Below are 142,139 nucleotides of genomic sequence, written 5' to 3' on the forward strand. Positions count from 1 at the left end.
CCCGGACCGGTCTGAAGCTGCTGGAGGTTCAGGCGACACTGAGATTCTTTTCAGTTTCTCTACCTCCCTCCAGGATCCCTGACCCATCTGAAGCCTCCTGGTCTGATCCAGCAGAGCAGCGCTGAGCTGTCTCTCGTCCCCTCTTCTCTCTCTCTCCCCTCACCCCAGCAGAACGTCTCCTCTGAGCCTGGTTCTGCTGGTTTCTTCATGTTAAAAGGGAGTTTTTCTTTTCCTCAGTCTCTTATTGCTGCTCATGTGGATCTGTTGGGTCTTCTATGTAAAAACATCTGGAAATGACTGAGATGTATTTGGCGCTGTATAAATAAAGTTCAGTTGAAAAGTCTGTATTAACGGGAAATGATTTGTACTCTTTTGTAGGACTGAACAGCTGGATTTGATTTCTGGTTTTACGTGTTTCATCAAACACTGAACATTTTGGTCATCCTACAGTCACATCTTTTGGAATTGTTGGAGCACATGCTCATCTTTAATCCCAATAAAAGAAACCAAAAGTCAACGAGATCACAGGAGATCCTAACTGAAGGACGGGGCAGCAGGACATAGAAACATTACAGACTCAGACACAAGAGCAGCGAACACTGAAACACAGACTGAACAACCAGAACACACGGAGGAGGCCCAATACATACACACCACAGCCAGCAGGGGAAGACAGAACACACTCACACAGCTGAAACACATCAGGGCAGAAAGCAGCAATCAGACAGGAGGAGACGAACCACAGACAAGGTCCGAGTTCACAAAACAGACACCAAACCGATCATTCGTTTAAGACAAAAACATGTTTAATTTAAACCCGAATAATTTGACCATTTTTTTAATTTATTTTCAGTCAAACTTTATTTTCATCGCTAAAGTTTGTCTTTTTTTTTCTTGTTGTAAACTCAACTTGGTGGCTTTAGATCAGAAACTTAACCTGATCCTTTGAAAAGGTCCTAATGCAAAGACTTATTCTGTCCTTCCGTTTGAGGGGAAAAATGTCTCAATTACATCGTTCTGACAGAAAACATGCGATATAAGTGCTGTTGACACAGTGAGATAGCTTGAAAACAATGTTATTTAAGCCCAAACCTTGAAATTATTTCTTTCATTCAAAACCAAGTGATCTCTATGACTGTATGAGACTGACTGTCTCTCTGAATGAGACAGTCAGTCTCATTCTGACTGTCAGTATATGGTCTACCTTGTTGTATTGTTGGTAGTGAAACCTTTGACCCTTGTTATTTCAGCCTGACCATGGTCTTTCACAAAATACAGGTATGTTGCTTTTTTAAAATTGATTTAATTGTTCTTAAATTATGTAATATTAATGCAGTCCTTCTGATTCTCACGGTGCTTCCATGCTTTGTCTGTCTCAAACGGTTCTCTCTTCAGATGCATTTGTTTGAGGAGAGTGCAGAATTTTCTCCCATCCGCTCCGATGCATTTTGGAGAGAGATTTTCTCACTGAAATCCAAAAGTTCACACATTTTTACAAACTGGCTGTGGCTGTATGGATGGTCCTACAGACATGAACATTTCAGGATAAATCCATGAAAGGCTCACAGTAAAAAAAAAAAAAAAAATCAATTTCACCTCTCAGTTCTCGAGAAAAGACATTTCTTCAACCATACAAACTGGATGAAAAACTGCTGATTCACTGTCATGGCTGCTGAGTGCAGCTGGTCTCCATGGCAACAGACACACCTGCTGAGTGCAGCTGGTCTCCATGGCAACAGCGCAGCTGCAGACCCTGTCATGGCTGATCTCAGCTCAGAGCTCATAGTGAATATGGAGGGGTTATACAAACACACACACACACACACACACACACACGTGCACACAAAATGTATTGTAATTTTAATGTAACTTCCTGGTTTGTCCTGGTGGTCTGTTCTAACCCAGCCGGTGCTGTGGCTGACCGGTGGGAACGTGTTGACATTTGACCACCAGAATCGGGCTGTTTTTATTCTGATCGTGTTACTGGAGTCAAAGCAGCGCTGAACTGAAACCATCTCCCCGTGTTGCTGATGTGTTTACGATTGTCGCCATGATGATGAAGGCTTGCTGGACAAACAGCGGGCAGCGACGTGGAAATGAAGTGAATTCAAAGTTCCAGAGCTTTCATATCAGGGAGGTCCAACATGGATTGCTCACATTTTTTCCCGGGAACAGGCTTGAGCCACGACACGCCTCCTCAGGATTCCTCGTGCACGAACGAGAAAGTCGCCCAACACGAATCTTCCACTGTTTATTATTGGTCCCATTTATTTGATTGGGAAACGATTTGAGAGACTCCCAACATGAAGGGCAGAGAATCGTCCTTTTCCCTCTCACGCCCACATTCTCTGTGGTGAGAGGGTCACTCCGAGTCCACGTCCCCACACACACACACACACACACACACACACACACACACAGATTAGGTATGGCTATTCTTGTGGGGACTTTCCATTGATTCCCATTCATATCTAACCCCTAACCCTAACCCTAACCCTGACTTAAACAAAGCGTAACCCTAAAGAAATGTTTTGCACTTTTAGTTTTTTTCAATAAGAACAACATGGTCAAGAAAACACTGTTTCCCCTCATGAGGACCCAAAAAATGTCCCCACGAATGACATTGTGCCGGGTTTTCCTATGGTTGTGGGGACAAAATGTCCTCACAGCCATAGGAAAACCAGGACCACACACACACACACACACACACACACACAAAATCCTGCACGACTTTCAGACGGCTTCACTTCTCAGCCTGCCGCCGCCATAGCAACCCCAATGTTTACACCCCGCCCCCACCGCCGCCCCCACCTCTCCCCGTCACATCACACCGGCCTGCGGTTTTATCAAAACTCAACGTTTGAAAAGAAAATTGGAGCGCTGATCAGCCCAAACGGGGATATTCCAGACCATTAGGCAGATCGGGTTTCGGCTGATGTGTGTGTGTGTGTGTGTGTGTGTGTGTGTGTGTGTGTGTGTGTGTGTGTGTGTGTGTGTGTGTGTGTGTGTGTGTGTGTGTGTGTGGGAGAGAGTCGGGGTGAAGACTGAGCCGCTCCTGGACTGTGTGCTCGGAAATACAGCAAAATGACAAGTGACACCGGCGGGACGGGCGGATCAGGCTCCGGCGTTTCTTCCTGAAGGAAAGAGCTCAGCGCTAATGCATGAGGGGCGTCTGGGACGGGTCACATGACCACATCCACCCCAAACAGGAAGCAGCCGTTTTACGAGCAGCCACATTTCACTTCTGGAGGAACACCAGACTTTGGAGAAGATTCAGTTTCATCAAAATATAGACGAGACGCGCTACTTTTAACAAGTCGCTCTCCAATTTACAACAACAACAACCAGCCGAGCACTGAGTGTGAATTTAAGATAGAAAATCCCTAAAAAGCTGAAGTGACATCCCGCTGCTTTCACAATACGACGTGTCAATAAACTTCTCTGTGTTCGTCTCATTTTATTGTACAAGGTGACAAACTCTCTGAAAATAGTTTTCCAGCTGAACTCTGCACACTCTCTTTCACCGCGCCTGATAAATGCCGAGTGTAAAACGGTGCAGGCTGTGCAGCAAAAAACAACTTTACTCTTTCAGCATGAAACCTGCTGAAAGAGTAAACTTGTTTTTTTGTGTGTGTTATTTTGAGAAACAGGGTGTAAATCCAGATCGTCCAGTGATCGACCAGTTCGGTCAAGTTGGTGATCTTTATCCACATTTCATCCACCAGATTTTAACAAAATAAAGTCCTTCTTTGGTAACTTCTATGTCTGCATGTTCCAGCATAGAAAATACAACTTTATTTATTTTTTCTGTATGTACTCCTTTTCCTTACCGAAAACACAAAATCAGTACGTCCATGAATATACATTATCAGGCTGATCGCTCACTCCGTCATGCTTGGAGCCAGAGAATAAGAAAGAAGACTGATTGACTTGTTGTTCTTTAATAGTTATGATTTAAAAAAAAAAAAAACCCTTTAAGTCGTCTTTCTTACCACATTGTTTTTTATTAATATCAAATTAGAATTGTGTCACAGTTATTATGTGGACGATGTAAAGATGTCGTCCCGGTATCATATCATGTTCTGGGATCGTCACGATGGCAGCACTGTGTTTGATATTCTGCCTCATCAGAATCATGTCATTAACATGCGGACGCCATGTGGTGTTGCAGGTGCGATGAAGACATAATGGGCGACTGAGTCTGTGTTTTCAGAGTGGTTGTCTCGCAATCGGGAGGTTGTTGGTTTGATTCCTCTTCTCTCACTGGTGTGTGAACACTCTGAAAAATGATTCATGGGGTTAGTTAGTTGAGCTTAACATCATGAGCTTTTTCGGCATAAAAGAATAAAGTTGTTTCATGGACTTATTATAACAAGGTGGTCATTTGTTTTAAGAGGTTAGTCCGACTGAAAATATTGGGTTAGCTCGTTGAGCTTAAAATCAAGAGCTTTGTCAACATAACATTCTAAATTGGATACATGGACTTATTATAGCAAGATGGTGACTATTTTAAGAAGTTGGTCCAGCTTGAAATCGGAAGCTGTGTCAACTTAAATATGTATGTATATTTTCAACAAAACCTGTCAAATTCAAACTGAAAAAACTTCATTTGTCCCCAAGGGCAATTCAAAGGCCAGACCTGAAATCAGCCACACCTCATTCATTGTCTGAGCTGAATCAGGGACTGACATTTTGCTGTATATTGAGTTTTCCCATCAGTTTGCCCAAATCTCAGAGAGCAACTGGCAGATGGCAAATAACCGAAAAACATAAATGTAAAAAATAAACTTTAAATAAGTAAGACAAAACAAACAAAAGTGTTCATCAATATTTTAGGGCTGAGTGAAAGTAAGCTGGTCACACGGTGGTGCAGTGGTTAGTATTCACGCTTCACAGCAAGAAGGTCCTGGGTTCAAATACTGGCTAAGGCTCGGGGCCTTTCTGTGTGGAGTTTGCATGTTCTCCCTGTGTGTGTGGGTTCTCTCTGGGTACTCCAGCTTCCTCCCACGGTCCAAAAACATGCATGTCAGGTTAATTGGTCTAAATGGCCCCTGTGTATGAATGGTTGTATGTCTGTGTATGTCAGCCCTGTGGCAGACTGGCGACCTGTCCAGGGTGACCCCGCCTTCGCCCACAGCAGCTGGGATTGGCTCCAGCCACCCGCGACCCCGAAAGGGAGAAGCGGAAGAAAATGATTGAATGAATGAGTTTATGTAAGATTTTCAAACCATGTTTTCAGGTGAGGTAACCTCACCTCTTTCATACGTTGCTTCACCTCAATTTTACATAAACCATTTCACTGAAATTAAGTTGCTTCACCTTAATTTTGACATGGACCAGTTTATTAAAATGATGTTACTTCACCCTAATTAACTGTTTGCAGGTTGAAGTAAATTATGTTGGTTGACCTTAAATAACTGAGTTTCGACCATTGAAAGTCCTGTTGGATTTATTGAAAGGTTTTAGTTAAAAAGGTTGATGCAAATTGTTACCTTAATTGAATTAAGCTGAGCTGTTACTTTATTTCTTAGAGTGAATGTGACTGACGGTGTGAAGCGCTTTGGGCTCTGCTCCAGCAGGGTATATAGCTGGAGTCCATTTACCATACAAGTAGACGAACCTCTCTCTGTCACACACACTTTTTACTGATTTCATCCTTTACAAACCAGAATGTTGTATTTTCTAACTTCTGTGTCTGTTCTTGTGATTCTATTTATGCATTTCTGTTTCTAGCTCTGCGTTTGGTAAACACTGCTCATGCTAATACGGTTTAAAAACTGGTACTGGTTCAGGATGTGGCTTCTTTCTGTCTATGTTGTAACTATAACTGTCCACTGCCCCCCCACCCCACCCCCCCCCACCCCACCTTCCACCCTCCACCCCCACCCAATACCCTCCACCCCCCACCCCGCCCTCCACCCCCAGCCCAAAAAACATCTAACTATTATTATAAATATTTTTTTAAAGAGTTACTCCCGTGTCTGAGCCGTGTTTCAGAATGTCCGGCGCTGCAGTGTTCGCACTGCACTCTCACAGGGAAAGTGGCCCGGGACCGGGTTTGAGTCCAGGTTAATCTGTCCGGTGCTTTAACTGTGTTTGTTTTCCAATAAATGCATTTTATCTGAAATCACAGAACCTGCTGAAGCTTCGCGAAGCGCCCCCCCGTCTTTAGAAGCATCATCAGCCAGACTCCCGCAGACCTGACCTCCACTTCCTCCCTGCGGTCACATCAAACGAGTCAGAGCCGCCGTCACCGGCGGGGTGTGGACGAGGAGGAAGAGCGCTGAGCTCATCCAGAAACAGAAATGATTCGTCAAGCTGTTTCCTCATTCACCAACCCAAACTTACGCAGGCACCTGAGTCAATACAGCGGTGGGTGGAAGCTGCCAAGAGATGAGCGCAGACACAACACGAGGCGAGGCGAGGCGAGGCGAGGCGAGGCGGCGGCGGTGGCGGCGCAGCAGTGAAAGGCTCCCCAGCTGTTCTCGCTTCCTCCTGGGTGGGAACAATGGTGAGCAGTGTGCACCGGCTGAAGGACGTCTGTTGTTTTTGTGAGTCACGGCTCGTGTTTGCAGATAATGCCGAGTGTTATTTACCACGTTTCCACGTCCCACTGCTGTTTTCAATCAGCCCAGAGTCAAAACACAGCGCCGGCTTGGGAAACACCGGCAGCCCCACTTGACTCCCATGTTTCCCCTCCGCCCAAGATCCACTCGATCTGCTCCTTTTCAGATAAACACTCATAATTTCTACATGACTCAGCTGTTCCCCCTGACACCAGCTCTTATCGAGGCAGCTCCCCTGCTCGCTCTCAGCCGGCTCCTTCCCCTTCGCTCCCACGATGATGGATTTCATTGTGCCAGCGTCGGCGCTGCTGGAGTCCAAGTGGCTGAGTTATCCTCCGTCTTTCACACACACACTCACACACACACACACACACAGTTCCAGCATCACTCCTGGAAACAGGCGGACAATAGCAGGGAAAGGTCACGGCTGGAGCTTGGAAGTGGAGTGTTTCCAGCTCGCCCGCCGGAGACTCCGTGGGACGCTTCGTCGGCCGGGCTTCGCTCATGAACTCAGCCGCGACCTCTGTTACCGGGACATCAGCAAAAACACCGCCGGACAAAAGCCACGGGCTTCTGGTTCTTAATAGATTGGCGATTCCCAACAAGGTGTTCTTCTGGAACTGTGTTCACCGCGTGAGAATCTTCCAACGTCCAAACATTTAACAAAAATAACATTCAGTAGCTCAGAAAACCAAACAGTCGGCATGGATGGGAAACAAGTTATTTAAAGCTAATATAATGGCTTGAATACAAAGGACAATTAATAAGTGGATAAACTGTGTTATGGCAATTTTATTTAATAAAGGGCTTCCGCCGGTGAGTTCGTTTTGGTATCTTTTATTATGCTGTACAGCAGGAGAAGTCACGCAGTCAACAGAGTAACAGAGTGAGTTCTGCCCTCGCAGGGGCGTGCAAGCCTCTAATAACTATCTGCTACGTTCACTCCCAGGGGCCTTCAGTGCACCGAGCCATAGGCTGGACACAGGAAGACTCCCACGAGTGCCGCAGCTGCTACGCTAAGATTATCAGGAAAAGTAAATTCTAGACAAAGCATTCGCGGTTCCCCACACATCTGAGTGTGTGAGAGCTACGGGTATTTATAACAAATAAATCTAAGCACTGCAAAACAGTTGAGCATGCACTCAATAGAAATTTCCACCACAACTGTTTTTCAACCGAAGCTAATGGATCATGGCTAAATAGTTCACTTAAAGTAAGAAACTGTAAATAAAAAACGGGAAAAAATATTGGATAAAAACAGCAGATAAATAACTATAAGTATGATCATCTGTCAAAGTCAGTAAATAGCTTAATATGAACAAATGGCCGAAATAAATGACCGTAACTGTTAGCAAACATTTTAAAAAGTGATAGAGCCTGAAATGATTTGGTTTAATACAAACATGAAAGATTCAAATACGAGTGAAAGAAGCAAAAGTGCTTTTAATGCAGATATGTTTGAGGTGGTTTTATTAATGTTTATAATCAATACCCGAGGGGTTAGTTAACGGAACAGTCATGGCATCATCTCAAGCATTTTAATGCAAAGTTCTAAAGGTTTACACCTTGACGCATTTTGCTGAGTATTGAGGAGCAGCTGGAGAAGTCGATGATTCTCTGGACTAAAGTACTAGCTAGTATACCAACAAGCCGCTCTGGAATTCAGGGGAAGGTCTCCACATCGCCCCCCGGAGGTACAACAGAAGCATGACTTTAAACGACGTAATGCAAGATGAGCGAGATGAGCAGCTTTGTGAACGTGATGGGTGGTTTTATCGAACCAGGAGCACTGCAGTGGCTCTGTAGCTGTGCGGCTACTTCAGATGGAAAAGTTTGGCTCTCCTTAACAAGATGAAGCAAGGACCGGCTTACGAAGTGGCCCTCCATAAACAGAACCTTAAACCACCATAAAGCATTTAAACCCCTCGCAATCTGCAGGTGGCGGAGCTGCGTAATCACCGTGACTCAAACGCTCCTTCCCTCCGACATCCAGCGGACGGCATGGAAAAAAACTGCACAAAAAGGTTAAGTTTCCCAATTTGCAAGAGGATTTGAATAATTAGATTTTCCACTCCATAAAGTTTTTCAGTATTACAGTTGGACGGCGAGGGGCTGTGGACCGCAGGGCCGCGGCCCCCGCCTAAAACAATCCATCACTCCATCCTGGAGGAAATTACACTCTGAGTTAGGCTTTTATGTGAGAAGTGCCTCATCGCTCCACGCGCTCCAGTACAGCAGGTCATCCAGCGCGACCCCCGGACCCACCTCGCCCAGTCGGAGCCCCCGGCTCGTCAGCAGCTCGCACCTACCAGCCATGACCAGACAGGAAGAAAAAAAAAAAACACAAAGGAGATGTTCTTCAGGCCGGAGCAAACAAAAGACGAGCAGGGATGATGTAGCCGGTTTTCCCCTTTCCAGCACAAAGCCCAGTACAGTATATCATGGATTCCATGTGCTTGACTCACCCCCCCTCCCCCCCTCCCCCCCCCACGCAGGACTCTCCCAACAACCCGGCCGTTTGTTGCTGTTGGGAGGGAAGTGATGTCAAGTCAGTCAATTACAGGACGACGTGGGGAAGACGAGCGGGTGGGGGCGCTATCTGATGTCACACACGCCGTGTGTGTGTGTGCGTGTGTGTGTGTGTGTGTGGTACAGGCATCAACCCTCCGCAGTGTGCGCAGCAGACCGGGGGTGGTTCAGAACGGGGCCCCTGTCTGTCTCAATACACTGCTGACTGGCCATTATCTGCACAATAATTTGATGACTCTGTGTGTGTGTGTGTGTGTGTGTGTGTGTGTGTGTGTGCGTGAGCGTGCGTGCGTGTGTGTTGGGGAACCTTTTGAAGTGAAAACACAAAACTTTGCTTGTGTTTTGCGGATCTGTTTACGTGACAGTTCAGAGCAACTGAAAATGCAACTTTTTGAAAAACCACTCCCGAAGTGAAACTTTTCGAAAACGCTCCGTCTTTTATTCTGGAGCACTTCTACTGCTCATGCAAATAGGATAAAATAATAATTTACAAATGCGAACACACAGTGCCAGCTAGTGGCATGGCCTGCTAGCCACACTGTGCTCAGTGTTTGGTCCGTTGCCATGGAAACCGAGAGTCGTTTTCAGAATGTTTCCGTGTGAACGCAAAACTTTTCTGGGTCTTGAAGGTAAATCAGTGCATGGCTCTCAAAGCATAAAAAAAACAGCCAATGAACGAGTGTTTCTCTTTTCAACACTGAGAAATTGGAGCCTCATGAAACTAGAGAAGCAGTCACTGACAACGGCGGCAAAGGCTCCGAAGGAGAAGGAATCAGGTTTAATTCATTCAGGACGAAAACAGCTGGAAGAGGAGCGGAAGTTCACTGGCAGTTGAACCAGCAACCCTACTGGACAGGCTCTGCAGGTGTGTGAAGGTGTGTTGCTGCAGGTGTGTGAAGGTGTGTTACTGCAGGTGTGTGAAGGTGTGTTACTGCGGTTGTGTGAGGGTGTGTTGCTGCAGGTGTGTGAAGGTGTGTTGCTGCAGATAACTAACAGTCATGTTGCAGTATTTTAATTTTTACTTTATTTAACCAGGAAGGTCCCATTGAGATTAAGGGCCAATCCCAATTCTACCCCTCACCCCTACCCCTATGATATGCGCGTTCACGAGGCTTAAGGGCTATCCCAATTCTCCTTTTTGAATAGGGGTAGGGGTAAGGGGGAGGGCTATTTCACCCCTTTCAGCGAAGTCTGCATCGATGCTCCCTATTCTCAATAGGGGTAGGCGGAGTTTCACATTGGCCAGAAAAAAAACAACATGGCGCCCACCACGGAGTCACACAAATGTAAGATTGCTTTCTGTATACTATTTAAAAAGCTATAAAAAGTGTATTTGCTTCACTGAAATTTATAGATAAACTAGCGTGACAGTGTCCCCGTCATGGATTAACGTTTAAGCGCTGCGTAGCACCGTTTCCAATCGTAAATTTGTAATTTCTAAAGAGCGCTAATCACTGTATTAACGCCATCTTTTATCATGTTTTTAACGTAATATGTTTGACACAGGGACCCCCGATGAAACCCGACTTCTGATTCAGTTTAGAGGTGAAAATGAAGAAAAGTTTTTGAAATCAAAATACAGCGCCAAAACACAATGGGAGTAAATTATATTATTCGTCTGAGCTCTAATATGTCAGTAATAAAACGTGTTTATATAACCATATATGTATTACTTTAAGAAATTCATAAAAGAAAATGGCTTGGAAGGGGAAGTTACAGCCCAGCAAGCTTCAAAAAAGTGGGAGAACCTCAAAAAGAAATATAAGGTAAATAATTATACCATTATTAAAAAATAAAAGTAATTTGTAATGTAATTTCTATCATTTCTAATATCCATAATTTTTTGTTGTGATAGGAGTGCGGTGGGGCTTAAAGGGCCAAGGGGTATCCCAATTCATAGTGCTGCAAAGAGCCCCAGCCCTCAGCCCTGTTCTAAAAGGGGTAGGAGAGTGATAGGGGTAGGGCTAAGGGCTAAGGGGTAGGGGTAAGGGGTAGAATTGGGATTGGCCCTAAAAACCTCTGGGGTTACACAGTTACATTTCCAAATGCACAGTATTAGAAGTAAAATAATTAATAATTAATTTACAAGTAAAATTAAGAAAAACAGTTGCACATAAAAGATGCTGTCTCAAGTTCTCTCAGCCTTGTTTTAAAACTGTAAAATTCTTGTTTGATTCATGGTCCTTACATTTCTAAATCTGAGTTGGTGGCATCCTTGCGTTCCTCAGTTTTTTAGATCCATATTGTGTATTTCATTTGTTATTGTTTATTGTTCTCTGTTTTCTCCTCAAGCTGTATCTTTCTGCTGTGACGCTGTGAGAAACCGAGTGTTGGACGTCATACGGAGCTGCGTTATCGTCCACACCGTGAGCCTGTTACCATCAGCAGGTCACTTCTTTCTCCTCTCCTTCCAGTGGGGTGTGTGTGTGTGTGTGTGTGTGTGTGTGTGTGTGTGTGTGTGTGTGTGTGTGTGTGTGTGTGTGTGTGGTGGGGGGCAGGTTGTAAATGTCCCCAATGGAGGGGGGTAAGAGGACGTCAGCGCTCAGTGAGTCACCTCAGTGTCTCGGTGTCTGACTGACATTCCTGCGCGGCCGTTAGCGTCTCCCGTTAGCGCTGTGCGGTCGTGTTTCAGTCTGACTGTCACCGGGTTAAGGTTGAAACGCTGACTCACGGGGCTGTGGCCACCTGCAGCATCCACTGACGCACCGTGCCGGAGAGTCACAGTCGGCCAGCCGCCTGACGCTGTCAGATTCCTTCACCATCCCACACTGGCTGACGTTTATCTGGCGCTCCTGGCACGGCGCCGTGTGACCGGGTCAGTCTGGTTTACCAGGGAAAGAGGTGTGAGACCGGAACGGTGAAGATTCATACGACGTCAATACAGTGAAAGAATCATCATCACAAAACGTGTAAGAATTATTTAAACTGAGCATCAGTTGTCAGATAAGCGAGACGTAAGAGGAGGAACACACACTTGTTCTTTGTTCATGCCTCTGGCAAAGATTACTATTCACAAAAAACTTGGGTGAAAAACTTTGCCAGATTCAGTCAAAAGATGCAGAAACTTTGTGAATAATGAGCTGTGAGTTTTCTCGACATTCCGGCAAACGAATTCTGAGAAAATTCCCCAAAACTGGGCTTTTTTTCTCCATGTAAGCGGATGAGGGCCGACTCGCCATACTTTGATATAGAAAGGTTATTAAAATATCGACACATTGGAATTTTTGTGCGCTATCGATGAGAAAACCTTCAACCTTTCAATATCTTCTGCCAAATTAAAATTTTGCCAGGTTACATTTCAGGATAAATCCATGAAAGGTTTCTGACACTCACAGTGGGAAAAAAATATTCAATTTCACTTTAATTCTCGAGGAAGGACATTTCTTCAACCATTCAAACCAAGTGAAAAGCTGCTGATTCAGTCTCAGCTGCTGAGTGAAGCTGGTCTCCATGGCAACAGACACACCTGCTGGGTGCAGCTGGTCTCCATGGCAACAGACACACCTGCTGAGAGGAGCTGTAATAATGTACACTGGCACTTTTGCATCCGTTTTGAATGAATCGACTAAACTTGGCAACTTTCATGTTTCTAAAATGTTCGAGGAATTTGTTACGAGAAGAAAATAGATTAAAATGATCAATGAATTCACTTCGAAAATGCGAAAAGTATTTTTTTTATATGAATAAATGTAGTACATCATATTTCCTTTGGTCATTGGCATCTTTACAGAAACCCATCAATTCCTCTAGATTCAACACTTCTTTAACCAGAAATACCAGAATATATATAATATTTCTACTTTCTTCATCACTTTTAAAAGCTGTTTGATTTTTTTTTCTGCTGAAAAATCAACAATATATGTGTGTGTGTGTGTGTGTGTGTATATATATATACACACACACACACACACACACATATATATATATATATATATATATATATATATATATATATATATATATATATATATATATATATATATATATGTGTATATATATATATATATATCAGGGGCAGTTTGGAAAATACCCAGAATGCAACAGCAACATCAGGAGTTTTCTGAGCATGTCGCTGTATTTCTCCTGTATTGGCTTTATGTGGAGATTATTGTCATTTTGATGGTTTGTTTGTTTTTGTGAAAATGTTTAGATCATGTATACTAAAAACTTCAAACTTTAAATTTAAAGAATTTCTTCCACCGACTTCCCGGCCGGCCCAGCCGGTTCTGCCGAGGTGGTTTCTGTTCCGGAGCGTTCCGAATTCGTTCTTGATTACCTAACAATGAAACTATCTAAATATGTTGGCCTTTTTTTCAAGGTGAGACATTTCCTTCCCCTTGAGGCCCTTCTGACTTTATAAAGGTCCCTATTTGAACCTCATCTAGATTATTGTAGCATCACATGGTGTAACACTTACCCAAGTTACCTCCTAAAATTGCAAGTTCTACAAAAGAAGAGCCATTTCTTGGGCTAAGTATAACTGTCCGTCGGACCTTCTGGTCTATAAACATCAGCTTCTGAAACTCACTGAGCGCAACTTATTTCACAATGTCTGTACCATGTATAATGCAGTGTATAGACTCTGTCAGTTAATTCCTGTTTCTACCCCCTCTCATGATTGCAACACAAGGGGAAAATCACTGTTAAAGGGTAAAAATAGGAAGTTGAAATGCACTAGTTTTAGTGTAACATGTAAGGGTCCACAGATTTGGAATGAGCTAAGCGAAGACCTTAAAATGTCTAGGTCTTTGCCCATTTTCAAAAAGAAACTTAAACTTAATCTCCTTGAAAAATACAATGGAACCCCGACGAGCTGACGGCTTATTTGTGTCCTCTGAAGCCCATGAGTAATCTGTATGCAATAATATGTTGAAGTGTGTTTATCTGGCTGATGATTGAAACAAACATTGTTGCCATGTGCAGGTAGGATTAGTGTAGGGTAGGTAATCGCTTAGGTAACTGTAGGTTGAATGTGATTTTCTGTGTTTAATGTAAAATTCTCTTATCTTAATGCTATAAGAGCCCCGTCAATAAGCACTGGTCTGCTTCCAAAGGTGTCCTTAGTTACAAAATGATTGTTCTCAAATGTACAGTATGTGTCTATGTGACATTTTTGTCATTTTGCAATTTGCAGTTTTGTAATAAACAGATGTAAATTGAACACGGCCGTCTGTCTGGACCCTGATAGTTCGGCGCTCCGTCGCTCCGCCTGTGCAGAGTCGCACTCTTCACTCTGCCTCAGTGTGTTTTCCAGAGAGGCTCGTCAAGAAAACTTTGTCGTCACATAAACAAACATCCGGGGTTCAGCAGAGGAGACGGACCTCCAGGAGGTTTCCTGATGGACTCCACTCCGGTCCTCATGGAGAATCCGTGACTCTGTGCTCGAGGGCTGTGGTCTGTTCAAAGAAACACCCTGATCCTGGATTGGTTTCACTTGCTTGATGAATCCATGAGTTCTCATCCTGGTTTGGTCTTTTGTGTAACTGAGTGAGCCTGAACCCTCTGGTCTGGACTGAAAGAGCCTGATCGGTCCTGATCCTGGATCTCTGAATCCTTCTTTTGTGCAATAAGCTCCAGGAAGTGACCAGAGTCTGCAGCTGCCGTGTAAACAGAGCGAGGACGCGCAGAGATGCTCCCCCTCATGCTGGGGGCCCGATGGCCCACCTTCAGTACCCCTCGGCCCGCCTTCGGCCCGCAGTGTCCTCCTTCAGGCCCCCAGCGCCCTCCTCCGAGCCCCCCAGGCCCACCTCCAGCCCCCAGTGCCCACCTTCGGCCCCCAGCACCCGCCTCCAGCCCCCCCAATGCCTGCCTCCAGCCCCCCCAGGCCCGCCTCTGGCCCCCAGTGCCCGCCTTTGGCCCCCCCAGCGCCCACCTCAGGCCCCCCAGTGCCTGCCTTTGGCCCCCCCAGCGCCCGCCTTTGGCCCCCCAGCGCCCGCCTTTGGCCCCCAGCGCCCGCCTTTGGCCCCCAGCGCCTGCCTTTGGCACCCCAACTCCAGCCTTTGGCCCCCCAGCGCCCACCTCAGGCCCCCAGTGTCCGCCTCCGGTCCCCAACTCCAGCCTTTGGCCCCCCAGTGCCCGCCTCTGGCCCCCAGCGCCCCCCTCCGGCCCCCAGCGCCCGCCTTTGGCCCCCCAGCGCCTGCCTTTGGCCCCCCAGTGCCCGCCTCTGGCCCCCAGCGCCCACCTCCGGCCCCCAGTGCCCGCCTTTGGCCCCCCAGTGCCCGACTTTGGCCCCCCCAGCACCGGCTCTGAGAGCCCCTTGTTGTCTGTGCGTCGGCGGCTTCCCGCCACTCGTCAGATCAAAGGCGCTCGTCAGACACATTCCTGGCCTCCTGTATCACCATCCAGCCTGCAATTAGCTCCTCCTCCTCCTCCTCCTCCTCCTCCTCCTCCTCCTCCTCCATCCAGACAGACTCTCCATTCAGGGCGGCACGCCGGCAGGTGGCGGCCATTGCAGCCAGCTAATTATCCAGGTGCGATCGGATCACACAACAATGGCTGCTTTGTGGTGGCGTGCGAGAACCGGAGCCTTCTACGCAGACCTGATCACCCACAGGCTCCTGCAGCCCAGAAACCCAGTCCGGTCCGGTCCGGTCCGGTCCCGTCCGGTCCGGTCCCGGTCACTACAGTCACCGGATTACGGCGGGTTCACGGGGGTCTGTGGAGAGCATGGCGTTAGAAACGGTCTGAAATGGAAGAGAATGAAAGAATTCCTGCCGGCACTTTGTTGGCGGGACGGCGGGTTTTGATGTGGAGCGAGTTCTGCTGGGAGAACAAGTCAGACGCTAAAGATCTCTGATCCCGCCTGATCTGTCCGGCTTTACTGCAAACCCAGCTGGCGGCGGAACATCAGGTTCTGCTGAGCCAAATCTACAAAACCACGAGGAATTTCTAACTGATTCCTATTTCTTGCGCTGGCGGTCGTGCAGGCGCCTTGATATCTTATATATATATATATATATATATACACACACACACACACACACACACACACACACACACACACACAACCCCCCATCCCACAAAAAACCCCAAACAACAATAGACCCTTCATGTGTTCATAACTGTGATGAAATTGTGAACATGTGCAGATTTTACAAAAATAATTCCTTCAATGACATTCAAAAAAAATTTTAGCTTTTGTTTTATTCAGTATTTTAGAACCAAATCTATGAAATGTTCAACTTTTTAACACAGACGTCACTAAAATCCTTCCTGAAATAAAGAGAGAGAGAGAGGTGAGCACATGAAAAAGCTTTATTGTCACACCAAGCTTTGACAGAAACAAAGTTAGTTTTCCGACTCGGAGCTTCAGTGTAAACTATTCAGCAACACCAAGGAGAACAAGTGGCAGACGCACCGCTGGATAACTTAGATTATAATTTAATAAATATCTTCATTTGGCAGGATTTTACAGGGAAGCGGGAGAAGCGGGAGGAGAGGCGAGGAGCAGCTTCTGCTGCTTCAGTAACACGTTTCCCCTCAGCGGAGGCAGGAAGTAACACTGGGAGCGGCGGAAGTGTTGGCAGGTTCACATTCAGCGTTCACGAGCACGACCACAAAGCGCTACAGCTCACCGGGGGCGGGGCAGTGGGCGGGGCAGTGAGGCAGTGGGCGGGGCAGTGGAGTACAGGGAGGACACACGAGAGGAGAGCATCTCTACGCTCTCAATACATTCCTCTGGTGGAAACAGGACGGCTCGGCACGACACCTCACTCACATTCAGGAGAACCAGACTTCCCATCCCGTTCTAACAGCGAGGATGTCGAGAAAATGATCGAATTTAAAGATTAAACGTCAGGAAGTGAGTCAAAGTCAGTCAGTCAAATGTCTAGAAAGGTTCAAAACAGGAGAGAATGTGAGGAAAACAGGTTTAATACTGCTGAGTGATGGAATACGTCAGAATATGGAAAAAAAAAGAACTAGAATAGAAACGTCAGGAATGAAGTCAAAATAAAGAGTCGGATGGAGAGACAAGTTAATACAAGCTGGAATTTTAGAAACAGTTATAAAATGTCGAAATAAAGTAAAACAGAACTGAAGAGCCCAAATTTGGAAAAAAAGTTTAAATAAAATCAAAATGTAAAGAATAAAGTGCAACAACAAAAAAAAGGCAAAACGCAAATAAATAACATAAAATATTCATACATAGAGAAAAATGTGCAAATATCAAAGACTGAGTAAAGTCAGAAAGTGAAGAGAAATGGAGTGGAAGAGGAATGAAGACGGAATCAAGTCAGGACGTCGAGTCTGAAGGAAGGTCCGTTTTCACACAAGTCAAAGTCAAAAAGTCGACAAAAGAGAGAAAGTTAGGAGACCGAGGTCAAAATCAGGTCACGACGTGTGAAATGGAGAACAAAGAAAGGTCAGTCAGGGTCAACCGAGCTCCAACTGCAGCTCCGTTTACAGCGTTTTCACTTGTTTCCATGGCGACGGAGTCGCAGTGTTTTCACAGTCGCCATGGAAACACGCCTCCAAAATAAAAGCTCTGAAAACGCTGTAGAATCGGAGCCCGAGTGTGAAAAACAAGGATTAGAGGGGTTTTTTTCCTCAACATCTTCACTTTAAAAACCGGAATGTAAAGAAAAGAAAAGCTGGTTTCTCCGTGGCGTCGCCGTGACGACCTGCAGGAAGACTCACTTCCTGTGTGAACACATGGCGGAGGACGACCAGCTGGAGGGACGCGGATCTCAGCCACGCAGGCCAACAACCAGCGACGCCGTCGGGAGGTTTCCATGGCAACGGCGGGATTTCACTCAGAGCCGGGCACAATCACAAAAACCTGCCCCCGACGCGGAAAAGAAAAATGCATGGATCGGTGCGCACGTGTGGCGGGTGAGTAATGGCAGTGAGTGAGTGTGTGAGTGTGTGTGTGTGTGTGTGTGTGTGTGTGTGTGTGTGTGTGTGTGTGTGGTTTCTGGAGGTGTCTTTAATTACTGACGGGTGGGCCGAGCCGAGTGCGTCACTGGATCTTCCCCTGCAGTCCATGTGGGACGTGAACCAGACCGCTCCAGGCCAGAGGGGCTCAAAGTGTGGGGCGGGGGCCCACCGGGGGACGGGGGCCTTTTTCCTGCAGGCCTTCTTCATTCTACTTCACTGACTGAAGACACCGATTCCCGCATTCTGCAGACTAAAAGTCTCCCTTCTGTCCCGTCGTCACACGACTGACAGAGACTGGATCTCTCTGGGACCATCAGCCGTCACCACGGCGACAGAACAAACAAAAAAATGTCAACATTAAAGACGATAAGGAAGAGGAAACAGGGCTCGGCACGGCGACAGCGGACTTCCTGCTGGATGGACACAAATAAATTACTGCTGTTTGTTTTTTAACAACTTACAGTGTGAAAACCTCGGTGACAGTAAAGTTTTCGTGTCTTTAACACTCAGTTTCAGGACCAGGCGGGTAAAACAGAGTCTTCATCTTTACATGGAGTTGAGTCTTCGCTGTAATGCAGGCGCTCAGATGGAAACGTTTATATTTCACAATTAATACGGGAAATGGCCACAATGTCAGCATAAAGCCAGTTTTAATGAAGCCTTGAGGAGGTTTGGGATGGGGGGGACGGGACGGGACGGGACGGGGGGGACGGGGGGGACGGGACGGGACGGGGGGATGGGGACGGGGGGGTTAAGGATCAGTCCGAGTGTTTCCCTGTGGAGCCCGTCCACTACGATCCTGCTCCTTCAAATGAGTCTTAAACTGTCCTCTCTGTCCTCCCAGACCGGCGGCCCCGGGGTCGGGGTCGGGTTCGGGGTCGGGGTCGGGGTCGGGGTCGGGGTTAGACCCTAACCCTTCTGAACAGACGCTGCTTCTCCCAGAACACTTTTAGAGTTTTAACACCACAAATCCTCCACTTGCTCACGTTCAGGGTCCAGAGTTACGGACCTGACAGTGTTTCCCATCCTGTCCTCCTTCAGCGCCACGTTCACCCGGCTCAGGGTCACAGTGGAGGCGTTCACAGCCGTCACACACCGTCACACCCTCACACCGTGACACACTGTCACACACCGTCACACACACTCAGCACAACGTTTCAAGAGAAAACGCTTCGTTCCACAGAACATTTTGAGAATGTCGTCATGGAAACCCGGAGACGTTAAAACACTGGAGCAGAACCAGCAGCAGAAGCTCAGACAGGCCGTTTCCTCGTTTCCATGGAGACGCGTTGTGGTGTGAACAGAGCAAAGCGTCTCCCAGACGGTTCTGCTGCTCGCTCCTGGTTCCAAGCCTTCCGCTGGAGAACCGGATCCGGCAGGAGAAGGTTTCTCCTCATCGCAGCTCAACGCTCTTCATCACAGAGAGACCGTCAAGAACCGCCAGACGCCCCCTGCTGGCGGCCCGCCGTCACGGCGCGTCGCCGCGCAGCTCTGGAACCGTCCTTCAGTCTGGAGGAGCGGCGAAGAGCCGCCGCTGTTTTCAGTCTGAACACTGAGAGGGCCGGTTTGGCAGAGTCCAGGGGCCGAGTGTGTGTGTGTGTGTGTGTGTGTGTGTGTGTGTGTGTGTGTCTGAACAGCTGAGCAGCTCAACAGTTAATACTTGTGGAATACAGAATCATTGGTGATAAGAGAAGGGCGTGCAGTGCGTGTGTGTGTGTGTGTGTGTGTGCGTGTGTGTGTGTGTGTGTGTGTGTGTGTGTGTGTGTGTGTGTGTGTGTGAGCATGTGTGTGTTGGTCTCCAGACATGTGGAAACACGGTGGAGGTGAGCGGAGGGCGGAGGGCGAGCCGACTCCGCCCACCCAGCTGTGGGGATTCCCTGACAGAACATTCACTGCTCCTGTCTGGGCGGGGCGGGGGCGGGGCGGGGCGGGGCGGGGCGGGGCGGGGGTGGGGGGCGGGTTCCCCCCGAAGGTGCAGAGGACGGAGCTCGCCGCCTCCACGCCGCGGCGAGAACTCGGCGGAGGAGGGGATTGTGGGCGACGCTCAGCTGATTGGTGCGATGAGGGAGCAGAGGAGCGTCTGGAACCGAGAAAGGAGAGGACAGAAGGAGGGAGGGAGAGAAAGAGGGGGGGCCCTAAGCATGCTCCAGGAGCCACTGGAAGAGGGGGGGGCGCTGGAGCCCCGGGCCCCCCGGGGCCCCCTGGGAGGGCTCCTCCTCGCAGTAGCGCAGCAGCGTGTGCAGCAGCTCTCCCACCCGCCAGCGCCGCTCCCGTAGCCTCTGGACCACCAGGGGGAGCTGTGGGGGGGGCACAGTAACTGTCAAGATCAGTCCTGAGACAAATGTCTTCATTTTCATACAAGATCATAATTAATAATGAATACACAGAGGTTTGAGGGATCAGCCTGGCGAGGCCCTGATCAGCTGACCGCAGCTTCCTGCCGCCTCGTTCCAGGAAGCTTCATTAACGCTTCTTCTTCTGCAGCTCGACGTTAAAAACCTGCTGGAACCTTTACAGAAACCAAACACCACCCGACTCCGCCGCGCCGGCGGGACTGACCTGCTGCAGCTCTCTGTCGCCGCCCAGCTGCACCTGCGGCACGTCGGCCATGGAGGCCGCCGCCCACTGCAGCATGCTCCGGAGCTGGGGGTCGAGGGTCGCCCGCTCCCTGGCGTCCGAGTTGACCACGAGCAGCGCGGTCCGGGCGGGAGGAGGAGGAGGGGGCGGGGCCGGCGCCGGCGTCCGGTCGCCGCACAGCGTCCCTGCAGCACGGAGACAGACGGTCAGCGCGGGACGACACACACCCGACACACACCCACACCCGACACACACCCGACACACACCCGACACACACCCACACCCGACACACACCCACATCCGACACACACCCGATACACACCCGACACACACCCACATCCGACACACACCCGACACACACCCGACACACACCCACACCCGACACACACCCGACACACACCCACACCCGACACACACCCACATCCGACACACACCCGATACACACCCGACACACACCCGACAGCAGACGCCTGTCTGACCGGACCAAACAGTGATCGGGGGACGATGCTGAAATATATCCTCAACTCATTTTTTTCGGTCAATATTTCAGAAACGGGCGACAGAGAAAGTGAAAATTCAGCCGTCCGTCGATGTTGCACGCTGGTTTGAGTCTGTCCTTAAAGAAAAGACGGTGTGATACCTGCTGTTAAAGAGGTGAGGGCGGAGCCACAGTCAGAAAACACCGCTAACGGTGTGTTCCTGGAGCATTAAGAGTGCGTTCCTTTCATTTCCACCTTTACAGTGCAGATGTCTGTATTTTCACGCCTTGCGTGTGGAGTTAAAGCACGTCTGTCATATTATTAATGGAACTGTGAAATGTGCATTTATACAGTTATATATCATGATCCAAACTGTTAAAATGTTCCAGAAGCTAACAGCGACAGGAGGAGCGCTGCGCTACACCACTGAGGGTTAGAACCGATCTCAGAGAGGAGTCCATCCAGACCCATCCGGAGACTGGAGAACCAGACGGACTCCCTGGATCTGCTGAGAAGTCGTCTTCTCCGTCTCTCTGATGGCTCCTCGATGTAAACAGGAATCTGTTCTGGTTTTTCTGCAGGATTTAACCTCCTCACTCACGTCTCCTCTCTTTATTCTGTGGATGGCAGTCAAGCTGCCTCTGGTTCTGGATGATCCCAGTGTTTCCATAAAACGTCTCCAGTAAATCAAACCGAGACAGAGGTTCTTCAATCGGCCGCCGGTGCGGGGAGAGAGGTCCTTACCGCTGGATTCCTCCTTGGCCTCGGCCTCCTTGTCCTCTGGATTGTCACTGCTGGGTGAGAAATGCGGCACAGGTTAGCGAAAGCAGAGACAAACGGCCGCAGCGCCAGATATAGCAGTGACATTCAGCGTGTTTAAGCTAACGGCCTTTGACATGAGCATGGCGGGACGCCGCGACCACAGCCGTCCTGATCAAAGGACGCCCTGAATGAACAATGCCGCCGCTTCCCGTTAGCCTGTCGTCATGTTCCTGTAATCACGCTCGTCTGCTCTTAAGTCTTTTGTTCGTTAAGGCGCCGTGACGAAGAGCGCGCCTCTGATTGGTGAGAGTCGGTGGTGCCGGTGTTTGCTTTGTGACGTGCCGACGGGTAAACAGTCATTTCTGCGCTCTGTAAGATTGTTAATCGCCGTCTTGTTGACACAGCCCGCGGCGGCAGAGTCGGACTGTCTGCCTGCGAAGGACGGCGTTCTGCTGTCAGCCGGGGAGCGTCTGTCTGGGGGGGCTCGTCCCAGACGTCCCTGCAGCCCCGGCGCAGCCCCGGCTCCACGTCAAGCGCTCTCTGAACCCTTCATGGACGACCGGAGCAAAAGCAGGAAGGCCTTCACTTCAGGATGAAGAGGTTTCAAAATCTCTAACTCCTTTTAATATATCATTAAGAAGTGGATGAACTGTTAACCTCCTCATGTAGCTCGAAGTCAAAAATAAGAAGTTCTGGAAATGATCTTTGTGAACTGTGAGTTCGCAAGAATATCTTGACCTTTCATGTGGACCTGTTGGGTTTTCTCTGTAGAAGAGTCCAGAAGTGACTGCGTTGTGTAAATGAAGCTGAGCTGAACTGAATCTGCCTCTGGTGGCTGGCTGCAGCCTTGGAGACGAGGCTCACGCTGCCGCTACGCCAGGAGCATCCGTCACTCCATCAGGTTTCGCTTCTCCCACAGCGATCCGAGGCTGTGAAAATCTGACCGGAAGCTGAGAATCGAATCAGAAGTGGCAGAAACCACCGAACGGCGAATCACCTCCAAACCGGGTGAACTAGGATAAAAGCTGAGCTTGTAGAAATACTAACGACAATATCTGACCTGCAGGTGCAAGGCTTTAGCTGTTTCTGCTGCTAAAACGTCCTGATTCCTAATAATTTCCCATTTAAGATGTTTTTATGTGAAAACACACCTTTCGTAGCATTCCGAGTGCTTCATTTTTACTTTCTTTAACTTTTTCTTTTGTTTGTTTTGTCTTATAAAGAAGTGACCCTGAGTGGACTGAAGTCAATAACAGAAGGATGTTTTGAAGGAGCCTCGGTGTTCGCAGCGTCCTGTTCAGTGTGTGGACCCAGCTGTTTTATGACATAAAATCCTACATGAAAACGACATTGTTTTCAGCGTTTCTGTGTGTAAATGTGAAACGATGCATTTTGCCTTGAGATGGCCCCAACGACCCCGGGGTCGCCGATGCAGCCGGCGGTCCGTCCACACTGAGACGCTCTAAAACGCGCTCTGGACGTGTCCTCGACTCTTCGGCTGACTTTCCAGGACTGAACCGGGGGACTCGGCTTCGCTCCGAACCGCCTGCTTCCAGTTAGCGAGTGGAGAGTATCGGCTTCGGCAGACATAAACACGCTCGGTACAGTCATTACACCGGCCGTTTTGTCATCTCGCGTTATGCTGCTCTTGCTGTCGGTGCTGCTGCGCGGCGCTGATTGCTCTCAGATGTGTGTGGGAAGCCTCGACATTCGAGAGCTGGTTGTCACCTTCCCATTCGTGAACTGCGCTGATGGAAACTAATCCCCCAGAACCTTAGACGTGGTTCACGAAGGCTAAATGTGGGATATTGCTGACATTTCCTGAAAGACAGGCATTCTGGCTGAAAGCATGGATGTGAGTGAACTCACGTTTAAAGGGTTAAGTTGCTCCAGTGCCAAGAAGTCAAGAGAATGAGCGACCATATAAATAATCCTGTTAAGCGGCCATATTACATGCAAGCAATACGGAAACAGGAACACATCAGCCTGACGTTCGTATCAACAAGCGTATGACGCCCTGTCAGGATTATTTACATGCAGAGCGACGTGCGGTCAGAGAGGGAGCTGCTGCTTCCAGCATGACTCAGAGTATATATGGAAACGCCACTTGGACGGGTCTGGCTCCAGCGTTTCCCACCGGCCTCCTGCTCACGGGCGCTCCGGCAGGACGCTCGGCCGACCCACCGGAGTGCAGAGTCGCCGCCGTTGGTCACCGACCTGTCAGACGGGGAGAAGGACATGCGCTCCTCACACGCCTCGCCCTCCAGGCCCAGGCTGCTCCAGCTGCTGCTGTTCCCGTTGCTGCTGGAGAGAGAAGGACGCCAGTCAACCGCCGGGAGGGCGACCGCGGCAAACACGGCGTCACATCAGAGGTACAGCGGCGTGGATTGCCGTTACGGAGGTCTAAATGCCGCCGGTCATCGCCAGCGGCCATGAATCCACTCACACATGCTGCACTTTGACCAGTTTTCTCAGAATAACCGCACAAGCAGAACGACAAACCTGGAGAGTGGAGGCCTTAAAACACGACCACACGAAACGCGACAACAGACGAGGGTATAATAAGCGGTTTGGTCCAATTCCGCCATAATGAGGACATCTATCATGTTCTTATGATAAACAGCACTCAGCTTGGTTGATGACCATTTCTGGCATTTGGAATAATCCTTTAAGTGTCAGGTGAGGTCTGAAACAGAGGAGGCCCGGCGGAGTGATGCAGACTTTTCCACCGTAGATCCCACTCCGTCATCTTTCATGTTGATCCAAGACAATTTGTTGCTAAAGGCCTGAGACGTGTGATCACCGCATTCTTGTCCTCATTTAATCTTGTTAATCTTGCGGCTTCCACCAGGACAACCAGCTGGCAACCGGCGCACAACAACACACACTCTCACTGTAATTAGCCGATGATTAGCCGGCTGGCTGGGAGCCACACTTTTTGGCGTTGCAACAATCCCTTTGAGTCTGACAGGAGGAAAATTTTGATGGCTAAAAATATCTCCATTGATCTGTGTTACCTCAGCTCCAGCTTTCTCCCGGTGTTTCCACCGGCCGACGCGCCGAGGCCTGCCTCGTCAAGCTCTCAGTCTCAATAAACACCTGAAGATGAGCTCTTCTTTTTAAAGCCTCCATTATTTCATATGCAGAAGCAGCTGCTGCAGGCCTTTTCGAAGGGAGTCTAATGAATTACACATGCTGGACATTGTTCCCACTGAAGAGAGGAAAACACGAACAGACACACCTTTAGAAAATATTATGAAACTTTAACTCGGCCCCGGTGGCCAAAATAACTGGCAGCTGCCACGCTGTGTGTTTTCTGTTTCCTGGGAGAAAAAGAGTCTCTGCAGAGTCTGGGAGGCAGATATATAACAGCTGATAGTATCTATGTTCTGTAATTACATTTTTCCTGAAGATTCTTTAATTTTTCTGATTTGAAAAAGGTGGCCAATAGTGGAGCAAGCAGAACCGGGGCTGGATATGAAGAGGGAGAGAACGTCAAGGAGGCTGAGATAACAGTTAAACTGCGGCGGATTCAGGCCGGCTCGTCACGGACAGGGACACGACCGGACCACGGAAACATTCTGATCTGAACCGCTTCATGGAGAAATCAAACCAGAGTTTACACAAGCAAACCTGATAGATGTGGAAGCAGCCCGGCTGCTCGGCTACTCACTCTCTCCGCTCGAATGTATACACACAGTGTCCATCCAATAAAATACAGCCAATTCTGTGACAAATATTTGGCAGAATGGACGTCAACATTAAATATTTAGAAACCTACTCTTCACGGCTCACATAGAATACAACATTTGCACCGAGTTTCTGCAATCCAGATTGCATTTTGGCAGCAAAGGCGACATCAGGTTTCCAAAACATTCCTGTGTGCACCGTCCTGACCTCTGGCAAGCTCCCGTTTGGATCCAACCACAGGAGACTCACTGTGCACGGCCGGGATGCTCCGAGTCCGAGGAGGTGAGCAGCACAAACCAGTACAGAAGGACCCGACTGATGTCCGGAGTCCGCGGATACACAACGTAATGAATACAGCAGCACAGGCCCAAATATTTAAACTTCTGGCTTTTTAAATTAAACCTAGAAAAACATGACATTCTGTTGGACAGGGCGACCACGTCCCCGCTGAGACAATCACCGCAGCAGGTTGCTGAAGTCAAAAACAGAAAGTTCACTCACAAAATCGTCTCTAAAATATCTGAAAATGTGCTTACTGGTCCTCAGGCATAAGATAAGGTAAAGACAGGTTTAAATCAAGGTTTAAAGTTCGTGGAACTTCCAATAGGCTAGTTTTGGGAGCTGTGTGTGCTGAACGGGTCAGTGGGGGTGTGTGGCGTGTCGGGGGCGGTCGCTGGTCGCGTACCTGTCGCTCAGGTGGAGGAAGCTGCTGTTGTCGTCTGGATGTTCGTCTTCGAAGCTCAGGTTGGACCAGCTGCCCAGACTGTCGTCTCCCACGCTCAGCTGCTGGGACACGGTGGACTCCGTGGTTTCTCGACCCGGAGAACTGAACGCACGAAGACGGGGGACAAGGAAAGAGGATGTGAAACATGGTGCACGTTGAAGCGTCTGTCCAATAGGAAGGCTGGATCCTGCAGCCGGTACCTGACGCTGGCCGCCTGGCAGACGTTGGTCAGGGCCGACGTCATGATCTCGGCCGTGAGACTCTCGGCGTAGCTGGTCCCGTCGTGGCCGATGCCGCTGTCGGCGTTCAGGCTGGTGTTGCTCAGCTCGCGCTTGGCCGTCTCCATCGCCATGGAAACCATCTCTTCGGCAAACGCCGCCCTGTGGTCCAGGTCAATGTGGATCTTGGGAATCTCTAGACCGGAGAGTCGCTCCGCCTTGCCCTCTGACCCCCGTGTCCTCCTCTGCAGCAGGGGCTGGTAGCGGTGCCTGCCGAGACACTCCTGGACCTGGCAGTAGTGGCACATCCTCCCTCCGGACGGCCGGCCCAGCGCCGACCCCTCAGAGAACCTCTGGGCGTGGGGGTGTCTGTCGTGACCCTGGGTCCTCTGGTGCTCTCGGGACGAGTGCCCTAACGAGGCCAGGCTCATCTTCAGAGTGTCTTCCACGATCTTCCTGGCGTAATGGTCGATGACCTGCATCACCCTGCCGCTGTAGCCTCCGTCGCACAGACTCCCGGTGCTGTGGTAATGCCGACCTTTACCCTCTCTGGACATCAGGGGGCAGGAGAAGGAGTTCCTGATGAGATTCTCCGTCATGTCTTCGAGTTTGGATTTCTTATAGAGACAGGAGTCGGTGAGGGACTTGGGCAGTCGGACAGAGGAGACGTGCAGCTTGCGCGTCACGTCGCAGGTGATGTTGTAAGCTAAAGACTCTGCGAAGTTGACCAGATCCATGTACTCCCTGTTACTCTGCTCCTCAGAACTCCTGCAGCTACACCGGCGATCCTCGCCTGAGTTCAACACCAGTGACTCTGCTTTCTCTCTGGGGGACGAGGCCTCACTCCCGGGGGTTCTCCACTCGTCTGGCAGAGATTTTGAGGAGTGAAGACGGGCGCTGGTGGACCTCTGCTTGATTTTACGACTGGCGTGAGCCAAGCCCAGTTTTATTGAGCGATACGCCAGACGGCTCGCATACTGGTCTAAAACCAGCTCCCTGCTGCCTCCCTCCTTTTTCAGCACCCTGATGAGGTAGCCGGCGTACTCGTCCGTGACGCTCTCACAGCTGGGATACTCTGAGGAGAGACCGGAGCTGGAGGAAGACGCTGGAGACCGGGACACAGAGGCGATCAGGTCGTTGGACCACTGCTCGGCCAGCCTTCCGATCTTCACGTCTCGGTTCCGCTCGGCACTGGGCTGGGACAGGTGCCGGTGGTGCAGACTCTCAGAGCTCCTTCTTCTGAGAGCTCTGTGATGGGGACACTGTCCGGAGCTCACCATCCTCTTCACGTCGTCGATGACCTCGCCCGCCACCTCCCCGGCGTACACCCACAGCGTGTTGAGGGTCTGCTCGGAGAACTGAGCCACGCTGTCTCGCCGTCTCTCGCCGCTTCTGCTCGATTCTCCCTCGACCTCTGAAACTCCGAGGGTGTCCATTTCCGTTGCCATGGAGACGATGTGGCACGCCAGTCGCTCGGCATAGTGAAGGGCCTCCTTGTTGGACATCCTGCGGGACGACATCTTGTTAAGTTCTTTCCGGCCGACCTCCGTCTCTGCACACGAGTTGGCGCGGTCAACACGGCTTTCCTCTGCAGGTTCTTCCTCGTCCACATCCTCGTGACCATCTGCTTCCTCGGAGAGAGACCTCATCAGTTTGAGCATGAACTCGGCTTTGTCTGCCTCCGGGATGGAGTCCGTCGGCTCGGGGCCGGGCTCGGGCTGATAGTGAGGGGTCGGAGGAGGCGTCGCGGGGGAAAACTCCTTAGCTAGCTTGCTTTTCAGCTTCTTGGAGAATTGTTTGATTTGTTTTTCTTTGGATACTTCGCTTGGCTGCTGAGGGGTGGAAGGAGGAGTACCGGGAGTCCCCCCAGATTTCTGGCCGGGGCTCGGAGCTGAATCATCCATAAGAGCCGATACCTTTCTCGGTCCGCCCATCTCTGTGCCCGGCACATTGAGAGTATCCATCATCCCAGGATTCGTTTCAGCCACACCTCGTGGCCTGTGATCTATCTCGCACTTGACTTTTCCCTGGCTTGGAGAGCCTGTCTGAAAGGAAACGGGTGGAATGCAGGGGTCAGCTTGCTGCTGAACCGCCTCACTCTGCCTGACACTCCCAGAATCTCTGCAGTCGTATCTGAACGCTCCCTGCTTTGAAGGTGAATCCAAAGTTTCAAAATTAACTGACTCCTGCTTCGAGGAGGAGTCCCTACGGCTTCCAATAGTTTTTGTGAGAAAATCGGCACAGTCCCCAAAGCTCTTCTTCACCTTCGTGGCGGTTATAAGCTCACAAGCTTCGGATACAATCATGTCCACCATGTTTCCAGAGAAGTTTTGAAAGGAAGACTTCCCTTGGGAGGAGTCTCCAGTCGGTGTGGGGGTCTGAGTTCCATGACTGTAAAGATGAGTTTGTGTGGATGAGGTGGCATCAGACGAGGACACCACTACTTTTTTGGGACTGGCCTGCAGGGTCTCTGTCAGGTCAGAGTTTTGCTGAGAGCTCTCCTCAGAGTCCTGGAGGTGAGAGAGGGCCTGGCCTGCTTGGGGTACGGGAATACAGCTGGCCATGCCTGAAACGGTGAACAGGGCTCTCTTCACGGTGCAGGAAGCGTCTTCTCCTGAGGGCCCCGGGGCCGGCGTGGCCGAGCTCGAGCTTAAAACCTGCTGATTCGCAAAGGTACTGCAAGTGTGAGTGCTCGTGTTCTCTGCACTGACGTAACAAACATTGTCCAAAGACACACTGATGGCGGCTTGGCTGGTGAAAGCCACGTCCGCCTGGGAGAGCTCGATGAAGGCCTCCTGTATCACAGACTCCGACAAATCCGAGGCGTACGAGGACACCACCTCTCCCTCTTCTTCTTCCTCTTTATCCTGTCCAAAAGACCAATCGCTGGGAGTGAGAGGAGTCGAAGGGTGTGAGAACTGACACACCTCCATTATGCCTTCAAACACCAACTCTTCAGCCAGATCGGCAGCAAAGCGAGTCACCGTGCTGTGGAAAATCTGCTTCTTCACGGTCAGGAACTCCTTCAGCGCCCCGGACACTGCCTCTCCCACCAGGAAGCCAGCCAGTCCATTGATCGCTCGCTCCTTCAGGACATAGGCGTGTCGCATGCCGATCTCATGGAAGGCCATCTGGAACACCGAGGAGGTCAGTCTGGCAGCCAGGTGGCATAAGGTGGTGGTGCATGTAGACACGCCTTTCTGCAGGTCTCGCAAGGCACTGCCCAAGCTCATCTCCACCAAGTCTGTGGCAAACCGCTGGATGCCGTCTTTGAGAGACTGAGACTTCTTCTGCAGCTTGGCCACGGTCACGGTCTCCTGGATGTCGGAGAGCTTCATCAGGTAGCCCGAGGGGTTGGTAAACTCTTTGTGGCAGACACAGCTGAGGTTCTTGTTGTCGCTGATGTCCACAGCGGACTGGAAGCCGCACACAGACCCCAGGATTTCTTTAGACAGACTGCTGGCAAAATCTGAGTAGGTCTTATAGAGGGAGCAGAGATCCTGAGGTTTACGAAGCTCCGAGCCGTCTTGTTCTTCCTCGTCGGTCTTCCAGAAGTACTCCAGTGGTCCACTAGAGTCCACCAGAGGGCTGAACGCAGAGGAGCTGAGCGGACTGAAAAGCGGCCCGGTGTTCTCTTCTGAGGGCGTCTGCACAGGTCGAGGGGAGTCCGGCACCTCTGGGTGGACCGAGTAGGGCGAGCCCGGCTTCAGAGGAGTGGGCTTCTTCACGTTGGCTGGGAGAGTGGGCTGGTCAAAACGATGGGGATTCATAGCCTTCGTAGAGCAGCCCCTGGAAACATACTTCGACGCTGAGCCACCAGACTCTGCCGGCTTCTTCTGAGCGTCCTGAACCCCGATGGCGTCCAGGGGCAGGGTGAGGGTGCAGCTTTCCTCGCTCAGCTCCTCCAGGTCATCGAACTGGTCGAAGCTGTCAAAGAATTCGCTGACTTCAGAGTCGGAATCTTCAACTCGATCTCTGGGGCCTCCGGGTACCTGGGGGATGTCCAGCTTGGCCAGCAGGCTCTTCTGGTAGCCCACTTCGTCAAGGAAGATGATCGGACTCGGGCTCGAGCAGTCGGACTCTTCTGATTCGCTGACATGAACCAGGGGCGACGGCAGCCGAGCGCCGGGACTGCAGTAGGTCCACTGAGACTCCACTCCCGACGACCTCTGCACCGTGACGGAGACGTCGGATCGATGTTTGGTGGAACTCTTCTTGGAGGAGGAGCTCACAATGACACGGGAGCCCGACAACTCCTTTCTCCGCTTGTGAGCCGGGACCGTCTGGGACGCCACGTCACGCTTCTTAAAGTGACAATACAGAGCGGCAGCTGAGGAGACAGACGGCAAACGGAAGGAAAAGACCGGTTACATGCACAGATCATGAAGACGCAACTAAAACAAGATAAACAAAGACAATGAAGTGAAAACGAGAAAAAATCATTCCTCAGGTAACAACTCAATGATTGGGACAAAATTAAGGAGCTGTGTTCACTGTGACTTGTAGAGAGAAGAGAGCAGAGCAGAGTTTCTTCATTAATCCCAACCTGGGAAATTCTAGAAAGAAGCCTCACTGCTGCCACCGAGCTGCAGCAGTCACGCAAGCTCCTTTCCTTACTTTATACAGAGCTGGGCCATATGTCCTAATAGCAGCACAATCCCTGGGCTGTGTCCTTTCTGTGTGGAGTTTGCATGATCTCCCTGTGCATGTTTTCAATTTTTCAGCAAAGACAAACCTTTCAATGCGTTCTGGGTGTCAGTTCACAGCTTGGAGTCACTGAAAATGCAGCTTTTGGAAAACTGCTCCCAAAGTCGAACTTCTAGACTGAGCGACAGACGTAAAACCTACAAAGATTGTCTCCCGCGTCGTCGTCCTCCAGATGCTCCAGGGCCGTGACGAAGTCGTCCTCGATGGAGGACACCGACTGGTTGGTGTCGTCCTCCTCGGGCTGGGCGGACTCGGCGGCGCCCCTCTGCAGAGCCTGGAGCTCCAGCGCGTAGCGGACCCCGGCCATGTAGCTGCCCAGCAGGCCCAGCAGCGACGCCACGCCGGCCTGGGCGCCGGCGCCGGCGCCGGGGCCGTGTCTCAGCACGCAGACAGCCTTCAGCCAGCACTGGAGACGGGAGACAACGGCACAGAGAGAAGAGGTTGGCTCGAGGAAGCTCCTGTTTACGCCGCCGAGCGGCAGGCGAGCGAGGCCCAGGAAGGGAACAACTATTCAATCAGCAGTTTGAGGAGCGAGCTCCAGCCCTCATCTTCCTCTCAGGCCGGTGCTGAAAAGATCTGCTGTGTATACTTTTCATAACCACAACTCTGGGAAAGTCAAGAGCTACTGAGCAAGTGGAGAAACGGAGCTTCGTGGCCGTTTCGTCGTCACGGCTTCAGTGGTTTCGAGGTGTTTACATGTTTTTCCAGTTCATGTGTTTGCTTACCGGTCTCTCCCGAAGACAGAGGATTGAGGTTAATTGATGACTCCAAAGTGCAACATAAATGTTTACGTGAGCGTCTCTCTGAAGGACGGAGACCTGTTCAGGGTCCAGCCTCCCTGTCCTGCCTTCTGGATCCCTGACAGTTCAGCTGAGAGGTTTGTGATCCGAGGCTCAAATCCCCAATTTTCCCCCTTTTATTATCCTCTAATCCCAACTGGAACAGCAGGAAGTCTCCTCTGGGTCTGGTTCTACAGGAAGTCTCCTCTGGGTCTGGTTCTGCAGGAAGTCTCCTCTGGGTCTGGTTCTGCAGGAAGTCTGCTCTGGCTCTGGTTCTACAGGAAGTCTCCTCTGGCTCTGGTTCTACAGGAAGTCTCCTCTGGGTCTGGTTCTGCAGGAAGTCTCCTCTGGGTCTGGTTCTGCAGGAAGTCTGCTCTGGCTCTGGTTCTACAGGAAGTCTGCTCTGGCTCTGGTTCTACAGGAAGTCTCCTCTGGGTCTGGTTCTACAGGAAGTCTCCTCTGGCTCTGGTTCTACAGGAAGTCTCCTCTGGGTCTGGTTCTACAGGAAGTCTCCTCTGGGTCTGGTTCTGCAGGAAGTCTCCTCTGGGTCTGGTTCTACAGGAAGTCTCCTCTGGCTCTGGTTCTACAGGAAGTCTGCTCTGGGTCTGGTTCTACAGGAAGTCTCCTCTGGGTCTGGTTCTGCAGGAAGTCTCCTCTGGGTCTACAGGAAGTCTCCTCTGGCTCTGGTTCTGCAGGAAGTCTCCTCTGGCTCTGGTTCTACAGGAAGTCTCCTCTGGGTCTGGTTCTACAGGAAGTCTCCTCTGGGTCTGGTTCTGCAGGAGGTCTCCTCTGGGTCTACAGGAAGTCTCCTCTGGCTCTGGTTCTGCAGGAAGTCTCCTCTGGGTCTGGTTCTACAGGAAGTCTCCTCTGGGTCTGGTTCTACAGGAAGTCTCCTCTGGGTCTGGTTCTGCAGGAAGTCTCCTCTGGCTCTACAGGAAGTCTCCTCTGGCTCTGGTTCTACAGGAGGTCTCCTCTGGCTCTACAGGAAGTCTCCTCTGGCTCTGGTTCTACAGGAGGTCTCCTCTGGGTCTGGTTCTGCAGGAAGTCTCCTCTGGGTCTGGTTCTGCAGGAAGTCTCCTCTGGGTCTGGTTCTGCAGGAAGTCTCCTCTGGGTCTGGTTCTGCAGGAAGTCTCCTCTGGCTCTGGTTCTGCAGGAAGTCTCCTCTGGCTCTACAGGAAGTCTCCTCTGGGTCTGGTTCTGCAGGAAGTCTCCTCTGGCTCTACAGGAAGTCTCCTCTGGCTCTGGTTCTGCAGGAGGTCTCCTCTGGGTCTGGTTCTGCAGGAAGTCTCCTCTGGGTCTGGTTCTGCAGGAAGTCTCCTCAGGGTCTGGTTCTACAGGAAGTCTCCTCTGGGTCTGGTTCTGCAGGAAGTCTCCTCTGGCTCTGGTTCTACAGGAAGTCTCCTCTGGGTCTACAGGAAGTCTCCTCTGGCTCTGGTTCTGCAGGAAGTCTCCTCTGGGTCTGGTTCTGCAGGAAGTCTGCTCTGGCTCTACAGGAAGTCTCCTCTGGCTCTGGTTCTGCAGGAAGTCTCCGCTGCTCTTTGTGTTGCTGGACTGATGTGATAATTAAATAAATTAGAATTCAGCTGAACTCGCCTTCACCTCCCGTCTGCTCAAACTGATCAAACAAATGAACGACTTTCAAGCCTCGAGGCTTAAAATACTTACAATAGTAATGTAACTAATAAAGTTAAACCTAGAGTAACTTCTGCTGTTTTGAAGCACTGCGTCTTCTGAACACTTTGCACCATGAGTCTGCACACACCGTCCCACCCCAGAGGAGACACTCTGGATAAACATGTGGGACTCCTCGTCTGGTTCGGTGCCCAGATGTTCCTGTGCCGGGTCGAGCGGGGTCGAGCGGGGACACGGAGACGTGTCCTGGAGCGCTCTGCGCTTGTCCTCATGCTCACTGTGAACCCTGGGACTCTGAACACATCCAGAGGACAGACACATGTTCTGAAGCCGGGTCACTTACAGGGACATGAGCAACAGGAGGGTTACATGTCTGTCAAATCACAGGAGCAGAAATTATTACAAAATAATAATAATAATAGAGAATAAAAATATAAAGCAGCAAAAAGAATGCGATCTGGGTGAACTGAGCAGCCGTAACTTGACAGCTGAAGTGAAAACCTCTTCATTGCGGCTTCGCTTCAGAGGCTGAGCCACAACAGGAAGTCAGGAAACCTTTAGCATCAAATAAATGAGAACCCGAGTCGGTCTTCAGCCTCATTACATGAAGAACTCATCCTCCTTGCATTTATATGGGAAGTGTCTTAAAACAATGTCCGTTTCCACGGCAACAGCAGGAACACTGAAAGGGTGCAGTGCTGCCAAAGGGCCACCAGTGGGTGCTGTTGCTTGATTTAGCAATAAAACCACTGAGATACAAGAGATGAGGGTCAGTTATGAAATGAAAAGCGTTTCTGCAGATGAAGTGAATGAATGAGGGACAGATTCATGTCTGAGCAACAGCAGGACGTCTGCTCCCTGCAGCTGTCTCCTCCCCGTCTCCCCATCTGTCTCCTGAGTCCCGGCGTCCCTGTCCCTGTCTCTGTCTCTGTGTCTTGGTACCTGAGTCCCGGCGTCCCGGGGCTCTGCCAGCCGGCGGTGGTCTCGGAGCAGCAGGACCTCGTCGTTGCGGAGGCCGAGGACGTGGAGGGAGCGCAGGATCTCACTCAGCCCGGCCGGGAGGGACGCCAGGGCCTGGAAGACCAGGAGACCAGACCCGGTTCACACAACCAGACCATCAGCAGGAACAGACACGCGTCAACCTGTATGACTTATACATTTCATTCCCATAAACTGTGTTAAAAAAAAACCATGAAGACCTAAAGAGGGAAATATTTTTCAAATTCTCTCCTCTGGCTGATTTTTCGGCCTCCACCAGGCTGACTGCGGGCGCTCGGTTCTAAATAGACGATCAACATCCATATCGGTGAATATCAGAAGTTTTTGATAAACGTTCCACGATGATCTCAACAGAAAGCCAATTTCAACAAAAATACTCTCCTCCTGCAGCCGCTGCTTTTTCAGCCTTTAAGTAAAAACGAGAAACATCAGCGTTTGAACTCAGAGGGTCACTCTGCTCCAATGTTTAATGAGCCGGACTGGAGCCTCCTGCAGGCCGGGTATGGGCCGTGGGCCTTATTTTTGACACCACGAAACCAAAGTAAAATGTTTGCTTTGATAACTTTTCCACTGCATTCTTTCTTTTTGGATCCACCGGCTTCTAGAAATGTCTGTGATGGAAAGGCAAAGCGATTTTCTTTTCAGTTACATTTAGTTTAAGATCTTTAAAAAAGTATGCTTCCGCGACCATTTTGCTAAGTGGAACTTCAGATGGACTCTAAGAACCTAAAACATTTAGGCATCCTTCTGAACCCAGGTCTCGGCAAGATAGTATTCAAAAACTTTGAACCTCTAATACGTAAAATCGATTTGCTTCTTAAAGTGGGACAAACTTCAAACTTCACTATGGGGCAGGATACAGGCAATAAAAATGGTTGTTGCTCCTAAACTGAATTACTCATCCAGTTTGCTTCCACTTGATGTCCCACAATCTATATTTAAAGATCTAGATAAAATTATATGCACTTTCCTTTGATCTGGAAAGAAACCAAGAATGACTCTGAAAAAACTTCGGGCCAGCACGGCGTATGGCGCCTGCGTCCACCGAATCCAACGTCTTATCATAATGCTTTCACTGCTGCAACACTGCTTTCAGGCGGGGATCACAAACCTATCTGGGTGGAGATGGAAGATGAAATGAATGCCCCATTTAAAGCTGTAGATTATTTGTATCAAACTCCAAATAATATTATTAAATCAAACCCTATCATAATGCATACTCGTAATGTCTGGCAAAACCTTAACAAGAGGAAAAACACTTCTCCCTTCATATCAGGTGTCTCTCTCATACCTGAGAGTCGGTGGGAAAAGTTTCTTTTGGAAGAGCTGGCAGAGTAAGGGAGTAGTCCAAACTAGGCAACTTTTTCATAATTCATTCAAAACTTTTCAAGATCTTCAATTATCTTTTGGTTTGTGTAACAAAAACCATTGGAGATATTTTCAACTGAGAGACTGTATGGCAAAACTGAGAAAACCTACGATTTCTGCCATTTCTGAACCTTCAGTGTGGTCTCCCTCTTCTGGTCAGCAACATCTGTAATTATCTCACTGAAGATTCACTTAATGTGAATAAGGGACTGAAATCTGTATGGGGAAAAGATTTGGGGACGGTGTTTGAGGAGGATGATTGGAGTGTACTCATTGAGAACATGCTGAAACCTATGAGGGATGCTCGATCAAAACTAATTCTGTTTAAAATCGTCAAGCGACTGTCCTGGACACCGGTGAAGCTACACAGGGCAGCTGTAAGTCAGACTAACATTTGCTGGAGATGTAAATCTGCCCCTGGTGATTTGATCCATAACTTTCTCACTTGTCCTAATCTATCAAAGTATCGTGAGGACATTAAGGGACACCTACGTTTTATTCTGAAAAGCAAAATACCCTTGACACCGCAACTATGCCTCTTGAATAAAATGGATAATCCCACCAGTGTGAGGGGAAAAAGAGCTCATCGGCTGAAATCTGCTCTTCCGACAGCTAAAAGAATCATTCTAAGGCACTGGAAAGGACAGAACGATCCCACTTATACAGAATGTCATACAGCTTTGTCAGAGTCCGCTTCATATGAGCGCCTGGAATACAAAACAAATAAACACATTATTGGAAGTGAAAAAAAAAAAAGATCTTTAAAAAAGTGTAAAGATATGATATATATCCATCAAGATTCAGACTAAAACGTCTGTTTTCAATCATCTTTATCCAGTTCAGAGGCGAAGACGAGGCCGGTCAACCTCAGACACACATTCCTGGACTTCGGGGTGAACCGGACCCAGAGAGGTCAGCGAGCCGAAGGTCAGGAGGTCGCGGAGGAAAACTCACCTGCTGGGTGGCGTCGTCTCCTTCGCACTGACCGGGAAGACACACGAAGTGGATCTGAGGGAGCAGAGCGGGGCGTGAGCGTCGGCCAGGGGCTGCAGCTGTGTGTGTGTGTGTGTGTGTGTGTGTGTGTGTGTGTGTGTGTGTGTGTGTGTGTGTGTGTGTGTGTGTGTGTGTGTGTGTGTGTGGACTACACGAACCTCAGTCAGTCTGGGCGGGTCTCTGGCCGGCGGCTCCGGGCCGACGCTGCACAGCTCCTTCTTGTTCCTGAAGAGGCTCTTCACAGACTGAGAGCCACCGTCACGCACGGTCTGCGCGCGCACACACACACACACACACACACACACACACACACACACACACACACACACACACACACACACACACACACACACACTATATCATTAGTATTCATTGTTGCTATAAAAATCTGGAATTTTTTTTTTCCAGAATTTATCTGAACAAACGTATCCAGGGTCTGAAAAACACCAGTGTTTCATAACGACGCTGTTTGGCGTCGTCAGCCGTTAATCTGCCAAACGTCATGAACATAAAAACTCTAAAAAGTAAAACACCCGCATCCGTTTCTCTGTCTGCATGCGACTACAAGCCCCGCCCCCGTTCGGCAGGTGGTCATAAAGTTCTGGCTGATCAGGAGCGTCCTTCATGAGGACTTCAGGACGTTCTGCACAGCGGCGTTCCAGAAGCCGGAGGTCCGACAGGAACCGAGTGACGGCAGACGGACCTCCTTACGGACCGAAGCCCTGGACCTGATGGGGACGCCTCGGATACGGGCGCAGGCGTCCATGACCACGGGGGGTGGGGGGTGGGGGCCGCTCGCTGGACCGCTGGCCGCCGTTTGGACCGCTGGCTGGACCGCCGCTCACCTACAACACAAACAGCAAAACAGAGTGAGTGAAAATGACCACGAACCTCAGGCCACGTTTGCACCACGTTCTAGTGAAAACACGGTTTTCCATCAGAGGATGTTCCTGTTCACACGGCAACGTTCTGAAAACGTCTCCATGGAAACGGCAGAAATGCTGAACGGGACGGCGTTATGGTGCCATTTTTAACAGTCAGCGATCGTCCTGCCGCCTCCCGCTCTTCCCGTGGCGCAGGACGTCCAACACGTAGCGAAGCAGGACGTTTAGGAAGGACGGCGCTCTGATGGCGCCGGACGGCGCCAGACAGCGCCCTCTGCTGTTTGCTTCTAGACTAATTTCTTTAGTCCTCAAATCATTACATTTACAGTATTTTCTAGTGAAAACAGAAAACTCTGAGTTTTGGGTTTCCGTTTAGGGGACAGAGTTATCGTGACCCGGTGTGGGATCCACCGGCGCCACGCGGTGGATCGCCGTCCGACCCACGCCAGAGTTCTGTTTACTGCAGCTGTTGATGCCAGCCTGGAATCCTGAGGCGTTCTCAGGCCTTCAGGACAGAAGCGCGGGAGGAGAAGGCTGCGCGGAGCTCTGGGGATTTCTACCCAGAGATCCAGTTCAGGGCGGCGGAACCGAATCGCGGTGACGGAGTGACACTGTGAAGACGCGCTGTTCTTCCAAACTGCGTGAAAGCCTGGAGCTCTGGGAAGGGAGGCGGAGCCTCGTCCTGCACGTGAGAATTCCGCCCTGTGGGCCAAGAGAGCGGCGCTGGAGATCAAACGGCGAGGGCGGCAGGGGCGGCGGGGGCGGCGGGGGCGGCGGGGGCGGCGGGGGCGCAGGGTGTGAGGGGAAATGAGCAGCATGAGAGGAGCGAAATATTTACAGTGCAAGAAGGAAACGTTTCCCAGAAACTCCAAGCCTGCGCTTTGAGGTCCAGGCCAGAGCGGCCGGCTGGGTCTGGACGGCGGTGGCGGCGGCGGGCAGACAGGAGAGCGGAGCGCAGGCTACCGGCTGCCCCTGCTGATCTGGGACCTCCTGGACCCCTACGGCGCCCTGCTGGGCCGAGCTTCCGGCCGCCGCCGCCGCCCGACCCGCTCACCGGGCGCCGAAGAGGAGGGGCTTGACGTGACCAGCCGGTAACGCCACGCCGTGATGGACGCCGTTATCTAGCACGAGTCACGTCAGAGGAGGACGGAGGTCAGGTTCACACTAATCCTCCTGCGCCGATTCCGGACGGACCACCGTCACCGCAGCGAAACGCGACCCGTCCAACCAGAGCCCCGGGGCCGAGGACATCCTGGTTCTGTTCAGAGGACGTGTGTCCAACTGCGAGACACAGAGACCAGAACTCTGAATCCAGTCTAGGTTCTACTTCCTGCTTCAAAAAGGGTTTCCTCAGCTGATCAGCGGAGAACAAAACCGACGCTGTTCAAACGGAGCCGTTCGGTCTGAACAGTCCAATCAGCTTCCACACACCGTCCAATCAGCTTCCACACACCGTCCAATCAGCTTCTACACACCGTCCAATCAGCTTCCACACACCGTCCAATCAGCTTCCACACACCGTCCAATCAGCTTCCACACACCGTCCAATCAGCTTCCACACACCGTCCAATCAGCTTCTGAGCATCACTAAATACAAAAGGCAGTAAACCACTGTCAGCATGTGGCCAGGCGCAGCACACACACACACACACACACACGCACACACACACACACACACACACACACACACACACACGCGCGCACACACACACAGCACCATGGTGGAGTTGGGATCTTTTCACAGTGAAGCATGTGGACCAGGAGGGAGACGCCCAGTCTGTCCCTCTGTCCCTCTGTCTCCTCGCCTCAGTCGTGGCCGGTTGTGAGAAATGTTTCATGTTTGCGACCGACGGCGTGACGGAGACGCCTGTGAGCCGTGCAGGACCGTGAGAAAACCCCCGCAGTCACAGGGAGAACATGCAAACCCATCACCCCCCCCCCCAGCAGCCAGACCAGCAGGTGCTCCGGCACACGGGTCCCTCTGGGGGAGTCGGTGACCATAAACCTCCCAGAAGAAAACCAGGTCTTCTTCCTGACAGGGTCAGACCTGAAACACACGGACTCCCCGACAGTACGGGAAGAGATCCGGGAGCTTCAGAACCAGAACCAGAACCAGAACCAGAAGAAAGGTGATCAGTAGGTCGGGTAGCAGGTCCACTGAGGGACACTGAGTAGGTCCAAGACCAGAGCATCCCGAACAAGATAAGACCAAAGGCCCGGACCAAAACGGGTCCAGAACACTACAAGACCAGGAACCTTGAAAGGCCTTTTCAGGTTCTCTGAATAAAAACAACCTCCACACGAAGACAAGACGACAAACTGAGCCTCCGCTGGACTGCTGGTGTGACCTGCCAGGAGGCCGGCCCAGTGCTGGAGGACCCCAGACTGGTCGTGGTCTCAAGACCTGTTTTTTTGTTCGAGTTTGTATTGTCTTGGTCTGGGGGTGCTCGGGTCTTGGTCTGGTCTTGGTCTGGGGGGCTCTGGTCTCGGTCTGGGGGGCTCGGGTCTCGGTCTGGGGGGCTCTGGTCTCGGTCTGGGGGGCTCGGGTCTTGGTCTGGGGGGCTCTGGTCTTGGTCTGGGGGGCTGTGGTCTCGGTCTGGGGGGCTGTGGTCTCGGTCTGGGGGGCTCTGGTCTCGGTCTGGGGGGCTCTGGTCTCGGTCTGGGGGGCTCGGGTCTCGGTCAGGGGGGCTCTGGTCTTGGTCTGGGGGGCTCGGGTCTTGGTCTGGGGGGCTGTGGTCTCGGTCTGGGGGGCTCTGGTCTCGGTCTGGGGGGCTCGGGTCTCGGTCTGGGGGGCTCGGGTCTCGGTCTGGGGGGGGGCTCGGGTCTCGGTCTGGGGGGCTCTGGTCTCGGTCTGGAGGGCTCTGGTCTTTGTCTGGGTGGCTGTGGTCTTGGTCTGGGGGGCTCTGGTCTCGGTCTGGGGGGCTCTGGTCTCGGTCTGGGGGGCTCTGGTCTTGGTCTGGGGGGCTCGGGTCTCGGTCTGGGGGGCTCTGGTCTTGGTCTGGGGGGCTCTGGTCTCGGTCTGGGGGGCTCTGGTCTCGGTCTGGGGGGCTCGGGTCTCGGTCTGGGGGGCTCTGGTCTCGGTCTGGGGGGCTCGGGTCTCGGTCTGGGGGGCTCGGGTCTCGGTCTGGGGGGCTCTGGTCTCGGCCCTTTAAAGTCTTGGTTTCATCTCGGTCTAAATGCTCTGGTCTCAGCATGGCCTGGTTGTGGTTTTGGTAAGCTGTGGCCGCGGTCTTGACTCGGTCTCGGGTCAGGTGGTCTTGATTGACCCCCCACCGTGAGCCCAGACAGCCATCGGAACCAGGTCCGGGCCCTGGACCCGGCAGGCTGCGGAGGCAGGTTCCGCCTCTGCAGGCCGGACTGCCGTGCAGCCTCCACCCGCAGCGACCCGGACACGGACCCGCGGGTTTATCACGAACCTTGTCGGACCCAGACGTCCGCGGACGAACCGAGCCCCGGAGCCCGGGGCCAGGCTGTCAATCACCGGGCTAACAGCGGCGGAACCAGGCCGCTGTCCGCCCGGGCTGCGATGCCAGCCTCCAGCCGCGGAGCCGCGCCGCGTCCGGACGAACTGAACCTCCCGAACGGCGGAACCGCGCAGCGCCACACCGGGACCTGGTCTAGCAGCAGCCTCCGAGGTGTTTTGATCTCATCTTATTTTCATGTCTCACCGCTCGGCGTCGGACTCCAGCAGCGCTGACGGCATCGGACGTGCTTCCGCTGAACGACTCGTTCGTTTCCGAGCACTGATAGAACCGATCGCCGTCACCGTCAACCTGGAGACAAAACCCGCACCGAGGCTCCGACGGTTTTACCACGACCAAAGACTTAAAATCATCCCTAAAAATATGATCGAACTAGTCTGAAGCGAGTCGATGGTCTCCACTTTAAACGGAACGGTTCGTGGAAACGAGTCGCGCTTCCTTCGACTCGACTCGTCCGGATAAATCACTTCCCATGAAAACAGGAACCAGGCGTCAGTAATCACACACAGAGACATCGATACGTGCCGCACTGACACTGTTCAGACCAGAGCAATCAAAGCACGAGCAATGCTCATTTATAGTCATTCAATTTTTAATTTAATAATCGTCTTTACAGTTAAATAAACCACATACTTATGCCAGCAGCAGCGGTTTTTGCATCTTAAAATGAGAATTAAACTTTTAAAGGTCAAATGATGACGATTGCATTAATTCTGTTTTTGTATCTTTAGCATTAATATTCATCCCACATTGTTATTGGAAATGAGAAGCAGTTCTCAATTAACTTACCTGGTAAAACGAATTTAAAAAATGCATAACTAATAACAATATACATTAAACTACATTTCGTAATAATTCTGTTGTTATTTTTGATATGTAACAACTTTTCTTTGTTGCTTTTCTATTGGCCGCTACACATCTGATATTTGCTCTGATGGACTGTAGCTACACACACATTCTCACTGTAATTAATGAAGGGGTGCAGGAAGCCTTTGGTTTTGTCTGTCAGACTGTACAGCTCTGCTGTATACGTAGAATATGAGCAACAACTCTGAATAAAATATCCTGCAGTCTTGGTCAATTTAGAATGTTCTATTTTTTTATTCTTTAATTGCACACTTCCTCAATGCGCGCGCGCGCACGCACGCACGCACACACACACACACACACACACACACACACACACACACACACACACACACACACACACACACACACACACACACACACACACACACACACACACACACACACACCCATTGTGACATAAAGCCTATTCTTCTTTTCCAGCATCGCTGTTCCTTAGACACTTTTTTTAACCTATTTGTGTGTACTTATTTGTTCTGAATTTCTTCTTCTTTCCCTCCATCTTCTTTTTCTCCGTCCCCAGTTTCCATTCGATTTCCAAATTTCTGTCCAGCTGAGCGAACTGGACAGTCCTCCCAGTTCTCCCAGTTCTTCCTGCTCTTCCGGCTCTTCCGGCTGCAACAGCGGAACAGTTTCCTCCACCAGCTCCACCGGTTCGACTCTTTTCCTAAAACAATGCCACCGTGCTCGTGCTGCTCCAGTTGGAGAAATGCATGTAGAACATCTGTTCTGGAGGAGGTCAGCGTCACTGCTGGTAAAGAAGCAGAGAAAAGCAGGAGTTTCCATCCAGCTGCTGGAGGCGGCGCTCAGCTGCCTGCCGTGTGTCTCACCTTTGAAATCCTGGGGATCTGACGAGGGATGAGGATCCTGGTGGGAGCAGCGACTCTGGTGTCTTCGCTCTGGTGTTGAGGAGCGACCGAGGTTCCTGAGAACACACCACACACACAGAAACACACAGGCTAAAAACACTGATCAGTTAGAGTGGGGACTGAAGGGCGTATTCATGTTTCACTATTGAGGGCAAATCATGAGTCAGCTGAGAGATTCTCAGCCTCATAGAGGATTCCCACTGAGGGACTCACCTGCGCGTCTCCAGTCGTCCTTGCAGAACAGCTGCTTCATGACTTTCTGCTGCTCCTCCACCTCAGCCTCCCTGTGGACCTGCAGGATGGTCTTTGGGCCCTGGTCGGCCTTCCGAGGAACCCAGTTGTTCTGAGAAGAATAAACGCATTTTTTTTATTGTCAGTCGAGGAGTTAGAGTTCAGTCTCTCAACCAAGCACTCACCTCTTCCAACGCCACCACGTCCTGCAGCATGAGTCGGATCCGTGTGGATGTCTGGCGCTCCCGGATCACTTTGGCCATCTGGTCAAAAGGACGATCCATTTGTGGCTGATGGAAAGAAAAGCAGGAGATGATGAGAGAGAGAGTTATTTTTGTGTCTCTGTTTCATAACAAAAAGCAGTGATTTGTGACTTTAATTCTCATTTTCTTTCCTCAAATTAAATAAGACTACATGCTCCAGTTGAAGGGATTGGTTTTCAGATCAAGGTTTCTGGTTTGGAGCCTTTAAGATAAGCTGAGCTCGTCTGAATCTGACCTAAAGATTCTCATGTCATTTCAGCTCCATCGCTAAACAAATGTCCCAAAAGTATCAGTTTGATATTCGAGAAAAATACAAACATGAATCCGGAACCGATAAAGCGGCATTCTCAGCCTCACCTTGGCTCCTGTAGCGTGGAGCTCTTTGCCGACGGTGGTGAGCAGCGTGCACAGACCCTGCAGCGAGTCCTCCTCCTGCTGCTTCAACAGCTGGAAGGAACAGCTGACAATAATGGCCGCCGTCAGCATCTGAAGCTTGAAGAGTTCCCCGATGAGTCTGAGCAGTCCGCCTGAACGCCTCTGGGCCTTGCGCTTCACGTCCTCCAGCTCCTCCTGACGCCGCTCGCGCTCTGTGGCCTGAAGAAAGCAAGACAAACATTCACTGAGCTGTTCACACATGTCTGTGACAGAATGTGAAGTCGAATCGACAGTTACGGATGCAGACGAGTCGGGCTCCGCCTGCTTCCTCTGAACCAGGACGTCGTCTCTCCTCTCCACGGCGAACTCCTTCTGGCAGCGGCGGAGCAGCAGCGTGCGGAAGGTCACGGCGCTGCCGGCTTTCTCGGCCGTCTGCACCTTCAGCTGTGAACCACAGACAGAGGTTGAGGTTAGGAGGAAAAACAAAGCAGGCTGTATATAACATTCCACCAGGCAAATTTACAGCTACAACAATGTCCTCTGCTTTAAAATGTAACCTTTGATTCTTAACTAACTGTGATAAACAAATCTGGCGCCCTTACACTGGCAAGGCGGCGGCACAGCTCGCCGTACATGGCGGAGTAGCTGGGCTCGTCGACGGCCTTGTCAAACACCAGGTCCACCACGCCGCCGAGCTTCTCCTCCGAGTCCACGCACAGCTCCAGCACCTGCTGCACCGGGCGCTCGAACCTCTCAGTTTGTTCAAGATGGCTCGCACTTTCCGCAGGAGGTCCTGGGGAGAAATCATTTAGAAAATATGGTTAATCAGTGTGATCATCAAACGTTTGTCCCATTTACAGCCACACTGAAATCCACAGTGCAGTGTAAGTAGAGTGTTTTGAGTGTGAACTTTTGCCCGTGCCTCCGTCTGCAGCATCTCACGGTCCTTGGCGGGGCTGTCCCTCCTCATTCTGGGCCTCCAAGCGTTGGTGCACTTGTTGAGTTCGCACTTGTTCAAGTAGATGGTCTCAATTTCAGGTTTCATTGGCTGTGAAGGCAACAGAATTATACAAATAGAGAATACAGAGTCAATATATGCAGAAAACAACAGCCAACAGTGAATGCAATCAAATAGAAATATTTAGGAATAAATAAGATGTTTGAGAGTCATTAAAGGGGCCGTATCATGCTTTTTTTAGCTAGTCCAAACCCTAGCTTTGGCATTAACATGGTAATAGTTTATTTTTGGCGCTAAGGAAAAGTCATTTTGTGTGAAATAAAAGATTTTCTGGGGATAATTCTGAAACCTGGAAGAGAAAACGCTCTGTTTCACTGAAAATCCCGCCTCTCCCCCTGTGGACTTTGACTGACAGCGAACTTCAACCAATTGGAGCTTCAAAACAAATCTAAGGGTTAGCTTTAGCGTTAGCTCTAGCTTCTCTACATGCAAAGACACGCGAAAACATCTTTTCCTGTTAGGGACTCACCAAGCGCAGACCCTTCAGACCCTTCAGACCCTTCAGACCTTTCAGACTCTTGCTCTTGCTTGACTGTTGCTTTCAGACGATGGTTAAAGTTTATCTCCGTAATCAGAGATACAAAAAGCGGCAACACTGATTGCCGAGGGCCTGCGGGGGGTGGGGGGGGGGGGGGGGGGGGGGGGGGGGGGGGGGGGGCTGGGGGCTGGGGGCGGCCAGGGGAGCCATCTTCTCCTAGTGACTTCAGTATGGGAAACAGCGTTTTCACGGTGCGGGAGGGGCTGCCTCTCTGAGCAGCAGAAAAGCAAGGAAAGCTCAAACACACAGGCACAAAGGAAAAAAGCGCTTCGGGGTGTTTTTGGTGAGAACATAACTATATAACAAGGTTAAAACATACAAAAAGTGAATTTTGCATGATACAGCCCCTTAAAAGTGTAAAGTGATGACTGCAGCGTTGGTCAATAACGAATTTAGTGGAATATCTGATGGTACAGCTGCAGCAGGAGGTAAGAAACACCTCACAATTAAATTAAGGGGTTATAAATGCTGGAGCTGGACTGAACGCTAAGAGAAGAAAGGCGCACGGCGGTTCTTTTTTTAGATAAACTTTGACGACCTTAATTCATTTTGATTTCCATTGTTAGCCTAGCTTTAGCGTCTCCCTCAATCTGTCCATCACTAATCAGGACCGTATTACTGTCTGCGATCAGGACCCGCCTACATCAGCAGCAGCCAATCAGCTCTCAGTTTGGAAACGACGCTGCAGTCTGAGCCCCACTTGTCAAAAAAAATAATAATAATAAAAATTGCTCTTTGTTGCTGTGGCAGTTTTGGTGAATCAGAGCCAAAGATGAGGAGTCCAGGTGTTGACGCTGTACAAGGAGGATTTATTCAGGGCTGTAGAGGAAGCACACACAAACCAGCTGATGAGGAGGAACCACTGAAAGAGCTGGGTTTTTTTCAGTTTACTGTGGAGGGTTTTTAAAATCAGCTCTGTCATGTCATTTTAAAACAGACACCATGCAGGTTAACATTTTTCAAAAAAAAAAATCAGACTGCCTTGGAAATACAGGTTGTCTGATTTCTTTAACCCTGAATTATCATCCTAAGGGTTTCCTCAAACCTGTCAATGGCTCAAGCAGTGACCTCTGACCCTGACCTCTGACCCTGCCCGCAGTGGCAGTCTTGGGGGAATTCAGTTTCTCACACAGGCCCGAATCACATCATTGCAGCATTATCCAGGAACAGGTGGATCTTCTGGCCACTGCTCAACTACTGAAGATGGAAAAATAGAAATTTGTTTTGACAAATTTCCAGAGGTGGAAAGAGTTCTGAAAATTTTGTTTTGAAGTACTAATACTGCTACACTGATTAATGCTCAATTACACGTAAAAGTACTGGTGTCAGAAAAATACTTGGGAGTATAAAGTATGTTTCCAGATAAACTGCCCAGAGTATTATTTCTTTTAGCCAATGGATGCTTTACTGTGTCGTCAGGAGCAGCCATCTTATTTGATTGGTCTGATACGATGCTGCGTTTAAAGCCTTTTCTCAGATGAACAATGGAAAAACTGCCAAGACAGTTAGTCTTGTGACCAAATGTTAATATAACCAGGAATTTATTTTTACTAAATGAATCCCCCCTTTTAACATTATTTTGCTTTATTTTGGTTTTAATTCTTTAAATCAATATAATTTCTAGATTATTTAAATTTTGAGGTTGCAGAGTGAATCCCTCTCAGAGAATCAATCACATCAAAACCTTCTCTTTGTTTAAAAACCTGCTTATTTTTCCTGAACTGCCTGTTCTTCCTCCATATCAAACTCTTCTCTCTCTCTCTCTCTCGCAGTGCATGCTGGGAGTGAGTGGTGGTAGGAGTGTGTGAGAGCGTGGTGTGTGTGGCGCTGCTTTTTGCTTGTTTTTTTCAGTTTGTTTAAGTTGTTAATGTTCACTGTCACCGTAGTTTATTGATCACGGAGCACATTTTAGTTTATATCGTTTTGGGGGTTCTTGGTTCTGCCGTCCGTTTGGGGGTCTGGCTGCAGCCATGACCAGCCTCAGACAGCTCACCCGCAGACACGGGGCCCGGGTTGTGGCCCCGCCCCCTGCAGCGTGGAGGGCGTGGCCCTGGCTGAGGGGGAGAAGGCGGGCTAATGTGAAGTCGGTCGCAGTGATGAACAGCGCCGTGGTGGTCTTCCTGGACCAGCTGGAGCAGGCCAGCGCCGTGGTGGAGTCGGGGACAGGTTCGTCCCGGTCCAGCCGGGTCGTCCTGTCCAACGTCTGATGGTGAGGTGGGGGGGACGGGTGGAGCAGGACCAGGGTGAGACCGTGATGGAGGAGACTGATAGTGAGTTAAACCATGAGGCTGAGTGGAGGAGGGAGAGGAATTTACTTCATGCCAATAAAACTCTTCTCATCAGGCCAGATCGTTTCCTCTGCTGCTCAAACAGTCGACTGCTGCTCCAGCTAAACGCCTTGAAGATGGACAGAAGGAGTCTGAAACACTCGGCTTGTATTTGGTTTTATTGAAGAAGAGAGATATGAATCGGTAGCCTTTTTTTTTAAGGCACCTCCAAAATGTAGAACAAAAGCTGAACCATTTATTTATTCAGAATACAAAAATACACATCTCAGTGACTCCAAATCGTAATAAATAGTTAACCATGCATTCTAACCATAAAAAGGCACAGAAAACAGTCACTTAGTAGTCATAAAAATGATCAACTACTTTACCAAAAATCATCCAGATAGTAATACAGGTGACGACCGTAACATTATATTCCAAATGTGAGAACACAAAACACGCCATATCATTTAACCTTAGGCAATAAATATGCAAATATTTGTTTATACCTACATATATATCCTTACAAATGAAAACTGTGCCATTGTAAACGTAATGTAAACAAATAAAACTCACTTTTCTCCCATAGCGTCAGGACTACATGCCAGCTAGCCTGTCTTCTTAAAGATCGTTGCATGGGTTCTCCCGGGGTTCTGGAGAACCAGGCAGTTTGCAGCATTATGTACAGTCCACTGAGAAGACACGGCGAGGGGGGGGGGGGCGGCCAAACACACCCAGACGGTTCACACACACACACACAAACACACACCGAGGAGCGGCAGCTCCGTTCAAACCAGCACGAAGAGACGGAGACAGAACCAGAGTCTGAAATGTTCAGTCTGATCTGACGAGACTAAAACTCCTTCAGTCAGGAGCAACGAATCAGGAAACGTCTTTTGATTGACAGACTGTCCATGTCTGAGAGGAAGACCCGTTTACACGACGACGATTCAGGTGAAAACGCAAAAATTGAAGCTTAATTTGTTTGAGTAAAGTTTGATGTTTACACGGAGACGCTGAAAACGACGTGGTTAGCCGTTAGCATCGCCGCCCAAACGTTGCCACAAAGTGTTGTTTTTCCTCGTTCCCATGGAGACAGACCGTTTTCCAGAAGTTCCACTTTGGGAGCAGCTGTCAAAAAAGGTGCACCGCTGTGGAAAGTTTTGCGTTTTCACTTGAAAATGTCTTCGGTTTAAACGGGGTCTGAAACCGACGGGAGGCCGGCGTTCCAGTCAGGGGTGACTGGATTCTAGACTCTTCCAGCAGGGATTTACTGACCGACCAGCCGATGGATTTCTTTTTATTTTATTTTTTTTAGTTTCAATAAAACAGACGTGCGTCTTCAAAGTGGAGAATGTGGATCTTGATCAGCTGATCGGTGGTTCCTTCAGGTCTGGGGTCAGAACCGGGATCCACTGGATCATCAGAACCGTCACAGCTGTAGACTGAATCGGTTTTAAATCCACTCCAAGTTCCCCAGCTCTTCTCCAATTAATAAAAATCCTCTCATTATGGACTTTCTTAACATGTGCAAGTCTACTTGTGAGAGCTGGAGGCTGAGGGAGACCAGGCGACCCCCAAAGGGGGTCCCAGACCTCAGTTTGGGAACCACTGAACATGATCCTCCAAGGATTTAACTCTGCATGAAGGCGCTGCAGAAATCTATCTGTCGCCGTGCTTTCTCTCGCTCCTCGTCACGTTTGAAACACTCTGCGCTGATTGTTTTGTCTGCGTCCGGCAGCAGGAAGCGGAGATAAGACGCTGAAATGTTGAAGAGCAACATGAACGTTTGGGAAGATGAAGCCGGAGGGCGTAAAGCAGAGAGGCTCTGGTGAAACTGAGCCCGAGGCTCCAAACTCTGCAGGGGTTTCAGTGAAATGTTAACAGCTGCTGGTGAAACACACAGTCACACACCTGAACACACCGACACATCTCACAACACACACCTGAACACACCGACAGGCGACACTACAGTCGGGCCCGCCCACTCCGCCCCGCACCCGCCCAGTCAGTGGATCACCTTGGAAGCACAGAGGAGTGAAACTACAAACCAGTGTGCCACTGGAAGAAAATCTGCAGGCTTGTTAGTTAAGGTGGAGTCTTATCTAAAAATCCTCAAATCTCAAGGAGCGCATGTAGAAAAAAATCTCATTTTCTCCTGCTTCCCCTCCCCAACACCTCGAGTGAGAAACGTCACGGGGGAAAGCTCTGAAGACAGTATCAAAACAGGAGAGGAAATATTGCACCATCATAAGATTACGACAGCGATATCATGTAAAAGAGATCCCAACCAAACACACAAAAGTTAAGGTGTAATATACACAATCAAAGGTGTGAGCTTGTTGACAATGCATGCCGTGTCCAACCAGCTAGAACTCAGACTACAACACTGACAAACATTGTTTGCATACACTGGCATACTGTATATACAGTGCATCTGATTTAGGTTTAGATATATGTACACATAGCATCACATACTGAAGTATACCCTGTAATGCCACCAGTTTGAAAAGAAACTAGAAGTAGTGTGAACGACTCGGCGCGCCGTCCGTTTTCTGAAGAGGAGAATCGAAGCTGCGCTGGAGCGACTGCCCTAACATCACCCCAACGTCTGACCGCCGTCCTCCGTAGTGTTCAATACTGCACCGAAAGGTAAAAAAGTCGAGGCGAGGCTGTCGATTGGATGCTATGATATGCCGATAGGAAAGTGCCGTTTAGATATTCCTTAAAGGAAAAACAGAAACAGATCGAGCCTGACAGAAACTAGAGCTGCTCCCAGAAGTCCGCGAATCCACCAGCAGGTCGACGGAATCGCCGCTTTAAAGGCTCGGTGAAGGAATCTCCCATGTCTGAATGTGTGGCGACACTCAAAGCTACCGTTCATCTTTTTTATCTGTTAAATAACTTTCACAAAAAGTAATTTTCCCAATAAATTCCTACTTTTCTCATCCTGTGAAGCACCGCCTCATTTTGGGGGCGTGTCCAAAAGTGCATCCAATAGGAATGTTTGGTTGACTGTGTCTGGGGGAGGGCAAATCCATCTCCATGGAAACAGGGGAAAGATTTTTAGTTTTGCTTCTGGAATGTTGAGTCATTTTCATAATTATGCCGTTCCCATGGAAACAGGAATCATTTTTGGAACATTGCCGTGTAAACGTGAAACTTTTCAGAAAAACGTCTTGTCGTATAAACTGACGATAATTCAGTTTGGAGCGTCGACCTGGAACAATTAAAAAGATTTTCTGCTACATTTGGCACTTTTCTCCAAACAACTCATCGATTAATCAGGAAATCCGTGAAGAAAACAGCTAAACTAAAGATTCCTGCAGCTCTAACTAACAGTAATCAGATTCCTGCAGCCTAAGAAAGGAGTTCAACCTAAAACCCACTGGCCTATGAAATAAAGAGTGGACTGTTTTTTCTTAGACATTCACTTTGGTACTGATTTTCACATCCACAGAACGTGCCAAGATACCAAGATTAACTCCACAGATTCAAACCACATTGACAGTTTTGTGGGTTTTAAAAATAAAAAAATTCTTATCATTTTTACCAATAAAGCACATTTTACGCTAAATAACTGATATGGCACCTGACAGAAATCTTTGACACTTCATGCAAAGGAAATAAATTAAAGCTAGAAAGAGTTGAACTGTTAAAAGTAATCATAAAAACAGAAAAGAAAGGGATGCACTCAGTAGTAACAGATGGCATCGTAATACTAAAGTCATGTCAAACTTGTTCAAGTGTTAATTCGCACACAGAAGAAATCAAGACGCTAATCATGCACTTAAACCGATCTAAAGTTGAGCAAGCATGGCGTGCGAGGGTTTCCCGCGGCTTCCCGGGCGCCGGCGCCGTCTTGGCGAAGATCCAGCCGATGGTCTCCAAACGCTACCAGAACCAAGAACCGAACCCGAGTTCTGCTACCAGCTCGCTGAGAGGAGGGCGAGTTGCATACCTGACGGAGGGCGAGGAGTGGGAGTGGCTTGTCTCCGTATGTGTGTGTGTGTGTGTGTGTGTGTGTGTGTGTGTGTGTGTGTAGTTTTCTCCACCAGTCGTTTTGGCACCGAAGCACAAACAGAATGCATCTTGTTGAGAGTGTCTGAACCGGGGGACGGACCGCCGGCTCCACGCCGTCCTCCACGCCGTCCTCCCCCCCTCCACTTCCTGTGGTGCTCCCGAACGCTCCGGACGCCAGGGGACGGCTGGACCCCCCCACCGCCCCCCCGGCGGGAGCTTCACGTCACTCCCACGTTAGAGGTCGACCATGGAGGCCTTGGCCAGGTCCTTAGTTCCCTGGAGAATTCTCTTCATATGACCCACTTTCGATATCCCCAGATCCTGCAGGACGGAAGCAGAGACGCTATAAATACACCGAACTCTGACCCCGAGGGAGACACAGCCGCTTCACCCCAAGAACCAGGAGAACCACTGCGAAGAACGGCTGCTTTAACATAAACCGCAGAGCTCTGATCCTGGAACCAACTGACATGAAATACTTTAAATCCAAGGAAGAAAAAATATATAAAGGTCTTTTAAAAGCTTTCAATAAAACTAAACATATCTACTAATCATTTCTTGAATACATTTCACAAGGTTTCACACAAGAAGACAAAGTATCTAAAAAAAAACAAACAATGAAGACAAAAAAAGAATTTTCCCCTTGAAACAATCAAATAATTAAAAAAGGTTTGAATATCAACTGAGTACTTTTGTAATTCAGTGCATTTCACTGGGTTTTACCCATCATCCCTTGGAAATGTCAGAACTTTAAAAAAGGAAATGGAAAACTAATTTCCAATAAATATTGCAACAAAGAAATAATTTACCGCAAGTCTGTCCTGTCCTGACTGTATGTAGATTGTTGGTATAAACTGAATAATCCCGATGTAAAAAAAAAGGCTAAAAGCTTTGTGGTCACAGCAGTGTGTGTTCACGCCAGCTGGAGAGGAAGTGGGCGGGGCCTCAGCGCTGACATTCCATCACAGTCAAACACTTTTCCCATCAACACACTGACGACAACGGGATCGAAGCTTTTCGGTTCGTAACATAGTCTGGAAGTCCAACTGAACGAGACAAACACACCGATGAGAAGAAGAAGCCTCTGGAGAATAAAACCCTCCATGAGGCCGTTTGGTTTGTTTTCCTCCAGAGTGTCATGACTCCCAGTCCAGATCGTCCTGGTCCTGTTCCCAGTCCAGATTCTGCTGGACTTGGTAGTTTTGGAGTTGACAGTCACCATAATACCAATCCAGCTCGGTGTTCTGTCCATATGAATGTCCATGTCCTCCAGTGTTCATGTTTAGGGACAGTACCAAATCTTTTATAGGTACCGACCGAATTCCGTCGGTAGTAAGTGTACTGATTCAGCTGAAGCCAAACGGCACCATGTTTCGGTTCCTGAATGCATCCTTGTGACTGTGAGGGAGGGGAAGAGGAGGCTATTTTCCATGCCGTACCTGAACACAGCATTGCTCGTCCAAGAGCCTCAGAACGTCAGTAGCTAGCATGTCAACAAAGGAAGCGTGACGAAAACACGGCTCCGCTTTTCAAAATACGGTGCAGATTACGCTCAATGCAGCGGGAAAACTTCTGATCTGAGGAAGCTCCTGGTTAAGAACAAGATTTGTCTCGTGGCTGAGGAGAGACCAGCCTCAGATCTACGGCTAAATCTCCTGCATTCAGCACCATTAGCACGCTAACATCAATTAGCATGCTAGTGTCCATTAGTCCGCCAGTCCATTAACGACTTATCGTCTGCTGCCAGCAACAAATTAAAATCTGTTACCAAATGAACACACACAGAAATACCGAAAACTGGTACCGTTGAGTCCCAGTACTGATTCCTAGATGCGCCGGGAATCGGTACCATATCGGTTCTATTGTGAACAGTACCCATCCCTATTCATGTTTGTTGCGTATCATTCTCTGCAGCATGTGTGCATTTGTGTGGTTTCCTCATGTAAAAACTAGAGTTTTTAGAAATCTTTACAATATTTACTCAAGCAACTGGAATCTGCCATTTTTTAAAAGTGTCCAAAGAGTTTTAGCAATTAAGATTCACACTGCATTCAGAACATAATCCTCCCTTCATAACGTCATGTAAATATGTTAATAATAAAAAAAAAAAAATTAAACCAAATGTGTTTAGCTACACTGACTTGACACAATAAGAAAACTAATTTTATGATAATACTAACTTTGGAACAATTTTCCACAATAAAACAATAAAGCACTAAAACTCTTTAGAGACATAGAGAGACGGACCGGTAATAAAGGACAATGAAATGAGGGACGTAAGTGGAAACATAGAAACAAGTGTGTGTGTTTATTATACACATTAGCAACCTATAACTGTTCCTTTTTATCCCCTGCAGTAGATGGTTGTTTGGAAATGGTGGTCCACTGATGCATTCTCGTAAACAGAACATTCCCCTGACGGAGCGTACCTGCCGGAGACTACAGTAGCATGACGCTTTACGCTTTAATTTACGGTGCCTTGATATGTGCTTCAAGTGTCGTGGACTTTGTGACTCTTTTACCAGCACTTTAATTTGAAAGTATGACGCACCGTTCCTAATCTTAAGAGATTAAAAGATCCCAGATTATCTCAGCCGTTCCTTCGGGGGCTGTACAGACGTTAAAGCTCCCTGCAGCTGGATTCTACCCCAGAGTCTCTCCAACAGAAGCCTCCTTCAGACCTTCTTTGGCAAGTCCAGCTCAGCCCCGTCCCCTCTATGATGGCTCCTCCTTGTGGTGTAGTACTCAAAAGCAGCCTTGGTCTTAAGAACAGTCTCAAGACCACCTTTTCAAGGTCTTGGTCTTGACTCTGTCTCGGCCCCTTCAAGTCTTGCCATACTCTGCACTTGGTCTTGTCTTGGTCTTAGAATGCTCTGACCTTGCTCTTGCCTTAATCCCCTTTAAAGTCTTCATCTTGAGAAACTCTGGTCTTGGTCTTGACTTGGTCCAGGCCCCTTAAAGCCTTGGTCTTAACTCTATCTCAGTCCCTTCGAGCCTTAGTCTTGGGAATTTCTTGTCTCGGTCTTGGAATGCTCTGGTCTTGATCTTCACGTAGTCTCAGCCCCTGAAAGTCTTGGTCTAGGAATGCTCTGGTCTTGGTCTTGACTCTGTCTCAGTCCCTTCAAGTCTTGATCTGGTCTCTTTCTTGGGGCGCTCTGGTCTTGGTCGTGGTCTTGTCTTGGTCTTGATTCAGTCTAGGCCCCCTATCGTGCCTGTCGGGTCCTGCACTCCTGCAGCCACATGGGGGCGCTGTGGCCCTCTGTTTCAGCTGTCCGGTGCCGGCTGTGTTTCTGGAAGCAGAGTTCCGGCTGCTGATAATGCTGACTGGTATCAGCTGGTTCCGGGCGGAGATCCTTCCCTCTATTGGACCGGGTCTCAGACTTCACCCGACGCTGGACCGTAGCTCGACAGCACTGTTCTCTGCTCTCAGTTTACTGAACGACTGCCTGACTCTGTGTCTCGCCTGAGGACCTGGACAATCAGCCGTCCCGACTCGCTTCTCCATCCCGGGACCGGCCATCCACCTGGCCACGCCCCGACCACGGACTCCACTGTACCGTCTGTAACCCTCGCTTCTGGAGAACAACCCTTTAGACCGGGAGGATCAACCCAACTCTCAGAATCTGGGATCCAGCTAAGATTAATTTGCAAGAATTATTATTATTCCAATAAACCCTGTTTGAATATCCCTACTTCAGTTTCCACCTGCTTTTCGCACCTGAGCATGAGAACCGCCCTGTAACAGATTTGGTCTTTTAATCTGACTCAGTCTTGACCCCTTCAAGTCTTGGTGTTGTCTTGGTTTTGACTTGGTCTCGACCCCTTAAAGTCTTGGTCTTGACTGGGTCTCTGGTTCGGTGATCTTGACTACAGCGCCGGTTCCTCCATCAGGTTTGGAGGGCAGCAGGATCCATATTGATCCAGGCAAACGGACACTTCAGTCGTTTTCTATTCACACTTGAAAACATGACTGGAAACCCAACCATGACACCTGGAACCGCTTCATTACATTATTGATAAATTATCACGTGTTCACATTCAAACTGGACAAATTCTTCCATGATGTTACTGGTAATTATTACGTTATTGGCTGTCATAACCCCTCTACACGCTACAGAGCGCTCCATTAACTGCAGGGATCTTTGGTTGAAGGTCTGCAATCTGTGGCTCTTCCTTCACCATATCAGCTTGATGATATGTTTTATGTGTTTTTTTTCCTCTGAAAATATCATTTTTTTCTCCTCTTTGTGACATTTGAGAGTGAAGTGCCGTTAGCGGAGCTACTTTCTCACTGGCGCTGTGGACTGTTGGGACCTGGATGTCTGGCGTTGGAACAGTTCTGGACTGCAGTCTCACTGGGGATCAGATGACGGCTGTGGGTTTCCTTTCAGGCTAAGTTACGCTCATTTGGTGCTGCTGGCTGACTTCCCCCCTCTCGAACAGATACACGGTGTTAGTGGGTTGCAGCAAGTCTGTTTCACCAAGCAGAAGCCAAGCAGAGCGATGCAGCACAGCGGCGAGCGGCGGCAGCACAGAGCCGGAAGACAGAGAGGAAGAGTCGATTGTGGGTCGGAGGAGAGGGTGGACACAGGTTGAGAGAGGTGTGTGTGTGTGTGTGTGTGTGTGTGTGTGTGTGTGTGTGTGTGTGTGTGTGTGTGTGTGTGTGTGTGTTTACCTTCAGGTCCCTCCTCTCCAGGTGCAGCAGCTCCGAGCCGCGGATGTCGTGTCGGATGAAGGTGTCTCTGTACTCCCCGAGACTCAGCTGTTCCAGCCAGACGCCCACCTCCTCTGTGCCCCACCTCTCCACTACACACACACACACACACACACACACACACACACACACACACACACACACACACACACACACATATAGAGCACAGCAGAAATACACACACACACTGCCATTTAACACACACTGGAACGTTCACTCTTACTGATGTGAATGTGTCACACAGCATCACAGTGGAGGAAAAATCATCGAGGGTAAAGATGGAGAGTGGGGGGGGGGGGGGGGGGGGGGGGGTGGAGGGGGTGAAGGGGGTGGAGCATCGGGGAAGGAGCAGAGGAGGCAGCTGGCGGCGGAGGAAGGAGGATGAAGAGGTTAAAACGAGGCAGTCCAGAGGAAGGGGGGCACATGCACGTCGACGTCAACCACGGTCAGAACACATGAAGAAGGAGGGGAAGGAGAGGAAATCCAGCTGAACCAATCAGAGACCAGCCCACGATGAGGGGAAGGAGAGGAAATCCAGCTGAACCAATCAGAGACCAGCCCACGATGAGGGGAAGGAGAGGAAATCCAGCTGAACCAATCAGAGACCAGCCCTCGATGAGGGGAAGGCCGTTCAAACGCTGCTCGTCTAGACGTTTCCTACTTCTTGAAACTTTGGCTCCCTTTCTCTGGTTTGTTCTCCTTCTGAAGGCTTGCTGACTGAGCAGGGCATGAGGGTGGAGGTGGAGGAGGGGCGTGGGGGGTGGACGGGGTCAAACCGTGGGACGAAACGCCGCGGTGCCTGAAACACTGGTTTCTTTTAGTGTGGAACGGTGAATGGATGCGATGGCTGAATGGAGCGAGGACGGTGACATTTCCCCTTTAATATCCAGCTTCCAACATTCACTGCTTCACAGGGAAGCTCGATCCAGGCGGACTCCAGAGCGGAGAGACCGTCTGTCCGCTCAGTCACGGGAAACCGCGGGACACTCCTACCTGACTGGGGGCTGGTCTTCTTGGACGCCTTCTCCTTCTTGAACTTTGGCACAATGCGGAACATGCTGCTGCGACTGTTCCTCTTGCCGTAACCCAGAGAGGGGTCCTGGTACATAAGCACAGTCAACCTATAGCTTTTCATTTAGCTACCCGACTCTCCCGTTACATGCAGTCATGCTACGCTGAAGCTGCACGGTGAAAAAGCACTAAATCAGCTGTTTATTCTGGGAAAAGTGATTCAGTTTGGTGTGGAAGATTCTTTTAACAGCTGGAACTGAAACTGTAGAGGTAGAAATATAGGTATGAAGGTAGAGTAACTGACAGAAACATAGCCACGAATCTATGTACAGCGGGAAAAACCTCTTCTTCGGCAAGTAAAACCAATTTTAGTCTGTAAAGCTGGCAGTGACGATTTGATACTGAGGTTTGAGGTCATGTGACAAAGCGTCGTCAGCAAAAGGAGCTCGGTTCATGGAGTGTTTACTGCCCAAACATTAGATTTCTGGTGGAAATCTTTAGACAAAAAAAAAGAAAGAAAGAAAGAAAGAAACTGCAGTTAAAAGTGCCCAGCATCAATTCTGCTGAAATGGAGACGTAAAATCTTCTCCTTTTGACATTTCATGTTTCCAGCTGTCTGTCACTTTCACTACTGCTTGAAAAACTGATTTCCAGGACCAAATTACAGTTTAATTCATACAGATACAACAAAAAATGTCCAATATTAGACATAAATATGCCTTATTACTTAACCACTATGAGATAATACAAACCAGTACAACAGAGCAATCCTGTAAAGGTTTGTTTTGCTGTATTCAGAGTAAATGTGAGGAAAATGCCGATATTTTCGTGAAATTAAAATGAAAAACAATTACAGCTGAAAATCTCAACATAAAGCCAATTTTATGAAACCTTCTGATGCAGAAAACAATGAAATGTCCAGAAAACTTCTCCTGTAGCTGTTGCATTGTGGGTGAGTACAGCTAATGCTAGCCAGCTAGCTAGCTGTCATGGCGGCATCACTCTCAGCTCGAGTCTCAGTGTTTCGTCTGCTGTTCTTCAGGAATGTGTAAACAAACAAAATCAATGTTTTCTTTGAAATTTTTACAATTTGCTTGGTGATTTGGCCTGATTTGAGCCTATTGGAGGCCAGTTTTGGCCCCTGGGCCTTATGTTTGATAGACAAAAACCCTCTGAAGCGTGGGCTCTGGTGGGTTCTTTTAGTAAACCTGAGTTTGTTTCACCTGATGTGCCAAGAGTCAAAGAGTTCACAGATTTTCAGTTGAGTTGCATTACTGTGTGTGTGTGTGTGTGTGTGTGTGTGTGTGTGTGTGTGTGTGTGTGTGTGTGTGTGTGTGTGTGTGTGTGAGCGCTGCCTCACCTCCTCGTCGTTGGGCTGCAGGATGTGGTAGAGCCAGGGGATTTCTCCCAGCTTGCCCAGCTCCACCTCGACGCTCTGCAGCGCGCCGGACAGCTGCTCCTCCTCCGGCGGATCCAGTTGCTGTTCCAGAGAGAGGAAGAAGGGGAAGAGAAGGGAGTGATTTCCATTTCTCTGATGCCACAGATTGAGTGAAGGAGTGAATAATCCAGGGCAGAGAGGAGCTTCGGCCGCGGTGACTCACCAGGGAGACTCGGCCCAGCAGCAGGGACTCCGTCTCGTTGTACAGCGCCTTGACGGTGCTCGCCACCTCGATGGCCGTGTTCCTCGTCAGGCTCTGCAGAGGGAGCGTTCAGGATCCCGATCAGTGTGCGCACACCCACACACACACACACACACACACTCGCCCACATGACGGGGACTCGGGTGAAATATGGGAAGAAGGAGTCCGAGGAAAGTTTAACTGAGAGGAAGATCCAGGTTCCAGATCAATAAATACTTAAGTTATGAGGTTAGACGGAGGTCAGAGGACGTGTGTGTGTGTGTGTGTGTGTGTGTGTGTGTGTGTGTGTGTGTGTTAACTTTGTCTTCATATATCATTGCAAATATTTGTCCTCTTTCATGTTTTTGACGTTTGAAGCACTTTGAGTCCTGAAAAATGACGAAGCAGTAAATATAAACTACTCCAGTAAAAATCATCCAGTCATCAGGATGAACTCACATAAATAAAGGCTCCATGTAAAGAAGCGAGAGGCTCTAGCGCCCCCTAGTGGCTGATGAGGGGTCTGTGCAGCCATCCTGGCATACACTCCCTGAACCAGCCATGTCTGGGCTGCTCTCTGTGTGTGTGTGTGTGTGTGTGTGTGTGTGTGTGTGTGTGTGTGTGTGTGAGAGAGAGAGAGAGAGAGAGTGTGTGTGTGTGTATGTGTGTGCGTGCGCACCTCTGGAACTTGGGGTGTGTCTTGTTGATGGCGTGGGACGCGGCGTTGACGGCGTGGGCCAGCTCCTGCTCCAGGAGGCCGTTGGTCTTGGCCGCCTCACAGATCCTGATGGAGGAGCAGGCAGGTGAGCGCCGGGAGAGTGTGTGTGTGTGTGTGTGTGTGTGTGTGTGTGTGTGTGTGGAGGAGGCCTACCTGGTGATGAGCTCCTCGGAGGCCCGGGCGCAGGCCTGCAGCAGCGCCGCCTCCTCCTCCGTGGCCAGGTCCACCGACTGCTGCGGGTACAGGTGCGGCCGCAGCGGCGGCTTGTCGTACTTCAGCTTGTCCTCCCAGGACTTGAGCGTGTTCTCAAAGGCCTGCAGGGGGCGACGGGGACAGACCACACGACCCGGGGGTCAAACACACCGTGGACACGGCTCCGGTAGACATGATGTAAAAAAAAAACCCTTCCACTGAAAGCAAACAGCTGATCGTGATCTCAGTGTGGCAGCGTGTCGGAGTGTCTGCGGCGTTCTGCGGCGTTCTGCGGCGTTCTGCGGCTCCTTACTCTGTCTCTGGTCAGCATCTGCGCCCGGTTCTTGTGCTGGATCTTGATGACGCCGGGCGGCTGGATCCAGGCCTCGCCGTCCACCTGGATGGGGACGCCCTCGTCTCCCAGGATGGTGATCTTCACCGTGCGGCACTGGGGGAGAGACAGCGGCTCGGTTCAGACGCCCGGCGCCCCGCCGGCGTCCCGCGGCGCCAGGCGGTGCTCACCTGGGCGATGCGGTGGTGCTGCAGCTTGATGACCCGGGACACTGCCATCTGCATGCTCCCGAACACCGCCACCACCTCCAGGATCTTATCGTCGAACGACGGAGCGCAGAAGATCTGCAGGGAGAAGTGGGCGGAGCCGTGAGACCGACGGCGCCACAGGAATCACTCTGAGTCAGCTGACCGGCGGCTCCGAGGGGGCGGAGCCTCTGACTGCATGCTTTCAGGGTTTTATATCTACTGATGTTCAGCTGGAATTAGTTGGTTTAAATATATGAATATGAATAAAGCTGAGAGGCGACGGTCTGCATCTCACCTGTGAAGCATTATTAGAAAAACAAAATAAGGTTTTTGTGCTTTAATGACACTGATTTTATCTGGATGTTTCCTTTAAGTGTGAAATGTTAAATGTGATTTTTTTTCCTCTTTAAGGATCCATCATCATCGCTCAAAATCCTGCTTAATGACACTTTAACATGTGGAATTGAACCTGCGACCTCTCAGCTGAGAGATGACCGCTCTACCTAGCTGCTCTACTCACACCGTAACTGACTTCCTGTTTGAGTTTCTCTCATTTCTGATAATCGATCATGTGACCCAGAACGACGACGGAGTTTAGCTTCATGTCCTCGCTCTGTTCACCCAGCGCGTACTGGATGTGTGTGTGTGTGTGTGTGTGTGTGTGTGTGTGTGTGTGTGTGTTCAAGGGTGACCTCTGTAGGGGCTCACTGAGGAGTGTGTGTGTGGACCCTGACACTCTAATCCTCCAGGCAGTTATATCACTGACTCCCCTCTGCCCCCCCGCCCCAGCAGGAGCCCTCTGCCCCCCCAGCAGGAGCCCTCTGCCCCCCCGGAGTCGTACTCACGTCGTCCTCCTTGGTCCCGCCCCAGAAGTTGGTTCCCCCGGCGTAGCTGGGGATGTTGAGCACGGCGATGCCCTGGAGGCTGGGCAGGGGGATGTACTGCCCGTCACACTGGGGGGGGGGGGACACAGAGCGACCTTTGACCCACACAGAAAACTGAAGGCTCTGCTTTACAAGAGGCGTCTTTACCAGAACGTTCTAGAAAAACTGTCGCCTCTTTAAACCAGGCAGCGACGTCTGATGAGATGCCAGAACCGACTTATCAGACCAGCAGAGCGGGGAAACTCCGCCCTGGATTCAAGAGTTCCAGACTCCGAGGCTCACCTCCAGCTGGACCTTCTGCTCCAGGTTCTTGTAGGTTCTCTGCAGGAGCTCCTTGGTGCCCAGAACGCCGTACCACATCATGTTCTTGGTTCGGCTCCTGCATCAGGAAGAGGCAGAGACTGAGACCAGTGGTGAGGAGGAGGGGGGGTTAGGACCAGGACCCAGGAGGGACAGCCCCCCACCTGCATTTCTCGGGGTGCTCCTCCCGCTTGTTGTTGAACTCCAGGGAGATCTTGGCGTCCAGGCCGATGCCGAAGTAGTTGTTCATGACGCATTTCTCCATGTAGCCTTCACTGGAGGACGAGCAGAAAGACGGGTGAGGACAGAGACAGAGAGAGACTGGAGGAGGACAGGAGGACAGGAGGACAGGAAGAGGACAGGAGGAGGGACAGGAGGACAGGAGGAGGACAGGAGGAGGGACAGGAGGACAGGAGGAGGACAGGAGGAGGACAGGAGGAGAACAAGAGGACAGGAGGAGGACAGGAGGAGGGACAGGAGGACAGGAGGAGAACAGGAGGACAGGAGGAGGGACAGGAGGAGGACAGGAGGACAGGAGGAGGACAGGAGGAGGACAGGAGGACAGGAGGAGGACAGGAGGAGAACAAGAGGACAGGAGGAGGACAGGAGGAGGGACAGGAGGACAGGAGGAGGACAGGAGGACAGGAGGAGGGACAGGAGGAGGACAGGAGGACAGGAGGAGGGACAGGAGGAGGACAGGAGGACAGGAGGAGGACAGGAGGAGAACAAGAGGACAGGAGGAGGACAGGAGGACAGGAGGAGAACAGGAGGACAGGAGGAGGACAGGAGGAGGACAGGAGGAGGGACAGGAGGACAGGAGGAGGACAGGAGGAGGGACAGGAGGAGGACAGGAGGAGGGACAGGAGGACAGGAGGAGGACAGGAGGAGGACAGGAGGAGGACAGGAGGAGGACAGGAGGAGAACAAGAGGACAGGAGGAGGACAGGAGGACAGGAGGAGAACAGGAGGACAGGAGGAGGACAGGAGGAGGACAGGAGGAGGACAGGAGGAGGACAGGAGGAGGGACAGGAGGACAGGAGGAGGACAGGAGGAAAGGAGGAGGGACAGGAGGAGGACAGGAGAAGGGACAGGAGGACAGGAGGAGGACAGGAGGAAAGGAGGAGGACAGGAGGAGGACAGGAGGAGGAGGACAGGAGGAGAACAGGAGGAGGACAGGAGGACAGGAGGAGGACAGGAGGAGGACAGGAGGAGGGACAGGAGGAGGACAGGAGAAGGGACAGGAGGACAGGAGGAGGACAGGAGAAGGGACAGGAGGACAGGAGGAGGACAGGAGGAAAGGAGGAGGACAGGAGGAGGACAGGAGGAGGAGGACAGGAGGAGAACAGGAGGAGGACAGGAGGACAGGAGGAGGACAGGAGGAGGACAGGAGGAGGGACAGGAGGAGGACAGGAGAAGGGACAGGAGGACAGGAGGAGGACAGGAGGAGGACAGGAGGAGGACAGGAGGACAGGAGGAGGACAGGAGGAGGGACAGGAGGACAGGAGGAGGACAGGAGGAGGACAGGAGGAGGACAGGAGGAGGGACAGGAGGACAGGAGGAGAACAGGAGGACAGGAGGAGGACAGGAGGAGGACAGGAGGAGGACAGGAGGAGGGACAGGAGGACAGGAGGAGAACAGGAGGACAGGAGGAGGACAGGGGGAGGACAGGAGGAGGACAGGAGGAGGGACAGGAGGACAGGAGAACAGGAGGAGGACAGGAGGAGGACAGGAGGAGGACAGGAGGAGGGACAGGAGGACAGGAGGAGAACATGAGGACAGGAGGAGGACAGGAGGAGGACAGGAGGAGGACAGGAGGAGGGACAGGAGGACAGGAGAACAGGAGGACAGGAGGAGGACAGGAGGACAGGAGGACAGGAGGAGGACAGGAGGACAGGAGGAGGGACAGGAGGACAGGAGGACAGGAGGAGGACAGGAGGACAGGAGGAGGGACTCACAGTGAGTCCAGGTCGGGGTCGATGAACGGTGTGGCGCCAAACGGGTCGATGTTCGCCAGCAGCATCTTACTGATGATGGAGCTGCCGGCGATGGAGGCGGCAAGACCTGCTCGTAATCCTGTACACACACACACACACACACACACACACACACACACACACACACACACACACGCGTGCGCACGTCAATCATCAGTCACAACCAGCGTAACTCAGGTTACTACAGAGAGGATCTTCACTGTTAACTGAGTGTGTGTGTGTGTGTGTGTGTGTGTGTGTGTGTGTGTGTGTGTGTGTGTGGTGTGTGTGTGTGTGTGGTGTGTGTGTGTGTGTGTGTGTGTGTGTGTGTGTTCTCGTATTTCTATCCTTGTTGGGGCCAAATGTCCCCACAAGGATAGCAAAACGTGGAACGACGTGCCTTGTGGGGACCTTTTTCCGGTCCTAAGTAGGAGAAACAGTGTTTTCTTGACCATGTTGTTGTTACTGAAAAAAGTAAAAGCGCAAAAACATTTCTTTAGGGTTAGGCTTTGTTGTGGTGTGGGTTAGGGTTAGGGTAAGGGTCAGGGTTAGGGGCTAGACATGAATGGGAGTCAATGGACGGTCCCCACAAGGATAGAAATACAAGACTGAGCGTGTGTGTGTGTGTGTGTGTGTGTGTGTGTGTGTGTGTGGTGTGTGTGTGTGTGTGGTGTGTGTGTGTGTGTGTGTGTGTGTGTGTGTGTGTGTGTGTGTGTGTACCTGGACAGATGATGCGTGTGTTGAGAACAGGCAGGTTCTCCTTGCTGGTGGTGAACGGGGTGATGGTGAAGGAGCCGTAGGACTGGGTGCTGCGACTCACCCTCCTCTCCGTGGGAGAACAGGGACTCTTAGCAGCTGCACACACACACACACACACACACACACACACACACACACACACACACACAGACCACAGCAGGTCAGGATGTTTCCAGCCCTCGCCTCCTCTCACCAGTAGAGGGAGCCGTTCTCCTGACATCTGATCCTCATGTTGCTGTTCTGGTTGATGAAGCAGGTCACAGGCTGTTAGCCTAGCATGCTAGCTGTCCCACTCGCTTCTTGGCCAGATTGTGAAATTGTGAAAACTTCACTGTCCTCCCACTGCGGCTGCACCCGGCCTCAAACTATCATCATCCTCCTCTACCGTCCAGACTTTAGAGCATGTTCCTCCTCTACCGTCCAGACTTTAGAGCATCTTCCTCCTCTACCATCCAGACTTTAGAGCATCTTCCTCCTCTACCGTCCAGACTTTAGAGCATCTTCCTCCTCTACCGTCCAGACTTTAGAGCATCTTCCTCTTCTACCATCCAGACTTTAGAGCATCTTCCTCCTCTACCGTCCAGACTTTAGAGCATCTTCCTCTTCTACCATCCAGACTTTAGAGCATCTTCCCTCCTCTACCATCCAGACTTTAGAGCATCTTCCTCCTCTACCGTCCAGACTTTAGAGCATCTTCCTCCTCTACCGTCCAGACTTTAGAGCATCTTCCTCTTCTACCATCCAGACTTTAGAGCATCTTCCTCCTCTACCGTCCAGACTTTAGAGCATCTTCCTCCTCTACCATCCAGACTTTAGAGCATCTTCCTCCTCTACCGTCCAGACTTTAGAGCATCTTCCTCCTCTACCGTCCAGACTTTAGAGCATCTTCCTCTTCTACCATCCAGACTTTAGAGCATCTTCCTCCTCTACCGTCCAGACTTTAGAGCATCTTCCTCTTCTACCATCCAGACTTTAGAGCATCTTCCTCCTCTACCATCCAGACTTTAGAGCATCTTCCTCCTCTACCGTCCAGACTTTAGAGCATCTTCCTCCTCTACCGTCCAGACTTTAGAGCATCTTCCTCCTCTACCATCCAGACTTTAGAGCATCTTCCTCCTCTACCGTCCAGACTTTAGAGCATCTTCCTCCTCTACCGTCCAGACTTTAGAGCATCTTCCTCTTCTACCATCCAGACTTTAGAGCATCTTCCTCCTCTACCATCCAGACTTTAGAGCATCTTCCTCCTCTACCATCCAGACTTTAGAGCATCTTCCTCTTCTACCATCCAGACTTTAGAGCATCTTCCTCCTCTACCATCCAGACTTTAGAGCATCTTCCTCCTCTACCATCCAGACTTTAGAGCATCTTCCTCCTCTACCGTCCAGACTTTAGAGCATCTTCCTCTTCTACCATCCAGACTTTAGAGCATCTTCCTCTTCTACCATCCAGACTTTAGAGCATCTTCCTCCTCTACCGTCCAGACTTTAGAGCATCTTCCTCCTCTACCGTCCAGACTTTAGAGCATCTTCCTCCTCTACCATCCAGACTTTAGAGCAGCTTCCTCCTCTACCGTCCAGATGATGGACCCTCAGCAGCAGTGTGTTCTTTCGGGCAGCATCACAACACCTCAGTGTTGTTGTATCTTCTTCTCTGTATCCAAAATATTTCACATTGTAGGAACATGAAACTCTTTGACCCCTCCCCCCCCCCCCCCTCCACCACCTCCACCCCCCACCCCCCTTCCACCTTTGACTTGACAGCTATCATCAAGGAAAACAATGGAGGAGGAGGAGCAGTGGAAGCCTCCTCGTCTCGTCGCCGCTGGAAAATGTGTGGAAGGAAGGAAGTGGGCTCGTGGTAAACAGGAAGCAGTTCGGCCTCCGAGACAATACGGCTTCCTGCGGCCGCCGCGCTCACGCCCACACGGCTCATCCGACAGCCTCTCAGCTCCCGTCCCCGCGCCTCTGCTTCCAGACCGAGATGCTGGAGATATGATCAGCCGGTGGAATCTCACAGGAGAGGAGACGCTATTTTAGCTCTACTCCTTCACTTTATTGATGACGGGAAGCTCGCTCTGCGTCAGCAGCACTTTGGGATTTTTTTCCCCCATTAGCGGAGTGGAGTGCTGCGGTCTGCAGACCACTAGAGGGCGTGATTTCAAGCGTCTGGACAGAAAGGAGCCAAATCCCACATCGACCTGTTCCAGTCTGCAGAGACAGTTTGAAAAACTTTCTCTAGCTGCATGTTTTTTAACGAAGCCGGATGACAGAACCGACTTCAGGGAGCCAAGCAGGTCAAAGGTCAAAGGTTTCAGGTCAAACAGTTCATCATTGTGACATTTAAATTTAAACTGATTGACATTTACAGCGTCTCCTGAGGCTACCTGTGTTACATGTGCTATATCTACATCGTATGATGCATATTCAGGGCTGTTTTAATGATTTCCACTTTTTAATTCCTATTTTTCAGTCTATTTTATGTTATTTTATATTTTCCATGTGTTTATTCTCATCTGGGTGACTTCATTGGTTTGGAGTTTCTATGTTTCTTCATTCTGGGTGAAATGTTGGCGAATGAGACGGACCGTGGATCCACTGAGGTTCTGGTCTGCAGCCGCCCCGACAGGAGAACCTGGACCTGAAGTGTTTCTGTGCTGATACCCCGGCGGACCGGGAGCCCGAGCGGAGAAGCGGTCGTACCCGACACGGCCTCCAGCTCCTTGGTGTCCTCGTCCTTCTCGCTGTCTCGGTTCTCGTCCTCGCCGTCCTTCCGGAACTCCAGCGGCGACGGCAGCTCGGTGTCGTCGGTGTGCGCGTTCTGCTCGTCCACCACTGAACACGGAGCAGGAGAACAGTGAGGAGCGGTTCCGGGTCTGGACTCAGAACAGAACCTGGAGCTTCAGGCTGGAGAGACACACTGCAGACGTCACCTTCACAGCAACTCAGCCAATTATCAATTAATTAAACCATAGATTTTATCAGAGCCGTTCCAGAGTGTGTGTGTGAGTGTGTGTGTGTGCGTGTGTGTGTGTGTGTACCCCTCTCGGCCTGCTCGATGATCTGCCTCACGGCCTTCTTCAGGCTGTTTGCTCGCAGCATCAGCTGCTCTCTGCTGCGGAACAGCTGGTGGGCGGAGTCGGCCCCTCCTCTCTTCTCCGTCTCCTCCTCCTCCAGCTTCCTCTTGGGCTCCGTCAGGCTCTCCTCGCTGGCCTCCTCCTCCTCGTCCTCGTCCCCCTCCTCCTCCTCCTCCTCCTCCTGCTCCTCCTCCACAATGGGAGGCGTGGCGTGCGGCGGCGGCGGCAGCGCCTGGCACTCGCTGTTCAGCGTCTGCAGCAGCGAGTCCAGCTTGTCGTTGAGGACGGCGCACTGGAGGACAAGAGGACGGCGAGGACGGTGAGGAGGACGGACACGGACGCGACGTCCCTCGGCTAACTCCCGGCGCCTCGCTCACCTTCAGAGACATGGTGTCGCAGTCCTCCACGTTCTCGGAGCTCTTCTCGTACGCCTTCCCCACTTTGGCCACAAAGTCCTTCACCGTCTCACACAGGATCCTGGGAACACGACGCAGACGTCTGGATGTTATGGTACATTCACAACAAATCCGCAAGAACCGTTATCGCTGAAACACAGAACGTCTCGACTCTTCATTTTCTTTTTGCTGATCTTGAATTTTAACTAATCGATCTCGCTTTTCCACACACAGATCAAGAAAACGAGTGATCAGAAAGACACAATCAGTAAAAGTGTTTTCGTTAAAGCTTTAAAAGTGTGTGAGACGATGTGGCTGCTGGTGCCGCCGGCTGGCTGTGCTGAGGCGTCGTACTTGGCGGAGGAGATGACCACCGAGTGCTGCTCCGAGTTGAGGATCTTTGTGAGGTGAGCCGCCACCGAGTCCTCGTACGCCGCGATGTGGAACTGCAGGGAGAGGACGGCGGTTAGAGGGCCGATGAAGAGACCCCTCCCCCACCCGCCCGGCCGCCGGGTACCTGGCAGTCGTCGGGCCCCTCGGGCGTGGCGGGGCCGCTGTGTTTGGGCGGGATCTTGATCTCGTAGGTCATGATGCTCCAGCGGTCCAGCATCTTGGTGCTGGCTCGCTCCAGCTTCTCCAGGATCTGCGGCAGCTGCGTGTCGTCGTCGCAGGACGGGCCCCAGCCCAGAACCCGGGCCAGGTCGTTCCCCGTGCCCAGAGGCAGCACTCCCAGCTGGCACTGGGGCACAACACGCCGTCGTTACACGTTCCTGACTGAACGCTGAAGGGTCCCAGGCCCCGCCCCCTCACCTGCTTGTGGAGGTTGAGCTTGTCGATCTCAGACAGGACCCATCCCACGCTGCCGTCGCCGCCGCACACCAGGATCCGGAAGTTATCGAACTTCTGAAACAGGCGCAGGCTGGCGGAGACACACAGCCTCCAGTCATAACATGAACACCTTGAGATGCTCCTTCAGTCACATTAAAGTCCTCCGTTGCCTCAAAATGCATGTAACTGGTGAATTCCACAGGGATAACATGCAGACTCTCTCCAGAGAAGGAACCAAACCACCGAACAAACCGGATCTGACCACTTCACCATCTTTTTATTCGCATCAGGACCACATGGTGGAGAAGTGGTGAGAACAGTCAGCTCACAGTGAGGAAATCCCGTGTCTGGTCTGCATGTTCTCCCTGAGCCCGGCTCACCCGAGGTGCGGCCCGCCGTTGACCAGGTCGAAGACCTGCGCCGGGTTCAGCAGCTGCTTGAAGCGCCGCAGGAACTTCACGCCCTGGTTGTCGCCGCTCTTGGAGTTGACGAAGACCAGGAGGGGACTGGCACAGGAGGGCGGACAGGTGGCCTTCCAGAAGCCTGCGGAGAAAACGCGCGGAGCGCAGGTCAAAGGTCACGCTCCGACTCACAGCAGGTGAACCCCAGAAACCGAAGAGGAGGCGGATCAAGACCGCTAAAAAGACACCAGGGGTCAGAACGCTCCCGAGGGCCGAACAAGACAGAACGCACACACATATATTCACCTCTTACACATATATTCCACTCACACATATATTCACCTCTCACACACATATATTCACCTCTCACACACATAAAGTCACCCTCTCACATACATTCATCCTTCACACACATATATTCCCTACTCACACATATATTCACCTCTCACATACATATATTTTCTCTCCATATATTTCTCTCTCTTATGACATATACATGCATTATCTTTTTACACACATACTTTCTTCTCGCACAAACATATATTATCAGTCTTCCACACATATTCCCCTTATATATACATACAATCTCTTTTCACACACACACACACACACACACACACACAGATTGTAAAGAATTAGTAAATCAATTAGTAGATAACTTCTTATTGACTTTCCCGTCATCTTTTTGCTTTAATCTCCACGTTCACAACTTCAGACTTTCCCATTTTCCCTCTTCGGTTCACGGGAGAAAAGGGGAGGAGGGAGGAAGGAGGGAGGAGAGAGAGAGAGAGAGAGAGAGAGGAAGGATGGAGGAGGGAGGAAGGAGGGAGGAGAGAGAGAGAGAGAGAGAGGAAGGATGGAGGAGGGAGGAAGGAGGGAGTCACGATGCTGTGGCACGTGCTCCTCTCCAGCCTTCCCTCCCCTCCGGCCGGCTGGGAGCCGACCCCCCCTCCGAGGCAGAGGAGACCCTGACATGTGAGGGGAGGACAAACAGCCTCCCTCCCTCCTCTTCCTCCCTCCTTCATCCTCACCGCCACACGTTTCCTTCACACAAGAGCCAGTCTTCTTTTTCTATTTCCAATTATCCTGTGTGTGTGTGTGTGTGTGTGCGTGCGTGTGAGCGTGCGTGTGCGTGTGTGTGTGACTGCAGCAGTAATCCTATCACGCACGCTTTTCTGAATCTGTCTCACAGGTGCTAATCACACACACCCCCACACACTCATACACACACCCTCTTCTGTATTTGATCTATTTTTAGCAGGGTGTGTGTGTGTCGGCCCGTCAGGTGCCGCTATATTTAGGCTTCCTGGAAGCGGCGTCTCGGCCGTCACACTTGATTAACGCCTTTCACGCTCGGTGGGAGTTTTGTTGCTCAGACCGATTCAGGACCGAACTCAGAGAGTCTGGACCCGGGTCTCCTGAAGGGCCCAGCCCGGACCAACAGGAGGTCACAGCTCTGACCCTGGGGTCGCCGTTCTGAGCCTGAGGTCGCAGCCCTTCGTCCTCCGTCTCTCACTGCTGTCTTCATGCTCCGGCGGCGTTGCAGGAGGAGTGGGCGGAGACAACAGGGACGTTCAGTGTGTGCTTGAACGGCTCCAGCGCCTCGCCTCGACACCACCGCAGCGATGTAAAGCCTGCCCTGTGTGTGTGTGTGTGTGTGTGTGTGTGTGTGTGTGTGTGTGTGTGTGTGTGTGTGTGTGTGTGGCCTACCGTCCGAGTCGATGCTGTTGAGCGCGGTCGGGGGGATGATGGACACTTTGCACTGACCCAGAGGACACTTGCGAGGATACAGGTCCATACAGGCTGTGTGAACCTACCAGCCACACACACACACACACACACACACACACACACACACACGCACGCAGAGTTTAGGTTCAGATGGATTAAAGCAGGGTTTCTACATCAAGCCAAAGACATATTTCCCCCCGTTTCCATGGAGACAGGAAGCGTAAAAAAAAAAATCCATCTTGGGAGCCGTTTTCAAAAAGTTGACTTTACTTCCTGTTTCCATGGAGACAGCCGGAGACTGTTCAAAAAGTCAGGATTTTTCCCGTTTCCATGGAGACGGAATCGGAGCGTTTTCAAAAAGTTTGTTTCCGCCGTCTTTTAAACGGAGGTTCAGGAGTGAAACGAAGGAGAGTGATCTGGAAACGAAAGCTGACGTTAAAAACTAAACCCACAGAGAGCCTCGACTCGTCAACTCGCGGTTAAAACTCGCTGATCTGCTGTTTCCTTGTTATGAAGCTCTCCGAGCGCCGCTTTCTTACCAAAATACAGAATCCTCATAAATAATAAATCCAAACAGAGAAATTAACCGAGACTCTGAGCGAGCTGCCGCCTCCTGAAGCGTTGTACGGGAGCGAGCGTGGAGTCAGGGCCGGGGAAGCCTGTCACTTTAACGTACAGACGACATGTCTGCCTGCTGAGTCTGTCAACGCGTCTGGAAATATCAATCAGCGATCAGGTGAATCACGAAAGCTGTGATTTACAATCCTGGATGCTTCCATGAAGCGGTCTGGGAGTCTCGGTCAGCCAGCGGACCTTCTTCATCGAATCCACAACGCGGAACAATCCGTGAAACATCAGCTCAGTTTGTCTGCCGGACTCAGACAGTCTTCTGTGTGTGGAGCTGAATTCTGGGAAAGCGGCGTTCAGGCTCACCATGGCTTTGCACCACAGGCAGCGCCAGTCCTGCAGGCGCAGCACGCTGCCGCACGTCTTATCGCACACCGCACACTTGGCACTGACCGGCAGGTTGCCTTCCAACCACTGGTGAGGCATGGCGACCTGGAGAGCACACACACACACACACACACACACACACACACACACAGAGTTTACATCTGGGGTGTCGTACACATTTCAGCCGGACCAGGAAAAAGGCGCCATAACGACCTTTACATGACAACTGAAAAGTTTTTCCTTGTTGTGGTTCAGACTGTAATTCATGAATTCGTCTATATTTTCACAAAAAAACAATCACGTCAGAGAATGACAACAATCTCAACAAAAAGTCGGGTCAAATGAAACCTGCTGCATGTTTTTCCAAACTCCTCCTGACAGCATGGCGTCGAGGCTAGTGCTACTTTGCTAGTCTTTTATGGCTGCATTGCTAATATCTCAGCTCCGGTCTCTGGTATGGTCCACTACAAAAAAAAAAAAAAAAAAAAAAAAAAAAAAAAATCTACGTTCTCTTTAAATTTTTCAGTTTGTTTACAGCAGTGGTTTGGCCGGATTGGAGCCTCCTGCAGGCCGGTTCTGGCCCACAGGCCTTATGTTTACCATCCTTGTTTTCCATGATCCTGTACTTCATGCTGAACAGTGGCGTCAAACTGTGGATAAAGCTGAGCCTTCCAAATTATGCAAATTATTCAACATAGTTTAAACTTTTATCTTAAAAAAAAAACATTTTGTTTTTGCCAGTTTCACGTCGACTGAGTGGAGACTGCACCGTTTTGAAAGTGTAAGTTTAAATAGTCTGCATTGAGTTTTATTTTCAGAAACGCTTCACTTCCTTCTTCTGAACTCCATCAGTTTGTTTTTCATGCATCGTTTTACACTCGTTTATGCTGCAGCGCCAAAAAAACTGGACCACTGTTCTAAACAACCGTTAAAAGCGGCTTCAAACAGCCAACAGCGCCACCGTGTGGACTGGGATGCTCACTACACCGATTCCCGTGGTGTGTGTGTGTGTGTGTGTGTGTGTGTGTGAGAGAGACGCACCCCGTCCTCATCCTCGATGATGTCCTTCCCGATGGAGGCCAGCGTCGTCCACTTGCAGTTGTTGGTGGCTCGGACGGCGCAGCGCTTGTGGGCCTTGAATTTACAGACTGAGAAAAAAACCCAACAACGATGAAATCAATGGACTGTATTTTCACAACAAACACTGAGGAACAACGTCACAAACAACACCGTCAGCCTCATTCAGAGACGTTATTAACTGTCAAGCTCTCTGCGTCGTTTTAAAACGTCGTCATGCAAACGAGACGCACTTTCACCCGAACGGAGCGAAAGGCTCCAGAAAAGAAACCATGAATTAGAGCGGCAGGACGCCGCCGAGGGGTAATGGGGCGTGAAGAACTCTCCTGTCCTCCTGTCTCCACACACTGCAAACGGCGGACAGTGATCCATGAACCAGCAGCAGACACACCCAGGAAGCAGCACAGGCTGGCATTACAGCTCAGCGGGAATCATGGCCGCCCTCAGAACCAGCTGCTCATCTGCATGTCTGACCGACAGAAACTCGGCCTGACGACTGCACGGCTGGATGCAGATTAAAACTAAATAAAAATAAAAATGGCCGTTCAGTGCAGGAGGGTCTGGATTGAGGCTGAAATCCACCTGCTGCACCGTCTGGAGGACGGAGTGAAAGTCACACACAGCCCACCGGCAGCTGAAAGTCCAGCTCGGCTTCACGTTCCGGGCCCAAACTCTGAGGACAGACTGGACGCCGGGACGCTGGACGGATTCCCTCATCACAAAAAGACAGGACAACCGCACTGAGCAGCCCGCCATTCCAGACTGCTTTCCCGTTGGTCAGCTGGTTGCAGCATCGCTCCAGATTCCTGATGGATTCCTGAGATCGAATTGTTTCTGATCAGAGGATCAGATCGGCCCGTTTACATGAAGACGGAGCCATGAGACTAGTTTCAGCGGATCAATCCCATCATGCTTTGCACTGAGACAAGTACCTGGCTCCAACTGGAAGCGCAACGATATTAAAAATAGAATCAACCTGTTTTCGCTCTGGTGGTTTTTCCTTTGACTACTGAAACTGAAACATCGAATGAACTTTCTCTTGGTGTGAAGTTCAATCAAGAAGAGACGACGACAGGGCGGCGTTCAGTGAACCGACGACAGACGTGCGGCAAAGCCCAGATATAAGGAAATAACCCAAATAACCTTCCCCCAACTCAACCCCCTCCCCTCCCCTCCCCTCCGAATTTCAATCAGGTGGTGCCGATACCATCATATTGATGTGTTTATATGGTGCAAATTAAATCAGGTCGGCATTCATTCGTGTTAATTTTGGTCCACTTGATTGCAGCTACTGTCGAATCTGAAAAGTACCAAAATGGAACCAGTCTTGAACCAGTCTGACTGATTTAGAGCCAAAAGCAAAGATTTCCATCCAAACAGCCGTCGTTTTCAAAGCACCATGTAAACCTGAATCTTTTCTGAAGCAGAAACAGAAGAATGCTGCGTTTTCGCCGGAAACATCACGACAACAGGGTCTATATTTAACCATCCCTGTCCTCTGGACGCCACACACACCTGGAGCCTGGAGCGGACCCCCGGGTCCAGCTGGCAGCTCCACAGTGAGGAGGTCCTGGTTCCAGCAGAGCAGCACGGCTCCGGGAGACGCTCTGGTTTTTACCCGTCAAGCTAAGCCTGAACGACGGGAATCAAAACGGGCGAGCGGGGAGCCGGCGCCCGGGCCTCGCCGCCATGTGACGGTTTGTATCCAGGTCTCAGGAACCACATCAGGAACCCGGCTCACTTTCCACAACGGCTGAATTCATCCCCGACGGGAGGCAGGCGTGTGACAGGGTCTTGAGAACAACGCCGTTTTTCCGCGCCTCATCTGCGAAGCGCCCTTCGGCGCCGACGCTCGGAGGATCACACCTTCTCTGTTTGGTTAATTTAAGCCGGAACGAAGCGCCGGTGACTGGCAGGAGATCGTAATGAGCACCATCTGCATATCCTCCCCGCCTAATGCCGCTAATGCTCCCCGGGGACGCGTCCACGCAGGGCCCAGCCCGGGGTGTGTGTGTGTGTGTGTGTGTGTGTGTGTGTGTGTGTGTGTGTGTGTGTGTGTGTGTGAAGACAGTGAGAGCCTCTCCACTCAGCGCTCATTATCCGGCCATGATGTCCTCTCGTATTCAAAGCAGGCAGATGTAGCGAGGTGGAGGAGAGAGAACACTGAATCATCGGCGTAGCGTCGAGTGTCGGAATAAAGTGTTATCAGGTGACTGGAATCCAAATCCTCCACAAACCTCCAGACTATAGAGCATCTTCCTCCTCTAACATCAGATCATAGAGCATCTTCCTGCTCTAACATCAGATCATAGAGCATCTTCCTCCCCTAACATCCAGATCATAGAGCATCTTCCTCCCTCTGACATGGTTTCATCTGAATTTAACGAGTATCTCCCTCACAGTGGTTACAGCTCATCTCTTACCGCAGCACCACAGAGGATGAGTGTCAATGTTAATTCAGTACAACGATAAAAGAATCAAATACACACAGACGTTGAATTAAAACTCACCACGACTGATCAAAATCCAAATACGTTGACATCCAGTTACAATTAGGGCACAGGTGGCCTTCCAGTCTCAGAGCTGATGGGTCGATGCCCCATCTCGCCTCTGAACCCCAAGAGGTGGTCAGTGTGTGTGTGTGTGTGTGTGTGTGCGTGTGTGTGTGTGTGTGTGTGTGTGTGAATAGAGGAGTGTGACTGACAGTGTAAAGTGCTCTGAGACGACTGAAGCAGTGAAAATGCACCGTATCAGTGATCAAACAGCGTTTCCCTTCTTGTGGATCTGCTCTGCTTCAGAAACAGTCGTAAAATGATCATTGACAACCGTCAGGGCGTCTGGTGATGTCCTGTGTTGTTTTGCCTCCTCAGACTCTGTCTGAAGGATGACTCTGATGGATCTGAACGGGATGTAACGATGCACGGGGGAAGACGATATGCAGACGCTTTCCGTGAAGCTCCGAGGGAAGCCGAGCAAAACGGTTCCACAGCAATCAACACAGCTTCAATTCCCCTTTGATCTTCTGCAAAGGACAGTCAGTAGGGATTGATTTGTGCTACCTAGGCTACACACACACACACACACACACACACACACACACACACACACACACACACACACACACACCACACACACACACACACACACACACACACACACACACACACACACACACACACACACACACACACAGCTCTCCTGTCTTTCCGTCTCTACTTCAGCCTCGCCGCCCGGGACTCTGCCGTGTTTTCCTGCAGTCTGACCGGCCGGCGCTCCGGCTCTGGCCCGGCCATTAACGGCCAGCCGTATCACGTCCTCTGAATTCTCTTAATGTTCTGCTAATGCCCTCTAACAGCGTTTAGCGGTGGACCAGATCGAGACATCGATCGCTGCTCCCGGATATGACTTGGACTCCGTTTGTAGCAGGTCCGTGCGGAGCGCCTAACGACGTGACGGTGCTCGGGCGAGGGTGGGGCGGCGGGAAAGCAGCTTCCCCAGAGCACACGTATTATTCATGATCCTCTAAGTGCCTCGTCTGAGTGCTGGAGAACGAGGCGAGAGCAATCCACGTCTGTCCGTACGTCTTCAGCAGAAAGACTGCTGCTATATTTACAGCTCGCTCGGCGGAGGCTGCATTAAGAGAATTAACGTCGGCACAGAAACACGAAGCTGATGTGGACGGTAAAGGTTCCTCAGTGCTGTTACATAAAGAGCCGCTGCTCAGTAAAGGATGCGGAGAAGGCTTCTCAAAGCAGAAAGGAAATGAGGCCATTGTCTAAAAGACAGCAACTCCCTGCACCACCTAGTGGTGGGAGGTGGTTTTACAACAGCGGCTGTCCTCACACGGGCCTGGACTGTTGGATCTATCAAGAAAAATGCTCGAATATCTCTGAGATGATGAAAACTTCCACACAGCTGGCTCTTCATGGCTGCTGCCTGCAGCACCAGGCATTATGTCTGGATCAACAAGGCTGCTGTATTGCTGCTGTTTTCTCCATTGACACGTGAACCAGAGTGAGTCTAATGAAGGAGGCGGACCGTTTCTCATCTCCGATTTGTGAAAACACTAACACCTGGACACGCCCACTCTCACATCTGAAAATGGACTCAAGCAAGACGGCTGATCTACGAACGGGAAGCCGGCTGGAATTCTTCAATCTGCTTTATCGAGCATTTCTCCGGATCACGCGTAACACCGGGAGGAGTTCATGTTCAACGCTGGCCTTTATGTTTTTAATTACTACGTCTCTTTTTGATGCATTTGAAAAGGAACTGCAGGTCAGATCAGGCGAGTCTTCAGCAGAAACGCTGCTCTTATCATGTTGAGGTTTGGTTCTTCACCTGGCTCACCACGACTTCTATTCACCAGCTTCATTCAAACGTTGACTGGCACTGTGTTTATTCCAGAATCACATTTATTCACCGTAAGATTGTAATTTATCTGAACTTCCTCCACAAATGTGTCCAACTCCACGGCATGGCAATTCATTTTATACCTGTGTCTCCTTCTGATCACAAACTCCAGCAAAGGTTCGTCGAGGCAATATTGTTTTGAAAAGTCTGAAGCATCTTAAACGCTCATTCCAACTTTCCTGTTGATGAATCCTTTGAGTTATTAGGGGGAACATGCAGTTTAGCTAAATTTGAAGCTGTAAACTGTAAAAAAAGACACCCTGAGTGAGTACTTCTGATCGCTTTACAAACTTTCGGCATGTGGAAATTGAATTTTTGAAGAATTCCTGCGCATTAGATCAAGTTTTAACTTGTAATGCTCACATTAAATTGTTTATACTTCAGATATCTCCATAAAACTGTCAAGCGACTTCATGGTGAACGTCGGACGGTCGTCCTGTGCTGTCTGTGTTTGTGCGGCGTTGCGTTGCGTTGCGTTGCGTTGCTTACCTTCGCAGGAGAGGCCGTGGGACGTGACCCCAGACAAGCTGTCTTTACAGACGTTGCAAAAGGTGGGCCGTGCGTGGGAGCAGGCGTACCAGTTGTGCATCCCTGAGAAATGTTCCACATTAAACTGTGCAGTCTGGCAAAAGGAGAGGTTAGAAAAGGTTGGCAGCGCCGGGCACGAGGCAGAGACAACAGAATGTGCAGTCTTCAATGTGCGGAGGACATGTCCACTTCACCACCGCTCCACTCTCACTCCATTCAGTCTCTCCAGTCACTCAGCCTTCCGACTCGGGGTTAGCGCTCTGTAACGGCGCCCGGGAGGAAACGCCTGCTTCGGGACTCCGCGGGGGAAATCACCCACTTGGTGAGTTCTGGCTGATTGCTGAACCTGGAGCTCCTGAAGCTCCCGCGGCTCCGGGGAACAGCGTGGGCGTTGCGTCTGCAGTTTGTGTTTCGTGAGGACAATTTGTAAAAGGAGCTTTAAAAACGGGGACGACTGGATTCTCAGCACGGAGAAGGAGGAGAAGCCTGGAATGAAATGTGTTGATGTCCACACACTGCTGAGTGTGTGTGTGTGTGTGTGTTGTTGTTGTTGTTGTTGTTGTGTGTGTGCGTGGCGGTGTAGCACGCTGTGGGGTTGCTGCTGCACTGCGGTGCAGAAACGGGGGTCTTACATAAGATTTCCCTCTCAAATCAAAGCCGTTTGAACGCGGCGCTGCTTCCTGCGGGTTTCCAGACGCGCTGATCCCAGATCTGCGGTTCTCCAACGGAACCCTCCTGCTCACGTTCTCCATGCCTTTACAACAGCATGATGGAGAACACAGAAGCGTGCGGGCCTGCCTCGTCTCCACTACAGCTGTGGAGTAGTGCACGTGCACGTGCAGGTGCACGTGGGGCTTGAAACTTCCTGGATGCTGATCTGCCTCCAGTGCGAACGGCGAGCGGCGATCCGGCAGAGGAGACGCCTAATCTGTCACTGCAGCACCGCCTCTGAACAGAGCGCTGGATCCCACACACACACACACACACACACACACACACGCCTGGGTGTCTCGGCCAGTAGAATTGCGTCCTCTTACCTCGTAGTGCTCTCGGGACTGGACGGACTTCAGCGAACTGATCCAGTCCTCCATCTCTTTCCGGTTCTCGGCGCAGAGGATGAGCCTGCGGAACGGAGTGATCACCTGGCGGGAGGCGGAAGACGGGAGGTGAGACGGGGGGAGGAGAACGAGGGGCGAGGGGAGGCAGAGCGAGCGGAGGGAGGAAGTGTTTCCAGCGCTCGCTTCTCGGCAGCCTGCGGTGGATCTGAGAGGAGAGAGCGATCGCTTCTGTCTTTAAGGGAGGGAAGGATGAGAAGCTCCCTCCTCCTCCCTCCCTCTCTCCCTCTCTCTCTCTCTCTCTCTCTCTCATTAACTCCTGCTCTCTCACACCTTCTGGAGTTTTCTCGGTCCCAGCCCTCTCCTCCTCTCGCTCCGACCCCTTCGTGCCGCTTTGAGGCAGATGTGAGCTGACAGGCGAAGTGCCTGGGTGGAGGCTCCGAGCCTCCTCCGCCCTCCGCCTCCGCCCTCCACCCTCCGCCCTCCACCCCCACTCTGTCCTCTGCATGTGTGTCTAAAAGGACAGTCCCTGGAGACAACCCCACAGACTCACAGCACCCTGTCAACACCCCATCACTTATTGATGGCCCTCCTCTCCTCCCTCCTCCTCCTCCTCCTCCTCTCCTCCTCCTCTCCTCCTCCTCTCCCTCTCCTCCGTCTCTTTCTAGTCATCTCTGCTCGACAGCAGAGAGAAGAAGCTCATCAATAAACATGAGCCTGATGTTTCACGGCTCCGTTAAACATCGCGGTCGAGTCCGGAGAGACGATCGGGGAGTCCGCGGGAAAAAAGGCCCGCCGAGCCTGGAATCGAACCGGGGATTGTTTCTGACTGTAAGATGGTCACGAGGCTCCCAAGCGACGCAACATGCAGGCAGTCCAACTGTCTGAGTAGAAAACAGCAATGCACGCCTGGAGAACATGCAAACTCAGCAGAAAACCCCAGAATCAAACCCAGGCTCCCTTGATGTGAGGCAGCGGTGCTAACCACTGACGCACCTGAACTAACTCCACTCCACTCCACTCCACCCTCCACCCCCACCCTCCTCTATCTCTGTGATCACAGGCCTGTTGGGACCAGCAGCCCCCCGGCTGTAACAAGGTGTGGTAAACAGCAGGTGCACCACAGACACCCGGTGTGTGTGTGTGTGTGTGTGTGTGTGTGTGTGTGTGTGTGTGTGTGTGTGTGTGTGTGTGTGTGTGATGGCCCGCAGCGCTGCTTCTCTTCCTGCATTAAGGCTACAGTGGCTGTCGAACCATCTGCTCTACAGACGGGTGCTGATGAGACCGCGCTGATGGAGTCCTGACTTCTGATTGGCTGTCTCGAATAACGGCGGCCTCGGGCCCGGCTTCGGCCTCCATGAGGACGGTTCGGGGCTACGGTGAGGCGGGGAGGGTTTAACTGCAGCCATGAAGCCTCCACAGCACGAAACACGAGAAAACACCTCACCTACGATCATACGACCAGACGCTCCTGGTTGAAAAAGGATTAAAAAAAGGTAGAAATAGAATTGGGAAAAATAGCTAAAACCACAAGAAATGGGGAAAAATGATAGAATGGCTTAAAGAACCTGGAATGTCTGGAATTTCTGATGTAAGAAAATTCTATTTGGTTGGCAAACAGCAAGCAAAACGGCTTATAAAGAGGTCATATGGCTAAGAGAGCTGAAATTTCAAAATTGTCAACAAAAAATCTTGAAAACAGGAGGAAATGATAAAATCGGGAACAAAGATAGGGTAAACGAAATAAAATGTTCACTATGTTCAATTTAAGCTTCATAAATGCTTCAGAAGGTCAGAGCTGTCTCTGCACCAAATCTACAGCCGACACTCCGGAGCTGCGTTCGCCTGCAGAACAGCCAGAGAACCTGAGCGGGTCTGGAGGCTGCAGGACCCTGGTCTGCTGCACAACCTTATTTTGTCAACTCCTCTTCAGGTGGGGGGAACTCAGGAGGCGCAGCGCGGAGGTTGTTTAACAGCCGGTATTTTTAGCTGTGGACAGATGAACGTGTGTGTTGGGAGCGCACGGCCGTGCACGGCAGCTCCCTGATCAATCCCTTTAATCACTGCTGCCATCAATCTGCCAGCGGGCCGGGGATGGATGTGTGTGTGGCGTGACGGAGGCCTTCCTCCGCCCTGCTCCGCCTGACGACGAGTCAAGACGGCGGGACGAGCCGGAGCGGCGAGCTCTGCTCATCAGAGACCGGCTGCTTCCTCCAGGGGTCGGAAAACCAGGAGGGAAGACGCCGCTCAGTGGAAATCCCTCGTTTAACGGTTAGCCATATTTTCCCCGTCAGGCCCCGCCCTCCTCCGCCTCTGATTGGCTCGTTAGCTCTCATGCTGCTCGGTAAACACTGATGTCAGCCAATCCAGAAGTTCCATCTTCAGTGACTCTGAGCGTCCAATGGGCCTGAAGCTCAGAGAGAGACAGCAGCTCTGCAGCTCTTCAGCATCAGGACCAGGAAGCAGCGCCGCTGCTCTCAGCAGACCTGGACCCGGTCTGGACGAGACGAACGGAAGGAAACGCTGCGAACGCCACGAGCACGGAAATAAGACCAGCTGTTGCTTCACGGCACTGCAGCACCGCGGCGTAGAACCGAGGACCTGCCAGGAGCCGCTGCACTGAGGATCTCTTCCAATCCCAGCAGCCTCGGCTCGCCGACAGCGAGGAGCACCAGCCACTGTTCACACACGTGCAGCGCATGTGACCAACCCTGCAGTATGCGCACGCACACACACACGCACACACACACACACACACACACACACACACACACACACTGGAGCGTCACTGAGATTCCCTCCACAGACTCGGACTCGGTCTCGGAGTCGGGAGGCGGTCCTCCGGGCGTCAGGCGTTCTGGGCGGGCTGAGCTCTGCCTCACGTGCGCGTCAAGGTGCTGCCGGTCTGCAGCCTCACGGCTCGATGGCGGCGGCGGCGGAGACGCAGAGGATGGACGGCGCTTCACGGTGAAGGTCCTCCAGAGACCGTCTCTCTCTGACCGGCGTCTCAGCAGCCGAGCGACACAGCCGACAGGAGCGCGCACGTGAAATACAAACATCAGGACCGCCGGGCTCCCCGACGCCAGCAGAAACAGCGGCGGACAGACAGACGGAGACAGACGCCCCCCCTCCCCCTCCCTGGCGTGACGAAGCCGGGCTCAGAGCATGGCTCCGCCGCCGCTCGGCTCGTTACCTGGCGGCGTTCCTGTCCTCCGTCCTCTCAGGTCCTCCTTCCGTTCCGCCCTGCTCTGCGCTCTGGACCCGATCCCCGCTCTGCCCCTGCGCTCCTCTGCGCTCCCCCCGCCCCGACCGAAAACCGCCGCCAGCATCGGCGTGACGTCACGCCAGGATTTCCTCCGCCGCCGCTCCACCGCCACACACACCGCTCCTCTCGTCCTCTCAGCATCACACAGGGATGCTGCTGTTTTCAACAGCACACACACACACACACACACACACACACACACACACACACACACACACACACACACAGGCGAGGACGTTGCAGCAGCCACACGTAATCTCATTTATGAATACGGCAGACGTTCAGCCATGCCAGGCATTCGGCGGAGCGTTTCAAGGCGCCGCTAAAAATAGCGGCGCGCTCTCCTCCAGGCACTGTTCTCCTGCCTTCCTCCTCCTCCTCCTCCTCCTCCTCATCATCATCATCGCTTCTATAAATAGTAACCACCAGGGGAGTCATGAGGCATTTATAGAAAGGACAAACCTCTACGGGCTCGTTCACTTTCTGTTTTCGTCCTCTGATCATGATGCTCGTTTCTCACACACACACACACACACACACACACACACACACACACACACACACACACACACACACACACACACGAAGCCAGTCACACAGCAGCATCCGCTGTGACGAGCTCTGCTGGGAAAAGCATCTAAACATCATCTGGAGCGTGGCGGGGCCGAGGGTTCTGGAGGAGCCGTTTGCGCCCCTGGTTCTACCAAACACATCAGGTTCAAACCACAAACCTTCAAAGCAGAACGAAGAAACACGTTTCTAAACAGAGGCAACACGCAGGGATGTAATGAGAGCCAATAATGGAATAAAGTACCACCTCATTGCTTCCATTACTTTGCAGAATACATAACCTGCTGCTGGAAGTGATGAAGGAGTGTTCGATGGATCATTTTGACTTTTGATTCCTGGCAGTGAAGGGTTCTGTCTATTAGCTCAGAACCTTCCAGTCCTGCTCCCAGGCTCTGCTCCTTCTGGTTTCTTGGACTAGAAAATTAATAAATCTGAAGAAATGCGACAGATTCGAGCCAGAACGGTTTCCCTGAACGTTTCACATGATGAACCACCGCCGCCGAGTCGAAGCTCCTTCCTGCTCAGAGCGTCGGAAACGCAACTTCCTGAAAACCCCTCCCGAGGTGGAACCTGTCGAAAGTGCTTCGGCCCCGCCTCTCTTCCCGGCGGTTTGTGTGGCTTCACCACAAAAACAACCAGCAGCGCCCGCTGGCGGCACCACATGAAAACCTCCGTTTCCATGGAAACGGGCCTCGATTTCAAAACACTTCTGTGTAAAAGAAAAAATTTTCTAGATCGAAATGTGTAAACGGGGCCTCGGGGGCGACTCCGGGGAAATCAAGCAAGAGGATTTCACGAACGTCCGGCGTTAAAGACGAACGGATGTCAAACTGTGGCGACAACACGGACGCCAGCAACGTCACTCCACACTCTGAGACGGTTACCAACCAGAGAGAAAGCAGGCGTGCACAGGGAGAAGATGCAAACCCAGCCTGGGCACTCACCGTGAAGCTGTTGTTGACATTCTTGGTGCTGGACTCTGCAACGCTGGCGTCCGACAGGTCCACCTCATCAAAGATAAGGGACTGGGGGGGAAAGAGGTACGAAAGAGAAGGAGAGAATCCGCCGTCAGATTTCAACTCACTTCCTGTCTGACAGCCTTACCGGCAGAAGCTGAGCAGAGCCTTATCTGAAACAGGATGACGTGAGAAGCAGTGAAGCAGCAGGTGGAATCCAGCAGCTGAATGATTCTCCGGTCTGATCGCCTCCTTCAGAGGAACCACGATAATGATCGGAGGGAGGCGGCGCAGTGGAGCAGCGGTTCTGTGTTCGGGATGCATGTTCTCCCTCAGGAAACTCTGATTTGCACAATGTTGAGCTACAAAATGTAAAATGAATTTATAGATATGTTTATTTTACATTTTGCTGGGTAACCAGAGCTTCGAACACAGTTTAAAAATTTATATTTTGTTGCGATTATCTTCTATTTTGCGTTTTTTTTTAACATATTCTGCTGAAAGTGAGGCGCATTTGTGCTTATAAAGACACTCGTCTCCAAATTCCTATATTATTTTGACTTTGAAGTGAAAGTGAATCATCTCCTCTGAACAGAAAGTTCAGCTTCCAAACAGACGAGAAGATTCAGCTGCTGAAACCTGCCGGACGGAGACGGCTCTGTTTGGAAACACGGAGCGTTGGGGGATCCGGAGCTGTGAGAGTGTCTCACTGAGTGTGTGTGTGTGTGTGTGTGTGTGTGTGTGTGTGTGTGTGTGTGTGTGTGTGTGTGTGTCACTGAGTGTGTGTGTGTTGGCGAGCTGGATCCAGACTCCACAAACAGGAACTTGATCTCCTCACAGAGCTGCGATGCGTAAAGCTGCACAGCTGAGCTCCTGGAGGCCGCGAGCCAACGAGCGGCTCCATCAAAGGAATGCCCTCTGACTGCGTGTGTGTGTGTGAGTGTGTGTGTGGGAGGAGGAAGCAAGCTGCTGCAGCTGTCGGTGGGGATGCCCGGCGAGTGACGCTCTCCTCAGGCCTGACTGCACGAATACCAGCCAACACTCACTCTGCGTGAGTGTGTGTGTGTGTGTGTGTGTGTGTGTGTGTGTGTGTGTGTGTGTGTGTGTGTGTGTGTGAGCAATTCCACATATGCCTACAGGACGTGCATGTGAATGTGTGTGTGACTGTAGAGCCGAGAGGGCCTGAGTATGAACGGCATGCCAGCACAAATATTGCACTCTCTTACACACACACACAAGCATGGACACACACGCACGCACGCACGCACGCACACACACACACACACACACCAACCCCCACGTCTTCTGCTCCATCCCGTGTGTCGATGTACAGTATGTGTGAGTGATTGTTGTGACACACTCTCTCTCTCTCATTCATCACGCCACCAGCCCAACACACACACACACACACACACACACACACACACACACACACACACACACACACACACACACACACACACACACACACGCACACACACACGCACACACACAGGCTGAGCCGTCTTGAGGGAGGCTGTGATGAAAGCTGACAGTCGATGTTGGACGATGGCGAGCGTCCAGACTCAGAGCCCAGTTCCCAGCAGCCCCCGTCCCTCCTCCTCCAGGAACGCCTGACCGGTCTTTTAACGCCAGGTTTGTGGTTTAACCTGCTAAAGTCTGAATTTCTGCTGTGGTTTGTGGCAGACTCAAGCACAGCGATGCTGTTTTGTGGTCATTTTGCTTCTTAAGTCAAGGCCACCTGCAGACAGATGGAAGAACATGCTGCGGAAGCGAGGAGTCTGTCACAGCTGTATGAGATGGAACAGGCTAATATTTGCATGTTGTATAATAATTTTGGGTAAAATGTGTGTTTTGTTTTGTTTTTTCATCAGAGAGGAAAGGAACTACTTCACTCCAGAGTCGTGACAGCATGTATTAAGTCCTTGTGTGGGTCAGCGTTAGTCCTGGTCCATCTTCCCTCTGTGGACGTCTGGCTTGTGTCTGAGCTTCGTCCACACAGAGGGGGAAGAACCTGAACAGGCCCACTGATGATGGAGGAGGCGCCAGGAGGACCCTGCTGAGATGTGGCCTCACTGCTGGATGCAAGAGGAGGCCTGGCGTCTTAAGCACAGGGCAACACAGCCGGCCGGCCGGCCAGTCAACCAACCAGCCAACCAACCAGAGAACCAACTGGCCAGTCAATCAACCAGCCAGCCAGCCAACCAACCACCCAACCAACCAGCCAACCAACCAACCAACCAGCCAACCAACCAGCCAACCAACCAGAGAACCAACTAGCCAGTCAATCAACCAGCCAGCCAGCCAACCAACCAGCCAACCAACCAGCCAACCAACCAACCACCAGCCAACCAACCAACCAACCAGCCAACCAACCATCCAACCAACCAACCAGCCAACCAACCAGAGAACCAACTAGCCAGTCAATCAACCAGCCAGCCAGCCAATGTCGTGGAATTTTATTTTAAAAAGTATCCTAGGCCAGTCACGGTGCAAAAACCCCACAAACATATATTCCAGAAAAAACGTAAAATCCTCAAGTATATCCACTCTTGGTTCTTGAAGTCTTCCATCGTAGTTCTCCTCAGAAAAATCAGGCAGAGTCAGAGTCAGAATGCAAAAGGAGGACTTTATTCCCAAAAACACCTCCTGGCAGCCAGGTTGACCAAAAGAACTGACGCGCCGATCGCTCTCCGCTCCATCTATTTATACTATTTCTTGGGAGTTCGTCAACTCTCCATGGACTCTTCGTCAAGACACAATTGTTCCCCCCTCCCTACGAAGGTCAATGTCCGTGACCCCTTGGGAGGCCCTCTCAGCCTCCATCAATTCACCATCAAGTCTCCATCAAGTCTCCATCAAATCTTCCCAAATGCCAGGTGTTGTGCAACAAATCATAGTGTCACATTTCTTGTCCAATGAGCCTCATTTGCACCAGAGGGAGACAGAGATACAATTGACCTGTAGTCTTGACTTTAGAAAAACAAACCAGCTGCCAAGAGGCTGCCGTAAAAATGAAAAATGGCAGGCTGGCGAACAGAAAAAGGATACATGTCTTTTCTACACCTGCGTCTACTAGCATACTATAACTAACAGAGACATGCATTACATGAACAATAGTAAATAACATAATATAATAAGCATGATGTAAAGAATATTATAAAATTATTCTACACCAACCAACCACCCAACCAACCAGCCAACCAACCAACCAGCCAACCAACCAACCAGCCAACCAACCAGAGAACCAACCAGCCAGCCAGCCAACCAGCCAACCAACCAACCAGCCAACCAACCAACCAACCAACCAACCAACCAGCCAACCAACCAGCCAACCAACCAGCCAACCAACCAACCAGCCAACCAACCAGCCAACCAGCCAACCAACCAGAGAACCAACTAGCCAGTCAATCAACCAGCCAGCCAGCCAACCAACCAGCCAACCACCAGCCAGCCAACCAGCCAGCCAGCCAACCAACCAGAGAACCAACCAGCCAACCAACCAGAGAACCAACTAGCCAGTCAATCAACCAGCCAACCAACCAGCCAACCAACCAGACAACCACCAGCCAGCCAACCAACCAACCAACCAACCAACCAACCAACCAACCAACCAACCAACCAGCCAGCCAGTTAACCAACCAGAGAACCAACTAGCCAGTCAATCAACCAGCCAGCCAGCCAACCAACCAGCCAACCATCCAGCCAACCAACCAACCAACCAATCAACCAGCAAACCAACCAGTCGGTCACTCAGTTGGGCCACCTGGGCCTCAGCAGAGCGGCTGGACCTGTCGACTTATGTAATACACTAAAATCACTGCTCTAATGAATAACATACGCTCATGTTTTGGTTTCTTAATGATTCATCTTAACGTCGAACACCATTAATGAAGCATCTCTGCACTGTAAAAATGAACAGTCTGATTTAAGCTGAAATGATTCACAGCCTGGCTGCTTTCAATTGTACAGTTTTAAAGAATACTCCGAAGATTTTGGACCTAGCTCATAAAGCTCATAAATACCTTTTTTGTGTCTGTGCTCCAGTGGCTGGCTCCCAGGAGGTAGCATCGTAGTTAGCTTAGCTCAACTGCTGGAGGTGAAGAGGAGACAGAGCCGGACTGACGAAAGTGGACAAAATCCTCCTTCCAGTGGTCCAGCGGACGGCGTATTAGCACTTGAAGTAAATCCGAATGGTTTTAAAAATTTTAAAAGACGTGTTTTCCTTTCAGTTCGTTAAAAATAACCTTTTGATACACACAGATCTGCACAAGCATAGCGTTCCGCGGAAGGATGTACCGGCACACAGCGGCTGAGTCTATGGCTTCTACTGCTGTGCTCCAGTATATCCTTCGTCGGAGCACTGCGCATGCGCAGGTCTGTGTATGAAAAACGTTATTTTTAACGGACTGAAAAGAAAACACGTGTTTTAAAGCATTTTATAACCATTCGGATTTACTTCACGTGCTAATACGCCGTCCCCTGGACCATTGGAAGGAGGATTTTGTCCACTTTCGTCAGTCCGGCTCTGTCTCCTCTTCACCTCCAGCAGCTGAGCTAAGCTAACTACGATGCTAACAGCTGGGAGCCAGCCACTGGACGGACAGACACAAAAAAGGTTTTTATAAGCTTATCTCACTTTGTAAATGATCGGGATAGGGCGTGGGTCCAAAATCTTCAGAGTATTCCTTTAAGGTCATTATTACAATATAAAGCGCAGTTAAAACTAAGAGGTTGAAGATGGATGGATGGTTGTTTTTTTGTCAATAAGGTTTGAAACTGGGTTCCTTAAACCAGGAAGATGAAATTTATCAGTTTTATTAAGTTTTTTTTGTTTTTTTTTAACAAAAATGAGTCAGCTTTATTTCAACTTTTTGCCCAGATTACCACAGAAAGCAACTAAATTGGATTCATTTCAGTTAATCTAGAAGCAGCCAGGTAGCCTGTTTAGAAAAAAGGCCTGAAGGTTAAACCCCCGTTTCCATGGCAACGGTTTCAAGTGAAAGCGCTAAACTCCCGCTGCGTTTTGGTCTGTTTATACAGGAAAGCAACATTTTGAGAATGGCCCCCGAGGAGGATCTTTTGGAAAACGCTCGGGCTCCACGGCACGTGCACACATGCCGTGCACACTTTCTTCATTGTTAATAATCATGTGTTCATATTGTTCTCATGTGTTTTCTGATGGTTTCACTACAAAAAGACAAACAGCAGCAGCCACTGGCGGCCCCACACGTCATTTCCGTGTAAACAAGCGCCGTTTTCAGAACGCCGTCGTGTAAATGAAAACCTTTCCTGAAGCGAAACTGCGAGCATGAAGCATTTCCGCTCGAAGCGTTGAGTAAACAGGGTCTTAACGTCGTTCTTACAGTGCAATGAGACTTACAAAGCAATGGAAGCCAGACTCCTTACAGAGTGAGTTTAGCGAGCTCCATGAGTCTATGTGCAGCAGCTCTACAGTTTCTGCTCTACGCAGCTCTATCTGCGGTTCTATATCTCTATTGGAAGGAGTGCGTTCATGTCATATTTACTCGTAGTTTGGGATCGGCCGAATGTCAGTTTGACTGGATTACATATGACATGAAAGCAGTGGCGAGCGGCGACGCCACGCCACGCCACGCCGGGAGCTGTGCTGACCCGGATCCTCACTAGGCCCTCCTCAGATCCGCTGGCGCCCAGGGGCGGCGGGGAGCGCCGCGCGCCCGTCCAGCACACCGCCAGCACCCGCCAGCACACGCGGCTCCTGGACACCCGGCGCAGCGCCCGCTCCTGCCAGCGCGCCACGGCGCTGCCCGACTTACGGCGCGCACGCCATCCAGACGGCGGGACGCCCAGGGGCACAGGCGAGAGGGAGAAAGGTCACATCAGTGTGGAAGGGGGGCAAAAAGAAGGGAAACATCACTCTACCAAGGTGAACAGAAAAAAGCGAGGACGTGCACGCCATTTAGACCACGGGTGTCCAAACGCCTTCCAGGCACTGGGTTCCTGTGGCTCCGCCTCCTTCGGTCGTTAGTGTTGTTTTGTTGAGGAGACAGATCTACTAGAACATTTAAAACTCTAACTTACAGCCAAGTGAGAATAGAAACGGCTGCAGCGGGCCGCAGGAGGGCCGTGGACTGCATGTTGGACACCTCTGATTTAAATGGTACATCTTAGAGAAGAGCATACAAACCATATATTAAATGATAGATCTGTTAACGTGTAATTTGATGCTACTTGACAATATCTGGGACGATTCCTTGTTTTATCATCTCCTCCCCAGTCGTGGATCGACTCGCCGGACTGCATCGATTCCTCTCAATCATTTAATTCTCCACTTCTCCTGCGAACACTTTTACACTCATTCCAATTTGATTTGTCATGAAATGTAATTTGAATGAATTTCCAGAGACAGGTCGGCCCATTAGACGGAAAATAACCTCCTAAAGGCTCCGAAGCCCAGAGCCAGGAGCAGGGGCTATCTGAGTCTGTCCATACGGCCGGCTGACGCCGTATCAAGCTCACTCATTAACACTCCATCACCGGGGTGGGCAGCGGTTGCTAGGCAACTAGCAGAGGCTCCTTCAAATTAAAGGCCTCAGTCGGTGTTGTAATCTGGATTATAAGCTGACGAGTCCACCTCCAGCTCCGACACGAGGATCAGTGAGCCGAACGACCTGGTGATCCTTCACTCCGTCACGGGTGGAGGTCGCACTTCAACACTTGGTCGACCAGAGACAAGCATATAGCTGTCTTTTGTATCTTTATGTATAAATCCTGATGTTGGATGATGTGATCAATCAGATAAAAGGAGAAAAAAGCATCTGAAAATGACAATATAATGATAATATCCTCAGCTTCAAATAGAGTTTTATGGATTTTAAACCACATCTGGAGGGACAGAGTCGAACAGAGTATTACTTCATTAATCCCACACTAGGAAATTCTGAATAAAGGACATATCGGCGTTGATATCGGTTTGGGCTGATATCGGTCATTTTCTAACATGTCAGTCATTTCTCTGACATACCGCTATCGCTCTGATGAGTAAAACTGGTCTGATATCAACAGCTGACCTCTGTTTCCATCTCGCTGCTGTTCTGTGTGGGTTAGTTGGTTTAAGGCGAGGAATCAGGTGAGGGTCAGTCACGGTTCTGATGTTGCACATTTAGTCATTTCACGGATGTGAGTTGACTTGACTTGTATTGGTATGAACTTTTAGTGTTTTGTGTCGTCATAGAAACGTGGTTTTATACCAGTATTGATCATTAAATATGGGCTTTTAGCCATCGCCACAGTAATGACGTGGTTCTTATGATGATCAGTGGATCCCTGCCCTTCCCTACCTATTTGTCTTTGGGTGGCTGCCTCATGTACAGGACCGCCTTCAGGTCCATTCATCTTTCATATCAACTGTTAGTCCAGATCCGTTCCGGGTCCGGTTCTGTCCACCTGTCTGTTTCCTGGAAGCTCCCGGGTTTAACCTGTCAGGACCGGCTGCAGTCTGGGAGGACTGACGTGAGAGACGACCATCCAGATTCCCCGCCTCACCTGTCTCCAGGTGTTCAGTGGTCACAGAGCCATCAAGGCTGTGACGTTTAAACTGTCTGTGGTTCAAGTATCACGGAGAGCTTTCAGACAACAGCTTGTGCAGGAATTAGAAGCGTTAAATCGTCTTTGTGGGATTTCAGTCTTGTGTTAATTAAACAAATGAGACGTGAAATGTGCTTTATCACCTTCGGACGGAGAAAGTCCGGCTCTCTGGCCGTTAATCCCAGACTAAGTTATCCTGAGCAGAGCAGAGCTGCAGGTTTAGCAGCTGGTAATAAACCTCTGGTGCGCTTTATGCACCTTAAGGAGTTCGCTCTGCACAACCGCCGAGGACAGAAGGTCGAGGAATTCAACAGAAGAAGAGGAACTTGGCTTTTCTCCTTCATGGACGAGGTTTGAGGCTTCCACCTGACGGTGCATGCATGTTGCGGGGAGTTGAACCGTCGATCGTTGCCTACCTTGGCATCTTTGGCGTAGTAGAGGGTTCGACCTCTGAGCTTGAAGTAGCGTTTTTTCCACCTCTGAAACGAGCTGGTTTGTTTCAGCAGCAGTCCCTCCTTTATGCTCGTCTGAGGGGAAACAGAACACAGACAGAGTCGGCGTTAAAGGGATCAAAGGAGAGAGACAGCGCCGCGCACTTCCTATTTATCTGCAGGAAGTTGTCCAGATTAAAGACGTGCCCAGTGTTTGTGTGTGTTTGTGTGTGTTTATGTGTGTTTGTGTGTGTTTATGTTTATGTGTGCGGGCAGCAATTTTATGCATGGAGGGCAAAGAATCGGCCAGAAGTGGAGAAGAAAGAGGAAAGCCATTCCACAGCTCCACACAGCACACTCCATGTCTCTGAAGAGCCGTAAACCGAGTGGTGGGGGGGGGGACGTCTCATTCAAACTGCTCATCGCTGCTGCTTCACAAATAACAAACGCTCCGCGGTTATTTTTAGAAGCAAACTCCTCAGAGAGCGGAGGGACCGCGGCCCGGAACCCGGAAACAGACCCGGCTTCCGGTCCTCCAGCCCCGCCCCCGCCTCTCCGTCTGACCGGTCGCCTCGATTCTCCACGTTTACTGATCCGTCAGAGCAAGTCTCTGTTTCCTGTCTTCAAACTCACTGTGACGTCAAGAAAGGCGCTTTCAGACCTTCAGCAGCCAAAAAGCAGAAAAGCTTTTTCACATGGAAACGGTTTGAAAATGGGTTGATTCTGCTGGATTTCACAGAACAAACGGGGACGTAAAGAGAGAACTGAGTCTAAAAACCTGGACATGAGGTTTATTGAGTTTAAACATGAAAAAGTATAAAAACTTTGGTAACCCTTTACTTGAGGCCCCCCTGTAGAACACACTATAAGTACATTATAGCACTGTATAACTACAGTTATAAACACTCATAAATGATCACAATGCTCTATAACATCAGGTATAAGGTATAACCCTAACCCTAACCTTATGATGTGTTGTACAGGGGGGCTTCAGGTAAAGTGATACCAAAACTTCTATAAGAAAATGAAACATCAGGGCTTCCATCGGAGCGAAAAGAGTTCAAAGAACTCATCACGTCCACTTCTTGTGCTTTTTTTGTGTTTACCTTGGAGACAGAATATTTAGGAGTTGTTCAGCATCGGCATGTTTCACAGACAGCGTGGCTGATAGCCGTCTAACGGCGGAGGACGAGGCGGCGTTCCGGATTAAACTGTCCTTCAAGCTGCTTCTGGCGTTTTCAGCTCAGAATGAGAGGAGATCACACCACGGAACGGCGGCTGCTTCACCAATCAGGCAGATTCTGCGGGTATTTTTAGAAAGGCGCTCCTCAGAGGGAGACGGGACGGAGTCCTCCAGAAGCAGAAATGATCTGGACTCCTGCTTTTCCCGTCCCCGGGTCGGACGCCTTCCAGAAAGCTTTGGTCGGATGTGAGAAACGGTCTCTGCGGTCGCACCGCTTTACCGTCTTTCCACATATTTCACGTCCTCCTGTTCAGCCTCTTCAGATTCAAAGACACACTTTCAGCGTCTGATTGAACGCCGCTTCTGTTCCGCCCACAAACCGTTCAAACCTCCAGCAGGACGTCTGAGAGACTCCCGTCAGCGAGTTCCCCCGGAACCACGCCGCTCCGCCAATCAGACGCAGGACCGGCTATTTTTAGAAAGGCATTCCACAGAGGACGGGATTATGGCAGAAATCTCAGCAGCACGAGGGGTTTGTGGTCAGTCGCACGAAGCGGCGTCAGCGGCGACCCCGTCTCTGAAAACCACCCTCACCTCAACGACTCCACCTCCAGAGAAATGGAGAATATTCCGTACAAGATGTTTGTCCCCGCAACTATAGAACAAGTCCACACACACACACACACACACACACACACAGTCCGTCCCAGTACTTTAATGGTTGGTTGCTTCCACCTGGTCTCACCTGAGCCCCGCCCCTCTCCTAAGCCCCGCCCACAGAGTTAATCACTCACTTCCCTTCTGTCCTCACTGTGACGTTCGTCCCCTTCAGTACATCAAAACCAGGAAACAGGGACACAAACCACACACACATGGTGTGTGTGTGTGTGTGTGTGTGTGTGTGTTCTTTATGGGGTATTCCCGTCACTGAGGTTCATTTCCTGTAGACTTCCTCCAGCTTGGGCCTGAACGGCTACTTCTCTATTCCTACTACTGTCCTGAACCCACCCCACACAAGAGAACACACACACACACACACACACACACACACACACACACACACACACACACACACACACACCCTCTCACCCCAACATGACATCATTTCTTTCTGCGCCTCCAGAACACACACATTAAGTTTCAGTGTGTTAGAAGACGGAGACAGAACCGTGAGCTTCATTCATTTACTGAGCCGCACTGGAGACCATCCCTGTCCTCACCAGAAACACACACACACACACACACACACACACACACCACACACACACACACACACACACACACACACACACACACACACACACACACACACCACAAAGAGGCTATTTATAGCAGAGGAAAGGCTGAGAATTACAAACAGACACGGAGGCAGAAGCCGACATCCTGCCCACCAGCTGTGTCAACGAAAGCACACACACACACACACACACACACACACACACACACACACACACACACACACACACACACACACACACAGGTTGTCACTAAGTGTCGATTGAGGAGTCAGACCATTGATGTGATCAGTGAAAAGCTTGTTGACCTTCAGACAGATGTTGACCACAGGGTTTGTTTGTTTGTTTGTTTGTTTGTTTGTTTGTTTGTTTGTTTGTTTGTGTTTATCAGGACAAGCTTTTCCTCGTCTGTTAAATCTAAAGTGACCTGTTGAAGAAAACACCAGAAGCCGGGGAAATAGTTTCATTCACCACTGCGATGTGTGCGATTAGTGTTGTCAGTTTTAATCGTGATTAATTGTGATTAATTTATGGAGGGCTGTCAATGATTCACAATCGGCTTAAAGAAAAGAAATAGATGATAAAACTCATTTTCTTCTCTGTTCATTTCAGCAGAATTATGAGGATTAGATTAATCTGACGCTTGATCACAAAGACGCGATTCATCACAAGTTTAAACAATTAATCGCTGACGGAACTCCAACAATTAATTATTTGAGATGTAACGATTCAGTGCAATTCCTGACCCCATGTCCACGATACCACTTAATCAAGGTTTTTTTTTTTTTTTAACAAAATCATTTTCCAGATACATTGCGACTGAAATCTTTATATTTCCATTAAATCTTCTATCAACAGCAACTGGCTGTCAGCCAGCAACTCACCTACATTCATCTTTCTTCTTAGTCGAATGACTTCAAATATCTTCTGCCTTAACAAACATCAAATAAATTAACTGAATTAAAAAAAAATTAACAAAGATGAGGCTGGTGTCAAATTACCACACTTAACCAGCTTGTTTCTAACTCTCCCAGTATTTTTCTTCAAATCAGCGAATCCAGTGTTGCTGCAGGAGCTTCAGGCTGCAGTTTACTGAAAACAGCTGGAACTTCCTGTATTCAGTGTTCCGTCCAGAACGATCAAAACTGCCTGCATGTCGGTTTAGGTGTTTGAACTTTAATTTACCAGTAAGGTAACTGGTGCTTCTCTTTATGGTTTCTTCTCGATCCATAACTGTAAACTGATGGAAAAACTAGAATCCAGAGGAAAAAACAGTTGAGTTCAGGAGGAAAACTCCAAAGAACTACTGGGATAACTTCAAACACGCAGCTTATAGAGTACATTTTACATATTTTTTTTAAATGATGAAAAACAGATTAGTACTGAATAATGTCTTCGAGGGGATTAAAGCCCAAGTAGAGATGGTTTCAACCAGAAAAGGTGAAATATAGGTCATGTTGGACACCTTGATGCCGCTCTGCAGGAGATTTTAATTTTGTAGTGTAAATGTGTGGAAAATGTTGGAAAGGAGCAGATTATGAGGAGTTCTCCTGGACTGGACCTCTTCAGACGGAGTCCGGCTCGTCCTGTGTGGTCCGCTACGACGGGGAAGAGGCCGGAACGCCCGGAACCTCCGTACGTCTCCGCTTCCCCTCCAGAAACGCTGCATTCCTGCAGCGAGCGACGGTGAAACGCGTCAAAGCCGACGGCCCTGAAAGGCTTTTCCAGCGGGAAGCGAAACGCTTCAGCCCAGCGGGGATCGAACCGGTACAGAGCTCGTCCGTGAGCGCTCGACATTTTCTACCTTGTCGTGAGCGGATTTGATCCTTTGACACATTTTCCTCCCACAATTCAAAGACGTGCATGTTGTGGATGGACTTAATGAAGGACAAGTCTGGTTCTGCAGGAAGTCTCCTCTGGGTCTGGTTCTGCTGGAAGTCTCCTCTGGGTCTGGTTCTGCAGGAAGTCTCCTCTGGGTCTGGTTCTGCAGGAAGTCTCCTCAGGGTCTGGTTCTGCAGGAAGTCTCCTCTGGGTCTGGTTCTACAGGAAGTCTCCTCTGGGTCTGGTTGTGCAGGAAGTCTCCTCTGGGTCTGGTTCTGCAGGAAGTCTCCTCAGGGTCTGGTTCTGCAGGAAGTCTCCTCTGGGTCTGGTTCTGCAGGAAGTCTCCTCAGGGTCTGGTTCTGCAGGAAGTCTCCTCTGGGTCTGGTTCTACAGGAAGTCTCCTCTGGGTCTGGTTCTACAGGAAGTCTCCTCTGGGTCTGGTTCTGCAGGAAGTCTCCTCTGAGTCTGGTTCTGCTGGAAGTCTCCTCTGGGTCTGGTTCTGCAGGAAGTCTCCTCTGAGTCTGGTTCTGCTGGAAGTCTCCTCTGGGTCTGGTTCTACAGGAAGTCTCCTCTGAGTCTGGTTCTGCTGGAAGTCTCCTCTGGGTCTGGTTCTGCTGGAAGTCTCCTCTGGGTCTGGTTCTGCAGGAAGTCTCCTCTGGGTCTGGTTCTGCAGGAAGTCTCCTCAGGGTCTGGTTCTGCAGGAAGTCTCCTCTGGGTCTGGTTCTGCAGGAAGTCTCCTCTGGGTCTGGTTCTGCAGGAAGTCTCCTCTGGGTCTGGTTGTGCAGGAAGTCTCCTCTGGGTCTGGTTGTGCAGGAAGTCTCCTCTGGGTCTGGTTCTGCTGGAAGTCTCCTCTGGGTCTGGTTCTGCAGGAAGTCTCCTCTGGGTCTGGTTGTGCAGGAAGTCTCCTCTGGGTCTGGTTCTACAGGTAACTTCCTGTTAAAAGAGGTATTTTCTTGCCCAGCGTCTGCTGTATTTGCGCTGTTTGGAATTGTTAGTTTTTCTGTGTGAAGCTGTCTTCACATGACTGTCTTGCATTTTTCATGATATAAATAAAATTGAATTGAATCGAATCAGAAAAAGAAGAAAACTTCCAGATAATTCACTCAAATCGTGTCGCGTCTGGAAACCGAAAGGCGAAAAACCAAAACTTTTCAAACTCTAAATCCTCAAGAAAAGAAAAGTGAGACTTTATTTTCTCTCCTCCAGAGAAGCAGAAGTGACTGTGCTCCAGTTGGACGTTCTATGTTCTATTTTGTTCCTCCTTGGCCTCCATAGTTCCTTTCCTTGTCTTCATCTCCTTCCTGTTGCCAAGTAGGCCAGAAGTGATCTATAAATAGCGGCGGCGCTCGCCTCCCTGCGCCCTGCTCCTCTCTGCCGCTCAACGCAGAGAGGATCCAGTAACCCGAGCGGCGGCGGCGCGGACCCGACACCCGCCCGGCGACACACACACACCACACACACACACACACACACACACACACACACACACAAACACACAATGGACAAAGGCGCAGGCGCTTCAAATGCATCCAGCAGCTGCGGCCGGTGGATAAGACCCCGGAGCCGGGCAGAGCCACGTCCTGCCCCAGACAATACCCCCACCAGCGCCCTGGACCAGACCCCGGTGCCTGCTGGGACGACTCTCATTCATCTGAAAAAAACCACTCGACTTTCCACCTCAGTCTCCGATTAGATTAACTTTGTTTTAACGCACCGAGCGAAGGCTTCAGATGTTTGGAATGAAGCGCCTGAGGGAGCGGCGCAGCGGCGTGTTTCTGTCTGAACGTGGTGAATGTGACCAAACCAAAGGCTTTTAACGAGCTGGGGGAAGAGTGAAGCAGCAAGCGAGGACCTTCCTCTGGAGAATCTCATCTTTCTGCTTTAATACCGTTCGGCACACACAGGCCTCGTTCACAGGACGACGCTCTGGAGTGAAATGCGAAACTGTCGCTGTCTTCCGGGGGTCTGTTTACACGCCGACGGTGCTGAGAGCAACTTATTGAGGACTCTGTCTCCATGGAAACGGAGGAAAATGCAGGAAATCCACTTTAATCAGATGTAATGCTACAAGTGAAACACAGTACGCACTATTAAACTGTTAAACTACTGGAATTAGAGGGAAAACCTCAAACTTTTACTCTTTCACCTGTTTTCTACCTGTTAGTGCTGCGGTTCACCGATACCGATGCCGATACCGATACCGATACCAGCATCGGGCACACAGTTCTTGTATCGATGCTACTCATGAGTTTAACTGATCAGTCGATCGGAAGGATTTCACTCCATCGTGCTACATGCTACATGCTAGCTAGAGCTGCACCAGCAGTGCTGCAGGCTGAACCTGACTGAGGTCTGACTGATGCTCATGCGCCATGTGGGCTGCGGGCGCCGCAGGCCGGAGTCCTCCAGGCTGCTGGAAGCGGCATATGGAGAAAGAATCACGCTTCATCTCATTGAATAAGCAGTTGCATCGACACCGGCTGGTACTGGTAAGTAGCTAAAGGCTAGTTCTGCTCCACGTACTCGCCCTCTGAAAAGAGCCATGGGTGCATCCTGACATAAAAACAAATTAGCAGGTAAACTGAAGCTTGATTCCAGAGCTGAACGTTGCATTTCAGGTTGGGTTTCCAGGAAATGAAGGGTTGCTGCGGACACTGTTCTGATGTCTGGATTAGTCTCACCTACCGTTCTCCGTTTGCCTCGTTTCTCCCACTCGCAGAAACAAGAACCCTCCATAATTACTAACCGCCTCGGAGTGGAGGTATTCTGCAGGTCAGAGCTGAAACTGAATCAGCTGAGGGGACTGAGCGTCAAACAGCATTTCCTCACTTCCTCCCGTCGCCGCTTGACAAATGCATAGTTTCATGCTGGTGTGGTCCGATCGGCGACAGGGCGATTACCCCTCTGCCCGGGAAGGGATTGTAATTTCCCCATCTCTCCGGTGAAATTTTAGCACGTGGTGGGAGTTTTGGGAGACGCAGAGCTGCAATTACACCCGAGAGAGAGGAGGACAAGACGCTGAGACGCTGGCAGGAGGGTGGCAGAGGTGGGAGGGGGAACCGAGAGAACCAGCACCGGTCGGTGAAACGCTCGACTGCTGCTGAACGGACCGGCGCTGGACGTCTGGCTGCCGAGACCACGAGCCTTCAGGAGGCTGGAGTTCTGTCTGGAGCCATGAAGCCACGGTCACCGGAGATCCATCTCATCGGCCATGAGCTGAAACGACCAGACGAGCTGACTCAAACCCATCGGCCACGTTCCTCCAGGACCGGCAGCGACGGGAAGTCAGTAAAAGAGGGTCACTGCTGCTCAGGTTGCAAACGTTACTGGAACCCGACCCCCGGGGATCTATAGGATCTACAGGATCTACAGGATCTCTTCAGGCTCCACACCATCTCCATGGAAACGGGGAGAAACGCAAACCCAGCCGGTGGCCTGGGATGCTAAATGTTTTTGAAACGTTGCCATGTAAATGCAAAATTTTCAGAAACGATGCATTTTCACTTGAAACTGTGAAACTCAGCAGCAACGGCCACGGCGGTGGCGGCGGTGGCGGCAGCGCTAGCGGCGGTGGTGCTGGTGGCGGCAGCGGCGGCGGCAGCGCTGACCCCAACACGCCACTGGCCTGGTCTTTAATCACACGGCTCCAGAATCAGTCGCAGGTTTCGAAGCATGTTGCGCAGCGCTGTCGCGAACGCCCTGGCAAGGTGAGCGAGGGGGCCGAGCGAGGGGGCCGAGCGAGGCGCCGACAGCAGCGAGGAGGCGGCGGAGCCGCCGTGAGTCATCCTCACATGTTTGCTGGAATCAAACATGCTCTCCTGCCTCCGACCGCCATATTCAGACGGCTCTAGTTTCATTAGCTGCGGTGGCAGCTGGCGGGCATTTACATAACGATGCCCTGATACCCGCTGGTCGTTTGTTGGTCCTTGTTTTGGACTTTAAAGATGCGTTGTCATGACGACAAGAACAGCCGGTAAACAGTATTTTAAAACGTCAGCGTCAGGTTGGAGTAAATCAGGGGGTTCCCCTCAGAATCTCACTGAAAGATGAGACTCACACAACTAGCAAATCCAAGGAAAATGTTCTTTTGGGTTTAGTTTATAAAGTTTCACATTTCAATGGGTTTACTTGGACTAAAGCTGAAATATCTTTAGTCATTTTACAGCTCTGACCGTTCAAACAGAACCATGATAACCTTTAAATGCATGCTTCTCTGGCACAGCTGATAGCTGAGGAAAAGCTCAGAATTTTTACAAAAACCAAACAACTATCATTCAAAATGATGCCAATCTCAACATAAAGTCCAATGTTCAGAAACCTTGTGGTGCAAAATACAGTGAAAGGTCCAGAAAACGTCTCTTATAGCAGATGCATTCTGCAGGTTTCTAAAACTCCCTGACAGCACGGCGTTGAGGCTAATGCTAGTTAGCTAGCATTCCGATAAGGTTGTATCTGCTATTCTCAAGACAGTTGTCATAAAAATCAGTCTTTTCTTGGATTTTTTTTATCATTTTCTTGGTGGTTTGACCTGATGGGATCAGATTTCTGCACAGTGTCTTGCAGGGGAGCTGATAGGAAAACACCAACACACACTTCTATGAAAAGAGCATTCTGAAAGTTTTGCGTCACGTTAGATCAGTTAATTGGAAGTGTGTGATGAAGTTAGGTACTTTTTTGTTGACGCTGTGGTTTACTGACATGTCTTTCATAAACTTTGCCTTTAATTTAACAGCAAATGAGGAAAAAAAAAAACCTGGAGAAACGAAGCAAACGAGACGAATTCAGCCAAAACAAGCGATTCGCTGCAGCCGACCGGCGACGGACGAACCAGGTGGTCGTCTGTGGCAACCGAAGAAGCAGAGGGGTGGTGGACGGGGAGGGCGAGCGCATGTACACACACACACACACACACACACACACACACACACACACACACACACACACACACACATCTGCATGGATCCGTGCACACACACGGTGCGGCGCTGAGCAAACAGCCCGGTGGAACAACACTCAGTGAGTCAGTGCCTGCATGATCCATTAGGAACCCTCAGCACACACACACACACACACACACACACACACACACACACACACAGAGGGAGAAAAACCCACTGACCCACGCCGTGAGTCTCAGGCCTGTTAGAGCAGTGTCAACATGCTACACACACTGATACAATCACAGCAGGAGAGCCTGATCGCCTGATCCCGGCCGGCCGCCGGACGGAGGCTGACGGAGCTGATCGGGCCTCTCTGGGCGCAACGCCAGCCTCAGCAATCAGCAATCCTCCAGTCTACCAGCAAGTCACAACTCCTCCGCCGGACTGCGAGCCACTCGTATGAGTGCAGGCTGAACAGGCTGAGGGGAGAGTCATGATTTGATTTGCTGTAAACACACTTAGATGCATTATTTTAACTGGAGCGCTGCGCTTTTTAACGCCCAGCATCCATCATCCATGGAGGTTTTCTGAGCAGCAACAACATTCTTGATCTTGAAACACTGTCAGGATTTTTATTTTGTTTCTATATTATTGTGATCAATCCATCACAGAACACACACACACACACACGCACACGTGTTTGGACTGTGGAAGGAAATTAGAAGAAATCCATGCACACACAAGGAGAACATGCAAACTCCACACGCGCGGTATTTGAACCGGTGACCCTCCCGTTGTGACCAAAGCAGTTAACCACTGCCCTGCAGATGTTGTTTCTGCTGTTTATGCTGTTTATGCTGAAGCTTCTGCATCAGTAGAACTTTCCGGTTGTGGGACAAATAACGGATGATTCATCAAACGGAACAGCGGCGCTTCAGAGAACTTCTGTTCCCCCGTTTCCACGGAGACGGAGTCGCAGCATCTCACCACAAGTTGTGTTTTCACTGCGAACACGTCATGCAAACGGACTGTTCAAAACCACACGAAAAGTTCATATTTTTACTTCAAAACATGCAAACACAGATAAAAGAGTCAGATATGCTGTATTTCACCATACCTGTTGTGTTTTTTATATTTAGCCAAAAACGGTCTATAAACTCGGCAGCATCTCCACTCAGAGGGGTAAACTGTGATCAGAGCGCTGCGGCGTGTCCTCAAAGGTCAGACGACATTCATCTGAAGTCATCTGCAGGGGAAATGTGATTCCTGACGTGTCCAGAGTCTCTAAATAGAGCCGGCTGCTGAATAATGGACGCGGGGCGGAGCGGCGCCGTCAATAATTCAATGGATCTATTGGTGCGGGGAGGACGCCGCCCGGGCCCGGCGTAAACCAGAAGTGGGCCAGGAAGGCTTCGGTGTCATGAGGTAAGAACAGCACAGCGTCCTCTACGGGCTCCGCCCCTCCACCCCTCCTCCACCCCCTCCCTCCATGCTCTGAGCTGGAGCCGACCCGGCTCAGCATCAGAGGGGAAACACTGCGACAGGTAGTCTCACAGTCAGACAGTCGGGTGATAACATGCAAACTCCAGCCAGAAAAGCTCCGGAGCCTTCTACTACTGACGCTCTTCTGCATTATTTATGGTCTGTCTGGTCGCTGCAGTTAAATCACACCACAGGAGAGGCGGGATCGGGACTGAGCTGGATAACGTAAGGCCCGTGGGCCAAAACCGGCCCTAACAGGCTCCGATCCGGGACGCCAAACTGTAGAAGACTCAAAACCTTGATATTTTGTCACATTTCTTCAGAGCAGAGTTGAGGGGAAAGCTGCAGCTAGAGACCTCATTAGCATATTGATGCTGGAGACCGTTTTAAACATGCTGAAATTTAGTCATTTCCTGTCATAGCTGTTTGGTTTTTTGTGAAAATATAGACATTTTCATCTCACTGCGCCTCAACAATAAGCTTTAAAGTGTAAAATTAAAGGTTATTACCGCACTAATTAACCAGTCTGAGTAACCTGAATGTTTGAGCCCCTGAGTTCGGTGATCTCTAAGACCTCAGGAGCAGAAGGACTTCTTCCCAATCCTTTAAGAGATAATGCTTTGATCTCTTTTGTATTTGAGATAAATGGAGAGATTCCGGAGTTTCGGCTGAAACGTGTTTTCCTCCGCGGTTCTCCGGTCTGTCTTACATAACCCCAGCTGGACCCGGGAGTCGGAACAGCACGCAGATCTGTTGAATGTCAGGATGTTGGTCACACCGCGTCGTTTCTCACGCAGTTTTTTGCGTAAATGCGCACGGATCATCTGCTGGAAGAGTCCGAGTCAACAAACAACATCGACGCTTTGGACGCGAGCAGCCAGAGAAGAAATACAATAAAATAATAATAAAAACCGACCCGGGGCCGAGCCTTACCTTGGTCCGGATCTGTCCCGAGGTGGACACCTTCCGGATGAGTTTCTGCGGCCCTTCCTGCTCCGCCTCGCTGTCGGAGGACTCGTCCGCGGCTCCGGAGCCGGACGCTGCGCCCACCACATGCGCGTGGATCCCCGCCGCGGACGCCGGTCCTTTCTCCGGCTCCTGTCGAGAGGAGGGAGAGAGCCGGTCGGGGTTAGCCCTCCTCCAGCCCGCCGCCGCCGCCGCTCCCCGCCTCCCGTCGTCCCTCCGGGCCGTCATCTCTCCCCGGCTCCCGGATGAAGGCGGCTGTGTTCGTCGGAGCGTGTGTGGGCTGCGGAGCGCGCGGGGGGACGGAGCATGCCGCGGCGCGGTGGGGATGGGCTCCGCAGCCCCCTCCCGGAGGGTAGACCCCTGGCTGGCGGGCGGCCGCGGCTCCACACCGGGGGGGGGAGGGGGGACAGAGACCGCCTCGTCCGCCCCGGTGAACCGGGGGGCTCGTGCGCGGCTGTGCTCACACGAACATCCTCTACAAAATGAAGCCCCGCTCCTCAAATCCAGACCAGCAGAGCTGCGGCCGCACGGCGACGCGCTCGTGCTCCTCCGTTACTTGCATAATAATCGATGATCAGTAGTTTTGTGAACTTTAACGGAAACGCTCCTTTCTCCTTACATCCGAGCTGATCAGGATGTGACCGGATTAGACCCGGAGGGTTCGCGGAGTTGTTGGGTTTTTTTGAGGAAATGGGCAGGGAGCGCGCGACATGATGGATCAGAAGGAAAAACTCCTTCATCCGACAATGAGCGTGACAACTGATCAGCGTGCAGATGGTGTGACTTCAGTTCACGCGAATCACGCGCTCAGACGTCTTAGAACCTCACTTCAAACCGGGTTCGGTGTTTAGTTGAGGAAACGCGTGAAGACGCGCCGGAGCGTGAAGTCGGATCAGAGGAGAAACTTCACCGGATTCTTTCACCGGGACGTTCTTCTCTTCAGCGGGCTGAAGAAGGGAAAAAGGAAAGTGCTTCGTGAGAGTCTCCAGATGAGGAGCTTCACTCACCAGTTCCTCCCAGGCCGGGCTGCGCGTGCAGGGGTAGCCATCCTCCATAGTCCCGGACCTCCGCGCGCTGCTCCGGGGAGACGAGAAGCCCGAACCGGGAGGGAGCGGAACGGGAGGTGGAGGAATTCACGACCTGCCTCCTGCTCGTCTGGCCCTTCTTCTAGCGCAGCTCGCAGGCGCTGTGAGGAAGCGGACAGGGGGGAGGGGGGGAGGGGGGGAGTGGGGGGGGGGGGGGGGGGGGGGGGTAACCAGCTCTCCGCGTCTTCCCACCGCCTGCCTTCCTGCGCGCGTCCCTGCGCGGCGCTCGCGCTCCGGAGGGCCGCGCGCTTTATGAAGCTCCACGTGATAAATGTCAAAGCCCCGGTGGAAACCCGCGGGGAGGAATCACACGCGCCGGGTGTGCGCGCGTTCACGTCCGTGCTGCTTAAATTACGTAATCGATTAAATGCCCCAGTGGAGGGAATTTACCGTTAAATACCCTTTAATTTTACAATGAGTTCAGGCTTAATACCACAGTAAATACAACTATGAGATTATTACTGACATAACAACAACAACAATAATAATAATAACTTTTCATACTCATAATAATATTCATATATATCATCCATTCATGCATCCTTCATCCATCCATTCATCCATCTATCATCATCTACCCATCATCATCATCAATCCATCCATCTATCTATCCCTTCATCCATCCATCCATCAGTCATCCACTAAATAACCAACATCAGTATCAATATAAAGCCACGGACGTTCTGTATCCTCCAACTTAAACGTCGTCGACCTTGAAAAGCAACAGAACAGGATGACTCGATGTTTCTCATTTCGACCTTCAGTATTATGTATGGTGTGGTAGGATAGTGCTCTGAGGGGGTGTTTAGCGCTCTTCCCTCATGACACAGCGTTGGGTTTTCTGTTCTCATGCATGTGAGTCTGAATGTCCCATACACACTAAAAAATGTTAACCCAATCGCTGGGTTATGACATCAGAAACCCAATTTGGGCTATTATGATACATTTGGAGTTATTTATTGCAACTCTTGTGTTGGGTTGGAGTCCATCAGACACAAAACAGATTTTTAAACCCAGCACATGGGTTGTTTTGACCACTGTTGGGTTGTCAGCGGGTCCGTGTGTCACTTCTGTTCTTCTGCAACACAGAAGAACAGAAGTGTTCCTCTGGCTCTCTGATGCAGTACAGGGTTGTGCTTATTTCCATTACATATCTAATTCACACAACTGTGCAGCGTCATGTCATGTGAATTAGATATGTAATGTAAATAAGCGTGTCATCATGTCATGTCATCCACAGAAAAGTAAGCTTGCGCGAGCGCCCTCCATGTAGTAAATGTTAACCAAATAGCAAGCTAATGCGTGTAGCTCGCTAGCTACACTATGTATAACGTTTGCATTGCCAGCGGTCGGTATAGCTGGTAACCCAGCTATGGGTTAAATAGCACCATGGCCTTGTGGTCGTCACGGGAGTGACAAAGGCTGAGGGAGACCCCCGACAGAAATATCCGGAGTGGAGCCCTGAAGGTAGTTGGTCCTCGCATTGTGGCACCTTCCAGCAACTCCTGTGGCCAAGCTGGTACCAACTGTAAGAGCCTGTCCCTTCCGCTGGACACTGCCAGCGAGGCTGAGAAGGGGGATCTGTCGGTTGTATTATTTTAATTTATCTATGAATCAAAATTTTTGGAAAACTAAACCAATGTGTTTAGTTGAATTAACACAGACTTGTAGTTAATTTGACCCAGAGTTTGGGCACATTCAACCAATATATATGGTAAAATTGACCCAGGGCTGAAATTAATTTGATGCAACAGCTGGGTTAAAAATGAGCACAATATTCAGCCCCATCATATGGCAGAATCGACCCGGACTAAAACCCCAGGCTGGCCTAAAGGGTTAGGTTAGCCTGATGGATGATATATTTACACTTTCATCTTACAGCTTTTATCACATGGCAAGTTTGCCATATTTTGTGGCAGTTCTATGTTTTCCAGCTTCCAGAAATGACGGATGTGTGGAGGATGGAAATCTCTGGGTTATGTAACTGAACCATTCAGAGAAATAATCTGCATTTCCAATACCGGACAAAATTTCAATGGTGGCATTTTAGAAACAGACCAAAATCTGATCACCTGTATAATTGAAAGTCATACAAAAACAAAAAACAAAACAAGAAAAACGTACATATAAAATATGTATATGTATGATAATATGTACACCAGAGATAAAACCTAAATAAGCTTAAATGAACTCATGTCTCTTTATGTACTTCAGCTGTTTCATTTCTTGTTTTCATATTGTAGTAGATGCAGTTCATATTGACCTATTTGTATAAATTATTGTTGTGATAATTAAGATCAGTCTCAAAACCACATTTCCAAAGGCTTGGTCTCGGCTCAGGCTCAGTCCCTTAAAGTCTTGGTCTTATCTTGGTTTTGGGATGCTCTGATCTTGACTTGATCTAGGAATCTTAAAGTCTTGGTCTTGTCCTGGTCTTGACATACTGTGGTCTTGGTCTTGACTTGGTCTCTGCCCCTTAAATTCTTGGACTTCTCTTGGATCTTGGCTCTCTGGTCTTGGTCTGTCGTCTCGGTCTTGAATAGGTTATGTCTAGTTTTGGTATTTTCTCAGTCCCAACCTGTGAAAGTCTTGGTCTTGTGTTGGGATCCTTCGGTCTTGGTCTTGGCACAGTGTTGGCTCCTTCAGATCTTGTCTTGGTCTTGAGTACGGTTGTGCCACCCATACATCTCAGGACTTCAAAAAGATTTGGAAAAGACTCCTGGAAAACTATCACGCTTGTTCACGTCTAAAGATAAGTGTTTCGAGTTTTTAGTGGAAGCCCAAGTTTCAGATAACATCAAACACAGTTGAAACTATCACAAAGACACCATGAAAAGACCGGGCTGAAACAGCACAGATTACACACTGAAACTAAATGGTTGAGAGGAGGGGAGCGCGCTGTGACTCCAGCTAAAATCCCAGATTTAAAAAAGATTTTCAGTTTTTAGTCTGGGACTGTGGAACTATTTTGGGCTAAACCCAGCTTCAGGTGGTCTTGACTACAACACAGGTATTGGTGTATTTGTTGGATTCAAGGTTGTGCAAGGATCATATACTTTTGCTGTAACTTTTAATTTTTAAGTAAACTTTAAATCACCTTGCCTTCCATCGCGATATTATCATTTGACGGTGTTGTTTCGATCTAAAACAGGTGGTAAAACACATTTCACTGCATGGCATGCTGTGCTTAACTGTTTGCAAAAAATAAAGAATCTTCTTGAACCACCGTGGGCGATGACATGAAACCCGGAACCTTTGTGAGCGCGTCCGCACGGAGGACTTTAAGAGCGGACCGTTCTGTCCTGCCGTTATTTTCCTCCGGCAGCGCCAACATGAAGTGACCGGTGTTATGAAATGAGAAAAGGGGACAGGAAAGGTCATTGAAACACCAAGTTTTATCGTTTTCTGGAGCATTTCTGGATGGCGGCGCTGTGAAGGATGCACTCCCAGGTTCTGTGCAGCGGCACGGCGGCGGCCGTGGCCGCCCGGAGGATGAGGACGCTGCTGGGGCCAGTGGTGGGGAGGAACGGCTGGAAGAGGAAAACACACGAGGTCAAACTCCTCAACACCTCCTCAGGTAACCTTCAACCTTTAACCTGTAACCTAATCCCGCTGCAGCGCCGCGATGTGAAGCCAGAGTTTAGATCGAACCTGCAGGTCGGGAGGTCGTGCCTGACGAGCCGGATGGCTGCAGACTGACAGACAGACTGCTGTCACCTCACTCAAACACATCTAGAAATATGGTTTCTTCATTATGAAATACAGCAGATTATGTAGTCTTAAACATGTGAATTTAAACATAATAGCTTTATTAGTCTAAGTGAACTGTAGCTGATTACATACAGTCTTACTCCTTTATCTAGGTGAAAGGTCAAAACTAGCAAGTTCTTTCATTCTTCCGCTGCTGTTGTGAATAAAATCAATATTTTAGATATTCAGATCAAATAAAATGATAGACAAATCTAAAACTTCAAAGAATGGGAAAAATAAGCCTTATTGGAGTGATGAGAGCTAAAAGAGTATTGAACACAGGTGAATAAACTATTAAAAGTTAATCCGTGTTTATTTGAGAGTTCCACCCACTTCACCACTGCCTGGTCTCATCTTTCATGTCTTCCTGACTAATTGCCAAACTTTGCTCTCACTATCTTCACTCTCTCATTATCTGAGAGACCCTGCCTCTCTAATGTCACGTTTCCTGCCTGTTAAAAATCAAAGTTACTGTTTGAACAATGTCCCTCTGGCTGTTCAGACACTGGTGGAACAGTATTTTATCTCCCCCGTTTAAACATTTTGCTTCTGTCAAATTCAAAACAAGGTCTTATTATTTATAAAATGATGAAAACTTTTAGTTTCAACTCATTTATTTGTGTATTTTTGCTGGCTGTGTTTTTCCCTTTGAAACTTTTAACCTCCTTGTTTTCTGTCGGTGCTGTGTTGCTTTTAGATTTACAATTTCCCCCTTTGTACTTTTTTTGTACTTTACCAAAGGGATCAATAAAAATCTATCTAGGAATTAAACAGCCTCTTAAAGAAACCTTAAGAGAAAATGACCAGAGACATGGATCCATCTGTGGTGCTGAAATGTCACTGACTTTTTTTTTTTTTTTTTTTTTTTTTTTTTAGTGTTTTCGTGTTATTGCAGCTCTCTTGGAGTTGGACTCGTGAAAGAAACTCACTTCTCCTGTTTGTTCTCGCCGTCTTGCAGGTGACACAGTGAAGATCGGGGATATCACGTATCGACTGAAAACACCTCGGAATCCAGAGCTCGTCCCGGTCAAACACCGTAAGCAGCTTCTTTCCTTTTCTTCCTCTCTGTTTGTTTTCCGACATATGAAATAAGCTGGAGCGTCTGCTGGGACTGACTGTTCGTCCACATGGTGCCAGTTCCAGACTACCTGCCGCAGACCGTGGCTCAGCATCTGCGATGGATCATGCAGAAGGACCTGCTGGGGCAGGACGTGTTCCTCATCGGGCCCCCCGGGCCCCTGCGGCGCTCCATCGCCATGCAGTACCTGGTGAGAGCGTCTGCAGTCACACATCCAGGCATCGTTCACGCCACTGAGCTCCGTTTCCATGGGAACGGTGTAGTCAGCGAGTGGGGCCACTAGTGGGGGCTGTTGTTCATTTGTGTACCAAAACAACATTCGCAGAGAAAACGCAATAAACGTTAAGGATGGAGGACAGGGATGTTCGTGGAACACAGAGAACATGAAGTTGGATTGTTATTACGGTGACTGAGGTCAGTGAGAATCTCAGAGGAATCGAAATCAGTTCCAGGTGATGAATGTTTGTTTTTAACTCGAGAAACAAGAGACGTCAAGCAGAAACAGCTGTTTAGTTTCCTTCTATTTTAATTTGATTTATTTTATTTTTATTTATTTAAATTTTTTTATTTTGTTTATATATATATAATATATATATATATATTTTAACAGTCGTTCGTTTAAAGCTAGTGTCGACGATCTTGGAAAAGTAGCATGCAGTACGAATGTAGCATCTCCCCAAGGCTCCGCCCAGCTCCCACCCCATTGGAGGAGCTCCCATTGGGAGCGAACGCACTGGACGCGGAAGTGCCACGCGCGCGGAGTTTGTGATCGCCTCCAATGTCATTAACCTTTCTGACTGCCGCACACAACGCGCATAGGAGCGCAGCGCGCCGCTCCGCTTCCTTTGATTTTTCACGCGAGCCGCGAGCGCCGCGAGCGCCTTGGCAGCGCGCACACTGAACCAGGGCCAGTGCACGCCATTGAAATGAACGCGCAGGGGGCTGGTAGAACGGCGAAGGGATTTGATTGGTTCCTGAAGAGCGGTCCGCGCCTTCCGATTGGTCGGAGTTTTTACACTCCCGTGGCCGCGACGATTGTCAGACTTTTTCCGCACCTTTTTCTGTCCACATAATGAATTGACTTCTCCCAGGGGGCGAGGAGCATTTCACCCAGTATGACAAAAAGTGCTTTTGGACAACATCGTCTACCCGAGCTTTAATGTGTTTTTATTATCTTTATGTCAAAAAAAAAAAAATTGAAGTATTCATAAAAAACAGATCAGGTCTGGAAACCATTTACACAAACGGCAAAACGAGAGGTTTCCTCTTCAGATCAATACAGGAGCCGCTGGGCTCAGTGTGACTGGAACGGTGTGCCCTGAAGGTCAGAGGTCATCTGAATTCCTGCGCTCTGCTTGTTCTCTGTGCAGGAGTTGACTAAACGGGAGGTGGAGTACGTCGCTCTGTCCAGAGACACGACAGAAACCGACCTGAAGCAGAGGAGGGAGATCCGGTCGGGGACGGCCTTCTACATCGACCAGGTGAGCCCGACGTGTCTGAGCTGCTGCCACAGCTGGTTTCTCCTCGGTTCCTCTTCCTGGAGGGCAGAGGGGGCTGGAATCTACTGTCCACCACAGAGCTGCTTTCACACAGGACCCACAGCTGGATCTGTGAAAACATGAACCCTAAAGGCTGCAGACTGAGACCGGAGTGTGTTTGACACACCTGCTCCAACACTCGAACCGTCTGCTTTAACACACGGAGGGAGAGTGAGGCAGAAAGCACATCAGCAGCTCCAGGTGTGAAACATGGATCTGGGCTCCAGAGGGTCGTTTCCCCGTCGGGCTGAGTCTCGATCCTTCAGACTGGTGGAAGAGGAGGATCCACGTCGGTGAGCTTCAGGTTCCTGTGATGAGACTGCAGCTGGAGAGGCGTCACTGACCGACCCGAGCACGGGTTATTGTAGGAGCCATTTATCATTTATTTCATTATCCACCAGGGGGAGCAGTACAGGCAAAGCATATCAGGAGCACACAGGTGTCCGAGCGGCGTGCGATCGTGTTTGCCTGGTGGAAATTGTATGGTTGAGCTTTCCGGCTCCAGCTTGATGCGAACGGTGGATTGTGTGTGTGTGTGTGTGTTGGGTCGCAGCACCCAAACGCAGAAAGAGCGTGAACTTGGTTGATTGACTTGCCGTGGGGGCACGCGTTGGAGACGATTCTCCCTCTACACCCTCAGGAGCGCAAAGTGTAGCAGCCCTATAGGGAAAGGGCTCTACAGTTATCTTATGAATGAGTTATTCCTCAGTGGAAACTGAAAGCTGCTTCGCCGTGTTTCCTCTGCATGAACCTCGTTCTGAGGACCTCTGGCGTCTCATGAAACTCAGTGTTGTGTTTGATTTGCTGCTCTTCAAAAGTCTTCATTGAAATCTGTACAGTTTGCTTGGTGGTTTGACCGGATTGGAGACTGATGGAGACTGAAAGTTTTCGCGCTTCGATAAAGAAGTTTATCTGAAAAGTGTGACAGAAACATTTTCTCTGCATTTCCACGTCGGCGGATGTGAAAAATGACGTTTCGTGGCCAGTCTGTTCGAGTAAAGATGGTGCTGTTCGTTTGGAGATGGAAATCTTTTTCAACTTCATTAAAGAGAAAAAAATAACCGCCATCTTTGATTTCAAACAACAGCGAAATGCTAATACGCAGACAGCTAACTGACCTGAGTGACTAAGCTAATAGCCGCTGACTAAGCTAATACGCCAGCAGCTCACTGACACCAGTGGCTAAGCTAATATGCTAACAGCTGACTGATACCAGTGGCCAAGTTAATACGCTAGCAGCTGACTGATGCCAGTGGCTAAGCTAATACGCTAGCAGCTGACCCGGCTAGCTAGTTGGTCTCCTTCCCTGACAGTGCAGATTAGATTGAAGCCCAGCTGACGTTGGATCGATGCTCCAGAATGTAAAACGGCTCATCGTCAGAACAACGTTCACGATGTTCTCGCAGTAGACGATATAACTCACACCTCACTGGTTACGCCTGTCCCTGTCGGGTACATCGGGATCGTATTCCCACGCTGTTGCCTGGGGGAAGTCAGGATTCTGGGGGTGTTTGTGGAGACGGCAGAGAGAACTCGACTTGACACAGCAGCAAACATCTGCTGCGAGGAGACGAAGTTTCTGACGTCTGCAGGGAAGCAGAGCCTCAGAGTCACGTTGAGTGTGTTCAGAAGTGATCTGTGCTGAATTTAAACCTCCATCACTATAATTGAACCGGCCCAGAGAGCATTTCCAGACGTACCAGCGTCTATTTTTAGATCAGACTGACCGCCGGCCAATCATCTCGGGCTTCGTTTTAACCAGAAGACTCATGACCAGCGTCGGCACACCAGCAGCTTTCAATCAGACGGCCGGTCGGAGGAATCTCCCTCCCTGACACTCACACCAGAGCGAGGCCGATCCCACCCGGCCGGGCCGAGCCGAGCCGAAGAGAGGCCTGCAGGCCACCGGCTGGTCCTCTGATGAGAGAGTGAATGAGAGAGTGAATGAGAGAGTGAATGAGAGAGTGAATGCTCCAATCGAGACACGTTTGCTTTTCCAGCCGCAAGAAACACAAAACAACAACTCGCTTCCCGCTCTGTGTTTTCTCTTGTTTCCACTGAAGTGTCTGTGTGTCTGTGTGTCTCTATGTGTCTCTATGTGTCTCTATGTGTCTGTGTGTGTGTGTCTGTGTGTGTGTCTGTGTGTGTGCGTTTAACCAGAGCATCCCAGTATTCCTCGGGGCTCTGTGCTGATTTGGAGTCCTACATTCAGTCCCTGTGCTCATGCTGTCCCTCCCATCCTTCATCCTTCCGCTTCATTTTTACTCCTGCCCCCCCCCCCCCCCCCCCCCCCCCCCCCCCCCATCACCCTGAATCAGAGCCTCACTCCCCCATGAAGCACGTGGTCACACAATGCCATCTCATGCATGTTGTTTCTGGCGCTCCGGCTGACCTCTGTCCGTCCGGCTGACCTCTGTCCGTCCGGCTGACCTCTGTCCGTCCGGCTGACCTCTGTCCGTCCGGCTGACCTCTGTCCGTCCAGCAGGCTCTTACGTAAGGCGTCTTCCTGCAGCCCCTCACTGTGAACCGGCCTGTTTCTCCGCCCTCAGCCCCCCCACCTCCACTCCTGCTCAGTCTCAAGTCAGCGGCGTCCTTTTAGAGGCATCGTACGGATCTGTACGTTGCTGCTGCACGCTCAGATAATCCGATTGAAGCAGCGGCGGCCCTCGCTGCTTTAAATGGCTAACAGGCGTTCGCCACACGGGCTGTTTTCTGCCGTCTCAACGCGCCGTGCATGATCGGTCGCATTCACCCGTTCACCCACACACTGATGATGACGGCTGACATGCAGGCTGCCTGAACGCCAGACACTGGGGAATTCAGTGTTTTCCACATGAACGCTTTCACACCTTAACAAGTGTCCCTCGACGCCACCCTCGTGGTGGAGCCACCCGCTCCGCCACAGAGCGGCCGAGGCCGGTTCAAACTGAACATCCAGCCATGGCAAAGGAAGCAGAGGGAGAATACCCATGAGCCAGCGACCCGGAAGATCAAGATAGCCTCAAACATTCAGAGCAGTTAGGAATTCAGCTCAAGCAGCTCATACCCCTTTCACACTGATGCACTGAGCTCACGTGGCTGTAAGACATGAAATTATATGAAGTCAATACGCCACTGTCCGAAACTCTTTTTCTAAAAGTTCTAATAATAATTACGGACTGGATGTTCCACCTGAACAGTCTGAAACCAAACCGCCACATTCAGGATCCACGTCATACGCTTTCATCCATGACTCTCCGATTCAGCATCTTTGATCACAGACTGCTCTCGTCTAACCCCGCCCCGCACCACCAACCACTCCAGTCCGCCGCCGTGGTGATCAGCTCGGCAAGTCGGTGTGAGAAGGGGTCTAAGCAGCCAATGCAACGGTACGCGGCAAAATATTGAACTGTTCGGTACGCTCAGCACGGGACAATCCCCCCTAATGGACCGCGGTTTTTCGGTTTTGTGATTGATTTTACACGCCTACTTTACAGCCCATCATTTAACCCCCAGATGCCACCAGACGCGAAAGCGCTGCGCCGCGCCACGGAGCGCCGGCGTCTTGCTCCTAAAGTCAAAGGAGCACACTGGAAGTGCCTGGCCGGGCTGCTCCTCGGAGAGGCTCTCGTGGGTGTATGCACCTGACCGGACAGATGAACGCTCTCTCTCCGCGAGCTAATGGCCAACCGCTGCTGTGTTGCTGCTCACGCTCAGACGCTGGTGTAACTGTAGCGGGGTCGAAGTGCAGCAATAGTTGCCAGATCTGCTTGTTATCAGCTTCTTATTTTGAAAAGTCGCTTGTCAATGTTGGCAGTCGTAAGTTGAGTGATTTTTTTTTTTTTGCTTCCAAAGTGCCGTTTTGGGCTTTTCTGCTCCCAGACCCAGCTGGAGCTTGAAGCATGCCCCTATCGGTGGCTCCAAACACGTCCACTTTATTGCGTATTTTACTGAACAAATCTGGCAACACTGAGTGCCTACAGAAGGCATGTCCAGCTGAGCGAAGAGTCCAGAGACAGAACTTTGAAGAGGCTCCAGCTTGGTTTAAATCTCCGGTTTGGGAAAACTTCAGTTTATACTGCTGTATAATGTGTACAAGCAGTCAGGCAATAAGAGGATATTTATTATTTGAAAATACTGTGTTCAGTGTCTGTTGTCATGAGGGAAGCAGATGATATTATACAGGACACCAGTGATAATGTTGTGTTAATGTTTACTGTGAAATGCAGTTTCTGCTGACAAGCAAAATAAAGGGACAATTTTGGGAGAAAAAGTTGTTCTCTTTATGCACAAAATGTGTACCGAACCGAAACCGTGGCGCAAAAACCGAGGTACGGACCGTACTGTCGGTTATCTGTTTCACCCCTACTAGCAAGCAAGTAACCAACTACCACACAAACCGAGAAGCCAGCCAGCCAGCCAACTGTCTGAGAAGCTACACAAACAACCAACCAAGAAGCCAAACAAGCAACTAACCAACAGAGAAGAACACAAGCAATCTGGAAAACCCAGAAAACAATCAACCAACCAACAAACTGGTTAGGTGCTTGGTTGGTGTCTCAACTAACCAAAAAACTGAGAAAACGACTAACCAACTGAGCAACCAACCAACCAACCAACCAACCAACAAACCGAGAAACCAACCAGCCGTTGAGCCATCCACCCAGTGACGGGTTCAGCCTACATACAAGCAGACGCATCAAAGAGGCGGAACGTTCACACTGCAACAGGAAAGACTCCAAACCTGGAATCAACCCAGGGTCTTCACTGTGTGAGGCATTCAGGCTGACCTCTGCGCCACTGCTGCACATCACAGCAGCTTTACTGGGGTTCAGGGGTCAGAGCAGTCATCCGCTAAGAGAAGCTAGCAGAGACCTGGACGACAGGATGTCAGTAAACCCGAAGCAGCTTTACTTCCTCCGTTAGCAGCAGTACAGGACAGTCTTCTGTTAAAGATGGAACCGAAATACCAAGTTCTCCATTTGTGTGGAAGTAAGGTCATCCCTGTGGATCTGTGGTTGTTGGATGACCTTTCCACGCCATTCCTGTTTTATCTGTCATTCCTAAAACGCGTCCAGAGCGGAGAGCATGGGCTCGCCAGTCGCGGGATCTGGTCTGGCGGGTTCTTCTTTCTGTTTGTTTGCTCCCGGTTTAGCGTCGGACAGAACAGAAGGCCCGTCTGTACCTCGGCCCGTCCCGCTCGCCGTCCTGCGTCACTCGCATTTCTACCAATTATCTGATTACAGCGTTGGTGCCGAAAACGGAGCGGGAGTTAAATTTAGAGCATCTGGTCCCGGCTGCAGCTCCACGGCTCTGCTTCCCACACCACCCGCCGCACATCTACATCTTAACCTAATTACACCGCCGCTCGGCCTGCGGTCCGCCCAGACAGCTCCCGCTTCCTGCCGCTTGACGTCACGCTCTCACACACACACACACGCACACACACGGCCCAAACCGTACGAGCCAGTTTGAGAGGTTGAATCCCACATTTGGTGGTAGAAAATAGACTTTTTGAAAAACAGCGGTGAAACTCCGGGACGGCTCTGGTGAACACAGCAGCTCGAGGACGTTCTGAGACGATAGACGCTGATAGACGATACGGCCGCTCTGAGACATGCAGTCTCTTTCTGTGACCCGCAGATCGTTTCAGGCCACTGCAGCGTTTCTTCAGTTTGAAACATCTGCACTTCCTGTTTGGCCCAGTCGGTGCGCTGAGTGTTATTTTTATTGCATATGTTTTGGATTTATGTCACAGATTCCTCTTTTCCTGTCATGTTTACTGAACTTTATGGAAATGGTTCTCCGAGCCAGTGTGAACAAGGTTCTGACACGTTTTGTTTAGTTCTCCGTCGGAGTTGCAGCTTCTTTGAAAATCCCCCCGTCTTCTTCTCCTGCTTTTTCTGTTTGAAAATGACATGATTGAAATCTGTTTACTGAACAGGATTGGGTATTTTTGTGATATTAATTTCTGACTTTGAAGATAGAGAAGACCTGCAGAACCGGACTCTGGAGACCTGATGGGTCCAGGAGCTCCGCACCATGACCTTTCAGGTCCAGGTTTGACCCGGTCGTCGTCGAGTCTGACTCCAGCGTCGCGTCTTGCTTGCAGTGCGCCGTGAGGGCGGCCACCCAGGGCCGGGTCCTGGTCCTGGAGGGGCTGGAGAAGGCCGAGAGGAACGTCCTGCCCGTGCTCAACAACCTGCTGGAGAACCGAGAGATGCAGCTGGAGGACGGGCGCTTCCTCATGTCGGCAGAGCGATACGACAAACTGCTGCAGGTCTGAAACCCGTCCGTCGCTCAGGAATCTGACTCACCGCCTCTCTGGTGCCGAGCTCCTCGTTGGAAGGTGTGTCGGAGTGGAGCTTCACGCCGGAGCCGTGAATCTTCACACCCCGCCTGCAGCCCAGAAACGCTGCGCCGCATGCAGAGTGCAGCACGTACCTGCGACGCCTGCCGAGCGTTTCCAGTGAAACGCGCGCCGCGCTGAGCTTTCGGGGTTTTTCTGTTGCAGGAGCACTCGAAGGAGGAGCTGGACGGCTGGAAGATCGTTCGCGTCAGCGAGGACTTCAGGGTCATCGCCCTCGGCCTCCCCGTTCCCAAGTACAAGGGCAACCCGCTGGACCCCCCGCTGCGCTCCCGCTTCCAGGCCCGGGACGTCTACTACCTGCCTTTCAAGGTCAGGAGCGGCCGTCCAGCCGTCCAACCGTCCAGCCGTCCAACCGTCCCGCTGCACAAAACCTCCCGTCGGCACAAAGCCTCAAGAAGGAGAGAAAATGAGAGACAGGAAGGAGGGTGTCTGTCCTCCCTGACCTGGAACCTGAAATCACTCGGCAGACGGGACGTCGTCTCACTGCAGGAGAAATTAACTTTCTGATTTAATTCATTATTTGTTCATGGTTAAAAATGCGACACTTTTCAGAGGTGTCCGGACAAAAGTGGTTTCATTATTTAACAAAACTGAACTGAAAAAAAATAATCAAACATCATCTTAGTGAATTAGAACAAATGAGATTTAAGATGTTTCCTGCCACATTGTATTACTGTTAGAGAAGTGGAGCGAACATGCATCGGGACATGTTTGATCACAGTATTTAATACATCAGAAATAAAGTTAATTTCTCTTCTGGATAAAAAAAATAGTAAAATGTAGGATTTGTGTGTAAAGTATAATTTAATTGAAATAAACAAAGTGAGTATTTTTTTCTTAATTACATTTTTAAATTATTTTTTAAGGTATATACTTTTGAAAGTTTCTCACCAAAATGTCATAATAACAAAAAAACATTTTCCCAGTAGTGTCAAACTCGGTTTATTTTGGGAGACACACACACACACACACACACACACACACAAACACACAAATGTTGAGGGGCTGAAACGGTAAAATAATCACCTTTAAACTCAAACGTTAAAGCTTCTCTTGGCTGTAGAGCAGGGTAGACGACATGAAAACGTCTGGTTTCACTAAACTGTCAACATTTGACTCGGTGGTTTATCCGGATTATAGCCTCTTGCGGTCTGTCTGTGGCCCACGGGCCTTATGTTGGACAGCCGTCTTTCAGTGTCTGTGCTTTGTGTTTCAGGACCAGCTGGAGCTGCTGTACTCGGCAGGACCGAACGTCCCGGCAGAACGGTGAGACGGGACGGCCGGGCGGTCTGCAGGGCGTCCAGAGGGACGGTGCCGTGTCCTCACCGCGTCCTCACTGCGTCTTTGTGTGTCCTCACTGCGTCCACACCATGTCCTCACTGCATCCTCACCGTGTCCTCACCGTGTCCTCACCGTGTCCTCACCGTGTCTTTGTGTCCTCACTGCGTCTTTGTGTGTCCTCACTAGGGATGGGTACCGAATTTCGGTAATTTTTTGGTACCGACCGAATTCCCGCTGAAGTACCGAGTATCGATTCACGGGAAATCCGTTGGTACCACATTTCGGTACCTGAACGCACCTTTTTTTTTTTTTTTTTTACCCTGAACGCACCTTGACATTATGCATCGGCAAGAGCAGAGGACACGGTGACGAGGTTACGTGGGTCCAAAATCTTCGGAGTATTTTGACTCGCAGACCGGGAGCAAATATATAATATACTGGGCGGCTTCTGCTTCTGCGATGGTCGCTCCCGCTGCATGTCACTTCCTAAACAATGCTCTGCGCATGCGCGGCTCGAAACAAGAGCGCGCATGGAGGCGGCGACTCGGCATGATATGTCATCACACAAAAGCGGTCCCACGTGGCGTTTGATTGGCATTATGACTGCCCAATCACGAGTTGGAACCATACAGTTCTGATCCTCCAGTAAACCTTTGAGTGTTTGTTTACTGTAGAGGGGCCTGGTGCTGCTAATGTGAAACATTTTATACAGTTATTTATTCTGAAAGTTGTTTGTTACTGTATGGGCAGCAGGTGCAAATGTGAAACATTTCATACAGCTATTTATTTGAGTCTATTTGTATTATGTTATTTATTATTGTTATTTATTTAATTTTTTACTTTCCCTCACACATTTTTCTCAAGCTCTATGTTGGAGTTATTTCAGTTGATGTTATTGAAGCATAAATGTTGAAAATTCCAAAGTTTTGACTATTTTTTTAAATATACAAAATAACATTAATTACCAAATGGATATTCCCCCCCCCCCCCCCCCCCCCCCCCCCCCCCCCCCCGCCCAAAAAAAAAAAAAAAAAGGATCGAAAACAGGTACCGAAAAATACCGGTATCGATTCGCAGGTACCGAGTATCGGTATCGTATCGATTCAGATGTGAAAGGTACCCATCCCTAGTCCTCACCATGTCCTCACTGTGTCCCTCAGGGTGTCCCAGCTGCTGTCCCTCGCCACCACGCTGTGCTCTCAGGAGTCGTCCCTCCTGGGCCTGCCGGACTTCCCGGTGGACAACCTCGTGCCGGCGCTGCGCGTCCTGGTGAGACGGCGTGGCGGGGGGAGCGGGACGCGGCGAGACGGTGGCGAGCGGGGACCTCTGACCGGCTGTCCTTTGTGTCGTCCCGCCGCAGAACTCGTTCCCGGCGCTGTCGCCGCAGCAGCTGGTGCAGCGGCTGTACCCCTACAGCAGCATCCTGGGCCGGGAGGGCCGCGGCGCCGTGGAGGGCGTGCTGAGCGTGAGTCTCGTCCCCGTCTCCGTCAGAGCGTGAAGACGTCCCCGTCTCAGCCGTCCCCGTCTCAGCACCCTGTCGTCCCCGCAGAGGTTCGAGCTCCTGGACGGCCGCCGCCCGCCGCCGCCCTGCAGCATCCAGACGGTCTCCAGCAGCAAGGACGGCGGCGGACTGGCCGACGTGACGCTGCGCACGGCGGACGGCGAGGTCACCTTCCAGGTACCGCCGCACGGCTGGAGAGTGAATGGATGAATGGATGAATAAGTGAATGAATGGTTGATTCCTGGTCACAATGCGACACAGAAAATACAAACAACAAACAGACCAGGAGATGATTCATGAGGATCCATGTGGATGCAGCAATATCGGTGTGGACTCGGGTCCTGGTTTTGGGGTTGGGGGTCGGGTCCCGGTGTGGGGTCGGGGTCGGGTCCCGGTCGGGGGTCGGGTCCCGGTGTGGGGTCGGGGGTCGGGTCCCGGTTCGGGTACATTGAGACGTCGGGACGGCAGAGTTGACCGGGTGTGTCATCAGTTCACTGCTCCGTGGATTCAGCTCCAGGTTTCCGGGACTCGCCGGCGATGCTTGATGCTGATGTTGATTAAATCCCCGACCGACTCGTTAACGGCGGGTTCAGATCGCAGACGCCGTCGTGTCCTGGCGTCTCGCGCCGGTCGGCGGTGGCGTAGCGGTGCGGAGTCGGTGCTGAGGCGGTTTCCTGCAGCGCCGTCGCCTTTGCGTTTCGTTTTGCATATGATGTTTTGGTATTTTTTAAGTACTCGGTATCGTCAAGTAACTAGAAGTTCGTCCTCGTACTTGTCCTTGTGCAGAATCAAAGTGGTGTTTTAGGCTCGTGAGAGGAATCCGGAGTGCTTGGGGGAACACCAGCCTTATGTTTGACACCAGTGATTCATGTTTTGTTTGTTTTAACGAACATGACTGTGATGGGAGGCCGGACTCGGACTCGCCTGGTGAATTGAGGAGACAGAAGAACGAGACCAGAAAACATTTCAGACTCACCGTTTCTGCCCCCTGTGGCGTCTGGTGGAACTGCAACACTCGCCCCACGATCACTAAACTCAACCGGTCGTACTTTATGGAGCATTTGACAGATTTAAATGTCACGAACAGACTGTGCACACACGTCTAAACTGAGGCATGAATGAATATTTAAATGTTTATGAGCTGCAAAAATTCTCTGTTGCTTTATTTCTGTGGTTAATAAAAGAAGTTTAACACCCAATAAAAAAGGGAAAATGTGCTGCTTTTTATGTAATTCTAAATGGGAATTTGTTTAGTAATTGAGCTGAAAAGCCATAAAAACTCATTGTTCAGCCATTTGTTGTTGTTTTTGTGTTTTAATGTCTGGCGGAGCGGATAATCTGAGAATTCCCACGAGTCTCTGCTGCTCGGCTCTGAAATCCGCAACCAGAAAACCGATTCTGAGAAAAGGGAGCGACTGAGTCCTACTTTCTGCAGAGATAGTCCACCGTCACATGACACACACACACACACACACACACACACACACACACATCCAGGTTTGTATTTCTGTCCTTGTGAGGACACTCATTGACATAATGCATTTACTAGCCCCTGACCCTGACCCTGACCCTGACCCTGACCCAAACCACCACACAGCCGAACCCTAAAGAAATGTTTTTGACCTTTGACTTTTTTCAGTAACAACATGGTCAAGAAAACACTGTTTCCCTCATTAGGACTGGAAAAAGGTCCCACAAGGCACATCGTGCAGGTTTTCCTATCCTTGTGGGGACATTTGGTCCTCACAAGGATAGAAACACACACACACACACACACACACACACACACACACACACACACACACACACACACACACACAGTAGCGCTCCGTGTTATCGCCCTCTGATACTCTGAAGAAACACGTCTGTTGCTCAACTCTTCTTCTGGGAAGTTCATCCTCAGTCGTGCTGCACCGATCCGTCCCAGACCGTCGAGAACAGCTGCTGCTGCTGCAGTGGTTTGCCCTCCAGTGCCCGGGTCGCTGGTTTGATCCCCAGCAGGTCATTAATTAAAACAATAATTAAACACTGTACAGTGTTTTAACACTTTCAAAAGGAATGAAGTGTGACTTTCTTTATCTGACGTACATATCTTAATCTAGATTTTCTTAAAGTTCCTTCTTGTGGACTTCTGGGTAAATTGACATAAATGGGTGGATTCAAGCTTGTGAGGGTGTTTTTGCTCCAGGTGTTCCGGTCTGTGGTGAAGTTGTGTTAAACGTGTGTTCTGGCTCAGGTTCCGGCGGGCACCCGGCGGCCGCGGCCCCCCGACAGCAGCCCCGCCTTCATCAACACGCCCAGCCACGTCCAGCTGATGGCCGACATGATGCAGTCGCACATGGTGAAGGACGTCTGCCTGATCGGAGCCAAGGTCTGGACGCACCTGGACACAAACCCACACAGGCTCAGGAGACGGTTTCATCTGGGATTTAGGACGAAGAGATCAGATGAGAGTAACCCATGTGTGAAAAGGAAAGATCAGTGGCCTCAACGAAACTCCGCCTAAAATGGTGGTGGGGGGACCAATTAGAAAATTATCTCATAATGAAAAGGGTTTTTTTTTTTTTTTTATCATTGCTCTGCATCGCTTTTTGTCAAAGTCTTCCCCAGAAAACCACACCCATATTTTTCAAAATTTCAAGTTCAGGTCAACAGAAACCTCTTTTTTTTTCTTGAATCAGTCTTTTTTTTTCCAATGGTGAAACACTGATTTGTTCAGGTAATTTCTATGAGTAATAATATAAAAATAGTCAATATCATGGAACGTGGCCCAGTTCAGAGGTAGCAGAGGCCGTAGTGCCAGTAAGTCTCATCTGAGGTGGGATCTGTTGGACTCACTCTGAGGGCCGCTCGGCCCCCCGGGGCCCGAAAAATACAAAACCACCAATAAACAAAACCCTCAAACAGGAAACTCATGGTGATCTGCATCACACGGCAGGAAAAAAAGCCTCAAATCCCACTTTTCCCCCCAGATTTCCCTGAAATCAGATTTTTTTTTTTTCTCCACATTGAATCTGATTTTACATCAGAAAATGCTGCTTCTGCTGTTTGGAGAAAGGGTTTAACTCTCCACAGAGACGGGCAAATACAATCTGCTTGGTTATTTAATCTAAAGACGGCGTGGAAGCGTCTGACCGCGGCGTCTCGTCCCTCCAGGGCTGCGGGAAGTCGGTGATCGCCAGAGAGTTCGCCGAGATGCTGGGCTACAGCGTGGAGCCCGTCATGCTCTACCAGGTGAGGACAGCGCCGCTCGGGACGCCGCACAGTGACTTTATCATGTGTGAAAGCAGCACGTGACCCCCCCCCCACACACACACACACACACACACACACACACACACACACATAAATAATGAGGAGCGTGACTCAGACCATCTGTCTGGAGCGTTTCTCCCGTTGTCCCTCTTCACGTCTGTGTAAATTCTAACTGAGCTGCTCGGTTCACCCTGGATCAGTGTCGATTATATTCTAAATAGAATCACTTGTTCTGTCCCGAATGCCCAAAATCAGTCAAAGAAGCCAGGAAGGCAGTGAAAGTCTGAAAATCTGAGTTTTGAAAGCGGTGATTAAAAGGTGAACGTCTTGGATGCTGCGTTTGTTTTGTTAGCTTTTCTTGGTGCAGTCGTCCCGTCGAGACGCGAGACCGCGGCGCTCCAGCAGTTTAGAGAAAAACGTGAAATCTGTATAATGAGAGCTCAGATGTTTGTTTTTCATCTTAATATTTATCCAGATTTTGGGAGATTTCAGCAGATTTTTCACACATTTGAAACTCGTCTATCGTCACTGTTTGACGATGAACAGGATCGGAGTCTCAGGTTTGCTGAACTCCACGGAGTAAAGATGGATTTAAAGGCTTCCAGACAGACGTCCAGTGTTGAATGCTGGGAAGGCTCCCGGCCGGCGTTCTGCGGCGCTGTGCGGCGCGGCGTGCGGCCATCCACGTGACGTCCATGCAGGAAGCGGCGGCGCTCCGAGCCTTTCTGTGTTCCTGCGTCGGGCCTCACCTATTTTTAGCCGGCGGAGGTCAAGGGTGACTCCTGCTGCGGGAGTTGTAGAATCTGCCATGAGGCCGTTCATCTGCTCGGCGCCGAAAATCCCATTTTTGGGGAAAAAAAAAAACAAAAAACAAAACGACACGCGAGGCCGAAGAGAGGCCGGGAGAGGAAGGCGGTTTTTGTTTTTAATAGATGAGCTCTGTGACCAGAACATGGAGGGTTCTGCTCAGACGCTGAAGGGAGAACTCGAACTCGCCGTTCTGGCTGAGAAGTTGGTTTTAGAATCTTCCAGATGAGCTGGTCGCGTTATGGGTCCAGCCTGAGCCGGGCCGGCCCACCGCCCTCCTCTGAGCCCCCTCCGTGACACGGCGGCGTGACGGTGGATATGACGGGCCGTTCCCCCCCCCCCCTCGGTCAGCGGCGGTGTCTGATTTAGCAGCTGGGTCAGATCAGGAGGGGGCGCCGTGCCGCGCCGCGCCGTTCCAGGCCAAACAAATTGGAAGCATGTGTTTGACAGCAGGAGGCTCTGGAGAGGACGCCTCGTTTCCACCTCCACTGACTGGACTGGGGGTCAAACATAAGGCCCGTGGGCCACAACTGGCCTGAAGGAGGCTCCAATCTGGCCTTTCAAACCAGCAACCAAATGGTCAACATTTCTAATAATTTAAATTTGATCCCCCCCCCCCCCCCCCCCCCCCCCCACCCCCCACTAGGGAAGCACCGGTCCCGGTTCCTGATATCAATATTGCAGTTTTGGCTGATAGCCAATATTTATCAGTACAGATATTGGTATAAAAATAGTTTAGTTTTGTGAACTGAAAACCATGAAAAAGGAACAAATTTCTTATTTTACAAAACTTCAAACGTAATTAAATACCAGAGTTAGTTTTAGGATTAATTTAACACTTGAAACAAGTTTGTCCATGAAATTTGAGTTTAACTTTAAAGTTTTTAATCATCAACCACAAATCAAACACCTTGACAGGTTTTGTAACTGAAATCAATTTAAACTAGTCAGACGTATCGCGCTCCCTTGTTTTTATCAGATTTCAGTACCGTAACACTGAGACTGAGCTAGGGCTGCGCGATTAACCGACACCGAGTCGAAATTGAGGTTTTAACTCCTGCGGTAACCGAGCCGCACAGGGCTGAGGTTTTTCGAGGCATTTGAGTGACAGACCTATCCACCAATCAAAACGTTCGAGTCTTGCGTTCTATGCAGCAGCCAGATCCAGAGGAAACACGTCTGTGTACCAACACCTGAAGTCTCACCTCTACACAACAGGACATTAACAGAAACGTTGACAAGTCGTAGGTTATTCTCTCTCTCTCACCCGATCGCCCCACAGCTCAGCCTTCATCCAGCGTGTGGATGCGATCATCTCTCTCCATGAAAACATGAAGCTGCAGCCCAAGAATGTGAGGGAAGACGACCCAGAGCAGGATTACTAAACTAAGAATATTACCGCAAAAAGGATTATTTATTTCCATTTATTTCTCATTGAAAACTGTTGTCTAAGTAATGCTCTGTGAACCATGCAATCAAAACCAGTATTGAATTACAATTTCGACAGCATTGGGTTTTGATTATTTGTTATTTATTTCATTAAAACAGCACACTCTTTTTTCCAAACATGATGCGGACACGCATGTTGGCGTCTCGGCTGCCGCCGCCTGAAGTTTTTTGCACTTTATGTTGTGCAGTTAAATTCAAAATAAAGTCAAGGTGTCAGCCTTTGTTTTGTGAGGGTTAAAATGTCAGAAGGACTGTTGATGCTTGTGTCTTGTTCGCGTTGGAACGCCACCAATGCGCACGCGGTTTCTCCTGTACTACATTTTTGGGCTCAGCTGTGCGCATTCCATACAGGCGCCGTCAAGTCAGTTTACGTTATGTGTTATTTTGTGTGTCAACTTGAGCAAGACCGTGTGAAAGTAACAAGAATTTTTTCGACCATAATTTTAGCGGTTTTCTGCATTTGAAAGTATAAAATGTGAAAATCGCATTATCGGTCAGAAAAATCGCAGTTAGGTTTTTTTGTCAAAATCGTGCAGCCCCAGACTCAGACATTGATGCTGTCATGAAAACTAGCTAACTAGCATTAGCCTCTAAGCCGTGCTGTCAGGGACAGTTTGGAAAAACCTGCAGAATGCAGCAAATCCAGGAAAAATGTTTTGGTCATTTCTCTGTTTTGCTGCGGAAGTTTTTGTTAGAATTGGCTTCGTGTTGAGATTAGAAATTTCGAAATGTTGTTATGCCTCTGGAGGAGTCAACATGGTGTCCAGTAGGACTCTCATCACAGAATAATAGAGGCACTCATTTTTAACGTTCACATTTCGTTACCTGCTCCACCATAACCCCCTTTAAGAAAGACCAGGACCCCATCAGACCCTCAGTCACATCTCAGAGCAGGAGCCTTGACATGGAGGCCTTGGGAACGTTCCCAGTAACCAGCAGGGGGGTGAGGGAGGCCGCGAGGCCCGACCAGACGACCGGGTGTGTCCATCTGCTGCCTCCTCCTGCAGGACATGACGGCCCGGGACCTGCTCCAGCAGAGGTACACCCTCCCCAACGGGGACACGGCGTGGAGGCCGTCGCCACTGGTCACCGCCGCCATCGAGGGCAAGCTGCTGCTTCTGGACGGCGTCCACAGGGTCAACCTGGGGACGCTGGCCGTGCTGTCCAGGTACTTCGGCCGACCCAGAACCCCGCTCCCGGTCCGGGATGCGGTCGCCGTGGTGAATTCAGAAAACGCTGTGGACATTCAGTGTGTCAGAACCGCCTCCCTTTAGTGCTTGACATGAATTTAAAACCGCTGCTGCTGTGACATTTGTCAAACGCTAACCGCTGGTGTCCTCCTCCATAGTGGTCTTGGTCTTGACTTGATCTCAGCCGTTAAAGCCTTGGTCTTGGGATGCTCTGGTTTTGTTCTTGGTCTTGGTCTTTACTCCATCACAGCCCCTTAAAGTCTTAGTTTTATGATGCTCTGGTCCTGGTTTTGGGATGCTTTGTTCTTGGTTTTTGCTTGGTCTGGGCCACTTCAGGTCTTGGTCTTGACCCTGTCTCAGCCTCTTAATGTCTTGGTCGTGGTCTTGACTTGGTTTTGGGATGCTCTGGTTTTGGTTTTTACTTGGTCTTGGCCTCTTGGAATCTTGGTCTTGACCCTGTCTCAGCCTCTCAAAGTTTTGGTCTTGGCTTGGTCTTTGTCTTGACTTGGTCTTGGGATACCCTGGTTTTGGCCCTGATTTGGTCTTGGCCCCTGAAAATCTTGGTCTTGTCGTGATACTTATTTGGTCTCGTCCTCCTTAAAGTCTTGATTTTGGCCCCTTGAGGTCTTGGCCCCTGAAAATGTTGCTCTTGGCCCCTTGACGTTTTGGCCCCTGAAAGTCTTGGTCTTGGTTCTGATTTGGTCTTGGCCCCTTAACGTCTTGGTTTGTCTTGGTGTTAGGATGCTCTGGTCTTGATCCTGCTTTGGTCTCAGCCTGTTAATGTCTTGGTCTTGTCTTAGTGTTAGGATGCTGTGGTATTGGTCTGGATTTGGCCTTGGCCTCTTAACGTCATGGTCTTGAGCTTGTCTTGGTTTTGGTCCTGATTTGGTCTTGGCCCCTGAAAGTTTTGGTCTTGGTCCTGAGTTGGTCTCAGCCTCTTAAAGTTTTGGTCTTGTCTTGGTCTTGTGTTGGTTTTGTTCCTGATTTGGTCTCAGTGTCTTAGTCTTGATCTTGCCTTGGTGTTAGGATGCTGTGGTCTTGGTCTGGATGTAGTCTTGGGCTTGGTGGTCTTGACCACAGCTCCTCTGAACACGCTTTGTTTTGTGCTCCAGGCTGCTGCACGACCGGGAGCTGGACCTGTATGACGGGACCAGGCTGCTGAGGTGGGACCGGTACCAGGCGCTGAAGGAGCAGCTGCAGTTCACCGACCAGCAGATGCAGGAGCGGTACGCTAACGCGCCTTTTCACTGACGGCTCTGCTTCACTACGATCCACTCCGCTTTGTTTACCCCGAATCACTGGAAACAACCGCCAGATTCCGTTATCTCCAAATGAAAACAGAAAAAAGACCACATTGACCCATGTGCATGTAGAGAAGAAGATTAGCGCCAGATCAGCTAACTCAGTGCTAGCATACAGTGAAATCTCCAGAAACACACAGACAAAGTTAGCATTGATGCTGCAACACATTACAAATGCATTTTCTCTTCTTATTTAACTCAAAATTATATATTTATATCTGCAGTCATGTAGTATTTTATTGGCTTCTTTGTCTTTAAAGTGAGGAAAGATGAACTGCTGTAACTGACTTCTTCTGCTTTTCAAGACAAAACACAGACAGTCCAACAAGCATCCGCTCCACCTGGTGGTGAGGAGGCGTCACTGCATCAGAATTCTGAGCTCTGAGATGTGACTGTGATATGATGAGGCTCACATTGTGGATCATGTGAATTCTTTCTGTGTGTGTGTGTTATCTTCGTCTTTTGGAGTTTTTCATGGGATCCTGTCAGAGAGGGAGTGAAACCAGGTGTTCACCCTGAAAATAACCCAGAGTTCGCTCTGCTGCGTTTTGCAGAACGTTATGATTTATTGAAGAAGTAATAATAGATTCATGACTCAGGGAGATTATTTAACACCGAAACTCTGAACCGTCGTCTCTGAAATCCAGTCGCAGCGTTTCAGCTGCTCAGCTCTGATTGTGTGTGTGTGAACGGCTTTTGTTGGTCGGTCTGGACTTTGATTCCTCTGTGTGTGTGTGTGGTGTGTGTGTGTGTGTGGGTGTGTGTGTGTGTGGTGTGTGTGTGTGTGTGTGTGTGGTTGTGTGTGTGTGTGTGTGTGTGTGTGTGTGTGTGTGTGTGGTGTGTGTGTGTGTGTGTGTGTTGCCTAAAAACAGCCAAGGTTGGCAGGAAGGATGTTTGTGGTGGGCTGTCTGGTCTGGAATAAACCCACTTCCTCTTTTCCTCGCCTCCTGTGGCTCAGTGTGTGTGTGTGTGAGTGTGTGTTTTTATATCTCATTAGGTGTTCAGGATCGCTGGTGAACATAAGTGCTCGGAGATGGATGAGATGAGTTGCTAGGCAACAGAGCGTGTTATTTTCAGGTGTATCTATGTGTGTTGTCTGTATGGGTCAGCCATAACATTATGACCGCCTGTTTCTGAAGGCGTGCTGTGCTCTCTGCGCCGTCGTGTCGGCGGCAGGTGATTCAGGTGGTGGAGGTCGTGACGTGAAGCGTGAATCATCCTGCAGGAAAGAGGTCAAATCCATGAACCGGTGTAGATGTGGGGTGAGACGCATCCCGCTCACTAAACCACCGAGCAAATTGTAAAAATGGCAGAGAAAAGCAGCGCAGGCATCAGTGATGCTGCTGTGAAAGCTAGCTAGCTAGCATTAGCCTCAAAGCCGTGCTGTCAGGGTGTTAAAACACCCATAATGCAACAGCTGTAGAGCTTTTCCTCGGGAGACGAAGATTTAATTTGAAGTGGAGATAAAGTCTGAAGCCGTCGGGTTGGGCGAGCGCTGCTGGAGCAGCAGGTGGTCCGGGCCTTCGCTGCTGTTGTGTGACGAGCAGAACGCCGTCGGCAGCGGCCATGATGGCCGGCTCACGTGCCCCCGCCACTCCGGGGTGAATTCATCCCGTGGCGGCGTGGGCGTCTCGTGGACTTGGCTGTCCGCTCCAATCAGAGCATCCTGCCGCCGTCTGTCAGGAGTCGTGCTCCCGACCCTGACGCTGATGGCGAGGGACACGGCCGTGACGGGCGCCGCCCGCACCTGCAGCCCTCCATTCCGCCGTCTCCCTGTGCTTCCAGGTCCATCCTGGCCGTCCACCCGTCGTTTCGGGTGCTGGCGCTGGCCGAGCCCCCGGCGGTGGGCGGCGGTCCGGCCGGCCGGGGCCAGCAGTGGCTGGGTCCGGAGCTGCTCACCATGTTCCTGTACCACAGCGTCCGGCCGCTGGGCCAGGCGGAGGAGATGGACCTCATCCTGGGACTGGTGAGTCCGGGTCCGGGTCCGGGTCTGGGTCTGAGCCGCCGCCCTCTCACGCTCTCTCCTGTCTCCATCCAGACTCCCGCCGTTCCAAAGGAGGCGGCGGAGCAGCTGCTGCAGCTCACACACACTCTGAGGAAGACCAGCGACCCCACAGTGAGCGTCGGCGTGCACGGTGTGTGTACGTGTGTGTGAAGGGATTGTTAATGTGTGTGTGTGTGTGTTCAGGCGCAGTCCCTGGCCTCGTCGCTCTCCACCAGGCAGCTGCTGAGGATCTGCCGCCGGCTCTCCCAGTACCCCGAGGAGAGCGTGGCTCACGCCGTCAGTAAAGCCTGTCTCTCCAGGTGCGCCCTGGCACCGCCGCCGCCATGCGACCGCCGCCGCCTCATGTTTTCATCAGGTTCAGGGCCGACGAACGCTCATACCGCCGCTGACCACTAGCTGGAGCTGCATCACTTTGAGCCGGCAGGGCCGTAGTTTCCTCAGTACCATTTCACACCACTAGATGTCAGCATGTAGCAACAGAATGAGGCTAAAGCGCCGCAGGAAAACCTCCATTACTGCTGGATCTGGCTGACAGCGCAAGAAAAATGTCTCCAAAACATAATCTGCTCAGCAGAAGACAAAGTAAAGACAGAAAATGAAGCAAAAAACACTCAAGAGTGAGAAACTTGTTGTTCGTCGTCGTTTCTTCCTGTTTTGAAGCATTTTGAATCATCTTGTGTACAAATTAGCTTCGCTCTTTTTGTTTTGTTGGACTCACCGAAAAGAGTCGACTCGTTTGGCTCCTCAGATTTCCTTGATACTAAAGTGGCAAATGTTGGCTCAGCCAGAGAGCACAGATCCACGTCCACGCTGTTCAGTCCAGCTGTCTTCATGTCTCCGTGGCTCCGGGTGGACAGTGTGGTCCCGTCCAGGACCGTTCTGAAGCAGCTTACATGAAGTTTAGTGTTTCTGCTGCCTGTTCTGAGAGCTGATGTTTAAAATGAATACTAATGCTAAGTGTGTGTGTGTGTGTGTGTGTGTGTGCTGCAGGTTCCTGCCCAGTCTGGCCCGTGCCTCTCTGGAAAAGACCCTGACCAACTGCTCCATCCAGACCAGCCCGGATCCAGCAGAGTCCAGCCGGGATCGTCCCTGTGAGTCCACTGCTGAGTCTCCATCCAGCCGACAGACTGGAGCAGAACCACCCAGCTGCTCTGCATCTGGGCTGAAACTGCCTAACCCTGACCCTTGACCCTATTCCTGACCCTTGACCCTATTCCTAATGTTCACCCTAACCTAACAGCGGCAGTGTGGTTCAGTCTTTAAACCTTCAGGAATCGACGATCAGCTGTTTCTTCTGCCGTTTCAGTCACTCGGCAGAGGAAACAGAAGTCTGACCGCCAGAGGTGAAGATTTCACGTTTCCTTCATCTCGCCGTTTGTCCCGTGTTTCCTCAGGCGTGGTCAAAGACGGAGTGTTGACTATCGGAGAAGTTTCTGCTCCGGTTTACAACCCCAGCGAGAAAATGAAGATTCCCGACGTGCTGTTCTACGACAATCCACAGGTAGAGGAACACGTCTGTGTCTGTGTGTCATCTGGTTTCTGATTTCGTTCTTGTCACCGTCAGCACTGAGCTTTTGCTCCTCCAGTCCGGTTCAGACTGTCGGCAGCGTGTCGTTCTCTGCAGGTGTGTGTGGCTTCACCAGGAAAACATCCAGCAGCAGCGGCGGGTGGCTCGACCTGCTCACTCTGTTCAGACAGACGGATTTCTCCAAAGCGAAACCGTTTTTACTGGAAACGTCGTGAAAACGGGACAGTGAGCTTTTAAGGAGTGAAATTCTTCTGAATGTAGCTTCGTGGTCGTGGTTAAAAAGACGTCCTGATGTGGACAGGAAGCTGGAGCCGCCACCCCAGCTGTGTTCTGGGCGTTAAACCGACCCGACTCCGGTGAATCGGAGCTCAGTGATTCTCCTCCGCTCATCCTGGCAGCCCGGCTGCTGTCGTCCAGCCCACAGTGAAAACAACAGAAACAACTCGCCGCTCCACGCCGGTGCCGCCGAGGCCCGGTCTGACCGGACCGCCGCGTGGCCGCCCAGCAGGGGGCCGCCCAGCAGGGGGCCGCCGGCTCAGAAAGTGACATCTCGTGGAAACGGATGACGAAAGGCGACCCACATTCTGGCCTCCCATCCCCGTCCTGCCCTTCTTTCCTTTTCCGGCTGCTCTGAGAGAAGCAGGCTGCGATGGGAAGATGTCCTACTTTCTCCATGACCTGCTTTCTGATTTGGAAGAGAAAAGAAACCCAGCAACAAACTTTGATTTTAAAAAGGCGTCTGCCGGTTTGTGAGCCGTTGATCAAATGAAGTGTTTTTCTTTTGTAACCTCTGCAGCACATGATGGTGATGGAGGACATGCTGAAGGACTTCCTGCTGGGGGAGCACCTGCTGCTGGTGGGAAACCAGGTGAGGGACATGAAGGGACGTTTTTGATTTGAGGCAATCAGAGTCGCCGGAACATCCACACGTGCGGTGTTCAGGATCTTAAGTTTTCCACACTGAGCGCTCGTAACTCTTGATTTCCTCGTTAATTTTCAGCTCTTTTCAAACTCTCCAGTTCAGCTTCAGTCTGAGTGGAAGGTTTATTGTTGTGCAGTCGATGGTTCAATGCCTGGTGGTAACAAACATTAATCCATCATACCTGACCTAAATTAAAGCATGATGAAGGTTATCAGAAGAAAGGGAAGTAAAAAATCCCTCTTTCCTCTGACCGAAGTGTAAAGTATCTGATGTGATGTTGGTTGAAGTGAGAGCCGGTTCACAGCAGAAACACTTCCTCCCGATTCAGGAAGTTCAGCTTCAGAACCGAACGGGGGAACACTCCTCTTCTTCCTCTTCTTGAGCTTATTGAATATGTGGACAGCCAGCCTGGATTCTGAATGTCGTTATGATTTCATTCAGTCATTTATTCATGCATTCATTCCCTCATTGTCACATCCATGTATTCTTTTTTTCCAATCGTTTTTCTACACATTCGTTCTTTTTTCCTTCATTTTTTCATCCACTGAGGTGTTTGCTCATTTTTCATTCTTTCATACATTCATTCATTCTTTCATTAACTCATTCATCTCCCCATCCATTCATTAATTCATGCATTGAGGTATTTAGTCAGTTATCCATCCGTCCATCCGTTCCTCATGTTCAGGGTTAAAGGGGGGGGGGGGTCTGAGCGCTGAGTTAAAGTGGACATGATGTACTGACACCCCGGGGCGTGTGCATGTGCTCGTGCACGTGCGGGGGAAGCCATTTGTGAGTGTGACCAGCTGAGATGATGGGAGAGGAGCCGCCGGGAGTCTCTGGTTCTTCCCCCGTCAGAACCGGTCAGCGTCAGACTCGGTGTCTGCATGCAGCACGTTCCTCAGGTCCAGATCCGGCTCCTTTCCAGCTGGTCGATTGATTCATTGATTGATGGATTGTTGTCTGCAGGGCGTGGGGAAGAACAAGATCGTGGACAGATTCCTGCACCTTCTCAACAGGCCCAGAGAGTATCTGCAGCTCCACAGGTGAGACCAGGCCGCCAGGGAACCGGTCCGAGTCGCTGTGGTTTACCAGCGGTTTACCTGTCTTTAACCCGCAAAGTGTCAAATGGACTGTTGAAGATTTATCCATGTTCAATACAAAACTTCATCAAAAAGAGTAAAAAACAGCAGATTTTAAAAACAGACTGATTTTATTTCAAAGCAGGATTCGATCATAGTGTTTGCTATCGTGGGACTCTGCTGTCTGGTGGCTCTGTAGCTCTGACTAGTGGCCGGCAGGTGCAGGACATGAATGAAAATTGGTATAATCGACTCATTTTGGGGTTTTTGGTTCACTGAGGCCACGACTGAAGACATTCTTATTTAAAAAATGCAGAAACTTGAGTCCAAATAAAGCCGGAGACTCTGACGATGTGTCAGTAGTATGAAGAAGTTCTGCCACTGGTCATTCAGTTTGAACATAAATTAAAATCCTGAACTTGTAAAGGAACAGAAGTGTTTCTGAAAAGGACCAGGTCATCTGAAAAGGTTAACTTCCACTTGTTTCCACAGATTTCATTATTAGCAGCAAATGACCACACAGTTCTCAGATCAAAACCATACGAGTCACTTTAATTATCGCCTGAATTTAATGTGAAAGAAAAGTTTAGATCCTTTACGCAAATAAAGAAATAATGTTGCGTTTGGGTTTTGGGAAAAATAAAAGTGGTGTTGGCTTAAAGAAGCTGTGAGCAGCCCAGCCGGACTGGCCTTCCACTCTAACCGTGTCAGAAACTATTCTGGTCCTCGGTAAATGAGGCCATTTAGCAGCAGAAGGAGGACTTCACATGTCCGTGTTGAAAGAACAAAAAAAAAAAAAAACCCATTTCATGAAGACCTTGTTAACGCTCAGCTTCTAAAAATACCTTGATGGTCACACCTGAGGAGAATCGGGTCAGAGCCGCTCCTCCTCACATCGGTGCGTCTCGCACCAAGAAATCAGAATTTCTCATTCTCTGATCAATGGGAGGCGTGTTCGACAAATCTGACCGCAGACAAACAAACGAAAGTGTCTGAAGGGAAGGAGCAGCTTCGACGTGTTGTCAGGGATTGGAAATCAAACGTCCCGCAGTCGGTCAAAGTCTTGTGAAAGTCGAAGCGTGTCCTGGTTCGCCGCGGAACCAGCAGCTAATATTAGAGCAGGAGGATCTGAGAGCGAGGCTTCTGGGAAACCAAGGCCTGCAGAGAGGAGGCTCAGAAAAGGAGGGAGGCGGCCGGCCAGGGAGGGAAGTGGGACAGCTCCCGGTCGAGACGTCCGGGACGGAGACGAGCCGCGAAGCGTCCGGGACGGAGACGAGTCGCGAAGCGTCCGGGACGGAGACGAGCCGCGAGGCGTCCGGGACGGAGACGAGCCGCGAGGCGTCCGGGACGGAGACGAGCCGCGAGGCGTCCGGGACGGAGACGAGCCGCGAGACGAGTTCCGTCCGCTCATCTGTCTTTGGGGTGACGCAGTGTCTCAGACCTCCTTCACACCACATCGGTTTCACTCTTTCACTGCAGAAAAGGTTCTTGTTTCCACGGTAACGTTTTGAAAACAGTGTCCATTTCCACGGACCCGGACCAGAGTTGGTTTCAGGGACAGTCCGGTCCGTTTGGGCCGTTATGAACTGAGGGTTTCTGTTCACCTCCAAGTGAGTGGTGGTCCGCCAACGCTGTGGAAGCACGGGCTCTGGCCTGGCTGAAGGGGAGGGGCTTCCGCCGTCAGCCTGGACCAATCAGTGAGCTGGGTTTCTGCTGCGTCGTGCTTCGTTCTTCTGGTTTTTTGGGGCCATGGCGCCGAGAGAGCAGCTGTTGGAATCGGCCAGTTCGCAGTGTGAACAGTGTTGAACTTTTTGCTTCTGGCTCCTGTTCCTCTTTCAGGGACACGACGGTCCAGACTCTGACCCTGCAGCCGTCCGTGCGAGACGGGATTATCACGTACGAAGACTCTCCTCTGGTCAGTGCCGAATCCCTGCTTCTGCTGTATCCAGATCAGATCCACAGCTAGAGAAGAATCCAGACACTGGAGCTAATGACTGCTGTTCTTGCTGTAATCTTTGCAAAATAATGGCACATCACTCCACATTTCTGTCAGTCAGTCTTTCTCGTTTCTCATGTAATTGTGATAACTCTAGCTTTTCGATGGATTAATCTGCACCTCGGATTGATCTTATTCCCTCCTTCGTCTTGAGTTTTGTTGGCAGGATGTAGTCAAACCAGCCGAGTCACCATCCGACGCACGAAACCTCCTCACAGCCAAAAGAGACCAATTCAGAGCTTTGGTTTACAGCTCGATAGAACGCAGAGAACAGTGTCATCTGCAAACAGCCGTTGCAGAGCATTTAGAAAAATGAGTATGCAGTTCCTTCGATCTTTTGCCCACGACCTGTTTTTAGGTCCTGATCACTGATCTGCATGATGATGCTCTAAACTGGCCTCAGGCAGCTCTTTGTTTCTGTTTGGGGGGTGGAGTAGTGTGTGTGGGGGGGTGGTGATGACTAACTCCCATCGGCATGACTTGGACGCCGTCTCTGAACACGGCGTCCTCTCTTTGGAAAATATTTGCGGCGCACACCTACACACTTCTGAAATGAGAAAAGAGTGTGTAAAGAGAGGACAGTGAATGTGAAGCAAGACAGAGTGAAAGAAAGCAGTTTATTTTTTTATTTGTGACAAAATAGTTTATTTCCATTGTCTCATTTGAAGTTGTTGAGTGTTCGAGTCCTTCATGTTGCTGTCAGAGGTATTAGTTTGACAGCTGTTCCATATCCATGAGGAATAGCGTCTCTTTTCTCTGCAATTTCTGGAAATATGTTTCAGGATTATAATTCAGATTTTTCCCTCATATACTTGTTTTTATTTTGTTGTCTTCTTGGAGATCCCGGTGAGGAGGCTGGCGGCCGGGTTGGCCCGGTAAGCGTGGCTCTATGGATGCTCCTGAATCTCTTGTGTTCTGGTTCAGGTGAAGGCGGTGAAGTTCGGCCACGTCCTAGTGATCGACGAGGCCGACAAGGCTCCCACCAACGTCACCTGCATCCTGAAGACCCTGGTGGAGAGCGGCGAGATGATCCTGGCCGACGGGCGGAGGATCATCTCAGGTAAGCCGGGAGCCGGGGCGGAGGTTTCCGGTCAGAGCCGTACCGACGCTTCCCAACGCGTTCTGGAGCGTGTTGGACTGTAAACACGCCGTTTGGCCATGTGACCCGTTCCTGGAACCCTCCTCAGCTCCTCAGGAATGTAAACACAACTTTAAGACCTGAAGTACACAAACCCAGCGGTCCTGCTGCAGGGGCACAGCTGAATCCGCCGTGTGAATCACAGCCGTGCCGGGTGTTGACCGCACCCGTCCTCTCTCGTAGATCCCGGTGAAGCCGCAGGACGACCCAACGCCATCGTCATGCACCCAGACTTCAGGATGCTGGTTCTGGCCAACAGACCCGGATTTCCTTTCCTGGGAAATGACTTCTTCGGAGCTCTAGGTACAGAGAGAAGCATGAATCACACTATATTCCCAAAAGTATCCGCTCGGCTCTCTAGCGCACCGATTTCAGGAGCCACTCAGGTTCAGGCGAGAGAATACTTTTAGAAATACGGTGTGTTTGCAGTCAGAACTTCACACACTGTCGTTTTGAGCTTTTGTCCTGGATCTTGGTGCCCAGCGAGTATCGGGACAGATTATGTGTTGAATCCTGAACCAGGCGACATCTTCAGCTGCCACGCCGTGGACAACCCCAGGCCGCAGGCGGAGCTGGCCATGCTGAAGCGGTACGGCCCCGACGTGCCGGACGCCACGCTGCACAAGCTGGTGGCCGCCTTCGGAGAGCTGAGGGCCATGGCCGACCAGGGCGCCATCGCCTACCCCTACTCCACCCGCGAGGTGGTCAACATCGTCAAGCACCTCCAGGTAGGAGGGGTCCACACACACACACACACACACACACACACACACACACCTCACACACAGCGCTGCCATGAATGAAAGGAAGGGTTCAGAACACGTCCTGCTGAGAATTTCCGAAATCTTCCAAACATGGCGCCACCCAGCACAGAGTGGACAGGCCAGCCGTCCAACACAGGACGGAGACACTTTGATGTAGACTTGTCCAGCCCCCCCCCCCCCCCCCCCCCCCGTCTTCGACAGCTGATAGACCCCCCCCCTGCCCCCTCCTTTGGGAACGACTGCACCAAACCGCTGGAAAGACAGAAGGAAAACAGTGTGTAATGTTGCGTTCAGCGGAGCGTCGACTCATCTGAGCTCTCCTGGAGTTTCTCACTGTCATCTGACTTTCAAGGAGCCCCCCCGACCCTGACGACCCCCCCCCCCCTTTCTCAGAGTAACTGCTGTCCTGTTCGAGCTTCCTGTCCTCGAGATGCTGACTGGCGTCGTCACAGTTTCCCCCCGCCTCCTGAATCCACTGGATTTATTCCCAGTATCATGTCTGAGAGCGTCTAAAAGCGTCGCTGGCAGATTCTTCAGTTCCTCTGCTCTCCCGTCTCGCTGTGATTCACGTGGCAGCGTCTTTATCGCCGCTCAGACGAGTGATGTGGAGCCGCAGTCGGTCCGAGTCTGTCTGAGCTGTTTATGGGCCTGATGAGGATTCATGTGGATGATACTGTCCTGTGTGTGCGTGTGTGCGTGTGTGCGTGTGTGCGTGTGTGCGTGTGTGCGTGTGTGCGTGTGTGTGTGTGTGTGTGTGTGTGTGTGTGTGTGTGTGTGTGTGTGTGTGTGTGTGTGTGTGTGTGTGTGTGCGTGTGTGCGTGTGTGCGTGTGTGCGTGTGTGCGTGTGTGCGTGTGTGCGTGTGTGCGTGCGTGCGTGCGTGCGCCTGAACTCCGTCTCAGACGGCTCTACGGCTGGATTTCGCTCATAAAGGGTTTTTTTGCCCTGGGTGTCGTCTTGCAGGCTCACTCGCAGTGTTCAGCTCTGTCCTTGATCTCGGCTGTTGATTTTGCTGAAATTCCGCTAAACCGGAATCATCTGCAGCTGCTACACATGTTTAAACTTGATCTTGTGAAGATGGAGATAATTGTTCATTTTAGTTCACACACGACAAACAGAACACTCACAGCTCAGAAGGAGGAGAAGATGTCGGTTTACTTTTGATTCTCGTCACATCTCGGTGCCGACAGGAGGCGGGATCAATGCTGTGTGTGTTACGTTATTGATGAGTGTGCAGCACAGTGTGAAGGTGCAGTGGATCAGGTTCTGAGGAGCCTGACAGAGGGTGTGGGTTCAAATCCCCGTCCACAATCACACACACCCTAACCCTGACCCCTGACCCCTGACCCAACCACACATACAACTGTTGTGTTTTATTGAGAAAAGTGAGGCGTGTATCAGGACAAGACTGCAGATGAAACAGAATAACGTGTCTGTCTGCTCTCCTCCACTCTTTCCCCTCCTCTCACCCCGTTCCTCCTCCTCTCCTTCCTTTCTTTCCCTTCCCAGAAATTCCCAAACGAGGGTCTTGCCAACGTGGTGCGGAACGTCTTCGACTTCGACTCGTACAACAAGGACATGCGGGACGTTCTGATCGAGGCTCTGCACAAGCACGGCATCCCCATCGGGGCCAAGCCCACCTCCGTCAGGCTGGCCAAGGAGTAAGGAGGCACACACTGAAGCCCCGCCCACTCCGCACCACACCACAGAATAGAACAGGAACCGGAGCGTCGCTCGCCCACAGCTTCCACCGGACGCGAAAGCGCCGCGTGTTTAAATCGTACTGCGCAGCACTTAGAACACATTCTCTTCTATCAGATCATTTCCACCGAACGCGACAGCGCCGCGCCTCGTAAGTGAATGACCCTTCAGGCTGATCTGAACAGCGGTCAGGTGGAAGCGTCTCGGTCAGATTCACTGATCCAGTTCAGATCACTTCAGACCAGATCAGATTTTCCTTCCTTTTTCTTTTGATCATCATAAAATTGAAAATCTTGAAACGGTGGAATATTCTCATGAGTTTGAACGTTTTCCTCTTTTCTTTTTTTTTTAAGCTTGAATTGAAATTAAGAAGTTTTAAATTTTAAACATTTTCAAATCAAAACCTTATTGTTCATTTTCAAGACACAGAGACAGACGTTCATCAAGTCGAGACAGACTGCTGGATAATGGACAGATGTCGGCCAACATCTGGCACAACAAACCAAACTAAAACGTTTTAATCGTTTCATTTATAACACAGCTTCCGTCTCACACAGACAGCCATTGAGTGTTCCCTAACCCGTGGTCAGGGACCCTTCAGAGGGACGCCTGCAGTAGATCAGCAGTGGTGTGTTTCCGCATCATTTAGCTTCGCTGTCATGTTTCTGGTGAATCAGAGGCAGCAGGAGGCGTTCAGACCAAACTTCTCTCTCTAATACAATAACTTTTCTTTCTGTGAAACTTTAAGAAAAGCCGAATAATGAAGGTGGTTTTAAAGCTGGAGGCTTCCATGAAGCTCATCTACATTTCTGATCCTTATGTACAGCTCTGTCATTTAATAAAGGAAAATATTTGTTTCTTCTGTCTCCAGTGGTTTTATTTGATCCTGAAACATTCATAAATTCATTTCTGTAGATCTTTTACTAAATGAACCAGAAGCAGAAACAAGTATTTTTCTTTAAAAGTGACATTGATAACTAAAATATTGGTTTTAGAAAACAATGCGACTAGTTAGAGCCTGTAGAGAAAGGAGTTCCAGTCTGTCGCTGTTAACCCAAACCTGAGCTTCTACAGTGACGACTACTCAGTAACAGACTGAAAAGTTCAGTGAGGAGGAATCAGTCGCTGCGAGAGAATCTTCCTCCTCTGACATCAGATTATAGAGCATCTTCCTCCTCTGACATCAGATTATAGAGCATCTTCCTCCTCTGACATCAGATTATAGAGCATCTTCCTCCTCTGACATCAGATTATAGAGCATCTTCCTCCTCTGACATCAGATTATAGAGCATCTTCCTCCTCTGACATCAGATTATAGAGCATCTTCCTCCTCTGACATCAGATTATAGAGCATCTTCCTCCTCTAACATCAGATTATAGAGCATCTTCCTCCTCTGACATCAGATTATAGAGCATCTTCCTCCTCTGACATCAGATTATAGAGCATCTTCCTTTGTTGGATTTGTAGGAATAGGGACAAAATGAGACACGTGTTTTGCTTCTTTTTCTTTAAACATCTGTTATTTAAATTGATTTATTTAAATCTTGTTCACAGCATCAGCTCATCAATGTTTTTATTTAGACCGTCTGATAAAATGTGGATACTTTTATATTTTCCTTCACATCATTTATGATATAAAAATATCTCTCGATGATCTGATTTGACTCTTTATGGATATCATTCCCTGAAATCTGCTCTAATCCAGGAGTGTCGAACACGTTTTAGTTCCCACTTTCATTTTGACTGGACCGGACTGAAAAAGCAGACATAATGACCTTTTTATATTTACACTTTTCCTTACTATGCATGATGAAAATGTCTGTATTTTCACACACAAAAAAAAACATTACTTCTGTAAACATTGATTCAATTTTTCTGAAAACTTCAGGTGAAAAATACAATAAAATTTCCAACAACTACTTGAGATACTGTTGAACTGTGCAGTTTTCCACTTGTTTAAGACTCTAGAATCAATTAGGACACATTTTATTAAATGTACAGTGACAGTAACAGAAGTGAAGCGTAAAGGCGTCCAAACCGGGACCTGCAGGAACCGGTCAGCTGCTCCGTTCTCTGGTTCCGTCACTCTGACGTCTCTGAATCGCTCTTTTCCAGGAGCCCTTGCTCTCCCCGCGGCCTCGCCTCGCTGACTTTAAACAGCGTGCTGAGCGGTTTACATCCGACCGCTTGTCTCTGTGTACAGCAAAGCAAATATTTTTCTCTGTGGATGTCCAGTTTTAGACATGCGGAGCTGCAAAGGCGTCCTCCTCTCCTCCACTGGCGGAAATATTTAGAGCGCCGTCCGTCAGCATCTGCTCAACGCCACACGCCGGCTTCACGCTCTCAGGTCACTTTTTAGGGGGAAATCCAGAAAAGCTCCTTCTGAGATCCGTTCGTGGTGTTGGGCCTGCAGATCGGATGAATTTATTTCAAAACCCGTGATTTTCCTCTTGATTGATCTCTGCCGGCGCTCACAGGCACCGATTGATCTCTCCCTTCTAAACATTCATAAAAGAAATGCATTATTGGAATATTTTATCGTTGAATTCCTTCTTTATTAGCTAAATTTGTGTCACATGTCCATCGACCCAACACCGTCCAATGGAAATGCTTGTTTTAGTTTTAAGCTCCGCCCACATTTGTTTTGTTGTTTTAAACGTCTCTGCACCGTCAGCAGCAGCAGGGTTAGCAGGATTAGCACCGAAGCTGTCCGTCACACCAGGGACACGCCCCCTTTGGTCTGAGGAGACGCGCCTCTCAGTGGACATGGTGAATCTGACCCCCGTCCTCTGAGACCAGCGGTGAAGACGTCTTCTCCCTCTGCAGGCTGCCGCTGCCCGAGGCCAAGATGACCGGGTATTGGACCGTCAACCAAGGCGGCAACGCTCGCCGGAAGCTCCTCTGTCCCACCGAGACGCGTCCCATCGACATCAAGGTCGGGCGGGGGGTTTTAGAAAGTGTCACCGGCGTCTCCAGGGAAGCGGCCTTTTCTCTCTCTGTTGAATGTTTTTACATTTTTAAAAAGTGTGGCCGGTCTCTCCAGGGCCCCGCCTTCCTCCGGGTGCAGACGTCGCCCTGCGACCGGCAGGAGAGCCGAGCTCTGAGCTTCAGTGAGGAAAAAGCCTCGTGGCAGATTCCAATGAACGAGGTCAACATCATCTGTGACGTGGCCACCAGAGACGGT

At 50.3% G+C, this 142,139-nt stretch overlaps 3 protein-coding genes across 7 annotated transcripts in view; 1 reads left to right on the forward strand and 2 right to left on the reverse strand.

Annotated features, from left to right (window-relative positions):
* Positions 1-16,331: 16,331 nt before the first annotated feature.
* On the reverse strand, positions 16,332-41,322 carry akap11 (A kinase (PRKA) anchor protein 11). 4 transcript variants are annotated; one of them, XM_030111292.1, is made up of 12 exons: positions 41,201-41,322; positions 37,604-37,745; positions 37,059-37,169; positions 36,862-36,915; positions 34,483-34,614; positions 31,271-31,535; positions 26,405-30,752; positions 26,166-26,306; positions 24,008-24,091; positions 21,773-21,819; positions 20,532-20,734; positions 16,332-20,269 (listed from the first exon to the last, which is right to left on the reverse strand). In XM_030111292.1, exons 2-12 carry the CDS (start codon positions 37,664-37,666, stop codon positions 20,108-20,110), a joined length of 5,610 nt encoding a protein of 1,869 aa, XP_029967152.1. In that variant the 5' UTR covers positions 37,667-37,745; positions 41,201-41,322; the 3' UTR covers positions 16,332-20,107. The 4 variants fall into 4 exon arrangements, with proteins under 4 accessions (XP_029967152.1, XP_029967150.1, XP_029967151.1 ...); XM_030111290.1 differs by having other exon boundaries at positions 21,773-21,822; XM_030111291.1 differs by having other exon boundaries at positions 24,008-24,094.
* A 9,901-nt stretch (positions 41,323-51,223) lies between these two features.
* dgkh (diacylglycerol kinase, eta) lies at positions 51,224-104,380 on the reverse strand. 2 transcript variants are annotated; one of them, XM_030111294.1, is made up of 31 exons: positions 104,247-104,380; positions 103,207-103,371; positions 91,658-91,768; positions 89,307-89,465; positions 83,661-83,741; positions 78,864-78,968; positions 77,788-77,920; positions 72,850-72,956; positions 71,788-71,913; positions 70,834-70,936; positions 69,103-69,265; positions 68,705-68,813; positions 68,412-68,633; positions 68,249-68,340; positions 67,877-67,976; positions 67,464-67,791; positions 67,126-67,257; positions 64,388-64,522; positions 63,650-63,767; positions 61,860-61,970; positions 61,678-61,774; positions 61,357-61,464; positions 60,494-60,607; positions 60,285-60,419; positions 59,933-60,093; positions 59,741-59,845; positions 59,044-59,134; positions 58,803-58,922; positions 57,425-57,530; positions 56,393-56,523; positions 51,224-52,038 (listed from the first exon to the last, which is right to left on the reverse strand). In XM_030111294.1, the coding sequence occupies exons 1-31, from the start codon at positions 104,292-104,294 to the stop codon at positions 51,952-51,954; spliced, it is 3,903 nt and encodes a 1,300-aa protein (XP_029967154.1). In that variant the 5' UTR covers positions 104,295-104,380; the 3' UTR covers positions 51,224-51,951. The 2 variants fall into 2 exon arrangements, with proteins under 2 accessions (XP_029967154.1, XP_029967155.1); XM_030111295.1 differs by lacking the exon at positions 89,307-89,465.
* Positions 104,381-107,618: 3,238 nt separating this feature from the next.
* Positions 107,619-142,139, forward strand: part of vwa8 (von Willebrand factor A domain containing 8) — a 59,582-nt gene continuing 25,061 nt past the window's right edge. Inside the window, exons 1-28 of the mRNA XM_030111903.1 lie at positions 107,619-107,901; positions 109,033-109,110; positions 109,212-109,342; positions 110,523-110,633; positions 116,782-116,949; positions 117,184-117,348; positions 118,256-118,305; positions 119,481-119,589; positions 119,681-119,785; positions 119,870-119,998; positions 122,058-122,192; positions 122,978-123,055; positions 126,340-126,500; positions 127,635-127,748; positions 129,609-129,789; positions 129,862-129,939; positions 130,012-130,127; positions 130,819-130,919; positions 131,223-131,329; positions 132,153-132,224; positions 133,245-133,321; positions 135,197-135,272; positions 136,278-136,413; positions 136,675-136,794; positions 137,014-137,219; positions 138,763-138,914; positions 141,782-141,890; positions 141,999-142,137. Of these exons, the coding sequence (XP_029967763.1) occupies positions 107,763-107,901; positions 109,033-109,110; positions 109,212-109,342; positions 110,523-110,633; positions 116,782-116,949; positions 117,184-117,348; positions 118,256-118,305; positions 119,481-119,589; positions 119,681-119,785; positions 119,870-119,998; positions 122,058-122,192; positions 122,978-123,055; positions 126,340-126,500; positions 127,635-127,748; positions 129,609-129,789; positions 129,862-129,939; positions 130,012-130,127; positions 130,819-130,919; positions 131,223-131,329; positions 132,153-132,224; positions 133,245-133,321; positions 135,197-135,272; positions 136,278-136,413; positions 136,675-136,794; positions 137,014-137,219; positions 138,763-138,914; positions 141,782-141,890; positions 141,999-142,137 (3,343 nt within the window). The 5' untranslated portion in view covers positions 107,619-107,762. The remainder of the gene's footprint in view (positions 107,902-109,032; positions 109,111-109,211; positions 109,343-110,522; positions 110,634-116,781; positions 116,950-117,183; positions 117,349-118,255; positions 118,306-119,480; positions 119,590-119,680; positions 119,786-119,869; positions 119,999-122,057; positions 122,193-122,977; positions 123,056-126,339; positions 126,501-127,634; positions 127,749-129,608; positions 129,790-129,861; positions 129,940-130,011; positions 130,128-130,818; positions 130,920-131,222; positions 131,330-132,152; positions 132,225-133,244; positions 133,322-135,196; positions 135,273-136,277; positions 136,414-136,674; positions 136,795-137,013; positions 137,220-138,762; positions 138,915-141,781; positions 141,891-141,998; positions 142,138-142,139) is intronic.

The sequence above is a fragment of the Salarias fasciatus genome, chromosome 16, assembly GCF_902148845.1.
Source record: "Salarias fasciatus chromosome 16, fSalaFa1.1, whole genome shotgun sequence".
NCBI classification, from domain to species: Eukaryota; Metazoa; Chordata; class Actinopteri; order Blenniiformes; family Blenniidae; genus Salarias; species Salarias fasciatus.

What these genes read in the sequence shown, in the direction of transcription:
- akap11 (XM_030111289.1), bottom strand. Translation starts at nt 37,666, where the DNA reads ATGGACGCCTGCGCCCGTATCCGAGGCGTCCCCATCAGGTCCAGGGCT. An exon ending in GAGACGACGCCACCCAGCAG is followed by an intron (nt 34,615 to 36,861) that starts GTGAGTTTTCCT and finishes CTGGTCTTCCAG; the next exon opens with GCCCTGGCGTCCCTCCCGGC. An exon ending in TGCCAGGCGGCCAGCGTCAG is followed by an intron (nt 26,307 to 26,404) that starts GTACCGGCTGCA and finishes TCGTGCGTTCAG; the next exon opens with TTCTCCGGGTCGAGAAACCA.
- dgkh (XM_030111294.1), bottom strand. Translation starts at nt 104,294, where the DNA reads ATGGAGGATGGCTACCCCTGCACGCGCAGCCCGGCCTGGGAGGAACTG. An exon ending in AGTCCCGAGAGCACTACGAG is followed by an intron (nt 77,921 to 78,863) that starts GTAAGAGGACGC and finishes TCCTTTTGCCAG; the next exon opens with ACTGCACAGTTTAATGTGGA. An exon ending in AGCACCACCGCATCGCCCAG is followed by an intron (nt 60,420 to 60,493) that starts GTGAGCACCGCC and finishes TCTCTCCCCCAG; the next exon opens with TGCCGCACGGTGAAGATCAC.